The 144,179-nt window shown below is 45.1% G+C and overlaps 1 long non-coding RNA gene and 1 pseudogene across 1 annotated transcript; both read right to left on the bottom strand.

Annotated features, from left to right (window-relative positions):
- Positions 1 to 35,967: 35,967 nt before the first annotated feature.
- LOC137640503 (uncharacterized) lies at positions 35,968 to 105,289 on the bottom strand. The gene is made up of 2 exons (XR_011044371.1): positions 105,065 to 105,289; positions 35,968 to 37,472 (listed from the first exon to the last, which is right to left on the bottom strand). It is a non-coding gene; the product is annotated as an uncharacterized lncRNA (long non-coding RNA).
- On the bottom strand, positions 94,831 to 94,949 carry LOC137641753 (5S ribosomal RNA; annotated as a pseudogene).
- Positions 105,290 to 144,179: the final 38,890 nt, after the last annotated feature.

Raw genomic sequence — 144,179 nt, 5'->3', positions numbered from 1 at the left:
CTACTCAAACAACCACACTGCAACATCTACAAGTCGTAGCATCGCTTCAACTTCACGCCTGGAGACCATCCAGCATCTCCTCACAGAGAGAGGCGTTCCGCAACAAGTTGCGGAGCGGATGTCTCGACACCTGCGAAAGTCATCCGCAGGGGTCTACAAGGCGAAGTGAAGAGTCTTCTGTAGTTGGTGTTGTGGGAGAGGTACCTCTCCCCTTGATGCCACTATTCCAGCAATAGCGGAGTTATTGTATATCGGCGGGAGGAAATGCGCCTTTCGCTCTCGGCGGTGGAAGCCTATCGCTCAGCCTTAAGCCTGGCCTTCAGGCTGAAAGGAATAGACATTTCTTCCTCGCTTGATCTTTCTTCGCTCATACGAAACTACGAACTTACCTGCCCCCAGTCGGAAGTGAGACCACCTACATGGAACATGGTTCGGGCTCTTAGGGCTCTTAAGAGATCTCCTTGCGAACCATTACGCCAGGCTTCTGATCGTCACCTGTCTTGGAAGATGGTGCTCCTGCTTGCTCTGGCCTCGGCCAAGCTTGTCAGCGAACATCATGGTCTCTCGTACGACGTCGCCCATTCAAGAGGATAGGTGGAGGTAACGTTCAGGTTCGTCCCTGAGTTGGTTACTAGACTAAAAATCTTGGAGTCCCGGACCTTCGGTTCGACTCCTTCATGATTTCGAGTCTCCGTTCTGTAACAGATGACCCAGACCTTCTCCTACTATGCCCAGTAAGGAGTCGGAGGGGTTATCTTAAAGAACAGCTGCAGTTCGTCCTCACGTGCAAGCCCTGTTTGGGAGCACAGGGAGGACGGAGAGGAGGGTCATCAAAAATGCCTTTACAGCATCACGCCCTGAATCCAGATCCTCCTCCATCACGTCGCCTTAGAGCATACGATGTCAGAGGCATCGCAACGTCCCTGGCTTTCAAGAGGAACTACTCTGTGACGCAGGTGCTACAAGCTGGAGTCTGGAAGCATCTAACTACCTTCACAGCCCACTACCTGCAGGACGTGACCCACAGGAGCCTTGATACGTTTTCTATCGGCCCTGTGGTGGCTACACAACAGCTGGTCTAACCTCAGGCTCCGTGATGGATAGGTAGCAGAAGGTTGAGGGCATTGTTATCCGGTTTTAGACTGCATGAATGAAAGAAGTATGTCTGGCCCTTACTTCTCTCTTTATCCTCCCCTCTCTTGGGGAAAGCAGCATCCTGGGTTCTCTGCATAGCTGACCTCAAACCTCTGCAGGTAAACCATGCTTCCTTGTGTTCCTAGTATTAAGCTAATACAGTCGCATCCCCCATACCCTGACGAGGTGGTATTGGGAACGTCCTAGCCTAGAATGCCAGCTAAAGGACTTCAGGTCGACTTCCTAGGACAAGTCACACTTCTTCCCTCCACACACAAGCTTATGTAGGCCGAAACTTGCGAGGTGCAGAGGGACTTTTTCTCGAGTGCTGCTCATTCGGATTCTGAGTCCCTGGGTAAGCCAAAGCCAGTAAGGCTGGGGACTTTCCACCCTTCCTGAGGGTAAGTCATCCTATGTTTGTATTTTGGTTACGGAACAAATGACAAATTCGGAGATAATTTGTATTTTTCCTAACCATACAAACCTTAGCTATTTACACATATTTTCCCGCCAACCCTGTCCCCCAAGGCAAGTCCTACCTCTAAGTGAAGTGAAGCAGTTCACTGGTGTGTGAGGGGGGGAGGGGTAGCTAGCTACCACTCCCCTACCCCCTTGCTAACTAGCGCGGGGGTAATACACCCTCGTTAAAATTCTAATGGCTCGTCATTTCAGCTACGCCGAAAGTAAACCCTATGTAAATAGCTAAGGTTTGTATGGTTAGGAAAAATACAAATTATCTCCAAATTTGTCATTTTCCCATTGTTATACCATTGATTTAGGTATATTTAAGAGGATGGGAACTGATTAAATTTTTTTCAGTTAATTTATATGGAAAAAAGTGATTTAAGAAATGAGCAATTTGACATACGACTTGTCCTGTAACGAATTATGCTCGTATGTCAAAGTATTACTATATGTCAAAACTAATTAATTTTTTCTTTGAACTTCCCATGATGTTCAAATTGCTTTCTAGAAGCTAGGTTTTATTGACATTATTTCTAAAACTTCAAGAATTTCCTGATTTATTTCCTTTCAATATTTACTCCTCTAGTAAAGTAATGAGACAATGCAGTAGTTCATGGTAATACTGATGGCATGTGCTAGCCACATAGTCTTTGTCTTTCAGTTGCCTTTAACCTGATAACTCGTAGCTCCAGATTTTTAAGAGTTTAGTATTAATCATCATATCTTATCACACCAGTATCGAACCTATAGGAGGTCTTTTTCGTTTGATTCTCTTTGTTGTGCGTACCCTTGTAGAATGTTTTCCAGTGTTGTGGTGTTGCTCCACATGGTCATTCAGGGTTAGTGGCTAATCCTCATTTCTGGTGGTTATCTCCAGTTTTGCCCACTTTCACCCTTGCTCTGTTTAAGGGTTCCCAGACCTTCCTGATGAGGGTTGTACAGATGAGCAGCGCCTCATTGGATGGCCATTGATTGCTCTCCACCACTTTTATAGCTTGGGAGTAGTTGCCTGGATTAGTTGTAGTTAGTTCATCAACTGTTGCGTAGCTTTTGCAGCCTTGCTTCCTGATGATTGTGGAGCAGATGCCTTGGGTCAATGATTTGTTTATTCTTTTCAGTTTTTGCTAGGTCTTCTTTTCGCATATGGGATGATAGAACACCGATTATGTTGCATAAAGGTGGTAGAGATGATTTTAGAGTGCCTTTACTAATGTGCCATGAGTTATTTAGCTCTGTTTAGAGATTTATTTCGCTTGGTTTGTTAATAATACTGCATAAGATATTCAAGAATAGTTTCTGGGTGATCATGATTCCTATTCTCTCAACCTCATTTCAAGGACACTATTGTTATATAAATGTTTTGAACAATGTGAAGGTCTCACTGTTCATCTTATGGACAAGTATGTTTCTGTAGGTACTGATAAAATTAGAAGGTCAGTGGGTAAAAGGAAACTTTTAATTCAAGGAGAAATCTAAAATCAGACTAGATTAGTTGATTATTAACTTAATATTACTCTTAGTCTTGATAATGATGAATTTCATACGTCTTAGTCTTGACAGTGACGAATTCCACACTCGTAATTTTATTTTATTTTTTAAAGCTCAGAAGGCCAGCAATTCTAAGATTAAAGGCTTTCAATCTGAACAAACCTGTTGTATTTCAAGCCCTAACCTGATTTCTAAAGTCAGGTGTAGAGGTTCTAATGTTCCATTCAATATGGTTTAGACCTTTCTGTTTAAAAAATCATGCCTTCCCTGCAAGGCAGAAAACCAGGTTGGTAGCCTGAATCCTATATCCCACCACTTAAATGCTTTTAAGCAACCTTGAATTTTCTGTCTGGCTGTCTTGGATTAGCATACGATTCCTTTACCACGAAAGGTGACAAAATTTTGCCAAAGCTTATCTGTTACATCGTGTTTTTAGTACGCAGCAATTGCTTGCAAGCTCAGCCACTTGCTCATCATGTGTTAACTCTTAACTGGGTAATTGTATGTCTAGTATCTCAACAGCAGAAGTGAGTCTAAAATAAGTTTGTAGCAGCTCCTGTGCAGCGCTGTAAACAAGTGGGAAGACCAGTTTAAATTCCTCTCTGGTCATTCTTTTGAACAAGTAAATGGAAAAAGAACAAAACAAGCAGGGCCAGAATATGATGAGGTATGTTTCTTACATAACCTTTTAGGAAAAATATCCAAGATTTAATTCACTAAATTCTACTGTTTTGTTTTGGATAGAATTGATAAATTGCTATCTTCTTTCCTACATGAAGGGATCGGTTGCCTGGTGCACTTTATAATTTGGCAGAGGATTTTACGATCACATGCCCTTGCAGTCATCAACCACAGTTTGCCTAACCTTTGATAGATAGCCCAACTGAAAGGCACCAGTTCCCAGAGTTATTGGCAGTGGGAATTTTGCTAAAAAGCAAGACTGCAAGGTAGGAGCTGTCATTTCAGTTGCTTTCTACGACATGCAGGACGTACGGTGGTAGTAGTATTATACCCCTAACGTAGAATATAAAAAAAAAAACTTGCTACCTCAAATGCAAAGATATGTTGGTAATTTTAAGTCTCATCAGTGTTGAGGACTTCTATACCACAGATCTTCTGACTGAATTAAGACAATTGCATACCAAAGCTTGTTCTAGATTACAATTTACAGTAATTCCTTTGCCCTTGAGCCAATTGTTTATGCTATTAGATGAAAGTCTAAATTTGCAGTTGCAAGTTGGTTTACTAAAGAAATACTGTTTTGGAGTTATTAATAAAGTAGGAATTCTTCTTGAAATTCTCTAATTAGAAGATTATTAAGTAGGAGTTATTTCTAGCATTATAAAAGAGCAAATTTTTTTTAGGTTTTTAATTATCTGACTTGTTTATATAAAACTTTTAAGATAGAACTTTGAGGCTGTAGCAACAGCCTTTGTATGTTTATTATTAAGAGATAAGAACAATTGTCTTCAAGGTTTGGACAGTCTGAGGTGCAGAAATATTTGTTGATTTTTTAATTTTTTTCTTATTTTGTATGTAAATAAGGTAAAGTAGCTGCTCGAGTGGTTACCAATACTCAGTGACACTAAGAGTCACTTTCTTAGGATATTCAAATTTCCGACTTGACTTTCAAATCTGTAACTTCAATTGTACGTAAGCATTCCAGAAGAGTTTCCAACCTGAATCCAGATCTTATCAGGAACAGTATGGTTGTCCTTCCCTGCAAATCCTGGTAGGAGGAATAGTTTCATCATATTTATGATGCCCTTCGTCCCAATCGGGGGTTGCTAGCTGTAGTAAAAAAAAGTCTGCTTGATCCCTCCAGGCTCCAATCGTCTTTTGTTCAAGAAATCGGATCTTTTGCAGAGTTTTCTAACAATACAGCAGAGGCACAGGTTTTGAAACAAAATTGTGAAATTTATCTGGGATTTTTCACCAGGTTTATTCCAAGTCCCCAAAGATTCAGGTGGTTAGAGAGGAGTTATGGGCGTCTCCACCCTCGAAATATTTAGTTCTTGCAAGGTTTTTATCGAAATTTCCTCAAAATATTCTGAGAGCAATAAAAGAAAAGAATTGGGTGTTTTCAACAGACTTATAGATACATATTTTAACATTGCATTTCCTCACAATTCGTGGAAGTACCTATTGTAGATGTCTCAACCCTCAAAATGTTAACAGTTCTCACAAAGTTTTCTATTGAAATTCCTTCAAAAAGTTCTGGTGTTAAGGACTGAGTGAAAGACAAACCCTGGTTTACTGATGATTGTAGTCTGGCTTATTTGAAGAAGCAGGAGACCTATCATCTTAGGAAGGGTAACAGATAATATTTGACTTTAAATAACTATACTCGGGTAAGAACTGTTGCTTCAACTGAAAAGAAATATAATTTTATAAAAGAACCCTTTCTGGTACAACACATGAACACAAGTAGTAGGCTACTCTTAAATCTGCACTCTTTTGTGTAGACTTATCAGTTGCCCTTTTTACTTAAACCAGATGGGTCTGTAACACAGTTCGAAGGTAGAGGCAACTCTTTTTGCTGATTGTGTGTGACATTCAGCAAGGTAATGAGGAACTTGTTCGTCCTCATTTCTGTTTTCCTGCGACTAAACTAAGTAGTTTAGCTTTTCGGCTATGTGAAATTAAAACACTTGATAGACCTTAATGCTTATGGAGGTGTAGACCCAAGTGGTATTTTCCCTTTGTTTATTATATGGGCTGCAGATTCCTTAGCTCCTAATTTGTCTGTTATTTTCTGCAAGATGACAAGAGGAGGTTCTTTCTTCACTTTCTGGAGAATTTGTATTCCATTAGGTAAATGTATTTGTGGTAGCTCTAATCCAGCTGATAACTGCACAATTTCCATATCTCCATATCTAAAGTTTTTTGTTCCTTAGTTTGCAATTTTGTCTTGTGCAAAGGAGTAGGAGTATGTGATGCTGCTCTTATAATTCCCAATGCTGTACAGAAATCCCTTGATTGTGGTCAGGAACTTAGTATGATTGGCTTTGATTATAGTGCTGCCTTTGTCTTCCAATTCAAACAGTTGGGAGTGGGTGGGTCTTTTCTTAGCATCATTATTGATTTTTTAAGTAATAGACTGCTAAGAGTTGATGATGGGCACCATAGTGAGTATAGGATTGTGATATCTGGTGTTCCTCAGAGTAGTGTTCTTGGTCTGTTACTTCTCATTCTATATACACGTGATATATGGATTAGCCTAGAAACCAAGCTTGTTGCATCTGGAGATGATACTCTGTTTACATCAATTTCATCTCCTGAATTTAGATCTGAGGTTGCTGAATCCCTTAGATTTAGTTAAAGTTAGTGCATGGTACAAGTTATATGGCATGAAGTTTAACCCTAATAAAGCTCTAAGTATGGTAGTAAGTAGATTGAGGATGTTTGCACCTCAACATCCAGATCCCTGCATTGATAAAGTTTGTCTAGAAGACTTAAAATTTTAGGTGTGATTCTTGATTGCAAATTTATTGTTGAAAACCATGTTTTGTCTTCTTCATTTGCTCTGAAAATTGCCTTAATGAAGTCTTAAAATTTTTGGTGATCAGTCTATTCTGAAGAATTGGTTTAACTTTCATTTTACCCTGTTTTGGGTGTTCTCTTGTATGGTCTTCAATTGCTGATTCATGATAATTTGTTGGACAAAAACTTTTGGTCTTTTAAATTTCTTATTCCTGATTTAGATATTAATCTGGACAGTCTTTGTTAGTGAATTATGTTTTGTATAAGATTTTGCATAATTCTGACCATCCTTTGTATTTTCATCTTCCTAGACACTACCATCTTGTATGTAGTACTAGGTATGCAGTTAATCCTAACTATCGTGCCTTCTCCATCTTGAGGCTCAACACTAGACTGTAGTATAAAAGTTTTATTCCAGCTGACCAAAGTGTGAAATGATCTTTTTAATTAGGCAGTTCACTGTACATTAGAATGGGTGGAACTTCAAAAGTTCAAACTATCAGCGAATGTTTTTTTTATGTTGAACGGGCTGACACAAGTATCTCTTCTTAGTTTATATGGGACAGATTTATATTAACATAGGTAGTGATCTGGAAGTATCTGCAATAAATGTAATGTGGTTATATATATACCCACCCTTCTTCCCACAGACTTCTTGTGTCAAGAAGATTTGGTAACCACTTTATGGTCTCTCACTTTAGTAGACACAAGTCTGTTGAAAGGAATAAAATGGGAAATTTTCATGTCTTAGGCAAATGTCAGTGAAATCGAGCTTTCATGGTAAAGCAATTTGAACATCAGGTGAATATAGAAGTAAATTCTATTTATTTTATTTTATTTGAAGAGCACAAGATACCTTCATTGTAGACCATACAGGTGTTGAAAGGTGAAATTATAAATAGGGATTTTTTACCCTACAGTTAAATATAATTTTGAATTGGCAGTTTTTTGTTAAAATAGTTATTGAAAATCGTGAACTGTTAAGGTATAATGTGCAAAGAATTTTGTTCTAACCAAAATCTGAACATTTTTATTTAGATAAAATTGAAAGAACTTCCCTTTTTTCTTAAAAATTGTGTGTAAAGTTGTTTAAACTGGTTTGTTACTTGGAATATTGATATTCATTCTCTTAAAATGTGTGAAAATGTTTAAATTATTTTATTACTCAGTATATTGTCTCGCTAAAATGCTTTAGAAGAGCAAATTTTTGAAACTTGTAGTTTATCTCAAACAATTTTTAAACTGTCTCATTGTGGATTAGTGATTAACTTTTGTTTTTTTTAAAATTAGTTTTGAGGAATATGATTAATCAAACTAGGTGAATATGTGGTATCGACTCTGGAGAGATTGAGATTTTGGTAATTGTTTACAACACCATACTCTCCATTTACTCCAAAATAATGCAATCCTGCAGTTCTCATCTTCTTGCACAGTAATTAGATGGTTATTTAAATTCAGGGAAAGCAATAATTAGCAAGATATGTTGAGGAAGGGGAAGGGGTTATAAAAGGAAAATAGCTCAGTTTCCTCACTAAATGACTTGAAACCGACGTATCAACATAGTCAACCAAACAGAATTCGTGATGCCAGCGTACATAAATAGAAGTTAGGGATGCCAGTGTACATAAACAGAAGTTAGTGATGCCAGCGTACAATTGATGTACTGTATATTCAAAATATACTTAATTAAAAATGGATTAATTTACTCAAAAGTGTCCATAAAATATGCAATTTACAAATAGTGACACTTTTGAGCAATCTCTCAATTTTTTATTAAGTATATTTTGAATATGCAGTATATCAAATGTACACTGGCATCACAAACTTCTGTTTATGTACGTTGGCATCATGGATTCGGTTTGGTTGACTGTGTTGATAAGTCAGTTCCAAGTCGTTTGGTGAGGAAACCGAGCTATTTTCTTTTTATAACCCCTTCCCCCTTCCTCAACATATCTTGCTAATTATTGCTTAACCAGAATTTAAATAACCACCTAATTACTGGGCAAGATGAGAACTGCAGGATTGCATTATTTTGGAGTAAATGGAGAGCGTGATGTTGTAAACAATTACCGAGATTTTGGACCTTTTTGTGAAGGAAAAGCCATTTCTCTGACATAAAATTCAATTGAAACTTTTTATATAATTTGCATGATTTTTTTTATAAAAATATCAAGGCAAATATTGTATGGCAATAGCATATTGGACTGGTATTGCAAATTAATTCATGAACAATGCATTTGTGAGTTATGATGTATGAAAGAAGTTTACTGCAATGTATTGTGCAATAAAATTTATGCCATGTACAAATAAGGAAACAATAAAAAACAGAACTTAACAACAAACTTTTATTTCCATTTCCTATAAAAATTACAAAGTAAAATATTACAAAGAAAATCTATTTTTATTTTTATTTTTTTACAAACACTAGTGTCCCCCCCAAATCAGGGGCTGACCTCATAAAACTGCATTTTGCTGGCTCTACAGAGCTCTGCTTACTGCCCTGCTCACCAGAAAGCTTGTGTAGAAGTTGAACGTTCCCTAAATCTCTCCTATGAAGAGTGTGGTGGCATTGTCTCTCTCCAAATGGAGAGTTGAAATGTTAAGTGAAAACATTTTGCTTACTGTAAGCAGCCTTTCACTGAGACACCTCCCAGTTGGTTAGCATTGGCTCAAGCATGTATCATGAAAATGCCTGATAATTAAAGGCTAGAATACTTACAACTTGAAACTGTTGCTAACATTTTTAAGCTCATTGATATAGTCATTCACTTGGCTAAAATTCAAAAAGGCGTTGCAATATACCAAACAGAACCAAAGACATCTTGGGATGTCACAGACTTAAGAAAATTCCTGAGTTGTAACTAAACCAACAGCCATCTTTTTAAAAGTTTCAATTTACTAAAAGTAAATTTCCTTTGTAAAATCATGACTAAATGAAGCAGCAAATGGAACTGAGATTTTTAAATTCTTTTAATGACCTAAGAACATATTTAACTACAGTTTCATAAACCATTTAAAGAATGTTACCAATCAGATTGAATCCTGCTCAACATTATAACTGATGTGAATAGCAATACCTGTAAAGTAGGCTACGGACTTGAAATACACTTCCTTTTCATGTGACATTTTACTATGGAAATTCAGTTTTGTGACGTAGCCTAACTTAATGATACCGTGCAAAGCCTAGAATCTAAGTCCAGTTTAGGAAAAGTAGAATGTACAGAACGCGGAAAAACTAGCCGTAACTCTTCCACACTTTCTTGAAAGCAAAACAACTTCAATAAGCCAAATACATTCAACTACATAAATGCATAATTGTCAAAGTATGAATGCATCTTCATACAACTCTAAATTTCAAGAAACTTTCCCTGGATTCAAGATTATTTTGATTATAAGGAAAATAATTCTCTATTTTCAAGCAGATATGCTGTATCTTTAATTTGACCTGAATAGGAACAGTTTAAACTCAAGTAAGCTTATGAAGTTGGTTAAGCAGTATTGATTAAAATGATTAATTCAGTAAATAACCTGAAGAATATATCATTGCATAAATTAAGAACACCATAAAGCCAGTTTATTTAAGTGAAAAAAAACTAAACTGAAATACTTAAATTTATATATCTTACAACAACTATGTTACAACTGACATTAAAGTAGAAACTTATCAATGCCATCCCTTAGTAAATGCAAAAATCAGAAATGAGGAGCAATAAATATATGAAAATTATCCTTATGAAACAATGTGAATGAATTGTCATTACTGTTCAGACATTTATAGTTCACTTCAGTGTCCCTAGTCCCCAGTTAGGACTGGAGTCCTCATTTCAAGTTCAATCTATTACATGTGGATGATAGAAGCTCCCTAGAAAGCAGTAAAACCAAATACACGACTAAGGTAAATTCATGCGATGATTCTCAAATGCGCAAAAGACTTCGGAAAAGGGGATGACATCAAATGCAGAGTACTACCCTGACACCCCAGCTTCACCCCAGCCAGTTATGTGCCAGATCGGACTGATGTCGCATTCCCCTACACCAACGAGTTAGCACAAGCAGTGCACCTTTCAAGGTGGGACTGAAGGACATGGTATTGGTACCAAGGTACAGTAATCTTAAATACCAAAACGCAGCTGTCAATACCTCCCTTGGAAGATAACTACCTGACCTTTACATTAAATCAAAATATTTGTACATAGTAAAGTTATTTCCTGCAGATTCTGTATACCAAAAGATAAAAAGACGGTTGAAATGTGCCCTTTCATGCTGTGGTCTTTTGAGCAAACTTTTTTTTCAATTGCCAGTTTGTCCTTAGTTTACAATATAGTACTGTATATCTTATACAACGATTGCCATTTTCAATCTAAGGTACTGTACTTCACCAAACTAAATTGTCTCAACTGACTCCTAATGCACCAACAAATTGGAAAAATGAACCTGATGCAAAATTAAAGCAACCATTTCTTAAGACCCATCATACTGCGATAAACTTATGGATAAAATATCCCCACCACAAAGAAAACACCAAAAACCTGGTTCAGCAATATTTAAAAAACACAGACTAATCAATGTGAAAAAGTTATGCAAAAATAATCAGGGATGAATTCCTATTTAACCTACACAACAAAAGGAAGTGTTCACAACACCTTCCTTATCAGCAAACTAAAAGAAAATATAGCTATTCTTAATTCCTCTCAAGAGGCTGCTATTATATTCTTACAAAGTTTAGAATATAATACAACCACCTTTCTTAAATCTAGGTTAGACATACCTGGATAATCTAAACTCATTCCATGTCAACAGAACCTAAGCAACAATAATAAAACTCACATTCTTAAAATAATATTGTTCTTATGTAGTTCTCCACATACGACACATGAAAGTTTAACTACCTTGGAATTACTGTGAGACCATAAAGAACCACATTAATCAGATTAAAGCTATGAGGAGAACCTCTGGCAAATCACTGATAAACAACACATTGAGTTTACCACTTGGTAATAAAGCTTGAGACCAGTGACAATCAATTTTAAGACCGACACATTTCCAAAACTTATGCATAAAATTTTGTAACCAATAAAGATTGCAGGGAAATGTATTAAAGTTACCCAACTGGAAACTCACACACTATAAATAAATTTTGTGTCCACAAGAATACCTCCAAATGGCAATGAAATATACTTTACTCTCAAGAAACAAGAAGAGTTTTCCCTTCAAACAAATTCAGTAAAGAAAATGCAGGGAATTTACCAATAGGAAATACACAATCAACACTTCCTACAGATTTCTGAACTACCCTCTCTCATAATGTTTGCTTTCTTTCTTTCTTTCTTAAAGGCAACAGACTAATAGTTTCTCGAATGAAAACCGAGCCTAAAAGTAATTGCTTGAATAATGGTTTAACCTCTGCCTACAACCAGAATGATTAAGCAATCCATGTTTGAGGTAAATGGATCAATTCACAATGTCTCAGAAACCCAGGTGAAGATAGAATTCAAGGATGCATATTTTTAATTTAGACAATTAACACCAAACGAGAAAAATTAAAGTACCCAGGACTTTCGACACTAAAAGAATTCCAATTAGCGACTGGAGATTACACCATATGAGCTCTGATCCAGCACTAGTAATAAGAAGACAGCAAATTGTAAAGTCATATACAGTAGGCAATGTCCTTCAACATCATCCTATTACTAGGGGCATTTCCAGGAAGTTGTTAGCAATAGCAAACTTACTTGCAACAAAGTTTTTGGAACTTGGAAACAATGAACAACTCATAGTGTGCAAATCAATACTTCCTCCAGAAACCTCTTGACAATGTTGTGATCCAAAATACACAACACTGCAACAGGGAAAATGTCCTACACTATCTTACACTCCTCAACACCTAACCAGGATTGGAGACAAGTATTTGCTTCATATGTCTTCGTTGACTAGCAAGACAAATTCATTCTCATTTGATCTTTCTAAAATACAAAAACTTGAACGGAAAATTCTTGATATATAATCTTCACCACTGGCCCTAGATTGTATGGCAGAGATGATGATTTCAATGAAATTTCCCCAAAATTATAAAAGTTAGCTATTATAATCTCCTCAGAGAGAAATTACCTCAGCTGATAAAATGGGAACTGTTAAAAGATATTAAAATCAATCTAAAGTTCTAGCAGAATATACTTACTTCCAAAGTAAATGTAGAATTCAAAATCCATAACAATAGCAAACAACATTTATAAAGGGGGCAGCATAAATGTCGATGTAAATTCCTTGGTCAAATACTGTACGGGTCAAAACACAAAGAATCTTGATTCTGAAGATGGCTAACGGCACCAACAAACACAAGAAAAGTTGATGGCCCTACAGCGATTTCCTTAGACAAAAAGAAAGGAAATCTAATGATATACTCAGTAATCAACATGAAGAAGTACAGCAGATACGAGACACTGAGGCACAAAATCTACAACCTGACTGAGCACGAAAATAAGCAAAGACCAAAGCTACAGAACACAAAAGAAATATTCATTGGGTTTTAACAAAAGAGTTGTGGATTCTAATTATCTTCCCTCAAAAATGACAAAAATAGCAAGTACAAACTGCTCAAAGGGAAATTGTCCTCCATGAAAAAATGCCAGACATTGAAAGAAAGAAAAATTTATCTTGAATACTAGAGCAAAACTACACTTACTTTTAAAGCAAATGCAGAATTAAATATCCAAAACAGAGGCAAAAGACATTTGTACACTAAGTACAGTAGAAATGTCGATGACAATTCCTTGTTCAAATACTGTCTGGTCAAAACACAATCTCGATTCTGAAAAGGACTAACGTCACCAACAAACACGAAAAAAGGTGACGGTGTTACGATTCCATTAGACAACAGGAGGATGAACCTAATGATATCAACATTAAGCAACACGAGGAAGTATAGAGAATACGAGACAGTGCGACAAAATATCAGCAGCTTCCTTGTGCATAAAAATAAGCTACGACCAAAGCTACAGAACTCAAATTTGGATCAAAACACACTGTATCAATAGCAGTTCATACACATACTAATACACATGTGTTATAATTTTGTAAATCAATTTCTCCTAGTACAAGTAATGGAAGTTCCATACAATGATCAAAGGAAAAATTTGCAAGGCAGATAATGAAAATGACTAAGGCATCTTATTCAATAGCCACAGATAAAATTCCACATGACTCAGGGTCAGGCTGATAGGAATTTGATTTATGAAATTAAAAATCAAATAAAGGAAGATTATTTGAAATATATGCGCGGTAAAAAATGCTCAAAATACAGTAATCAAATGCATTTGAAGTATAGTTGCAGTTGAGTTGCACTGAACAAAACATGTAATGTCTTTCCTTCCTTCAATGGCAAAACTGCTTTCTAAACATGTAAAGATGAAAACACTTGAATAAAGAGCAAAACAGACCATAATAGGGGACTGATCAAAGCAGTAATTTCTTTAACTGGTTTTCGATAAGCCTCTAAGTGTACAGTAATGCCTATAACAGATGTGCACAGTACTCAGGTATGCAACTAATGAAAGTACCACTCAAAATTAACATTTTGAAAAATCAGCTGTTGAGAGAAGCACCTAAACAAATATTCATATAAAAATCAACTGTTTAGAGAAACGCCAAAACAAAAATCTATAGAGAGCAATTGACGCAAACCTTTTGAAATTAATATTTATAGAGAAGCTTCAAATTTGAGGACATACACATTTCAAGCATCTTCACAGGATGTACTTAAAAATGGCAAACAGATGCATATACCAGTAGTTTCGTCTTCTTCCAGGTAGGCTTTACTCCCTCATAGTAAAGCAAAAGGGTATTACTCCTTTAAATCCTCAGGAAAGACACTCTAGTCTGGTTTAACAATGCAAGGCACAAAAATATTCCTTACATAACATAGAATTAAATCCATCCCAGGTTAACAAAGGTAACATACAGAAGGAAACCTACAAATCCTTTGAACAAATGAAGACAAATCAAGATAATTATGGGTCATGACCACAATATCTTGATGTCAAATAATATAAAAAAAAAAATTGTTAAATACATCCTGGACAAACACTGTATTTGGATGAAGTTAACAAGTCAAATCCTTCTTGAGAGGAAAAGAAATCCTGACTGGATCAGAAAATATAAGATTGGAACATCCTCAAATTGGAAAGAAATCTAGAATTAATCTAACTGCTTAGGTATAACATTGGAAAAGGATTAAAGATGATAAGTAACCTTCAAATCCTTTATTATTACAGTATTATCATTATTATTAGCTGAGCTACAACCCTAGTTGGAAAAGCAAGATGCTATAAGCCCAGGGGCTCCAACCAGGAAAAACAACCCAGTGAGGAAAAGAAATAAGGAAATAAATAACCAATATGAGAAATAATTAACAATTAATAAAATACTTTAAAAAGCAGAAACAACATCAAAACAGATATTTCATATATAAACTATAAAAAGACTTATGTCAGCCTGTTCAACATAAAAACACTAGCTGTAAGTTTGAACTTTTGAAATTCTACTGATTCAAAAACCCGATAAGGAAGATCATTCCACAACTTGGTCACAGCTGTAATAAAACTTCTAAAATTCTGTGTAGCATTGACACTCATGAAGGAGATGGCCTGACTATTAGAATCTCAGTGTAACTGCATGCTTAGTATTACAAACAAGATGGAACTTTTCGGGAAGATCTGAATTTAAAGGACAATCAGAACCATGAAAAATCTTATGCAACATGCATAACGAACTAATTGAACAATGGTGCCAAAGATTAATATCTAGATCAGGAATAAGAAATTTAATAAACAGTAAGTTCCTGTCCAACAAATTAAGATGAGAATCAGCAGTTGAAGACCAGACATGAGAACAATACTCGAAATGAGGTAAAATGAAAGAATTAAAACACCTTCGGAATAGATTGATCACCATAAATCTTAAAAGACTTTCTCAATAAGCCAATTTTTTTGTGCAATTGAAGAAGACACAGACCTAATGTGTTTCTCAAAAGTAAATTTGCTGTTGAGAATTACACCTAAAATTTTAAGTCATACAGAGTTATAGAAACATTATCAATGCTGAGATCTGGATGTTGAGGAGCCACTGTTCTTGACCTACTTACAATCAGTTTTGTTAGGGTTCAACTTCATGCCCCATAATTTGAACCATGCACTATTCTTAGCTAGATCTCTATCATGGGATTCAGCAACCTCAGATCTACATTAAGGAGACGGAATTGATGCAAAGAGCGTAGCATTATCTGCATATGTAACAAGCTTGTTTTCTTGGCCAAACCACATGTCATGTGTATCTAGTAGGAAAAGTAATCAGCCAAAAACACTACCCTGAGGAACGAAATATTTCTGGATCAAAGGACCCTTCTCAGATGCAATGGGAAAATCTAAACCATATTTACCACTGCAGTTTCCTAAAAAGTCACTTAACTGCCTATTGGAAACATCCCTGACTGGCGATCAGTTGGACGGGGATTCGAGACCCATTCAAAGTTTCTTGTGATGTGTGTAACTTGATCACCCTTGTGAGCCAGGGATGGGGGCTTTGGAGGAGCCTATAGGTCTACCTGCTGAGTTATAAGCAGCGATTTCCTGGGAATCCCTGGTGTTAGCTTGATGGAGAGGGGGTTTGGGCACTGATCATATGTGTATACGGTCAGTCTCTACAGCATTGTTACTATCTCTTACCTCTGCCATTCTAGAGTAACCTTTAAACCAGTATTTTTCTATGAAACAGAATTAAAAACAGATTCTTACCAAAGGAATAAACTAAACATTATACAATCTGAGACTTCCAGCCATACAATAACTCCAAAAACTACAAAAACTTTATCAATGTCATTTAGTCCTCTGAGTTTTCAATACCTTTAATTTCAACTGAAACAAGGGATGCATTCTGGAACCTTTTGTCAAAACGAAAAGCATCCCATGGAAAATTCCTATAAAACAAAACTGAACAAAATTTTTAAAACTTTTAAAAGAAAATTACCTTAAGATCTGATAATTACTGAAAGGTAAACTTCAATATTCGTCTATACTGCAAACTATCTCCCAGTAAATATTAAAGTTCACATACTATACAACATAAAAGTAATCTATCAAATAGATAAAGTGTAAAGATGTTATTTTTATTAATAAAATAAATTTTTGAATATACTTACCCGATAATCATGTAGCTGTCAACTCCGTTGCCCGACAGAATTCTATGGAGGGATACGCCAGCTATCACAATACTAGAAGGGGGTGTATTTACCAGCGCCACCTGTGGCCAGGTACTCAAGTACTTCTTGTTGACACCTCCTCAATTATTCCTCGGTCCACTGGTTCTCTATGGGGAGGAAGGGAGGGTCGATTAAATCATGATTATCGGGTAAGTATATTCAAAAATTTATTTTATTAATAAAAATAACATTTTTCAATATTAAACTTACCCGATAATCATGTAGCTGATTCACACCCAGGGGGGTGGGTGAAAACCAGTGTACAAGATTAAAGGATAGCTAAGTATCCCATATTTCATATAATCAGTTATCCACAATAACAATGAAATAATAAGTACCTGGTAAGGAAGTCGACTTGAACCGTTACTCTGCCTTTAATAAGATCGTCTTCCTTACTGAGCGCAGCGTTCCTCTTGGGAGGCTGAATCAACTCAAAGGTGCTAAAGTATACAGGGCTGCAACCCATACTAAAGGACCTCATCACAACCTTTAACCTTGGCGCTTCTCAAGAAAGAATTGACCACCCGCCAAATCAACAAGGATGTGGAAGGCTTCTTAGCCGACCGTACAACCCATAAAAAGTATTCAAGAGAAAGGTTAAAAAGTTATGGGATTATGGGAATGTAGTGGCTGAGCCCTCGCCTACTACTGCATTCGTTGCTACGAATGGACCCAGGGTGTAGCAGTACTCGTAAAGAGACTGGACATCTTTGAGATAGAATGATGCGAACACTGACTTGTTTCTCCAATAGGTTGCATCCATAACACTCTGCAGAGAACGGTTCTGTTTGAAGGCCACTGAAGTAGCCACAGCTCTCACTTCATGTGTCCTTACCTTCAGCAAAGCAAGGTCTTCTTCCTTCAGATGAGAATTTGCTTCTCTAATCAGAAGCCTGATGTAGTAAGAAACTGAGTTCTTAGACATTGGTAGAGAAGGCTTCTTGATAGCACACCATAAGGCTTCTGATTGTCCTCGTAATGGTTTTGACCTTCTTAGATAGTACTTAAGAGCTCTAACTGGGCAAAGTACTCTCTCCAGTTCGTTCCCCACCATGTTGGACAGGCTTGGGATCTCGAACGACTTAGGCCAAGGACGGGAAGGAAGCTCGTTTTTAGCCAAAAAACCGAGCTGCAAGGAACATGTAGCCGTTTCAGATGTGAAACCTATGTTCCTGCTGAAGGCGTGGATCTCACTTACTCTTTTACCTGTTGCTAAGCACACGAGGAAAAGAGTTTTTAATGTGAGGTCCTTAAAAGAGGCTGATTGGAGCGGTTCAAATCCTGATGACATTAGGAACCTTAGGACCACGTCTAGATTCCAGCCTGGAGTGGACAACCGACGTTCCTTTGAGGTCTCAAAAGACCTAAGGAGGTCCTGTAGATCTTTGTTGGAGGAAAGATCCAAGCCTCTGTGGCGGAAAACCGCTGCCAACAAACTTCTGTAACCCTTGATCGTAGGAGCTGATAGGGATCTTACGTTCCTTAGATGAAACAGGAAGTCAGCAATCTGGGTTACATTGGTACTGGTTGAGGAAAACTGCATTGGCCTTGCACCAGCTTCGGAAGACTTCCCATTAAGACTGATAGACTCTGAGAGTGGATGTCGTCCTTGCTCTGGCAATCGCTCTGGCTGCCTCCTTCGAAAAGCCTCTAGCTCTTGAGAGTCTTTCGATAGTCTGAAGGCAGTCAGACGAAGAGCGTGGAGGTTGGGTGTACCTTCTTTACGTGAGGTTGACGCAGAAGGTCCACTCTAGGAGGAAGAGTCCTGGGAACGTCGACCCGCCATTGCAGTACCTCAGTGAACCATTCTCTCACGGGCCAGAGGGGAGCAACCAACGTCAGCCGTGTCCCTTTGTGAGAGGCGAACTTCTGAAGTACCCTGTTGACAATCTTGAACGGCGGGAATGCATACAGGTTGAGATGGGACCAATCCAGCAGAAAGGCATCCACGCGAACTGCTGCTGGGTCTGGAATCGGAGAACAATACAAGAGGAGCCTCTTGGTCATCGAGGTAGCGAATAGATCTATGGTTGGCTGACCCCACAGGGCCCAAAGTCTGCTGCAAACATTCTTGTGAAGGGTCCACTCTGTGGGGAAGACCTGACCCTTCCGGCTGAGGCGATCTGCCATGACATTCATATCGCCCTGAATGAGCCTCGTTACCAGCGTGAGCTTTCGATCTTTTGACCAAATGAGGAGGTCCCTTGCGATCTCGAACAACTTCCTCGAATGAGTCCCTCCCTGCTTGGAGATGTAAGCCAAGGCTGTGGTGTAGTCGGAGTTCACCTCCACCACCTTGTTAAGCTGGAGGGACTTGAAGTTTATCAAGGCCAAATGAACTGCCAACAACTCCTTGCAATAGATGTGAAGTGTCCTTTGCTCCTGATTCCATGTTCCCGAGCATTCCTGTCCGTCCAGTGTCGCACCCCAGCCCGTGTCCGATGCGTCCGAGAAGAGACGGTGGTCGGAGGTCTGAACAGCCAAAGGTAGATCTTCCTTGAGAAGAATGCTGTTCTTCCACCACGTTAGAGTAGACCTCATCTCTTCGGAAACAGGAACTGAGCCCGTCTCTAGCGTCATGTCCTTTATCCAGTGAGCAGCTAGATGATACTGAAGGGGGCGGAGGTGGAGTCTCCCTAACTCGATGAACAGGGCCAGCGATGAAAGTGTCCCTGTTAGACTCATCCACTGCCTGACTAAGCATCGGTTCCTTCTCAGCATGCTCTGGATGCATTCTAGGGCTTGGAAGATCCTTGGGGCCGACGGACAAGTCCGAAAAGCTCGACTCTGAAGATCCATACCCAAGGAGACAATGGTCTGGGATGGAACGAGCTGAGACTCCTCAAAATTGACCAGGAGGCCCAGTTCCTTGGTCAGATCCATAGTCCATTTGAAAATCTCCAGACAGCGACGACTTGAGGGAGCTCTTAAAAGCCAGTCGTCTGACGGAGCCGGACACAAGATCATGATACTGCTGCACAGTCTGTAAACTGTCAATCATGGGCAAGCGAGGAAGTACAGTGACAACCCGAATCTGTCTAGACTGTCTGGGTCGTACAGACAACTCCTTAACGGGTTGCTGAGGTTGCCGCACTGCGTCACAACAAGTCCCTTCTGTTGGTTGTTGAACGTCTTCCCCGTGACACATTGACTCCGTAAACAAAAAATCCTCTAACAAGGACTAAGCTTGGACTGCATGTCATGCAACACAGCTCAAGGTCTATGGGAGCAGGTGTGGTAACAGACGGGATTAGCGGCTGAAGTGTAACCATTACCTTCCCTGTAAGCATGTTATGCTTAAATAAAAGTCCATAAGAGGTTATGCAGCTAAAGGCTCCCTCCAAATGACAGAGTCCTCAAGGGAATATCAGAAGGAGGGAGAAAAGAACTTTCTCATCTACAGGGACCTTATCCTAGAAAAGCTAAGTTCTCTGAGTGAGGGTTCACTGGTGCAAAGCAGCAGACTAGAAGGCAACGTTATGAAACTGCTTGACAGTCTAGTGAGTTGGCAACAACCCAAGATGTGTTGAGAAGCATGCGGTAAGGTATGCAGAGCATGATGTATGCAGAGTATGCTGTATGCAGAGCATGCTGTATGTAGAGCATGTTGTATGCAGAGCATGCTGTATGCAGAGCATGTTGTATGCAGAGCATGCTGAATGCAGAGCATGCTGAATGCTGAGCATGTAGTAAGCAGAGCCTGCTGTAAGCAGAGCCTGCTGAAAGGAAAGCAGAGCGTGTGCATGGCGTTTAACATTTCTCAGAAATTCCATGACCAGTGCTAGAGTGCTTTATGCATGCTTGCATGGGGTTTAAACCATGGTATGCTGAACAGCAGAGTCAGAACGAGCTGGAACAACAATAGTGTGGTTTCCTCTTCAAGACTCCGAAGAGGGAACACCTGAGGCTCAGTCTGCAAAGGCTGAATAAAAGACAAGCAGAAGGAAGGCGCATGGGTGGAGGAGGCTGACTCCTAGCATGAGTGGTTGAACCCAAGGGTTGCGCTTGCTGAGCGGTTGGCGGAAGCGGAGTAGCAAGTTCCAGTTCCTGTGGTGTGAGCGGAGCGCGATGAGGAAGAGGCTGCGCAGAACAAGGTAAATGTCTCGCAAGCTGAGGCTCCTGAGGCGCAAGGCTAAGGTGTTGTGGTGCTTGCCTTATGGAGGGTTGAGCTCGCTGCAGCAAGAGCTGAGGAAACTGACTCATGGACGGGAGAGGTTGTTGTACCTCAACCGAGTGTTGCATCACTGGTGGAGCAGCAAGTGGAGGCGGAGGAAGAGAGGTATAATCCTCCTGATCCCAATGTAAAGGTTGCCTTAAGAAAGGCGGAGGCTGAACACCACAGGGAACAGCAAACTCAGCACGTGTCTCAACATCGTACGCCTGGCAGGTGGAACTGCTGGCAGGTGGTACTGCGATCAGGCGGAGCGAGTGTAGGTGGAGGGAGTGTAGGCGGAGGCGGAGGAGCAACACTCTCAGCCCAACACTCACGCATCAAGTCCGAAAGCTGTGCTTGCATGGACTGTAGTAGAGTCCACAACATCATACGCCTGGCAGATGGTACTGTGATCAGGCGGAGCGAGTGTAGGAGGAGGGAGTGTAGGCGGAGGCGGAGGAGCAACACTCTCAGCCCGACACTCACTCATCAAGTCCGAAAGCTGTGCTTGCATGGACTGTAGTAGAGTCCACAACATCGTACGCCTGGCAGATGGTACTGTGATCAGGCGGAGCGAGTGTAGGAGGAGGGAGTGTAGGCGGAGGCGGAGGAGCAACACTCTCAGCCCGACACTCACTCATCAAGTCCGAAAGCTGTGCTTGCATGGACTGTAGTAGAGTTCACAACATCGTACGCCTGGCAGATGGTGCTGCGACCAGGCGGAGCAGGTGCAGGCTGGGCGAGCACAGGCGGAGCAGGTGCAGGCTGGGCGAGCACAGGCGGAGCGAGAACAGGTGGAGGGAGTGTAGGCGGAGGAGGAGGTGCAACACTCTCAGCCCGACACTCACGCATCAAGACCGAAAGTTGTGACTGTATGGACTGCAGTAGAGTTAACTTGGGGTCGGCAGACACTAAGTTCTGCTGAGGTAAAGCCTTAACAGCAGAGATCTGTTGTGGCAGAACCTTACTCCTCTTAGGCGGAGTGTAATCAACTGATGACTGAGGAGAGTCAGAGCTAACCCAATGACTGCATTCGGGTTGTGAACTTTAACTTCGTACGTCTGGCATAGGTCTGGACTTAACGTTTAAGAAGTCTTGAGACCTGAGACCAGCGTTACTCTGCCTTTATTTTCTCCCCTAATCTCTTCTGCAGACGAGCAAAATAAGGGCTCAATCGTCTGCGGGTGGGAGTGACGGTCTCGGTAAGACACGCCCACAACCACCGAGAATACTTCTGTGCGCCGATCAAGGCCTGCTGAACCCTTATGCCCTTCGACATTGCTTCTCCCCTGGGCTTGGGAGCTTGCAAGAGGTCCCGGACTGGGAGGACGACTGGCGCGCACAAAAGTACCCTCACGCACTAATCACTTATCACTTTGATTTCTGTTTGCACTTATTTCACTGAACTCGAAACTTTAAGTGGTTTGTACCTGAAATACGCAATTCTATCCTTTCTCAAAGTTAGTAATTGCGAAAACAGAATTACAATGTAACAGAAAAATCTAATGAAAGATAATTCAGTGGTTGGAAAGAGACTAAACACTAGATCACTCTAGAAACGTTTAGTTTCTTCCCCTAAAGAGACTAGGGAGAAGAGCAAAAAACGATAACGACGTTACTCGTACGCCTGGCAGGCTTGAATGAAACGTTTATCCTCTTTCTCCCTCCGTCTCTATCTCTCTCTCTCTCTCTCTCTCTCTTGACTTAGAACCTGAGAGAAGAGCCCAATCATATATATCGTTAAAACATATTATTGTTAAAGGAAAAAAAAAAAAAAACTGAAAAGTTCCTTTATTAGGATCAAAACCATTAAGTTAAGAAAGAATAAACAAAACGCTAGACACGGTTACTCTTACTGCAACGTGAAACCGTGAACATTCTTTCTCTATCGTAACGATAGAGTGCAAGTTGAACGTTCTGAACGTCAACAACTGCAGAGACAAAACAAAACGTTAGTTCAGCTTTGAAAACAGTACGAGACTGTCAAAGAAAATCTTTCAAACTCTGTGGCGGAAATAGCATAATATGTTAACAGGTAAAACCGAAATGACGGGCTCAAAGTTTATTAACTTCGGTAAAAGACCGCCTACTATTAGGAAGGTCGAATATAAACAAATATAAAAATTAATTTTAATGAGTTTATAATAAAAGGAAGTTAATCGAAGAGGCCTATAAGAGGCGGAGAGATATAAAATAAATCTATAACTTTTGTTAAGCAAAATTAAGAAAGAGAGTCTATACTCTCTTAGACACCAACACTTCCGTCTAAGGGAAGGGTCGGCCATTGAAAAGTGAACGAGAGTTCATACTCTCTCGTCACCAAAAATAATCAAATTAATTCCAAAAGCTAACTAAGCTAATATAGAAGTTTCCAGTAAAGCGACAGCCGAAATCAAAGAGAAATACTTCACCAAAGTCGTGAAAATACTCCAAGAACATAAGCGTATCCCAGAACGTCTTGCCGGAAGCACGACAGAGGAATAATTGAGGAGGTGTCAACAAGAAGTACTTGAGTACCTGGCCACAGGTGGCGCTGGTAAATACACCCCCTTCTAGTATTGTGATAGCTGGCGTATCCCTCCATAGAATTCTGTCGGGCAACGGAGTTGACAGCTACATGATTATCGGGTAAGTTTAATATTGAAAACTTAAAGTTCTGAATTAGTCTTTTGAACAGTCTATTATTGACTGTGCAAGTCAAGCTATTGCAGCAGCTTTTGTAACAAAGATGATAGAAGATACGAACATTTGTGGTATAGTACCAGATTACTGTACATTAGATGATTATAAATATTTATCAGCTTTCTAATAGTTCTACTGAATAAATATATTCCAGTGACTTCTACGGCAAAATTACTTTCTGTACAAAGCAATCAGTTTTTGAAAATTTTCTGCACACTATTTTCATAAAATCTGAAGCATATTGTGAAAATAACCTTTTTTGATACATTTGGCAGTTATGAAATCTGTTTAACCATCAACTTTCTAAGCTTACAAACAAACTGAAATGTGTCAAGGGAATCTAAAAATTGACACTCAGCAAGATCATCTAACTCGTCTCATGAAGCTTATTTGAACAGTTTTCAGTCTGAAATCTTAACACTTCAGGATTCAAAAAACCTGTTCACTCTTTTCATCCCCTTTGGCACACCCAAGCAATCTGGAAAAATACACGTGTCAATCTGAATAGACTGGGTGTAACAAAATCTATGTAAAAAAGATAGATGCACAAATCTAGACTCCAAATATAAAAGGGTGGTTCAAAACCAATACTGCTTAATTTAGGCTAAACTTGAGCAGAGCCTGACAAAATCAGACCACCTAAAACCAAGAAAAGGGAAGAATAAAGTAAAAAAGAAGCTATATCTTCTTCGTTAATCAAACTTGGTTGAAACCACAGAATTCATGAAATTTTACCATGAATAACTTTAAGAATTACATCTAAGCTTTAGCATTTGAAACGTCCCACCAATCAGATCAGGCATGAAAGTCATGTCCTGTATACAAAACTGCTAAATACAAATTAACAACCACATCATATTAATTATAAATAACACAGTTAGCAATCTATTAGGACGATACAGTGGTCCACTTTCTGGAATATGAATAAGCTTGTTCTTACTTAATGGTACCTTTTTTCCACTAGAATCTAACCTGGCATGGCGAAATATATTTGTGTCACCTTTTGGTACAGATCTGCAGGGAATAATTTACTTGTAAAAAATAATGAATGAAATGAAAGGTTACTGCATCAAATCTGGGCGAAATGATGCAGCCGTTTGCATGTTGCACTCTTCCTCGATCGATCACGCATTCGAGAAACATAACAACAACTGGTCTTGGACATGTATTGGGCAATACTGGACTCCTTTCTAAACAGTTTCTATCATCCACAATATAAAAGAAAATGTTCCAAAACTCTTCCATGTCCTTCGTGCGACAAGTTACAGTAATAAACTAAAAAGGCCCTAAAATTAATGACATTTGGACATTCACATTGTGGCTTTCAATGTCTCTTAAGATTCAATGATAAAATATGGAAAGGTTACTACTAATATCACAAAAAACAATAAACAGCAACTTTATAAGCCTAATCAAGCTTACATTAAATTGTTTCGCTTCACATCAAATTAATATAGATATGCATTGCACAATATAGAGATATTTTTCTTGGTAATCAATTCTTCAAATCATAAATACAGGGACAAACAGTTACCAGAAAAAGTTATCATTAAATTACATTTATATTTTGGGAAATTATGCATCTTACAGCAGAATGTATTTTGTTTATTAAAGCATTCAAGTTTTAAAGCCAGTGTTAGATCTATGGCCAATTATTTCACTTTCTAGAGATTCTATTTAAAACAACTGAACTTATCCTCAAGTTTATGCAATCACTTTACGAGTCAGACTACACATAAAACTGAATATCCTGAAAAACATATGATGAAAAGGAAATTTTTTCACTTCCATGTTAAAATTATCCCATTACAGTACTACTATACATCAGTTAAAGGTGAAACAGGAAGGAGCCATTCAGATTGGATACCTTTCTTCAAATGAAGTATTAAACTGTAGTCAAAAGGTCACTTCAAGAATTTAAAAATGCTAAATACATTTGCATCTTCATCAGCCATAATTCTAAAAGGAAACTTAGTCTGGTGTTAGCCAAGTGGAACTTCTAAATACAATTCTTAGTTAAGTTACAACTGCAACTCAAAATTTCTCTTAAGACCAATACCAAGGACTATCTTTGATTCTGTGATATTTATAAACACCTTCGAGAATTTAGAATAAGTTAATATTGTAACTCTATCAATAAGAAAAAAAATGACAACAGTTTAAGTCGTAAATATTTCTCGGCTTAAGTATCGAGCAGTTTAAAATACATGTTTGAACTAATATCAACCAACTGGAAGATGGTCCAGTTAGAAACTGTTTCCAGTAAACAAAACGAGTCTTCACATACCATTTCAATACATTCCATTAAAAAAAAAAAAAAAAGAGTGTCACCACACCATCAAAGGAGGGAACCAGGGACCATCCAGGGCTTCTACACGCGCGGCTTCTGGTGGCGAGACGGCAGAGGAGCCAGCACAGTCTATGACATCAGCCCCTTGGGGTTTGGGCACATGTGCCTTTATTTTATTTTTCGAAATACTATCTACATCTGGAAGAGAACTTCAACTTTAGATTCAATACAATAATGTCACAAGGTTACAGAATACACTTATGTTGCATGGTTACAAAATTAAATTCTTTTAGACATAAGTCTGGAACTATAAGGATCCTTTAATATTACAATAAATATGCTTTTAATCCAGCATATAAATAACGAGAACAAAACAAGCTTAATATAACATTACCTACACTTCACCTTCTGGATATCAGATGTTGACGATTATTGTTAAACATTTACATAATGCTTACCTATTTCCACTTACATAACATGTTTTTTGCACTGCTATTTTAACCTTTTTGACTAAATAACGTAACTTTACATAAGCTTCTTCAGTACTCATCAAGCCTTAGAAAAACTTTAATTGTGTTCGTTCAACTTCATTTCCTGTAATGTATTTCACAACAATTAATTGACTTGTAATTACCTATAACTTATAAACCTAAATTAATTCTAATCACCTAAATATCACATATTTAGAAGTAATTTGCATGTTTCCAAACTATACATACCTGTAGTTCTTTACAATGGGAAAAGAAATCAGTGCTAGATGATGTACAGCTGTAAAACCTTTTAACGAGGTGAAAGCAATCACCCGGTTGTTAACCTGAGGTAGTGGGGAGAATCACTCATACCTTTCTCACTTTGATCATAGTCAAGACTTTTTTCTGGGGTTAAGTAATGGTGAGTTTGTATAAATAAGAAAATACAAATTACTTCCAAATTTGTGATTTGTTCCTACACTGCATACAGTACAGTATAAACCTTACATTCTTTACAAAAGAAGACTTACACTACGGTGGGTGGAAGTCCCTTCAACTGGCTGAAAACCTTCCTGAGATTGCAAAATCCATGCATGATAATAAAAGGGATATATGTCCACACATCGTTAACCAGTGGCCTGAAACCAATGGATTCACGGCCAAAGTGAAGTTAGTATGAGCGTTAGAACACTACTGGGAATTGTGTTTATGCATACTGAGAGCTGATATTATAATGTCCCCTAGTCCACAAGATTGGGGACGTCATTTGAATATATGTAATATATTCTAGCTACAAGTCAAAGAGGGGCTTACCTTTAGTCGTAAGAGTTCTAGACGACAGTCTCAGGATGCTACGCCCCAAGAGAGGGGAAGATGAAGAAAAGAAAGGCCAGTCATTCCTTTTACATTCATCCTAGACCACCACCATAACTACTGTCCTCAAATGACTGCTGATGGCCCTATAAAAAAGCTAAGGCAGCTATCACAGAGCCTATCGAAAAGGTCACGTCTTGCAGGTAATGGGCAGTGACAATAGTTTGTCTTTTCCACACCACTGCTTGTAGAACCTGCGTCACAGGAAGGTAACGTCCCTGACTGGTGAACGTTAGACTGGGTTTCAAGTCCTGCTCAAACTCATTAGTTATTTGGTCGCTGCAATCTTACCATCTTTGTGAACTAAGGATAGGGAGTTTGGGGGAGCCTATAGCTCTATCCGTCCAGTCATCAGCAGCCATTGCCTTGTCTTCCTTGGTCATAGCTTGAGTGGAGAGGGGGCTTGAGCACTGAACATATGTACATGTGGTCAGCCTCTAGGGCCGTGTCTTTCTTGCTAGGGCTATGTCACTGTCCCTTGATCTGCCATTCATGAGCAGCCTTTAAACCTTTAAATGTACTGATGCCCCTGACTTCATGAGCTCTAGGTCAAGATCCTTGAGGCAAAGGGGTAGGATCAATGGCTTGGTCAATGACTTGTCTAGCCCAAGAGGAGATGGTGTTTCTCGTCAACATTCTATAGACCCTGCCTAAGCTAATAAACAGGTGTCTGACCGGCAGATGACCTCCTCCAGCTCATTTGAGGTAGAGCTAAGCTTAGAACCCTCATAGAACACAACAAACATTGATCCAGGTCCTTAGTTACTTCTCAAAGACTCAAAATCTGGAAGGAATTAAATCTAGGTTAAAAAAAAAAACACCGGATTTAGTCTTCACCATGAACTCAGGGACAAAGCTGAACGTCATCTGTCACCCATCCCCTTGAATGGGTGACATCGTATGAGAGACCATGCAACTTGCTTACCCTCTTGGCCAAGGCTAAGGCGTGAAGGAAGACTGTTTACAAAGTGAAGTCATGGTCTGAAGCTGATCTAAACGCTCATTTGGTGCAACTTTCAGGGACAAAGTATTTTCACCATTTTCCAATGTCTCACTTCTAACTGAAGACAAGCTCGTTCAAATCTTCATATGAGCATAGACAGCTTACATTAAGAGGAAATCTCTAGCCCCTTCACCCTTTCACCGCAGGTATGGCGCAGTTTTTTCTTCCTGAAGATATATTAAAAACTACGCTATTAGGGGTAGAGTGGCACCGAGTGAAGAGATACCCTATCTACAACACCAACTACAGAAAACTGCCCACTTAGCCTAGTAGACTGAGGTCGAGGACCTCCTCAGGTATTCAGACATTTGTTTCACCACTGGTGTCGAAAAGCTGCTCTAAAAGAGGAGGTACTGGATACCCTCCAGGTGTGACGACATAAGGATCCCAGAGCCAGATGGTAAATCTGGGCGTGGGGTTGGTGTAGGAGATCAGGTAGAAGTGGGAGTTCCCTTGGTACTTCTGCCGGAAGAAGAAGAAGGTCCGGAAACCATTCTGCATGGTGCCACAATGGTGCTATTAATGTCATAGTTAGGTTGGTCAAAATCTCACCCTGCTGACAATTCTCCTTAGTAGGCAAAACAGGGGGAATGCATAACATCTAGGTGATCCCACAGACATTGAAAGGAGTCTTGGAAGACCATCTGTGGGTCCAGTACTAGGAGGCTGTGAACAGGACTATTGTATGCGAACCACACACTTTCTTCATTATCCGATGATCCAAAGGCCATTCAGAAGCTACAATCTGAGCCTGTCTGCCACAACGTTCTTATTATCCGGGATGAATCTGGCTGACAGGGATATCAATTTATACTCTGTCCATCACAGTATTTCGACAGCCAGCTGGCAAAGTTACCATGAAATAGTACCTCCTTGTTTGTTTAGATGTGCTACTATGACAGCATTGTTGCCCATCTACACTATAGAGTGGTATGAAAGAAGCTGTTGGAAATGTTGAAGGGCAAGATAGGTTGCTCTTAACTCCAAGAGGTTTATGTGGCCCTGTTGGTCTAACTCAGACCATAGCTTGGAGGCTATATGGTGCAACAGGTGAGCACCCATCCTCTCTTTAGATGCACCCATGAAGAACATCAATTTGGGGGTGAGGAGGAAGATCTACCCCTCTGAGAAGGTTTGAGTCTGAGACTCTCCAGCTCAGATCTTCCTTTGGCTCTGGTCCCTGTTTTGAGACCAAAAGGTCTTCAGTTACCACTGAATTGACTGCATACAAAGACGACTGTTGGAAGCCAGGCATTCTAACAAAGCCAGTAGTCCCAGCAGCCATTGCCACAAGTAACCTTGTGGGGAAGAACGATCAAGAAACTTGCATGCTGCTTCCCTGAGTCTTTCGACTCTGCTGCAGTGGGAACTTTCCTTTTCATGGAGTCTATTTTCATACCCAGATATGCCAAATTCTGCAATAAAACTCGATAAGCCAAATTATCAAGGTAGCAGAACTGGTATACTTTTCTGTAAGATACCAATCTTAGGTACTTCCTAAAGGAGGGATGAATTGGGATCAGGAAGAATGCATCTTTCAGATCCAATGTGATCATGAAGTCCTGCCGGTCTGATTGCCAGCCTGAATGACTGTGGTCTCCATCTTGATGGGATTTTGGAGAACAAACTTGTTCAAGGCTGAGAGGTCTATAACTGGTCTCCAGCATCTAGACATCTCTGCTACGAGAAAGAGTCGAATGAAGAAATCTGGGGAACTGTCGAAGGCCTCCGGGAGAGTGCCCTTCTCTACAATGGTCTGAACTTCTACCCTTAAGACAGCTAAGCACATCACCAGCCATGAGGGTAGTCTTTCCAATGGCAGACCTTGAGACAAGGCTGTTTTAATGGCCGGGGTGATTGATGATTGTTTAAGATTTCATAATACTTACTCTGTCTCACAAATGGAGGATGAAGTAACCTGAACGACCTGCTAGCCCCAAGGGAGTCCTTTCTCGCAAAAATCTACAAGTCGACCTTAACTATGAACTTGGCTGCCAATCTAGACCATGGTAATTCCAACCATTACCTAGAGACACCTGGAAAGTGGCAAATGATGTCAATCGCCGTGTCTCTCCCCTTTAGGAGGGAAGACGGTGCCTCCACGAGTCCATTAACTAAGTGCATACATGCAAGAACCTGTGGGACCCAGTTTCTGACTGGCCTTCCTGTGTGTTGGGAGCCTTAGGGCTCGAAGCTGACAAAAGGTCATTGGACGAGTGTTCAGAGTCTGAATCAGGGATAATATCAGGGTTGACCTGGGAGGAATATTGCTGAACTCCTGTGAAGATTTGGATGCTCCAAAAGTTTTAAGGCCCAATTCTTCGGCAAGGTTTTCGCATCCTTTCTTTCCCAGGGGTCACCCATAAATAAGGCGTGAATGCTAGAAAATACCTCTGCTGCTACGGAAATTGAAGCAGGCTTCGTTGGTGGTCACCAAGCTGGAAGGTGCCTCCGAGAAGGAAGGAACAATCTCGATAAGTGATAGCCTATATGACTTGACAAATGAGGATCCCCAGCATGTTCTGAGAAAGAAAGTTACCAGACGACAGAGTGACCTACCTTGGACAACGGCTCTTGAGAGTTAGTTAGATGGGCATCAGTCTCAATCTTTCCCACTTGGAGGAAACCTCCGCTGGTTTGGATTTTACTCTCAACACCTCTTGGTGACGTTGCCCCCTAGAAGTGTGTTCCTCATGCACCACAGATGCTATGTCAGGAATGCCAAGAGGAAAAGGATGCAGGAGCATGAGCTGGCATTGCACCAGGACCTGAGAGGGGATCTTGTTGTTGGTGTTAACCGCACAAAACAATCTCGGCTCGGACTGGGAAGAAGAATCACCAAGGTGAACATTCCCTTTCCCAGGATTAGACACAAGACTTTGAGACAAGGTCTCCCCTTTAGGGGGCTGTTTCTGGGTAAGAAATAGCCTGACCCACAGAGGAATCAGAGAGGAGGGTACTAGGGATGAGGGAAAGAAGTCGTGAATTCTTTGACTTCGTGGAAGACCCCAAAGGCTAAGAATCCCTTTTTGACTTCTTCTTCCTTCTCTTGCCATACTGCTCCCACTGGGTGGATGAGCACACCTCACACTCTGGACAAGAGAGCCACATGTAGAAGTGTCCTCTGTGTGCAGGACAAAGATGGTGAGGGTCTGTGTCCTTCCAAGACATGAAAGTCACAGGAGCAGGCCCTCTTGCCTGGGCAAATGTGCATGCTGCACCCTTAAGCACAGCCACACCTGAAAAGACTAAGAGGAAATTTTTAATGTTTAGCCAAAGTCAGTTAACGTGGAAGGAGACATCTGTCTAAGACCACGTCCGAGAACAAAGTAGGAAAGGTATGAGTGAGCAGGGGGGGTTGTTTCTCCCCCCTACCACTGGTTAACAAATGGGTGGTTGCTTACCCCTCATTAAAAGTTTTTACAGCTGTATATCAGCTAGCGGTGATTTATTCTCTTATTGTAAATAATGTAAGGTTTTGTATACAGTATTGGAACAAATCACATGCTGTAAATATTTGCTAAGGAACTTCGAACATAAACACAACAAAAATACTTGTAAAGACATCAAATAATTGACCTAACAGTGTAATAATATCTTTAGATTCATGAAAAAAAAAACTTATCCCATAAGCAATGACACCTTGAAGAGGTTTCATTTTGAAACAATAAAATACCAGACTTATGTCAAAAGAAGTTTTACAAAGTTATTTAAATGCAAAGAAGTTCCCTTGAACAGTAATTATATCAGTCAGTATAAAATTATACATCCTTTTTAACATCAACAAAATATTAACTAAATAGACTAAGTTGTACTATACTGCAGGAGTGGCCAAGGTCACAAATTTGTCAAAATATTTGCTAATCATATTTACAATGTTACATCAATAGCTACATTTTTGAGTTTGAGAGCATGCGAACATTAAAATCATAAAATAGTCATTCTGGTACAAAATTCAGAAATTTTAATAAACATTCATATACATTTTTTGGATAACTTGGAAATTAAACCTGTTCATATCATAGGTAAATACAAAAGAACATAATATAATCAGGCATAAAACCAAGATCTAATTAACAATCTTATGCAATAAAAAAATTCTTATATATTCTGTTTCATGAATACAAACATTATCTAAACTGTTACTTGATCCCTGGGTTAAGCAGAGGGAGTCAAGTTGTTGTGTATTGTAGGTTGTGTGGTACAGCAATCTACTTTCACCAAACATTGCCTATAATGGAAAATGTGCCATCTCCACTAATAAAACCATTTGGTTCATCATTTTGCGTGTTGAATAAAAGTGCCTCATAAGAACCAAATTTCCAAAGTTCATCCAGAATAGAGACCACTACAATGCTCTTATGTAATGCTTTTAAGATGGTTTAAATCTTTGATCATCCCATCAATAATCAAAATAAGTTAGTCCTTAAGTAAACAAGTAATGGAAAGAGCTTAAGCCATGAGGGCCTGTACAACACAGACCTCGACACAACTGAAAGAAAACCTGAATATCAGGTTGTTTACAATTTTTGAACTGTTAAACTTCCCACTATTGCAGGACCAATCAAAAGTTATAATAAATAGCATAGGTATACCTCCAAGAGAGTATGTGATGAGTGTCAACCGACACCTCCCTATATCTTTCTTTTGCAATTTAACAACAAACATGCTAGAATACATGTTGTAGTGAATAACTGACGTAAAAGAATCTTTACAAAAGAGTTAAGAGTAATTTACATAAACACAAATACTTAAAAATGTTCAGTTTTAATATCAATGTCAAAACTAACTTCAAGTGATAAAAACATTACAAGAAAGTCCTGCTCTGAAGACGACTCAGAATCTCAACTGATTACTTGCGACTGAAGAGGCCTTTATATTCTTTAGAAATCACAAAAGACTCTCTGACTAAACATACAGAAAGCATAACAAAGAGTTCCTGGAAAACATAGTGATCTTACCACTACTACCTGACCTGGGTTTTGTATTTTTGCCAAATATTTTGAGGTACAAGAGAGGCCCTCAATTCTCTTACAAGAATTTTCGTTGAAGTTAATTTATTCTTTTGGGGATAAACAAATTAAAATGACAGACATTCTCAAATTTAAAACCCTTCAGTGATGCTCTTTTTAAAAGCTTAGTAGCTCCACTAGGAGAACTTCTTGTCCATTGTTAAACACAACAGTTCTGATTGGCGAAGACTGCATCTTTATCTTATATATCCTAAAAAGTTTTTTTGTATCTTACATCAACCAGTATTTAAGGAGACACATACATTTATACAGATATAGACATCCCTCCCAAAGTAATAATCGTGTACTTTCTACCTGGGGCAGTTAACAAGCATGTACAGTACTGTCATTCTGGAAATATATACAAAACTACGGAAATCTCTTTCGACTTGTAGGGGATTTTGGACATAGTATCCCTACATGTTCTTAATGTGCATCACTTTTGACGATCAATCTATATTTACCTATACATAAAACGAATAGTCTGGCCTATTCTTTACACATTCTCCTCTTTCCTCATGCACCTGACATTACTAAAATTACTAAAAATTCTTCTTCATTCAAGGGGTTAACTACTGTACTGTAATTGTTCAGTGGCTACTTTCTACTTAGTAGGGGTGGAAGAGACTCTTCAGCTATGGTAAACATATCTTCTAGGAGAAAGACACTCTAATATTATTGCAGCCATTCTCCTTATGAATAAATTACCAAAGGCCTACAAAGCCTTCCTGACTATCAAATGTACTCCAGTGAAAAAGGTACTGTACTGTTAAAGTTTACAGTACTCAGAATTTAAGGAATTTTGTGGCATTGGCATTTTATGAGGTCAGATTAAAAACCAGAGAAAAAACATTGTAACAACAATGTAAAAAAAACTCTGGAAAACTGTACTCACAAAATGCCAATGCCACACAATTCCTTAAAGGAATCCCAAGTTTTATGGGCTGTCAGAACGAGAGCATGTGTCCAATACAAAGTGGAGCAATTGTAAACAAACCGTCCAAGGTTACTACTAAATACAAATACTGCCAAGTGTAATGCGGTATATAGAAACAGTAAGCTGTTCACAATTGTGTTCAATGAATCACCTTTGAAGATGATATATATATATATATATATATATATATATATATATATATATATATATATATATATATATATATATATATATATATATATATATATATATATATATATATATTTATATATATTTATATATGTATATGTATATATGTATATGTATATATATATATATATATATATATATATATATATATATATATATATATATATATATATATATATATATATATATATATATATATATATATATATATATATATATATATATATATATATATATATATACTTTCTTAACAAGATTTGTAAATAAAGAAAATCTGGTGTCATAACAGCATATTTTCTTTGAGAAACACTAAACTAACACATTTTGTGCTGATTAGTTAGATTAAATGTGTTTAGAACAGAATTGACAATTGTAAGTTGCTGAGAGACTGGGTATTATTCTAACACCACCTATGATGAAACTAATAAACTAATCAAGATATTTTGATTGCAAATGTGTTTTAGCTACTGCATTATCACCTTGAGTGCGGCTCAGAGAAAACTTACTTGATGTTAATTATTTCACAATCTCACCAACAAACAATACCTGTCCCGTATGGCATTATAGGCTAGATGTAGAATGTCTTTCACAGCCTATCAAAAACATTTTACCCTCTGCAATTCATGCACACTATGTAGGTATTTACAAAAACTTTGAAATTACTTCAGGTTTTCCCACTTAAGATTGGACATACAGTACTCGATATATGATTATTTTGTTTCTGCAGGGTAATAGCGACCAAAAGAAAAGAAAAAAGATTTCTGCTACAAAAACACAATGCTGAATTTGATGCCTATGATATTAATGGCACGAACATTATGAAAAAACGAAAACAAGTCACTTAAACGTTTAAAGGCTGCTCATGAATGGCAGAGACAAGGGACAGTGACCAGGCAGTGGCTGGTGATGATTCAGTAAGTAGACCTATAGGCTCCCACAAACACTCTATCCTTAGCTCACAAGGATAGCGAGATTGAAGACACTAAAGAAACTATCGAGTTTAAGCAGACTCGAACACCAGTCAACCAAGCGCCAATAGTTTATGAACAGTCAGAATAGAAAATGCAATAAGGAAAAGCTTACCAGAGCTTAATAATGGACTAAAAGACATGCCAAAAAGATGTTCAGATATCACTTAAAGTAAAGATTTGGGTCTAAAAACAGACCTTTTAGTTTATAAACAGCAGTTAAAATACAAAAGGCAATAAGGAAAAGCTTAACAGCACTTAATGATGGAATAAAAGACATGCCTAAAAGATGTTCAGATATCACTTAAGGGAAAGATTTTGATCTAAAAACAGACCTTTTAGTTTGTCAACAGCAGTTAAAATACAAAAGGCAATAAGGAAAAACTTAACAGAGCTTAACGATACACTAAAAGACTTGCCAAAAAGATGTTCAGATATCACTTAAGAAAAACAGTTTGATCTAAAATCGGACCTTTTCAATCAAACAAGATGTTGCCACTTCTGCAGTATGTGTACAGTATCACACCCTAATAGAATTATTAACAGGCAGAATACATTTAAAAGTATCTTAGCAAAAGGGGACAAAAATTTTTCTTTTCATACAAGTTGAGAAAATGGATGCATTAGTCATTTATCAAAGAGCTAGAGACCAAAAACAGTTACCAATTTTCTACAAAATTAGTTAAGTAGAACCCAAGAATCCTTTTACAGAATCTTCTTTCTGATAAAAAGGCTTCCCTCTAAAATTGAGTTTATTCCAAAAATCAAAATTAATATTTCTAAATGGGACATTTTGTAAACTCCTAACGTATTCTGCCTATCAACAATGTAATAAAATTACCAAGCAAGCCCTAAAAATTTTGTAAAATTTGAATATAGCTGAGGAACAGAATGCCAAGATGTCTACTCAATATGAAGAGTATAAATTACATGGAACTGCTCTGTGTTGAATATACCTGATGAGAATAATTCTTCATCAGTAATTAAGCCTAGATATGTAAATCATGTGACCTTTGCAGATGAATTCTATTAAGTTCAAAGTAATGTTCTATGAGTATTTCTTGCTGCTAAGTTGCAACGAATAATATTGAACGCGTTGAATCATAGAGAAATTCAACTATGACAGCAACGAAACCTAAACAAGTACCACACAAATTCTATCGAAAGTCTTCCTCCTGAAAATAATGATTTCCCTAAGCCTGGTATTTTATGACGTCTATAATGTTAACTGTGATATATCACGGTATGTACTGTATAAAGCTTTATAGGTTTCAAATGTTCCATACAAAGCACAAACTATAAGCATTGAAGGCTATTATACTTTTATGTAAATGGTCAGGTTTAACTTTACCCTTCGACTGAAAAACTGATGATCCTAACAGCCAAAACTTTTTCAAAATAGTAATAACTTTTCTTAATACCTACAATTACTAACATCCAAGTCTAAATTCATAAAAAAAACCCATATTTAAATAGTACACCTTCATTTCTTTCTGAATCTCCTATCTTCAGCATATAAAACATGTGTCTTTCCATACATCCCCCTATATAAATACAGTACTCTAGTGTGAAATAACTATAGATATGCTGTGCATTATAACATATAAAAAGAGTTTACTCCTCACCTGAAGTAGACAGATTTAAGCTACAGACACCTGTTCTTCATTATTATATACTTTTAAAGAATACCTAATGTTTCTCATTCAAAAAATTATATATACATTACACCTCTACGACTTCCCATGTAATACATTATTCATTTAACACTGAAATATGGTAAGGATTTATTTTCTTCTTTCATTAGGTTACGAAACTGTTGATCTGACCAAGAATTACAGAGTCTCATACTACTTAGGCTCATGTATTCAATTTTCTTTCAAATGGTTTTTAAATAAATAAAGATCTGTCAAGGAACAGAAAAGTAGTAAAAGCTTGAAGTAAATGTTGAAGTTTGAAGTATTTTCTTTCTGAGGAGAAGAATCGGATCCAATTTCTCCACGGAATTCACATCCTTTGGGATACTTGAATTTGGTGGTGGGATTCTCTTCATACAGTCATAATTGAGTCCAACATCTGTAAAAGAAACCACGATTTTAACATATTTTTTCATGATCCGTTTTAATGTGATTAAAATAATATAATTCCATAAAACTCCAAAATAATAATGTGCATTCCTTGAATTTTTATACTATACTTGAATAGGGTAATTCATAAAGACTAAGGAGGTGAAAAATATCATACTAAAATAGCACGTCATTTCAAAACACTAATAAAAACTGTACGTTAATAAAACACTCAAAAATGAGAAAAACAGAATTAAGAACTCTGACAAAATAAACAGTGACATTTAATCTGCTTAACTGTTACTGTTCACTTGCATTTTATACAACAACAAATGCAGCCATTCCTAGTCCAATGTAGGACAAAGGCGTCAGTCATGGCAATTTTATTTCTGGGATTTGGCCAGTTTTTATCACCTCACTAGCCAGTGTGGATTGGTGATGATGGAAGATTTTCATCTGATCACTCACAACAAACCAACCTGGCATGGGTGGCCCTTACTAGTGCAACTTTGCTAATCCTGGCGATAGGCAAACCCTTCCACCACATTAAGATATCCCCACTCAGAAAGAGCTTTCTTTACAGTTATGAGTTAAATTTTTTTTATTACAATTTCATTATTATTACTGTATCAACATATAATTATTTTATTACAAACCAATTGCTTTACATCAGCCCAACTTGGGGTAGCAGACATCTCCACACACTTGAACTGCACAGAAGTTCAGTTTTCTACGATATAATATGTAATCAGTTCCTCGAGCAATGCTGGTGTGAAACTGGTCCTTCTCCACATTAGAAAAGAAATGGCAAATGGCATTAACCAACTCTATTACAGTAGACTAGATATGCAAAGCTATTATTATTATGAATAGCTAAGCTACAACCCTAGTTGGAAAAGCAGGATGCTATAAAACCAAGGGATCCAACAGGGAAAAATAACCCAGTGAGGAAAGGAAATAGGGAAATAAACTATATAAAAAGTAATGAATAAAGCATATAAAATAGCTTAAGATCAGTAACAACATTGAAATAAATGTCATATGAGGAGAGTCATGTCACTCTGCTCAACACAAAAATATTCTCTCAAGTTTGAACTTCCGAAGTTCCACCGATTCAATTACCGGAAATATCATTCCACAATATGATCAAAGTTGGAATAAAACTTGTAGAAAACCATGTACTGCAGTATTGAGCACTCAATTATACGCAGGTGAAGCAGAGTCGCAGAATATGACAAATTCGAAGATAATTTGTATTTTTCCTAACCATACAAACCTTAGCTATTTACAGAGGGTTTACCTTCTAGCGCAGCTGAAATGGCGAGCCATTAGAATTTAACGAGGGTGTATTACCCCCGCACTAGTTAGCGGGGGGGTAGGGGAGTGGTAGCTAGCTACCCCTCCCCCCCTCACACACAGATGAATGCTCACTTTCACTTAGAGGTAGGACTTGTCTTGGGGGACAGGGCTGGCGGGCAAATATGTGTAAATAGCTAAGGTTTGTATGGTTAGGAAAAATACAAATCATCTTTGAATTTGTCATTTGTTCCATAACCGAAATACAAACCACGCTATTTACAGAGGGTGACTTACCCCTTAGGTAGGGTGGAAAGTCCCCAGCCATACTGGCTTTGGCTTTACCCGGGGACTCAGAATCCGAGTGAGTCGCACTCGAGAAAAGGAGTCCCTGCACCTCACAAGTTCCTTGCTCCGCAAGGAACCGTGTGGCCTACATAAGCTTGTGTGTGAAGGAAGAAGTGTGACCCGTCCTAGGCAGTTGACCTGGAGTTCCAGAAGGAACTCTGGGTTAGGACGTTCCCAATACCACCTCGTCAGGGTATGGGGGACGCGACAGTATTGACTCAATACTCGGAACACAAGGAAGCATGGTTTACCTGCAGAGGTTCGAGGTCAGCTATGCAGAGACCAGGATGCTGCTTCCCCGTAGAGGGGATGATGAAGAAAGAAATAAGAGCCAGACATACTTCTTTCGTTCATGCAGACTAAAACCTGATAACAATGCCCTCAACCTTCTGCTACCTGTCCAAAAAGGAGCCTGAGGTTAGACCAGCTGTTGTGTAGCCACCACAGAGCGATAGAAAACGTATCGAGACTCCTGTGGGTCACGCCCTGCAGGAAGCGGGCTGCAAAGGTCATTAGACGCTTCCAGACTCCAGCTTGTAGCACCTGCGTCAAGGAGTAGTATTACTCGAAGGCGAGGGACGTTGCGATGTATCCAACATCATGCTGTAGGGCGACGTGACGGGGGAGGGTCTAGAGACAGGCCGAGATGAATGTCCTTGAGTCCGGGCTGAAGAGGTATACTGGTGACTCTCCCCCGTGTCCTCCTTGTGCTCCCAAATCGGCTGCAACTGAGGACAAACTGCAGCTGTTCCCAGCGCTAACCTCTCGATTCCTTTACTGGCAAGAAGGAGAAGGTCTTGGGACATCAGATACAGAATGGAGACTCGAAATCTTGAATGAATTGGACAGAAGGGCCGGGACCCCCAGATTCTGAGTCTAGCCAACAACTCAGGAGCGAACTTGAATGTTGCCTTCCCCTCTTCCTTAGAAAGGGGGGAGTCGTAAGAGACCAAGAAGATTGCTTACACACTGGCCGTGGCCAGAGTGAGCAGGAGACCCAAGGCGGAATACAATCCGAGGCCTGTCGTAAAGGGTCTTGAGAAGATCTCTTAAAGGACTAAAAGTCCGAGCCATGCTCCAAGTTGGAGGTCTTCCTCCAACTAGGGCAGGGACGATAGTAGCTTCGCATGAGCGAGGATAGATCCAGCGGGCAGGAAAAAGTTATTCCTTTAAGCCTGAAGGTCAGGGAAAGGCTGAGCGGCAGGCTTCATTGCCGAGAGCGGAAAGGAGTTTCCTCCCGCCGAAAGGCAATAAGACCGTTATTGCTGGAGAAGAGGCCTCAAGGGAAGAGGTATATCTCCCACGGCACCAACCACCTTAGACTCTTCACTTTGCCTGGAAGACCCCTGCGGATGACTATCGCGGATGACGCGACCTCCGTACCGCGACTGTAGTGGGTTGTCTCTTCTTGAGGAGGAGGAGTAGTGTCTCCAGGCATGAAGCCGAAGAGGCGCCCCGGTTCGGGAGAGATGTCGCAGTGTGGTTGTTTGAGTAGTCTGCGCCGTGGGAGAAGCTCTCCCGGGAGTTCCGTCAGGGGAAGCAGAGGGTCCAGAAACCGTTCTGCGCATAGTCCCAGTGGAGCTCTCCCATTGAAAGGTTGACAGACAACCTGGTCTTGTTGAGACCCATTGTCCACAGACAAAAAGGAGGGAAGACGCAGGCGTCGAAGTTGTCCCACCATCACCGGAATGCATCTTGCCAGAGTCTCGGGGTCTGAGACTGGGGGGAAGAACAGCGGAAGCTTGAGGTTCCAAGCTGTCGCGATCAGGTCCCCCAGACAAGCACTTGCTGGTTACCCAAGGTCAAAGACCCCCAGGTACACTCTCTCTACGAGGCTCTGCTCGGATAGTCGGAGAGAACATTCCCCTGCCTGGAATGAGAGAGCCGATGGTAGTATTGAGATAATCTCAATCATCCCGGTATCTCTACTGCAAGATGTGAAGGTGTGAAAATGTGTCCCCTGCTGGTTAGAATACGCCAGAATCATGAAGTCGACGCGCAAGGGGCGACTCGGCAGGAGCTGTAGGATCTGTAGAGGGGCCAGACTAAGGCCCCTAAGCCTGCCTGAATGATGGAGAGGTATCCTTCAGGTCTTGACCATAGGCCTAGACCGGAACATGCCCCCCCTTTCCTTTGACGAGTCCGAGAACAGCATCAAGAATGTGGGGAAAGGACGAGAATATCCACTACCATCAAGAGGATCCATAGGTCAACACCCATTGCAGGTCTAATAGTTCCGCTGGTCCCATAGGGGCCAGGAAGTCCGGTTAAACATTGCCTGAAGCCACCGGAACTTGGACCGCCCCACATGGAACTTATCCTGAGGCGACCGTTCGGACTATAGACGGGTCAATGAGAAAAGGAGAACTAGGAAACGCTCCAAGATAGGGCTGAAAGCTCTGCTTGACTGAGAACAGGTACTGCGACTCTCCTCAGTCTTGCCACAGTCAACTGAAAGGAAGGCTCGGAGGATGTGGTAACAGAATCTGGCGTCCCCAGGTGGTCACCCATCCAAGTACCGACCAGAACCGACGTTGCCTAACCTCGCTGGACGGACGAGAAGCAGGGTTTCCAACGTGGTAAGGCCATTGACTCAATATCATGGCCAGATATTCCAGATGTTGAGGCAGAAGAAGAGAAGGCTCCAAGCAAAATACCATGAACCCACACTCATGGTAAGCATCCGGATGCTTGTCCCGGCGCTGAGGAAGGTCGAACCCGAGCCTATTGGAGTTGACCAGCCCTCCAAACAGCAGAGGCGGCGGAAGCCTGCACCTGAGCGGCCATGAGGAAGGCAGGGAGAGTTCTCTGGGGAAAAAAACCTGCTATGCCACGGCGGGATAGCCACACTGCATCATAAGCAGGAATACTTGCAGTCTAGGCTGAATTCGACGAGCTCCCTGGAAGATGGATGGAATGGAAACTGAAAGTACTCGTCCTTCCGATCCAGGGTTTAAGGAGTCCTGTCGCCTCGTTACCAGTCTGATCGATTCTGCTGTTCTACGCTGGCCGAAGTTTGTTCGACAAACTTGATCAGGGCTGAGAGGTCGACTACGGGACTCCCCTCTCAGATCCTTCCTTACAAGAAAGGATCGACTGAAGAGGCCGGGGGTGAAGCCGTCGATGATCCTATGGAAGACCTTCGCCTAAGGTATGGATCATTCTGCCCAACCGGGCAACTCTTGCTGACGCTATGGCATAGAGGTTCAGAGACACTGAATTCGCTGACAGAGACGGCAGGCGCGATATCCTTGGCTGATCACAGAGATTGTGCGGGAATGGGCATCGGGAAGCTGTCATTCGGATGAGTAACCTTAAGCATCCTCCCAGCGAAAAACCTGCAATCCTAGAGTTTGTGAACTCTGCCGCTCCTTTTAGGACTATGCCCCCCCCCGGGGGAGCCTCCCGTGCCATCTGTTCCTGACAAGAGGAAACTGCAATTGGACACCTTGTCCCAGTTGTCGTAGCCGATAAATTAGGCCGACGTGGTTGAAAGAAAAGGGCGCTGGAGCCCTGCAGAGTCTGGAAGAAAGCGCCTTGGAGGAGTGAAGACGGAAGTCGATTTCCTCCGCACAGCCGCTGTCTAAATCTCTGTCCTTGGGCACAAACAAACTCTTCTCAAGGATGGAAGGGTGTCTGAGGTCGTCGACCTCCACAGATGAGACACCCGAAGGAAGCCCTCAGTCAGCGCGTCCAGATGGTACAACATCGAGCTTGTCCGCAAGTTAGATACTTAACGACGAAAGGCCAAGGTGCCTGAGCTCGAGAGGAGGAAAGTACCCATGATCTTCCTGTAGCTTCCTTGAACCAAACCTCGGGCCGTAACCGAGGAGGGAAAGGACCTGGTAAGCCCCCAGAGGAAGGGGTAAGCAGTCACCCCTTGTCCGATGGAGAAATCTCGAACAGAAAGCCCCCTCGCCAAAAATCCTTCCAGGGAATGACGGGGAAGGGCTAACCCAGGTTCTGGAAAGAGGAGTATTGCTCAGATCTCCCTGAAGTTTCTCCTATTCTTGCAAGTGCCATGCTCTGCGTTTACGGGGTGAGGCCATGTTCTGGAAATATGCTCCAGAAGAACTCGCCAGGCTGGCCATGCTGCGAAAACTCCATTGGGAATCGAGGTCGCAATAGCCCTGGAGCTCGCGCGATGGTAATTCAAAGATTTGCGCGTGGGCGAACATGGAAGCGCCCATGTGCGGTAACGCAGGAACGCAAACGAAGGTGAGCGAAGGAGCGCAGAAGGAAGGCGAGCGTGGTAGGAAGGGCGAGAGCTGGTGGTCGGCGAGCGATAACCCATAGACGAGCAATGGATACTGAAAGAAATAAGCCGACGTTTGTGCGAAGAAACACTGTAGGTTCGGGCGACGGAACACCGTTGGTTCGCGCGACGGCATGCGACGCAACACCGTCGGTTCGCGCGACGGAACACCGTCGGTCCTCGCAACGGAACACCGTCCGTCTGCGCGATGGAAAACCGTTGGTTCGCGCGCTGGCGAACATTGGAGAGCATGGGCGCGGACGCGCATGAGCGTAGACATGCAGGCACGTGGGCGTGTGGGCGTGTGGGCGCGCAGGCGAATAATCGCGCGGGCGCACAGGCGAGCGGTCGCGCGGGCGAACGGTCGCGCGGGCGCGCAGGCAAGCGGTCGCGAGCGTGGGCAGGTGAATGAGCGCGAGTCCGAGGCGGCGAACGCAAGCGTTAGCACGATGGCGAGGAAACGCGCTGCCGCGTTGGCGAGGAAGACCGCTGGCGATATGGATCAACAGGCGATCGGTGGTGAGCTGGTGAGAGTTAACGCGCAGGTTGGCGATGGCGCGTTGTGGCATGCCGACGCGATGGCGATCAGCATGCGCAGGTGGGCGGTCGCGCGATGGCGATCAGCATGCGCAGGTGGGCGATCGCACGATGGCGATCAGCATCCGCAGGTGGGCGGTCGCGCGATGGCAATCAGCATCCGCAGGTGGGCGGTCGCGCGATGGCGGGCAGCATCCGCAGGTGGGCGGTCGCGCGATGGCGGGCAGCATCCGCAGGTGGGCGATCGCGCGATGGCGAGCAGCATCCGCAGGTAGGCGATCGCGCGATGGCGAGCAGCATGCTCAGGTGAGCTAGTAGCTGGCGAACCATGTTCCTTCAGAAGTGTTGGAGAACGTTGGCGTGCCGGCTGTAACACACGCGGGCGATCCGGAGATCGCCGAGAGACAGGTGATCGCTGGCGAGCTGATGATCGCTGGCAAGCTGATGATCGCTGACGAGCAGAAGGCAACGCGTGGAAGCCTGCGCATAGAAGAAGAGTCCTTGACCCCGACCTGAACCGAAGTTCTAGATCGCGAGGGCGAATGTGGGCACACAGGGCGCGTAACAGGAACCAACAGGAACAGCAGGGATGATCATCATGAGGCGCTGACAAACAGGAGAGCGCTGATGAGCAGGAGAGAACACAGCAGAAGGGCACGCAGGGGAACCCTGACACGCAAGGGAAGACCCCCCGTGGGAGGCAACCCTTTGCCCCGAAGGGATCGTTGTCCGTCGGGAGACTGATGACCGTCGGAAGACCGTTGTCTGTCCGCCGGGAGACTGATGTCCGTTGGAAGACCGTTGTCCGTCGGGAAGACCGTTGCCTCTCGGAAGACGAGATCAGACTGCTGTCCATCTGCACCAAGGCGGAAGATCCAGAAAAGGAGTTGTAGGCTGCAAACAGAGATTCAAAAAGGCGCCTCTTAGCACCCTTATAAGGAGATGAGAGGCCCTTACGACGAGGCGGACGGTGGGCCTTACGGCGAGAGAGGCCAACAGCAACAGCAACAGAAGAATCCTCCAAAGAGGAGTCTCTATGAGTGTACTCTCTCGCGAACGAAAGAGAAACACTTCGTAGAAGAGACTGGTCAGCCAGTGACCTAAAAGGAGCAATCCTCCAAAGAGGAGCTCCTGCAGTTGCCCAGCCCCTTGAGCGAAACTGCAGGTGTGATCGCTCAGCACCAAGAGCATAGTCGCACGAAAAAAAGGCAAGAGAAGACCCCCCCAAAAGGGGAAAAACTCAAGCCTGGACAGGAAAAACTTCCCTCAGAAGGAAAGTTACCCGCCCAAGGAGGCAAGCCTCCTGAGAGTTCTAAAATGAACTGGAGAGCTGTCCGTCGTCACGGGAGTACTTCCAGTAGAAGGAGACATGCCCCTGACGAAAATACAAGGGGGGAGGCAGCAACAGCCGAATCCCCAGGTCTCAACAAGACAGCTTACACCGTTGCCATATTACAGAAACGAACTAGATCGGTAACTGTAAAAAAATAAAACAAAAATCATTAGTACACATTCATTCCCCCGGGAAGGCTCCGAAGGGGAATCCCGAGGGAAAGGAAACAAAAACTACACAACAGGCACGTGCCCTCACAACCACTTACACTCACGGAAGGAGAGCTGTAACCAAAACAGAATTATAACAATTATAATTATGTAACTATGTAATTATGTAATTTAAAAATGAATGAACACTAAAGAAAGAACGAAAACCCAGAAAGGAATCGTTCTACAAGCTGAAAAAAAAAAACAACTACAATTAGATTCATAAACTGAGACAAACGTACGGCGTAGCAACCCGCCCCTACACGGAAAGGAAGCTACAAGGGCGTAGTAACACGTAGTAAAAGGGTGAACGACCTCAAGAGAGAGAGAGAGAGAAAGACATAAGTCAAACTCGATCGCCACCCATAAAATTACGCCGTGGTGGCCTAACTGCCGAGGACTCCACGTAGATATCGTACACTATACACACAAATCTGAAAAGGAAACTTACTGATTTCTATACTCAAATATATATACAAACATGAAAACATGTTTACATATATATTGAGTAAATGAAAAGTAAGCGATTAAGTAAAGACAAAACAAACAATGGCTGCCGAGAGAGGACCAAGACAGAGACGTCTGTCACAGTCCGAGCCAAAAGTGAAAGTGAGCATTCATCTGTGTGTGAGGGGGGGGGAGGGGTAGCTAGCTACCACTCCCCTACCCCCCCCCCCCCCGCTAACTAGCACGGGGGTAATACACCCTCGTTAAATTCTAATGGCTCGCCATTTCAGCTGCGCTAAAAGGTAAACCCTCTGTAAATAGCGTGGTTTGTATTTCGGTTACGGAACAAATATACATTACACAACTCAGCATGAATAGGCTATGGTATAGAGAGTAATGAGGTTTACATTTAAGGCAGTGAAAAGATTCATTGGTATAACTGAATTAATCACACACAAATAAAGACATATCACTAAGATCTAGACTGGCATTCCTATATACTGTACTCAATTATAATGGCATCTACGTAACAACCAAAATAGTATAAGGCCAATTCTCTTAAATAGATTTCCCACACTACTGAAGAACACTGTACCCATCATAAACTTATTTCAATGTTTTAAAAGCAAGACAAATTCGAAGATAATTTATATTTTTCCTAACCATACAAACCTTAGCTATTTACATTGGGTTTACCTTGTAGCGTAGCTGAAATGACGAGCCAATAGTTTTTAACGAGGGTTATTAACCCCGCGCTAGTTAGCGGGGGGTAGGGGAAGGGTAGCTTGCTACCCCTCCCCCCCCACACACCGGTGATTTGCTTCACTTCACTTAGAGGTAGGACTTGACTTGGGGGCCAGGGATGGTGGGCAAATATGTGTAAATAGCTAAGGTTTGTATGGTTAGGAAAAATACAAATTATCTTCGAATTTGTCATTTGTTCCGTAACCGAAATACAGTACAAACCACGCTTTTTACATTGGGTGACTTACTCCTTAGGAAGGGTGGAAAGTCCCAAGCCTTACTGACTTTGGCTTTGCCCGGGGACTCAATCCCTCAGTGAGTAGCACTTGAGAGAAGGAGCCCCTGCACCTCACAAGTTCCTTGCTTCGCTAGGAACGAGTGGCCTACATAAGTTGTGTATGGAGGAAGGTGTGACTCGTCCTATGAAGTTGACCTTGAGACCTTTAGATAGGAATCTAGGATAGGACGTTCCTAATACCACCTCGCCAGGGTATGGGGGACGCAACAGTATTAAGCTTAATACTAGGAGCACAAGGAAGCATGGGTTACCTGCAGAGGTTGAGGTCAGCTATGCGAGGACCAGGATGCTGCTTCCCCAAGAGAGGGGAGAATGAAGAAAGAAGTAAGGGTCAGACATACTCTTTCATCCACGCAGACTAAAACCGGGTAACAACGCCCTCAACTTACTGCTACTTGTCCATAAAGGAGCCTGAGGTTAGACCAACTGTTGTGCAGCCACCACAGGGCCGATAGAAAACGTATCGAGGCTCCTGCGGGTCACGTCTTGCAGGTAGTGGGCTGTGAAGGTCGTCTGACGCTTCCAGACCCCAGCTTGAAGCACCAGCGTCACAGAGAAGTTTCTCTTGAAGGTGAGGGACGTAGCAACACCCCTGACATCGTGTGCCCTAGGGCGACGTGACGGAAGAGGGTCTGGATTCAAGGCATGGTGGATAACCCTTCGAATCCAAGCTGAGATGGTGTTCCTGGTGACTCTCCTCTTCGTCCTGCCTGTGCTCACAAACAATGCTCGCACTTGAGGACGGACTGCAGCCGTTCTCTTCAAGTAGTGCCTCAGACACCTCACTGGACATAGTAGCAGCTGGTCTGGGTCGCTTGTTACAGAGCAGAGACTCGCGATCCTGAAAGAGTCGAACCGAGGATCCGGCACTCCAGGATTCTGAGTCTTGGCTACAAACTCAGGGATGAACCTGAACGTTACCTCCCCCCATCCCCTTGAATGGGCGATGTCGTACGAGAGACCATGAAGTTCACTAACCCGCTTGGCCGAAGCCAAAGCGAGCAGGAAAGCCGTCTTAAAAGACAGGTGGCGATCGGAGGCCTGGCGTAATGGTTCGAAGGGAGGTCTCTTAAGAGCCCTGAGGACCCGAACCATGTTCCAAGGAGGAGGTCTCACTTCTGACTGGGGGCAGGTAAGCTCATAGCTAAGTATGAGTAGAGAGAGTTCTAGCGAGGAAGAAATATCCACGCCTTTCAGCCTGAAGGCCAAGCTTAAGGCTGAGCGATAGCCTTCCACTGCCGAGACAGAAAGACGCATTTCCTCCCGCAGATAAACGAGGAAGTCCGCTATTGCTGGAATAGTGGCATCGAGTGGAGAGATACCCCTCCCACGACACCAGCCACAAAAGACTCTCCACTTCGCCTGGTAGACTCCCTCAGAGGACCTTCACAGGTGCCGAGACATTCTCTCCGCAACCTGTTGCGAAAAGCCTCTCTCCATGAGGAGACGCTGGATAGTCTCCAGGCGTGAAGCCGAAGCGAGGCCACGGCCTTGTGAGGGACGTTGGAGTGGGGTTGTCTGAGAAGCTCGTGTCGTGGAGGAAGTTCCCTCGGGAGCTGCAGAAGGTCCGGGAACCTTTCTGTGTGATGCCATAGCGGAGCTACCAGAATCATCGAAAAGTTGACCGATAGTCTGGTCCTGTAGAGCACGCTTCTCATCAGACAGGACGGTGGGAAGGCGTACACGTCGATGTTGTCCCACCGTTGCTGGAAAGCATCCTTCCAGAGTGCCTTGGGGTCCGAGACTGGGAAGCAGTACAGAGGCAGCTTGAAATTCAACGCTGTCGCGAACAGGTCCACGGTCGGGGAACCCAACAAAGTCAGGACTTTGTTGGCTATCTGAGGATCCAAAGACCACTCGGTACTCACTATCTGCGAAGCCCTGCTCAGACTGTCGGCAAGCACATTCCTCTTGCCAGGAATGAAGCGAGCTGATAGTGTTATCGAGTGGACTTCGGTCCACCTCAGAATCTCTACTGCAAGATGGGATAGCTGCTGCGAAAAAGTGCCTCCCTGCTTGTTGATAAAAGCCACTACCGTGGTGTTGTCGCTCATCACCACCACGGAGTGACCCGCAAGGGTCCGTTGGAACTGCTGAAGAGCCAGAAAGACGGCCTTCAATTCTAGCAGGTTGATGTGCAGGCACTTTTCTGATTCTGACCAAAGGCCTGAGGTCCTCTGGTTCAGAATGTGCGCCCCCCACCCTTCTTTTGACGCGTCCGAAAACAGAGTCAATTCCGGGGGGAGGACGAGAAGACTCACTCCCTTCCGCAGGTTCTCTTCGACCAGCCACCACCGCAAGTCCGTCCGTTCCAAAGATCCTATCGGGATCAGAATGTCCGGGGAATCGGATCCTTGATTCCACCGGGACTTGAGCTGCCACTGCAGGGATCTCATCCTGAGGTGGCTGTTTGGAACCAGACGAGCCAGGGAGGACAGGTGACCTAAGAGACGCAACCACAACTGGGCGGGGAGCTCTTCTCGCCTGAGGAAGGGTTCCGCCACCATCCTCAGCCTTGCTATCCTGTCGTCTGATGGAAAGGCTTTGTGGAGATCGGTGTCTATCAGCATGCCTAGATAAACCAGTCGTTGGGACGGCTGCAGAGAGGACTTCTCGAGGTTTACCACGATCCCCAGATCCTGGCAAAGACCTAGAAACCTGTCTCGGTGCCGAAGAAGGGTCGACTCCGAGTCTGCTAGGATCAGCCAGTCGTCCAGATAACGAAGGAGACGAATGCTGTTCCTGTGCGCCCAAGATGAAATCAGGGTGAACACTCTGGTGAACACCTGAGGAGCTGTGGAGAGACCGAAACACAACACCTTGAACTGGTAGATCTTGTCGTCTAGGCAGAATCTTAAGTACTTCCTGGAAGACGGATGGATTGGGATCTGGAAGTACGCGTCCTTTAGATCCAGTGTGCACTTGAAGTCTTGTGGTCTCACCGCAAGTCTGACCGTGTCCGCTGTCTCCATTCTGAACCGGGTTTGCTTGAGAAACCCGTTCAGAGCTGAGAGGTCGATGACAGGTCTCCAGCCTCCAGATGCCTTCTTTACAAGAAAGAGTCGACTGAAGAAGCCTGGAGAGCCGTCAACGACCTCCTGGAGAGCACCCTTCTTGAGCATGGTCTCGACTTCAGCCCGAAGGGCCAACCCCTTTGCCGATCCCGTGGCATAGGAGCTCAACGACACTGGATTCGCTGTCAGGGGAGGTTGAGATGTTGTGAACGGGACGCGATAGCCTTGGCCGATCACTGAAACCGTCCAAGCATCGGCCCCGTGTTGCTACCACCTGCGGACGCAACGCTGAAGGCATCCCCCCCCACAGGTGGACACGCAGGGGGACTGCCACCCCTAGGGTTTGCGGCCGCGGCCGCTACCCCTAGGAGTCTTGCCTCCCCTGGAGGACTTGCCGCCCCTCTTGACCTTGGCTGGAAAGGGCTGGGGCTTAGACACCACTTTCTTAACTGCCGGTGCCTGCTTCGGAGCCTTACGAGGCTACTGCTGCTGTTGCGGCGGAGCTGAAGGCTTATAGGGCCGAGCTGTAAGGGCCCTATGGAGGAGGGAGTCCATGCTAGATTTCCTCCACCTCTCAGCCGTTCGCTCCATATCTTGTGGCTCGAACAGATTCTCCCCAAGAAGGGAAGCATGTCTGAGCCTACACACATCCACGGCGGGGACCTTCGGGTGGAACCTCTCGGTCACCGCATCGCGTCGCTTCAAAACCGAGTTGGCCCACAGGGTGGTGACCTGGTGCGACAGGAACTCGATGGAGCGGGTGCCCGAGAGTATGAAGGTCTCCAGGGCCTTCCTATTAGTCTCCTTAGACAAGTCCTCGGAGCGCAATAGGATGCCCAGAGTACCTAGCCATATATCCAACCACGAAGTGGCCTGCATGGCGCACTTTGCGACCTTCTCATGGCTCAGGATCTCCGACGCCGAGAACGACACCTGCCGGGCAGAGAGCTTCTCAAGGGGAACTCCCTTAGCCAGCTCCTCCACAGAGTGATGGAGAGGAAGAGCGAGACTGGACTCACCCAAGATCTCAAAATACCTCCTCTGCTGGAGGAGGGATGAGTTTGTTCCCGGCAGAGGAACGACTGGAGGAGGCAAGAATCGCGAGCTGGGCGTTGGCCCTGGCTCTGGCACTCTTCAGACCCCAAGACCAGGGCATTGCCACACTGGACTTAGGGGCTTTCTGAATGCCGAACACTTCGTCCAAGACTGTGTCCTTGCCTTCTCGGGGAGCGATCACGGGGTCCATGAAACCGTTGAGTTGCCTCATCAGGCTCAGGACCTGCCAGAGGGCATGTTCAGATTCCTGCTGATCTCCTCCTTGCGGGCTCAGCTAAGTCTCCTGTCCCCAGAATCTCTTCCTGGGGCGAAGCGTGGACGTTCCCCCGGGGAGCCGCGGGTTCCCGGCGAATCCTTGAAGACGATTTCGGGATTGTCTTGGAGTCCTTGGATTCCCTCCTGGGAGGGATACAGGATCCCAACAAAGAGGTTTGAAGAGCCCCTTCCACACTAGACGATTCTCCTCCATGAAGAAAAGGCTCCCCCCTTGGTGCTGAGGGGAAGACTATCGCTTCACTGGACTCACCCGAGGACGGAAAAGCCTCGTCCACGCGAGAAGGAGAAAACGCTTGAGCAGGGGAAGGGGGCTTCCCGACAGACCTCCTAGGAACCAACTTCTCCCTGGGGGAAGTCACCACGAAGTCCACTCCTCTCTTTCTCTTCAGCTTAAGTGAGGCAGCCGTTGGTTTGTTGCCCTGATCGGCGAGTGCTTGCTTCATAACTCTCACTAACGCCCGCATCAGAGGACCAAACCAAGTCTGTTGTTTCACGGACACAAAGTCCGAAATCCTTGCTGGAGGAAAAGGGATCGGGCTATCCTTCGGAGTGGACACCACTGGACCTGCCTGAAAAGGAAAGGGGGAAGAAAGACGCACTGACCTCTCTGAAGTGTCTTCCCTGTCCTGCACAACAGTCCTGCGTTTTGATGGAGGCGATCCAGAGCGCTGTCTGGGAACACGCGTTCCTGCTGCTATCACTGGCTGTGAAATTTGGCGTGAACGGTGGTCGCGCGGGCGAGCGGGCGCGAGGGCGTACAGGCGAACGAGCGTGTGGGCGAGCCGGTGAGCGAATGCGCTGGCGCGCTGGCGAGGGAACGCGTTGCCGCGTGGGCGAGTGAGAACGTTCCGAAGATCGCTGGCGACGTTGGTCGGGAGACCTGTAGCACGAGGGAGAGCGATTGCGAGCAGGCGATCGGTGGTGGGCTGGCGAACGCTGGTGTGCAGGCGAGCGATGGCGCGTTGGCGCATTGGCGCATGGTGATGCGTTGGCGAGCGATAGCGCGTAGGTCGCGCAGGCGAACGATCGCGCGAGGGCGAGCTAGCAGAGGGAGAACCATGTCCTTCCAGAACCTCTGGGCGACGGCGCGTTGGAGAACGCATGCGCGCAGGCGATAAGTCATGTGGGCGACCCAGAGATCGCCGATGTTCAGGTGATCGCTGACGCGTTGGAGAACGCTGACGAGCAGGCGATTGTTGAATCGTCTGTGATCCCTGGCGAGCAAGAGGGCGACGCGTGGACTCCTGTGAATGAACAGTTGGCGCGGCGCATTCACGAACAGGAACAGGAAGCGTGTGGGCACGTGGGCGAACATGTGCTTTAGAAACACGCGCTGGAGAACGTGGGCGATGTTGTGCAGGAACAAGCTGAGGATTGCGAGGGCGCTCAGGAGACTGATGGCGCGCAGGGCGCCCAACAGGAACTGCAGGATATTCGGAGACCACAGGGGAGCGCTGGCGAACAGAAGGGCGATGATCCTCAGAGGAGCGCTGACGAACAAGAGAGCACTGACGATCAGAAGAGCACTGACGATCAGAAGAGCGCTGACGAGCAGGAGAGCGCTTGTGCGCTAACACTGCAGAAGGGCGAGCAGGGGAACGCTGGCGCGCTGGGCGCTCTTCAGGAACAACAGGTTGAAGGTTGTCCTCAGGAAAGCGCTGGCGAGAAGAAGGGCGAACATCAGGAGAGCGCCGGCGAACAGGTGAGCTCTGATGAGCAGGAGAGCGCCTGTGCGCTAACACTGCACGTGTAAGGGAAGAATCCCTTAGCCCCGAAGGGACCATTGCCCGTAGGGTGACGAGGTCAGGTTACTGAACATCTGCCCCAGAAGGTGAAGGTCTAGGCTGTCAATGAGGACGATGGACAGACATGTCTGTTCATCGCCGGAGCCAAAAGTGAAGTGAAGCAAATCACCGGTGTGGGGGGGGGGGTAGCAAGCTACCCTTCCCCTACCCCCCGCTAACTAGCGCGGGGGTAATAACCCTCGTTAAAAACTATTGGCTCGTCATTTCAGCTACGCTAAAAGGTAAACCCAATGTAAATAGCGTGGTTTGTATTTCGGTTACGGAACAAACAAATTTTAAAAGTAATTTGTAGTTTTCCTAGCTATAAAAACATAAGTCATTTGATCATCTTGCAATCCTGGCCATGAAAAAATACCTGGCTGACAGGCTCATGACTTTTGATTGGTGGACAATGACGTCACCTGTCAACCTACTCAGTTAATCTACTCGAGTTGATGTTTCAAAGCATAACGAACAAAGGAATAGAGAGAGAAAGAAACTGAAAACTGAAACAGAAAGCTAATTAACAGAACCAGGGCAATACTGAGAAAAACGTAAGATAGCTTGAAGGTCTCACTCCTCGGAAACTGAAGTGCCCCTTGCTCTTGTGCCCTCAGAGGCATGCCGCATGAAGACATGTCACTAAGTGATAAGGAGTCTTACTGATGATCATGTGTACGCGATGGGGCATCTAAATGTTTGAAAAAGCATTTAGAGCGATCTTGTGAGGTCACCAGCCTCAACTCAACAAGCTTTTGGAGTGTGGAAAGCTCAAGTGTCGTTGATCAGTACTAGCGCACAGATGAAAGTTCAAGTGTCACTAACCAGCATCAGCACACGTAGGGATGACCGAGCATTGGAAAATCTCGATACTTCAACCTACAATGTTAAGGGAAGTAGGTAACAGGTACCTAGTGGAATGAATGTCATAATCACTAGGAGAGTAAGTATAAGGAGTACTGTAATAGCTACATGGTGTTGTCCAATTGAGTGGTGAACGTGCGCATAGAAACCGAGCTCTTATAGACAGATCTTGGTGAGACTGGTCAGCTGAACAAAGGTGATGGAAAGGTCTTTGACGAGAAGGTCTACTGATGTCATCACACAAGCTTAACAATTGCACACTCCACCACGATCCTTCTGTTCGACAGTCGTCTTTCTACGAGTTTATCTCAATGTCTCAACAAAACTTTCTCTGAAGATGGAAGGTGAAGAAGGCAGTACCTTTCGTTTCCGACAGAAATGAAGTGTTCTCGGTCCCGTATGGAAAAACTCAAAGAAGGCACAGAAGGTCTAAAAGTTGAAGGAGAAAAGAATGAGCTAAAGCATTTCTTAGGTAACAGCTAAAGTGTTGACAAGTCCAAAGCCAATAATTCTATCTTAGCCTTCTTCTTTTTGCCAAGCTCTTGTACTGTACATGTCACAAAAGGATAATTGCGAACAGTTAACCCACCTGCTAAAAGTATAGAGATGATAAGGATGCACACAGAGCATGCCGATAAACCTGTCATTGTTTCGGCCAGGTTTACGAGAGCAAAACATCATCGCTTGTGGAGTCTCCATACAATCACATGCAAAAACTATTAGAAAAAGAACATGAAAACAGCCAGTTTATGGGGCAAAAGAGAAGTATGTCTTTATGCATTATACAGAATATTTTTCATAATTCGTATCATTCATTGCACTTTGATCTTCCCAGACTGTACCAGACAGTAGGTAGTACAGTACTAGGTATACAGTTAATTCTAAAAGTCATGCCTTCTACACCATAAGGCACAATACAAACAGTACTCTAGAAGTTTTATTCCAGTTGTGAGCAGATTGTGGAAAGATCTTCCTAACCAGGCAGCTGAATCAGTAGAACCTCAAGAGTTAAAACTTTTCAAAATGCTTTTCTGCTGAGCAGAATGATATAAGTCTCATTCTATGGTTTATTATGACTAATTCATCTAAAAGTTGTTACCAATTCTAATATATTTCATATCTTTATCTATTATTTAAGTATAGTTTACTTGCTATTTCCTTATTTCCTTTCCTCACTTGGCTACTTTCCCTGTTGGAGCCCTTAGGCTTGTAGCATTCTGATTTTCCATCCAGAGTTGTAGCTTGGCTAGTAAGGAACAATGGTTTATATTCATGTAAGAAAAAATAATCTAAGAGGTTATTTGACTAGATAATGTTTCTATTTTTTACGTAACAGATCTTTGTATTACCTAATAGCACGAACATTATCTGAGAAGACCAAATCTAACCCCCAAATAGTTCTTTGTTAAACTAATGCAACTACACCTGCAATATTCTTCATACAGCTGTGCCTTAGTTTAACATATATGCTGGCTGGGGTCTTAACACATTTGCATATGCAAGATTCAAGTTAAAACACAATTTCCTAATTAAGCTAACTTACAAAATAACCTTCAAAATATCAAACCCAACAGAATGTATCATTAGAATCACTTTTAAGAAACTTATATAAAGAATAGCTTACTGTTCGTAAGTATTCAAGTCCTTTTTATCTTTCATAAAGAGATGTAGAGTGATGTCTTCATGACATTTACTCAACGAATTAACAACACAATAGCATCAGCAGTGGCAAATCTAGATTTAGCAGTCATGTTCTTGGCTTACAAATTTCAGGCTGAGGAATTCCATAAAAGCCACTATGCTGTGAAGTTGAGTGATGCAGTGAAATTCTTCCTCTGTACATTTTTTTATGAGATGACAAGCAGTGCATCCAGATGATACCTCGTCAATGGTATCACCATTATCACCTTTTATTCTAACTATGGGATTGGTGAAGCTTTAAACTAGCCATAAGACTTTTAGCGAGGTATAATTACCCACAGCTAGTTAACAGGGGGAGGGGGGAGTACTGGCTACCCCACTCACACCCACCTAAGCAATACTTTCTTTTTTTTTATTTTAGGCACGACATGCAGGGGAATAGGCGATGATGCAACAAATCTGTATAAAAAGCTCGAGGTTTGTATCTTTAAAATAAATATACAAATTATTTCAAAATTTGTTATTTATTCAGACACTCTATACAAACCCTTTAGACATTGCCTGACTCCCACCTCGCTGGAGGAATGGAGACGTAACAAATATATAATAATGCAGTATATCAGGTTACACAAGGGAAATGGTTCATACCTGCAGACGGAGGAGGTCAGCTTGCAGTGTACCGAAGGTGCTGTACCCTAAGAGAGGAAAAGATGAAAGAAAGAAGAAACCAATCTCTTTGTCATTCATCCCAGACTTACCCGAGTAACACCTGCACTCAACTGCCTGCTACTTATCCAACAAGGGTGCTTGAGATGTTTAGACCACATGATGTGCAGCCACCACAGGACCAATGGAGAAGGTATCCATGTTCCTGTGGATTACGACTTGCAGGTAGTAGGCTGTAAAGGTTGTCTGATGCCTCCACACACCTGCCTGAAGTACCTGTGTCACAGAGTAATGCTAGGGACATGCTACAGCTCCTAGCATTACGAGCTCCGGGTCAACATCCTTGCAGAGGCGAGTCAGGATTCAAAGGGCGATCTATTACCTGTTAAATCTATGATGAGAATGTGTTCCTTTTTATTCTCCTTTTGATCCTGCCCTTGCAAACAAACCTTTTGTTATCATGTCAGCAAGCTCATGTGATTCGTTTGAGGTACAACCTTAGAACTCTCCCAGGACATAGTTACCATTGATCTGGATAATCAGTCACTGAACGAAGAATATCCATCCAGAATGGCTCGCATCTTGGAACCGCTACAGCCGGATTTTTAGTCTTAGCAACAAACCCATGGACAAAGCCAAGCGTTACCTGTCCCCATCCCCTAGAATGTACGTTGTACAAAAGACCATGCAACTTGCTGAACCTCTTTGCTGAGGCAAGAGCAAGAAGGAAGACCATCTGAAGAGTCAAGGCACAGTCTGATGACTGATGCAGCAGTTCATAACTTTCTGAGATTGTAGGATGTGGACTACAGTCTAAGGAGGAGGTCTGACTTCTAGCTAAGGACAGGTACACTGAAAACTTCATATGAGGAAAGACAAAACTCCACTTAGTTTGGGTGTGAGGCTTAAAGCCAAGCGGCATTCTGTCTCAATCGAGACCGAGCAGTATTTTATTCCCCAAGGTACAGTAAGCTTCGCTGTCCAGGAGAGAGATATCGAATGGTGCAAAGCCTCTTTCCATGACCTCAACCTTAGTGAATATACCACTACACCTGATGGGAGGCAAATCGACGAACTCGATGGGGGTATCTTGATATCCTTTCGGTTGTTGATTGCGAAAAGCCTCTCTGAGGGAGGTGATGCTCAATATTCTCCAGGTGAGGGGTCATATGGACACGACTGATCATGGTGAATCCTTGAGTAAGGTTGTAAGAGTAGCTCTTGAAAAGAGAGAAAATTTCTCTCAATATCTCTGCAGGCAGGAATAGATCTGGGTGCTATTCTGCCAGTTGTCACTACAGCACTATCAGGGTCATTGAATGCTCTGTCAATGTCCTTATATGAATGAGTCTACTCCTCAGAGAGAAGAGGAAGGAATGCGTTAGCATTCTCCTGATGTCGGGGGACCTCTAATAGAAGTGTCTGGTGGTTCAGAAAACTTCTGGAAATGAGATGTCCTAATTTGACATCTCATCCGCACCTCCCACCAGGGTCAAGACTTGAATGGCTAACTGGGGGAGAGAAAGATCCCTTGAAGCCCACCATCTGAGTCCACCTGGTCAGAATGACCGTTAGGAAGTTCTCCTTGCCCCCACTGAATCGGATTACAGATGACAATCGAGTTGCTTCCCGCCTAACTCCAATTCTAAAGGTTATTATTATTATTACTAGCTCAGCTACAAGCCTAGTTGAAAAAGCAGGATGCTGTAAGCCCAAGGGCTCAAACAGGGAAAAATAGCCCAGTGAGGAAAGGAAATAAGGAAATAAATAAACTATGGGGAAGGTAATGCATAACTAAAATAAAATATTTTAAAAACAGTAACAACATTAAAACAGATCTTTTATATTTAAACTAAAAAAAGACTTATGTCAGCCTGTTCAGCATAAAAATATTTGCTGCCAGTTTGAACTTTTGAAGTTCTACACATTCAACTACCCGATTAGGAAGATTATTCAATGACTTGATCACAGCTGGAATAAAGCTTCTAGAATACTGTGTAGTATTGAGCCTCATGATGGAGAAGGCCTGACTATTCGAATTACAGGTAACTTCATACCTAGTATTACAAACAGGATGTAAATGATGGTCAGAATTATGAAAAATCTTATGCAACAAGCATAATGAACTACAGTAACTGAACGAAGGTTCCAGAGATTATCATTAAGATCAGGAATAAAAATGACAAATTCGTAAATATGTATTTTTCCTAACTATACAAACCTTAGCTATTTACACGGGGTAATTACTTCGGCGTAGCTGAATGACGAGCCATAAGAATTTTAACGAGGGTTTACTACCCCACCGCTAGTTAGCGGGGGGTAGGGAGGGGTAGCTTGCTACCCCCCCCCCCCTCTCACACACACTAGTGAGTGCATCACTTTGCTTAGAGGTAGGACTTATCCCGGGGGACAAGGGCGGGTGGGCAAATATGTGTAAATAGCTAAGGTTTGTATGGTTAGGTATGGATGGTGTGAAAGCTGAGATGTGTTGAAGGAAGGGGGTGTGACTGTACTTGAATGGTTGGTGAGATTGTTTAATATGTGTTTTGTGTTGTCATTGGTACCAGTAGATTGGGTTTGTGCATGTATTGTACCACTATATAAGGGTAAGGGAGATGTGCATGAGTGTTGTAATTCAAGAGGTATTAGTTTGTTGAGTGTAGTTGGAAAAGTGTATGGTAGAGTAATGATTAATAGGATTAAGGATAAAACAGAGAATGCAATCTTGGAAGTACAGGGTGGTTTTAGAAGAGGTAGGGGTTGTATGAATCAGATTTTTACAGTTAGGCAGATATGCGAGAAATATTTAGCAAAAGATAAGGAGGTGTATGTTGCGTTTATGGATCTGGAGAAAGCATATGATAGAGTTGATAGGGAAGCAATGTGGAATGTGATGAGGTTATATGGAGTTGGTGGAAGGTTGTTGCAAGCAGTGAAAAGTTTCTACAAAGGTAGTAAAGCATGTGTTAGAATAGGAAATGAAGTGAGCGATTGGTTTCCGGTGAGAGTGGGGCTGAGACAGGGATGTGTGATGTTGCCGTGGTTGTTTAACTTGCATGTTGATGGAGTGGTGAGAGAGGTGAATGCTCGAGTGCTTGGACGAGGATTAAAACTGGTAGGCGAGAATGATCATGAATGGAAGGTAAATCAGTTGTTGTTTGCGGATGATACTGTACTGGTAGCAGACACAGAAGAGAAGCTTGACCGACTAGTGACAGAATTTGGAAGGGTGTGTGAGAGAAGGAAGTTGAGAGTTAATGTGGGTAAGAGTAAGGTTATGAGATGTATGAGAAGGGAAGGTGGTGCAAGGTTGAATGTCATGTTGAATGGAGAGTTACTTGAGGAGGTGGATCAGTTTAAGTACTTGGGGTCTGTTGTTGCAGCAAATGGTGGAGTGGAAGCAGATGTACGTCAGAGAGTGAATGAAGGTTGCAAAGTGTTGGGGGCAGTTAAGGGAGTAGTAAAAAATAGAGGGTTGGGCATGAATGTAAAGAGTTCTATATGAGAAAGTGATTGTACCAACAGTGATGTATGGATCGGAGTTGTGGGGAATGAAAGTGATGGAGAGACAGAAATTGAATGTGTTTGAGATGAAGTGTCTAAGGAGTATGGCTGGTGTATCTCAAGTAGATAGGATTAGGAACGAAGTGGTGAGGGTGAGAACGGGTGTAAGAAAAGAGTTAGTGGCTAGAGTGGATATGAATGTGTTGAGGTGGTTTGGCCATGTTGAGAGAATGGAAAATGGCTGTCTGCTAAAGAAAGTGATGAATGCAAGAGTTGATGGGAGAAGTACAAGAGGAAGGCCAAGGTTTGGGTGGATGGATGGTGTGAAGAAAGCTCTGGGTGATAGGAGGATAGATGTGAGAGAGGCAAGAGAGCGTGCTAGAAATAGGAATGAATGGCGAGCGATTATGACGCAGTTCCGGTAGGCCCTGCTGCTTCCTCCGGTGCCTTAGATGACCGCGGAGGTAGCAGCAGTAGGGGATTCAGCATTATGAAGCTTCATCTGTGGTGGATAATGTGGGAGGTTGAGCTGTGGCACCCTAGCAGTACCAGCTGAACTCGGCTGAGTCCCTGGTTAGGTTGGAGGAACGTACAGTGTAGAGGTCCCTTTTTTGTTTTGTTTCATTGTTGATGTCGGCTACCCCCCAAAATTGGGGGAAGTGCCTTTGGTATATGTATGTATGTATCTACGAATATGTCATTTGTTCCGTAACTGAAATACAAACCACGCTATTTACATGGGGTGACTCAACCCTTAGGAAGGGTGGTAAGTCCCTACCATACTGGCTTTTGGCTTCGCCCGGGGACTCAATATTTGAGTGTGTAAGTACTCAAAGAATAAGGAGTCCCTGCGCCTCGCTAGCATTGCTGTGAAACTGCTGCGGCCTACATAAGCTGTGTGTGAAGGTGAAGAGCGTGACTCATACTAGGAATTTGACCTAGAGTTCTTCAGGTGGAATTCTACGCTAGGACTCACCCAATACCACCTGGTCCGGATATGGGGACATGACAATATTACTGTACTCTTAATACTAGGAACACAAGGAAGCATGGTTTACCTGCAGTGGTTTGAGGTCAGCTATGCAAAGGACCCAGGATGCTGCTTTCTCCAAGGAAGGAGCGGATGAAGAAAAGAATAAGGGCCGGACAAATCTTTTCATTCATGCAAACTAAGACCGGGTAACAATGCCCTCAACCCTCTGTTGCCTGTCCATTAAGGAGCCTGAAGTTAGACCAGCTATTGTGTATCCATCACAGGGCCGATAGAGAACGTATCGAGCCTCCTGTGTGTCACGTCTTGCAGGTAGTGGGTTGTGAAGGTCATCTGACGCTTCCACCCCTGCTTGTAAAACCTGCGTCACTGAGAAGCTCTTCTTGAAGGTCAGGGACGTTGCTGTGCCCCTTACATCATGCGCTCTAAGGCGACATGACGAAGAAAGGTCAGGATTCAGGGACAGATGGATCACCCTATGAATCCATGCGGAGATTGGTATTCTTGGTGACCCTCCTCTTGTTCTCCCAGTGCTCACAAATAAAGCTTACACTTGGGGACGAAAGCAGCCGTTCTTTGAGATGTAACCTCAGACTCCTTACTGGACACAGTAGGAGATGGTCTGGGTCATTTGTTACAGAACGAAGACTTGAAATCCAGAAAGAGTCGAATCGAGGATCCGGCACTCTCGGATTCTGCGTCTTAGCCACAAACTCAGAGACGATTATGAACTTTACCTCCCCTCATCCCCTTGCATGGGCGATGTCATCCGAGAGACCATGAAGTTCACTGACTCGCTTGGCCGAGACCAAAGCTAGCAGGAACACCGCCTTTCGAGCTAGGTGTTGATTTAAAGCCTGGCAACATGGTTCGTAGGGAGGCCTCCTAAGAAGCCTGAGAATTCGAACCAAGTGCTCTGGAGGTCTCCCTTCTGACTGAGGGCAGGTAAGATCGTATCTTCGTATGAGTAGGGAAAGTTCCAGCGAGGAAGGAATGCCTGCTCCTTAGAGCCTGAAGGCTAGCCTTAAGGCTGAGCGATAGCCTTTCATTGCAGACTGAAAGGTGCATTCTTCCCGCAAATATGACAAACTTATAACAGAGTTTGTATTTTTCCTAACATACAAACCCGAATTCTTTACTATAGGAGATATTCTAGCGCAAGCTGGAAAATACGGCAGAAAAACCTTAACAAGGTCGTTAATGACCGAACAGGTAATTACCCACCTGTCAGTGGTGGGGGACCGCCGGTCGGTAGCTGCTGTTTACCTTCAATCGGATTCTAGTTAGGACTATCCTAGGGGGCGGTGATGGAGGGAAGATTTGTGTAAAGAATTTGGGTTTGTATGTTAGGAAAAATACAAACTCTGTTATAAGTTTGTCATTTGTTCCTACACTAAATACAAACCCTCATTCTTTACTATAGGAGACTTAGTCTTGAGGCCAGGGTGGCCAAGGAGTTCCCTATCTTTAGGGAAGATAGTCCTCAGACAAGACTCTTTTGAAGCAACAATCTTCCGTTATCTTCTTTCTTTGTAGATCCCCAGAATCTCAGTATGACTGAAGGTTTGCAACTTCATGGAAACAAATGTTTCATAATGAAGTGGGTCAGGAACATTCGACTCGGACCCCTTCAAACTTAGGATTCCCCCAACCTTGCCAAGGGAAACCTCGTGACTACGAATATAACTTATACTCTGTGAGAGGAATCACATGAGTATCATACCTTATTTCCATTGGCGAGTCCAGCTGAAACTGGATACAGGCTAGGATCCCCAGATGTGGGGGAGAAGGAGACGAAGAAGATCGATGGATGTCCTTCTTAAAACCTAGTGTTACCCAGATTCCTCAACCAATGGTTACTGTCCCCTGAAAGGGCATAAGGTAGTAAAAGCATCTGTTGACCTGTCACAATAGGCCCTATAAAAAGGTTGTCTAGAGACCTATGTGTCACGTCGCTCAAATAGTGAGCAGTGAATGTAGATTGGCGTTTCCAGACCCCAACACTTAAGACTTGGGAGACTGAGAAAAATCTCCTAAATGTCAGAGAGGCAGCCACTCCCCTAACTTGATGGGCTCTGGGTTGTGCTGCCTCTGGGTCTCCGTGAAAAGACATCGCAATAACTTTCTTAAATCAGAAAGAGATGGTGTTGCGAGAGATTCTCTTCTTTACCCTGTTGGAACAAGGAAGAGATGACGGAGACGTGGTCTGAAAAGTCTGGTGCGCCTCAGATGTTTCTTTGACGCCCTGACTGGGCATAGTAACAACTTGACTGCATCCTGTGTTACCTATTGAGAGTGGATATTCTCGAAATCTCCCATCGGTAGATGAAGGATTGTGAGTCTAACCACCAAGCCCGGTACAAAGTTGCGAGACACTCGCCCCCCCCCCTCCCCCATCTTTTAGAATGGGTGACGTAAGAGATCATGTAGCTCACTGACCCTTAGCGGAGGACAGAGTTACGAGGAAGATGGTCTTAAGGTTCAGAGAGGGTCTGAGGCCCTTAGGGGCACATAGGGCAGACCCTTCAGCGAACGTAAGACATGTCTCAAGGAGATGGTCTAATCTCAAGTGGGGGGGCAAGATCACTCCAACACCGAAACAACCAAGGTGATGTCTTCTGAGGCGGAGAGGTCAACCCCTTCTCCATCTACAGATGAGTCTCACGGCTGCGCAATAGCCCTTAATCGCCGAGACTGAGAGAAGCTTTCCTCACTGAGGAACAAAAGGAAGTCTGGGAACTACTGATCCTTCCTTTTGAGGATCCAAATGCTTCACATTGTCGTTGTTGTAGCGGTTAAAAAGTCCATGTCTTAGCCCCAGCAGTTAGGAATTCTTGTAGGGTCTGCCTAGAGTTTGGTTTGACAAGTCCTCGTGGCTCGCAAGGTAGCCGACTGTATCAGACCACGTGCAGGCCAGAAGGGACATTGAAGTCGCTTCCCTTGCCGAGGCTTCTGTGACTGAGAAGAGCCTGGAAGAGTTGAGTGTCTCTTCGAGGATTAGCCTCGTGTGAGCCTCGCCGTGAAGGGATCTAAGATCAGAGGAGAAGGTTGACGTCTCTGAACTCGGAGAACAGACCAGGTTTAAAGGTCTCTCAAGAAAGGCAGAGGCGAGGGACAGTGACATTGCACTAGCCGTTAGGACAATGTCCTAGAGACTGACCATATATGGTCAATGACCAAGCCTCCTCTCCAACCCAGCTAGGACCAGGGAAGGCCAGGCAGTGGCTGCTGAAGACTCAGCAGATAGAACTATAGGCTCCCCCCCAACCTTAGCTTACAAGGATGGTAAGGTTGTAGGCACTGAAGGCTCTAACGAGTCTAGGCGGGACTCGAACCCCAGACTATCAATACATAGCCTGTCTAAGGCTGGAGAGACAACGGGTCGAGGAGACAGACGCAAATCGCCGAGGCATGAGATATAACACACAGTTCTTAGAGTCTTTAAATAGGAGGATTCTAAGTCCCTCGACGGCAGCAGTCACAAGGAATCCTCAGGAAAAAGTGGAGACGCGAGTAGCAGACAAACCTTATATCTTACCCCTCGTATCTTTCTTATCGAAAGGGGAAGAATGGTAGAAGTTGGAGTGTCTGGAGGTAATGGCAAAGACCACTGACGAGAGATGGAGGCTTTGTCATAAGCGTAAACTCTTAATGACGACGATCGCGTGCATAGCACTAATTGCGAGCGTGCACGGACACTTAGTGCTAATGTGCTAATTGTTAGCAGAGCCTGACTACTCGCATAACTGAAACTCGAAGGTTCCAAGTCGTGTGAACTCGAAAGTCCAACGCGACAGAGGCCCGAAGGACTCCTAAGGTCATGAGAACCCGTAGGATAAACATGACGAAAGTTTAAAGGCTCCCGATCACACCCGGCAAAAGGGTGATCGTCCCGAAACCCCGAGGGGTCAACGTGAGGGGAACCAGTAGGATCAAAAAGACGTCTCCTACCAGCACGAGGGGGAGAACATCAGAGAGAAAAATAACTCCTCTGCAGGGTAGATTTGTTCTCCCAAAGGAGAATGTCGCTTAATACAAGGCTCTCGCTCCGCCCCTGGAGGAGAACCAAAAGGCGTAAGAGGGAGGAGCGTAGATCAGTAAACTCCTACAAATTTCTCTCGTGAAGGTAGGAAGGTTCTCCCTATGGAGATTGTCTAATACAAGCTTTCTCCCTGCCCTATGGAGAAAAGTGTAGGCGTATTAACTTTTCTCTCTCAACGAGGGAGAAGTTTTCCCGAAGGAAGGATTGCCGAAGGAAGGATTGCCGAAGGAAGGATTGCCAAAGGCAAGATTTCTCCCCTTTCTATGGGGAAACGCGTAGGTTTAATAATTTCTCTCTTGCGAAGGAGGGAGAAGTCCTCCTGAAGGAGGACATCGCCTAAGGCAATCTTTCTCCCAGATCTATGGGAAAAAAGCAGAGGCGTAGCAATCTCTCTCTCACGGACGAGAGAGAAGTTCTCCCGAAGGAGAACATTGCCTAAGACAAGCTTTCCCCCAGTTCTATGGGGAAAAAAAGCAAAGGCGTAATAATCTCTCATTCCTGCGAGAGAGAAGTTCTCCCGAAGGAGAACATTGCCTAAGACAAGCTTTCCCCCAGTTCTATGGGAAAAAAGCGAAGGTGTAATAATCCCTTTCTCGCGAACGAGAGGGAAGTTCTCCCGAAGGAGGCCATTGCCTAAAACAAGCTTTCCCCCAGTTCTATGGGGAAAAAGCTAAGGCGTAACAATCTCTCTCTCGCGAACGAGAGAGATCTTCTGAAGGAGGGCATCGCCTAAGGCAAGTTTTCTCCCAGTTTTTCAGAAAAAACGTAGGCGAAAAAATCTCCTCTCGTGAACGAGAGAGAAGTCCTCCCGAAGAAGGACATCGCCTGAGCCCAGCATACTCCCAGGGAGATGTTCCCCCCGAAGGAGGCATAAGCCGTAGACTTGCTTTTCCCTAGCTCCAGGGGAGAAAGCACAGTCTTCGGGGACGAGATAGCAGAGGTAAAACTCATTGAGCTGTTTGCAACTCCTTACGAAGGAGGGAAGGTTGCTGACTGTCTGAAGTGGGGAAGCCTTCCCTCTGAATGGGGAATGGATCTTTCACGCAATCCAATTCCGAGGAAGGTTATCACTACCTCGTAAGGGAAGGATCTCTAATCCCTGGAGGCGAACCTCCTGTCAGCAATCTGAGTTCCCAATAAGTTGATCAAGTTGCAGGTTGACAACAAGTGTTACCTCATAACATGGGCAGCTCATGAGCTGCCACATGACTTTTCCCTGCTGCTCTCAACCGAAGAGAAGAAGGGGGCGAACCCCTCCATCTTCTTTCGAGGTTTCCGAGAGATTCAAAATCCTTAACTCAATAGGGAGCAAAGGAATTAGGGAGGTTGTCCTGTCCGAAACACGGGAGCGAGGGATTGACCCCGCAAGTGTATGATCGGAGATTTGCGTGTGTAGCGCTAATTGCGTGCAAACACCTGCGTGACTGGGGTCTGAAGACTCTGCCATAAGAGTAAAACTCCTGATCGTTATGGGTGTAGTGTTGGATGGGCGTACGCGAACACTCCGCGTGACAAGAGTCCGAAGACTCTCTGACATAAGACATCTATTGATGACTTGTGTCACGAGAACCCAAAGGTTCAGCGTGATCGTGTGTGCCCCTAGAGGTCGTGTTGCGAGAACCCGAAGGTTCAGCGTGCACGTACGTGCCCCTAGAGTTTGTGTTGCGAGAACCCAAAGGGCTAGAACTACAGGACTAACGGAAGTCTCCTTTGTCACGAGACACCGAAGTGTCAGCAAGACTAAATGCACGAAAACCCAATGTTTCAGCAACTAGCTATGAGCAAACAAAGGGACAGCGCACCGGGAAACCGATGTTTCCTTGTCACGAGACCCAAAAGGGTCAGAGATCGCTAATTCAAAGGCGAGAGCGATCTCTCTGAAGATAGAGAGAAAAGCAAGGAGAAGCACTCTATCTGTCTTTTTCTAGAGCAGACAGAGACCCTCAAACTATTATGCAAAGAAGAGGGTTCGAGGTTAGGAAGTGCTTTGCCCTTGGTCTCTCTCCTGTTTCCTTAGATGATCCCTCGCACGACGACGACAGCGAGGCATCTTCTCAGATTTGTGGCACGAGTGTATATAATCTCGAGGCAGGAAATCTCGGAGAGAGACAGAAGGCAGGAAAGAGCGAGAATGATAACGTCTCTTCCTATTTCACCAGTCTCTTCGGTGAAAATAGGTGAAGGCGTACACAGGCGTGCGGGAGAGTTATCTCGCATGTCTGTGCCAACTGTAAGGAGAGTGCGCGCGCGCAGGAAAAAATACCCCATAGCGGAATCATATGGGCGCGCGGGCGTGTCAGCATATCCTTGCGGATGCGGGAGAAGGCTGGTGCACCGGTAAGTGCTGGTGCATTGATAAGCGTTGGCGTGTTGCAAAGCGCTAGCGCGTTGGTAAGCACTGGCGCTGCAGGAGAAGGCAGCATGGCTGCCTTGTCAGAAGACCTTCTAACAATAGAAAGTTGACGCGCAGGTTTTACCTGTCGCGTAAGATGGTGTCGGGCGCGTATGCGCAAATGCAGGCGCAGGAAAGTGCCATTGCGCAGAACATTGGTGGCGCGCAGGAGTTTGTGCGCAGGTGAGCGCATGGCACGAGATGGAGCTATGCTCTTGTTGGAGCGTATGCGCATGTTGGCGCATACACTCTTGATGCCCTATGTTAGGGTAAGAAGGAAGCGCTCTTAACTTTGTGACGAGAGTGCTTAGACTAACGGCGAGAAATCTCGTGAAGAAACAGAAGGAGAGGAAGAGCAAGAACAATCATGTCTCCTCCAATGTCGCCTGTGATTCCGGAGAGAACCACTGCAATGGAGAGCAATCTCTCCTTTCCTCTTCTCTATCCCTCCCTCCTAGCCTCCGAAGATGGGAGGACAATGAAGTGGAGGGGGAGGAGGAGAAGGTAATGTGGAAACCTCTTCTACATACTTGGCAGGGGAACCCATCCTTCGCAGGGTAGCAGAACACCCATGACCTCCGTAACGGGGCAAAGGGAAAGAGGATCCACATCCAGCGGTGACATAAAGGCGTCGTGAACACTTCCTCAAATAGAGGACATCATCTACAAAGAAAAAGAAAAAGGATTAATCAAAACTCAAAAAAAAAAAAAAAGAAAGGCTAGTCTGCCAGCAAATAAAGCAGGAGCAGAGGAGTTACCACTGCGACGGCTAGAATTCGATTGAAGGTAAACAGCAGCTACCGATCGGCGGTCCCCCACCACTGACAGATGGGTAATTACCTGTTCGGTTGTTAACGACCTTGTTAAGGTTTTTCTGCCGTATTTTCCAGCTAGCGCTAGAATATCTCCTATAGTAAAGAATGAGGGTTTGTATTTAGTGTAGGAACAAAAACGAAGAACTTCGCTCTTGCTGGAACAGTGGTATCGAGTGAAGAGATACTCCTTCACGATTCCAACAACAAAAACACTCGCCACTTTGCCTGTGGATGGCCTGCGCAGGTGTCCAGACATCCCGTTCGCAACTTGTTGCGACAATCCTCTCTTAGTGAGGGGATGCCGGATAGTCTTCCAGGCGGTGAGTCGAAGCGAAGCTATGGCTTTCAGGGAGCTGTTGGCATGTGATTGTTTGCTTGTGACGCAGAGAGCGATTGACCGATATTCTGGTTTTGTTGAGCACCCTCCTCATCAGACACAATGGGGAAAAAGCGCACACATTGGTGCTGTCCCACCATTGTTGGAAGGCATCTTGTCAGAGTGCTTTGGGATCTGGGCCTGGGGGCAATATAGGGAAGCTTGAAGTTCAGCGCTGTAGCGAACCGATCCACAGTCGGATAACCCCACAAAGTCAGAGCTTTGTTGGCTACTGGATGATCAAAGGACCGCTCGATACTAATTATCTGAGATGCTCTGCTCCGACTGTCGATGAGCACATTCCCTTTGTCTGGAATGAAGCGAGTCGATGGAGGGATCGAGTGGGCTTTGGGCTATCTCAGCACCCCTACTGAGAGATGGGATAGCCGTTGAAAAGGTACCTCCTTGCTTGTTGATGTAAGCCACTACTGTGGTGTTGTCGCTCATAACCCCTCAGAGTGATCCGCTAGATCTTTGTTGGCACTGAAGAAGGGCCAGGAAGAGCGGCCTTCATCACTAGCAGATTTATATGGAGGCACTTCCGATTCTGACCACAGGCATGAGGCCCTGTGGTACCGAACGTGGTCTCCCCACCCCTCCCCCCCGTTCTTTTGAGGTGTCCGAAAACAGCCTCCAATTCAGGGAAAGGAACGAGGAGATCTATTCTTTCCCGTAGGATGCCCAGAGACCCCATCCAGATGACAGGCCATAAAGTTGCCTGCATGGCACACTTCGCTACATTCTGCTGGCCTAGGATCTCAGTAGGAAAAAAAGGACACGTGTCGGTTGGAGAGTCCCTTTAGAGTGGCTCCCCCAGTGAGTTCTTTCATGGAGTGGTGAACCGTAAGGCCCAAAACAAGTCTCCTCTAGGATCTCGAAATACCTCCTCTGATGGACTCGAGGAGGAGGGAGGAGCTTGTTATCGGCGCTGGATCTGTGGGAGGAGGCGCGCTCAGAGAGCTGGCCTTTAACCTTGTCTCTGGCACTCTGCATCCCTTGTGACCAGGGAAAAGCTGCACTGGCCCTAGAGGGTTCCTGGGTGCCATAGACTTGGTCCAAGACCGAGTCCTTAACCTCACTAGGAGAGGCCTCTGGGTTTGGAAACCTGTTGAGATTCCTCCTGGGGGTCAGAACTTGCCAGCACGCATGTTCTGACTCTTGGTGTTCTCCTCCTGATGGGCTAGCAGCAAAGTCTCTCGTCCCCAGTGCTCTTCCTGGGGGAATTTGTGGATATTCTCCGAAGGTCTAGCTGGCTCCTGTCTGATCCTTGACGAAGACTTAGAAACAGTCATCGAGTCCTTCGGTTCCCTCCTGGGAGGGATACAGGACTCCAGTAACGATGGATGCAGGCTCTTCTCTACCCTTGTGAGATGACCTCTCAGGAAGAGGCGGAGTTTCCCCCCTTGTCCGACTCCCCCGAGGATAGGTAATCCTCATCCGCAGCGGAGGGGGAGAAAGTCTGGGGTAAAGAAAGAGCCTTGCGCAAGGATTTGCGAGGAGACAGTTTAGCCCTTGGAGAAGTCACCCTGGAGGGGACTCCCCTCTTCCTCTTCAGGAAGGGAGGGAGCTGCCCCTGATATTTGACAGAGGTAAGCGAGCACAGGCTTCATAGCCTGCATAAGAGCTCTGACTATGGTCCCAAACTAGGGTAGCTGGCTGACAGTCGAGCTGTCAGACACTCCCTCTGGAGGGAAGGGGATCGTTCGATCCCTTGGAGGAGTTGACAAACGAGGGTTCGCCTGAACGAAGCTGAGACAAAAGGGGGGGCCTTAGACCTATCCGGAAACCTCCCCTCCTCCGGCGAGCGCGCTGTTCTGCGCCTGCTGGGAGGGGAACAGGACGATAACCTGTCCGCCTGCAGCCCCGTGAAATTCGTGCGTGATCGCGCTTGCGATCGGGGCGCAGATTGAGCTGGTAGTAGCGCAATGATTCCTGGAAGGGATCGTGCACAGCAGGAATTTTGTGCTCACGAGCGCTCGGACACGTAAGGACGCGGGCGTGCGAGATTGATGGCGTGAGCGCACGCAGGAGATAGCGTGGGCGCGTGAGCGCAGATGCACGTAGGAGATGGTTGAAGGTTGGATAGGATTGATTGATTGATTGAAAGTTTTCTGGCATCCTGACATCTAAGGTCATTGACGCCGATACCATTTACTGTATATGAAAATTAAAAGAGAATTCGATTAAAACCATAAAAATTAAGAAGTCATCAAAATAGTTATAGAGTTTTCAGAAGACCTGCTTCTGAAATAAATCTAAAAATTCCGCTCGCATAGTAAGACACATCATGTCCAAGAATCTTGGCAAGGATAAACCTGCCATCCTCACCTCGAGCCTCAAACAGATATCTATTTCTTAAGTTAGTAAAATTAGGGCATTCGGTCAACAAATGCCTCACTGTTAAAGGTACTAAGCAGTCCTCGCAGTACGGTTGGTGTTGGCCCTTCAGCAGAAACTCGTGTGTCAACCGTGTGTGACCAATACGGAGACGACAAAGAGTCGTCTCCCATTTTCGGGGAATCATGTTATACCTCCAAGGTGATATGATATTTGTTACTTCCCTCATTTTATTGCCGTCTTGACTGTCCCAGTGCTGTTGCCATTTATCACAAACCAATTTCTTGATGTAAGGTAGGAGATCGTTACATGGAATGGGATACCTCCTTGGTAGCAACTCGGATGCCGCATTCTTCGCCAGTAAATCTGCTTTCTCATTCCCAGACACACCTACATGTGCTGGAACCCAACAAAATCGAACAGTTATACCTTTCCGTCCAATAATAAAAAGCCATTCTAAAATCTTTAAAACTAGAGGGTTACTAGAATTAAAAACTTCTAAAGCTTGAAGAACACTCCTTGCATCACTAAAAATTGTAAAATTACCCTCCTTTTCCAAAGCTATTTTCTCAATAGCGGTTAATATGCCATACAGTTCGGCAGTAAATATGGAAGCTGTTAGAGGAAGTGCACCTCTACAATTAAAATCATTACTATGTACTCCAAATCCAACGCCAGCATCAGATTTGGAGCCATCAGTATATATAAAAGTCGATCCCCTATGTTCTTCGACATGTTCCATAAAAAGAGACCTGGATTCTAAATCAGTCATATTCTTCTTAACTCCAATAAAGTATTTACAAAAAGATATGTCAGGTAATTTCCATGGAGGCGTTGATGATAACTTGAATGGAAGTACCTTATTTCTAATTATATCCAGACTATTTAAAAATCGTTTCACCCGAAAGCCATAAGGTTGAGGAAATTTTGGGTGCAACTCAAAGTATGATGCGTGTCTTACAAGGCTTGCAGTCTGAAAGGCTAGAGAGCTAGGGAGTCTTTGCATTCTAAACCAATACCGAAGAATGGAAGACATTCGGTAAAGGTCTAGAGGTAACTCTCCAGCATCAACAAGGAGACTTGGGATAGGCGAGGTTTTAAAAGCTCCAGTAGATAATCTAATACCTGCATGATGTATAGAGTCTAATATTTTTAACCGGCTTGGGGTGGCTGAAGAATATACCTCACAACCATAACTAATTTTGGAAAAAATCAAGGCCTTGTATAATTTTAAAATAGTATTGCGGTCTGCCCCCCATGATGTATGGGACAATACTTTTAAGATATTCAGAGCTTCAACACATTTAGCTTTTAGCGCTTTTAGGTGAGAAACCCATGTAAGTCTACAGTCAAATATCAAACCTAAAAATTTGGTTTCCGATACACATGGTATCCGTTGACCTTTAATGTATATATCCGGGTCTGTATGTATTCCCCGGATACGACAAAAATGGACAATGGTAGTTTTACTTGTCGAGAACTTAAATCCATTCATGTCAGCCCACTGGATAATTTTATCAATAGAGAGTTGGATTTTTCTCTCAACCATTGCCATTCTAGTGCCAGCAAATGATATTGAGAGATCATCCACAAATAGTGTTGAGAGAACATCCTGGGGAATGGCTGAGGATATCCCATTAATTGCTAGTGCAAAAAGGGTTACACTCAGCACACTACCCTGAGGAACTCCTTCTTCCTGGCACTTACTCTCTGATAGAGTTTCCCCCACTCTCACTTGAAAAACTCTATGTGAAAGAAATGCCTGAATAAATAGTGGCAGCTCTCCTCTCAATCCCAATTCATGAATGGTTTTAAGAATACCATATCTCCATGTGGTATCATATGCCTTTTCAAGGTCAAAAAATACTGTAACATGGTGCTGTTTGGAAGCAAAGGCTTCACAAATAGATGACTCAAGTCGTATCAACACATCAGTCGTTGAGTGCATTTTTCGGAATCCACATTGAATCGGTGATAAAATACCTTTCTTTTCAAGGTACCATATCAGCCTTGCATTGACCATCTTCTCCATGATTTTACATAAACAAGATGTCAATGCAATAGGACGATAGTTTGCTGCTAAAAACTTGTCTTTACCGGGTTTTAAAAAGGCTAAAATAATGGCTAGTTCCCAAACACTTGGGTAGCTATGATCATGCCATATTCTATTAATAATACTTAAAATAAATAGCTTTGTATTAAAATGTACATGTTTAATCATTGCATATGGAATTCCATCGGGTCCAGGGGCTGTATCGTTGCAATGAGCAAGTGCGGAATCAAATTCTCTTTCAGTGAAAGGAGAATTATACGACTCTTCCCTTCTTGTTGCAAAATTTAAAATTTTCTTTTCTTCAGTGCTCCTATACTGGTGACCAGGGGCTCCTTCACACTTGCTGGATACATTTGAAAAATGATTAGCCAGGGCATTGCTAACTTCATTTGCTTCAGTTACATACTGGCCATTCACCTTCAACACTGGTGGTGGGTTGGGGGTGAATTTGCCAGCTATCTTTTTTACTTTCCTCCACACAGAAGATGGTGGTGTTCCCCTGTTAATGGAGGAAACAAAAGACATCCATGACTGGCGCCTTGCTTCTTTCATGGCACGACGGAACTGTGCTCTACATTTCGTGTACATAATTAAATTCTCATCAGTTCGGAGTCTACGCAATCGTGTTAGAGATCTTCTTGTGGCTCTGTGGAGTGCAGTTAGTTCTGAAGACCACCACGGGACTGGTCGTCGTTTGAATAATCCTGTTGTTTTGGGAATTGAATTGACTCCTGCTGTATGAAGAGTTCCATTCAGTAGGTCTATGGCATCATCAATACTTTCAAACTGTTCTGCTCTCCCTTCAATTTCACTTAGCTCAGAAAATTTAACCCAGTCTGCCTTGTCTAGATTCCAATGTGGCGATCTTTGCAAAGGTGGACCCTTGTTGGTGTTTATAATGATTGGTGCATGATCACTAGTATGCCAATCATCTAATGTCCTCCAATCAAAATCAAGAAGGCAGTTAGAGCTTGCAATTGAAAGGTCAATGCATGACAAAGTACCTGTCTGAACATGGAAGTGCGTGGGCTCTCCTGTATTAAGGAGCCCCACATCCTCATTCTCCACAATTGATGAGATAATATTGCCCCTTGTGTTGGCCAAAACATCACCCCATAAAGGATGTCTACCATTCATATCTCCCAGTAAGAGAAAAGGTTGAGGGAGTTGTTGAATAACTTCTACTAAATCATCATATAAAATATCATCATTTGGAGGTAAGTACAGAGAGCATATTGTATATTTTCTCCCTATATCAATTTGTACAACAACTGCCTGCAGGGTTGTACGTATAGACATGGGTATTTGGGGAACATCTCGACGAATGTACATGAGACTTCCGCCATGGCTCCCTGCTTGTTGATTATATGATGTTCTATAGCTAACATACTCTCGAGGACTAGGAGTGTTAGAATCAAGCATACTTTCCTGTAGACATACTATTATGGGGGAATGCTCATGAATTAGGAGCTTAAGTTCTTCATATTTCGCCCTCAAACCCTGACAGTTCCATTGCAAAATGGAGGAGAAAACTATGGATTATTTCTGGAAGACGTCTTGGGTGAGGTCTTCCCATTAGCAGTTTTTAATCTAACATTATTACTTGTAGGTTTCTTCAGAGATGGTCTTGTTATGTTGGGTTTTACGTTGGAGTTTTTCTTTGTATCTTTTTTATATATTTGTTGAGGGGGATGGTGGACCTCAACTTGAATTTCTGATTTATTTAAATTGTCTTCTGGTTGATCGCCAACATCAACAGACAAAACATCATATTTATTTGATGTCATAATTCTAGTATTTCTTATGGAAGGGGGTGAGAGAGATGGAGGTCTCTCTCTTTTACGATTAATAGGTTGCAAGTTACCAGGTTTTTGTACCTTCCCCACTACAGGTACACCTGATAACTTGGTGTCAGGTGGAATCTCCATTAAATCAGGCAAGGATATGGCCTGGGAGAGGTTAGTACTATCCTTTGTAATGGGGGACAAAGGTTTGATAGTGGTGGGCAATGTCTTTTTGTTGATACTCAATGATAAATCTTTAGGAGGAGATGTTCTTGTCTTATGCAGCACTTTATCAATAGATTGTGAATTCCTTTTTCGAGAACTACCTACAGTAGTAGGTGGGTGAGATGATTCCCGAGGAACTTTTTCTCCTGTTTTTAATGTTTTTGCATAAGTATTAGATTTATTTAATAATCTCTTGGCATGCCCCACGCTTACATGTTCAATAATTGATTTATTGAGGGCAGCCTCTTCTAACTTATAAAACTGGCAGCTCCTATCATTAGATTTATGATTAGAGTTGCAGTTTAAGCACCTTGCCTCAAGTGTACAATCCCCATGATAAATTTTGGAGCAAGTATTACAAATTTTTCCATTATTGCAAACTTTGGAAGGATGTCCAAATTTAAAGCAATTATAACATTGCAGTGGCTTCTGCTTAAAAGGTTGAACTCTGATCCTTTCGTTTTCTATGTCTATGTGGAAAGGTACATCAGCATCCTGGAAAGTAAGAACAATCATTGATGTTCCAGGTACTTTATGTACTTTCCACACTGATAGGGGACACATGGCCAATATCTCCTCTTCAGTAAATTCATACAGATCCCTATTAAAAACCACTCCCCTTCCATAGCTAAAGTTTAGATGGGGTTTGATGTCCAATTTTATATCATCATTTACTGTCTTCAAATTAGACAGTATAACAGACTGTGTGTATGACTTGGCCTTTATCAAGAAACTTTTCTTCCCGAATCGAGATATATCTCCAGGTGCGATCGTACCTACCTTCCTCTGAAGAAATTTGCATATCTTGAAATAATTTTCCGTACCACCTACAGATTGAGCAAGAAGCCACATTGGTGGTTTTGGCTTTCTTTGGGATGGTATATCTGCCTCTATATCTTTATCAGCCCAGTCTGCTGGTCTGTAGACATCCAGATCTTTAGGTGCCCCATCACACAGAGCACCCTTAACATTCATATTACCTACTTTAATATCAACAATGTTACAGCTTGCATTAAATGCTTCCTCGTGACAATTAAATGATAACCAAGATTCCCAATTATCATCTTGAAGTTTCATTCTAATTTCATTTATTGATCCGTAACACTCAAATATTTTATGTAACACATCATAATTAGCTTCTAAAGGGATTTGGGTAACGTGCAGGACTTTCAGTTTTCCTGTGTTGCCCAAATTACCCTTTTTCCGAGTATTTAAAGAATAGTCCTTTTTAGTTCCCACGTCGTCAACGGAGTTTTCTTTAAATGAATTGCCAGAGGTCGTCAACAGTGCCGGGGGCGAGTCAGCATATCCAGGGGAGGTGGGGTCATTTTCACAAGATTCCATCATAAAAAAAGAAGAGAGAAGAGTGATTTTTTGAAGTTTGATTTACCTGCTTGAGAACACTAAGGCATCACATGTTGGGAAGGAGATTTACACTCTCCACTACCGGCACAGTGAGAGCACACTTCCCAGATGGTCCACTCCATACCCCACCCGAAGGACAGCATCAAAACAGATACAGAGGCACAGGTGCAAGCTGAACCCGCCTGTTAGGACTGAGACCAAGAAACCATGGAATCATCCTCCCCACATCTGCAATGACGGGCCTCCGGCCAAAAGCCGAGAGTCCCACCCCAAGCGTTGGATCCCCCTGGATTCCGAAGACCCAACACTTGAGAATAGTTCCGCCAAAAAGGTCCAAACCATCTTCGGGACGGCCGAGATCATCCAACACTCTCACATACAGCCCTAAGCACAAACACCTCCCAACCGCGACACCCCTCCCATTCATCAAAGCAGGCAGCAATACCGGATGTAGAAACATCCGCCCAAGTGGCAATAATAGATGTAGAAACATCCATGCCATAAAAAGAGAAAAAAAAATAATAAACACACATATATATGTAAATATATACACATACATATGGGAAATTTTACTCATAGGGTTGGGACAGCAACATGAAGGAAAGTTTATAATATTAGGAGAAGGTTGAAGCCATATAAAGAGTTAGAAAAAGATGAAAGAGAGAAATTTAGATTCGAACTGGGGGAGCAATTTCCCCAAGTTCGAGAGCCCTCTTGCCCGTCACCAAGTTTCAGCACGGGAATGAAATGCCGTGCTGAAGCTCAATGACTTCATCAAGGCATTCTCTCATTAAGAGGGGGTTGGATAGGAGCAATCAATTGATCGTGTGTGCGCGGGCACGCAGCAACCTGATGCAAGACTGTTGGGCGCGAGTGTGCAGTAGCGCGAGTTAGCGCAAAGGCGAGCAGGTGAGCGCTGCGCAGTCTGCACAGGCATTTTACCCTGAGGAGCTCGTGGGTACGCTGGGCGCGCATAAGACTTGATACTCCGAGGAGTGGTCACTATGAGAGACCTCTCCTGCGAATGGGAGAGGTGCCCTCGTAGAAGAGACTTGGAGACCCTGCAGGCTGAACCACTGGTGAACGCCTGCGATCCCTCAGGAAAAAAACTCCAACGATGTGCGGCGCAATCAGATTCGGGCGCATAGGTGTGCGCTGTTGTGATGGGTGCGCAACTGGAATATCGCGCGCAACTGGAACATCGCGCGCAACCAGCAAATTGCGCGCAACCGGAACCTTGTGCGCAACTGGAAGCGTGCGTACAGGATTGCGCAATTTGGGTGGAGAGTCCAGAGGTACCTGTGAGCGCCCGTGCGCTAACTTAGGCACATCGTGGACTGCGCACTGAATTGTAGAAGCGCGCTGGGGCGTTGATTGAGCGCGTGTGCGCTATATCAGGAACTGCGGGCGATGGGCGTGCAACAGGGTGCGGGAGCACAGGTGTGCGATGCTGCGATGGGCACACAAATTAAAGAGAAGCTCATGCGCGCACGCAAGCACGCGGGCGCGCCGAATGCGCGCAGGAACCCATTGGTGCCCGCGCGCAGACGATCGTCGGCGCTTACGCGCATATGATCACCAGTGCAGGTGTGATCGTCGACGTTTGTGCGCATAAGAAGATCGTCGGCGCTAGCGCGTGTGCGCATGCGTAAATGCACGCGTGCGCTTGTGCTCTGGGTTGAAGGATCAGCTGACAGGTCGAACAGGAACTGGGATGTGTCCCTAAAGGGTGGGCATCCCCTGAAGAAGACCAAGGCAGGTCTGCTTCAGCACAGAGCCGACGATTAACACTGGAAGTACTGCGCAGGAGAGCGCTGGCGCGCTAATCAGGAACTGCTGATGGGCGCTGGAGCGCAGTGTGGGGGCGCAGGGGAACCCTGGCGCGTTACAGGAACACGTACGCGCGCGCGCAGGTGAGCGCTGAGGCGCTAAGTCTGGAACAGCAGCAGTATAAGGGGGGCGCAGGTAAAAACCTGGAGCTGAAGGATTAGAGGCGCATTTTGCGCTCAAGTCCCTTATGCGCAATGGCAGGTATTAGTCGTGGGCGCCCACAGCGCGTCAGCAGCCAGGAACGGAGACGGCAGGACAGCAGGTCTTGACTAAGGGAACGAGAGACCAAAAGGCCTAACATAGCCTGAGTTGCGAGACCCCGAAGGGTCAGTGCAACGAGAAACCGAAGTTTCCCTGTCACTAAACACCTAAGTGTCGGAGTGACTAAAGTTACGAGAGCCCGAGGGTTCTGCGTAACTAATGTTACGAGACCCTGCAGGGTCAACGTAACGAGAAACCGAAGTTTCCCTGTCACTAAACACCGAAGTGTTAGTGACTGGACAGCAAGGTGTTCTAGTCTGGAACAATCCTTCGAAGAGGAGTCTCTATGAGTGGCCTCTCTCGCGAACGAGAGAGGTAAACACTTCGTAGAAGAGACTGCTGATGGTGTCCCTAAGGGCCGATGGATCAGCAAGCTGACCTGATCAGGAACAATCCTCAGGAGAGGAGCCCTTATGAGTGGCCTCCCTCGTGAACGAGAGAGGTCACAAAACTGACTTGTATCTGCTCAGCCCCTTGAGCATAGCTACAGAAGCGACTGCTCAGCCCCAAGAGCAAGTCACATCAAGATCCATGGGCCAGCCTTGCACCCGCTCAGCCCCTTGAGCATGGTTACAAGAGAGGTCGCTCAGCACTAAGAGCATAACCGCCTCAGGACCAGGAAACCCCAGACACTGGTAATGGCGCCCCGAAGGGCCGTGGGGTCAGCAAGCTGACCTGAAGAAGCCATCCTCCGAAGAGGCGGCCTTATGAGTGGCCGCCCTCGCGAACGAGAGAGGTCACAAGACTGATCCTGCACCTGCTCAGCCCCTTCAACATAGCTACAGAAGCGACCGCTCAGCCCCAAGAGCAAAGTCGCTTGAAGTTCCATGGTCCGGCCTTGCAACCGCCCAGCCCCTTGAGCATGGTTACAAGGGCAGTCGCTCAGCCCCAAGAGCATAACCGCCTAAGGACCAGGAAAAAAAGTAAAAAGGTAAGAAGGGAAGTTAACTAACTACCCTTGGAGGCGAACCTCCTTATAGTTCTCGGATGAGCTGAAGAGCTGACAGTTGTAACGGGAGAACTTTTAAGAGAAAGGATAACGCCCATGACGATGTCCTAGAGAGACGGCAGAGACAGCACTCCAAAGGCATAAACAGGACAGCTCTGTTTCGTTGGCACACTTCAGTCAAACGAAGAAACTGCATAGTTAACTGGGAAAATAAATTTAAATAATTATCTAACAGAAATTCCCCCGGATGGAACTCCGAAGAGTAACCCCGAGGGAAAGTAAAAACCATAAGAACAAAAGTTAGGTATGCGCCCTCCTCCCCCACTGTCATTCACGCGGGAAGGGGGAGGGCGGAGAACTTTAACAAAAACAGAATTATAACAACTATAATTATGTAACTAACTTTGAAAATTCCCAAAGTAAGAAACACAGACCCCAAAGGGGAGTGTTCCCAGAAGCTAACCAGTTAAAACACAATTAAATTTCATAAAAATAATTGAAACAAATAAAACGGAAAAGCAACTCAGCCCGCAACGGGAAAGAAGCTTCCGAGTAGTAGTAGGTAGTAGTAGTAAGAGGTGAACGACCTCGAAAAGAGAGACTGCCCTCCATGAAGTGCAATCGTGGTGGCCTAGAAGTAGGAAGGCCGCGCACCATGAAGGGAACGGCAGTGGCCTAGCGCTATGTCGTGCAAGACTCTCTTCGTTGTCGTACACTACACACACCGCACAAAACTGAAAAGAAAACTTACTATATTCTATACACAAAAATGTTATTTTGATAATAAAATAAATTTTTGAATATACTTACCCAGTGATTATATAGCTGCAACTCTGTTGCCCGACAGACAACTCTACGGTAAAAACTCGCCAGCGATCGCTACACAGGTTGCGGGTGTGCCCAACAGCGCCATCTGTCGTACAGATACCCAGTACTCAATGTAAACAAAGACTCAATTTTCTCCTCGTCCCACTGCGTCTCTATTGGGGAGGAAGGGAGGGTCCTTTAATTTATAATCACCGGGTAAGTATATTAAAAAATTTATTTTATTATCAAAATAACATTTTTCAATATTTAACTTAGCCGGTGATTATATAGCTGATTCACACCCAGGGGAGTGGGTAGAGACCAGCAATATATGTTTACACTTTTATGAGCTAAGAGTTTTTATTTCATTTTAGAAGTTATCAAAATAACAAAACAAAATAAATAGGTACCTGGTAAGGAAGTCGACTTGAACAATTTCTCTGCCTTTTAAGTACGTCTTCCTTACGGAGCCTCGCGATCCTCTTAGGATGCTGATCGACCCCTAGGATCTGAAGTATCAAGGGTTGCAACCCATACAACAGGACCTCATCAAAACTCCTAATCTAGGCGCTCTCAAGAAATGACTTTGACCACCCGCCAAATCAACCAGGATGCGAAAGGCTTCTTAGCCTTCCGGACAACCCAAAAAACAACAATAAAAACATTTCAAGAGAAAGATTAGAAGGGTATGGAATTAGGGAATTGTAGTGGTTGAGCCCTCACCCACTACTGCACTCACTGCTACGAATGGTCCCAGTGTGTAGCAGTTCTTGTAAAGAGACTGGACATCTTTCAAGTAAAATGACGCGAACACTGACTTGCTTCTCCAATAGGTTGCGTCGATTATACTTTGCAGAGATATATTTTGCTTAAAGGCCACGGAAGTTGTTACAGCTCTAACTTCGTGCGTCTTCACCTTAAGCAAAGTTCGGTCTTCCTCACTCAGATGTGAATGAGCTTCTCGTATTAACAATCTGATAAAGTCTGACCAAGCATTCTTTGACAAAGGCAAGGATGGTTTCTTAACTGAACACCATAAAGCTTCAGATTGGCCTTGTAAAGGTTTAGTACGCTTTAAATAGAACTTAAGAGCTCCAACAGGGCATAAGACTCTTTCTAGTTCATTGCCTACGATCTCCAATAAGCTGGGGATATCGAAAGATTTAGGCCAAGGCCAAGAAGGCAGCTCATTTTTGGCTAGAAAACCAAGTTGTAGCGAACAAGTGGCTTTTTCTGACGAAAATCCTATGTTCTTGTTGAAGACATGAATCTCACTGACTCTTTTAGCCGAGGCTAAGCATACCAGGAAAAGAGTCTTAAGAGTGAGATCTTTCAGGGAGGCTGATTGTAACGGCTCCAACCTGTCTGATATGAAGAATCTTAGTACCACGTCTAAATTCCATCCAGGGGTACCCAAACGACGCTCCTTGGTGGTCTCAAAAGACTTAAGGAGGTCTTGCAGATCTTTATGTTTGGAAAGATCTAAGCCTCTATGCCGGAAGACCGATGCCAACATGCTTCTGTAGCCCTTGATAGTGGGAGCTGAAAGGGATCGTCCTTTTCTCAGGTATAAGAGAAAAACAGCTATTTGAGCTACAGAGGTACTGGTCGAGGATACAGAAACTGACTTGCACCAGTCTCGGAAGACTTCCCACTTCGATTGGTAGACTCTAATGGAAGAAGCTCTCCTTGCTCTAGCAATCGCACTGGCTGCTTCCTTCGAAAAGCCTCTAGCTCTCGAGAGTCTTTCGATAGTCTGAAGGCAGTCAGACGAAGAGCGTGGAGGCTTTGGAGTACCTTCTTTACGTGTGGCTGACGTAGAAGGTCTACCCTTAAAGGAAGACTACTGGGAACGTCTACTAACCATCAAAGTATCTCGGTGAACCATTCTCTCGCGGGCCAGAGGGAAGCAACTAACGTCAACCTTGTCCCTTCGTGAGAGGCGAACTTCTGCAGTACCTTGTTGACAATCTTGAACGGTGGGAATGCGTAGAGATCCAGATGTGACCAATCTAGGAGGAAAGCATCTATATGTATTGCTGCTGGGTCCGGGACTGGAGAGCAATAGATTGGATACCTCTTGGTCAGCGAGGTTGCAAAGAGATCTATGGATGGTTTTACCCCAAGTGGCCCAAAGTCTCTTGCCCACATCCTTGTGGAGGGTCCATTCGGTTGGAATTACTTGCCCTTTCCGACTGAGACAATCTGCTATGACGTTCAAGTCGCCTTGGATGAACCTCGTTACTAGGGAGATGTCTTGACCTTTTGACCAGATGAGCAGGTCCCTTGTGATCTCGTACAACGTCAGTGAGTGGGTACCTCCTTGTTTGGAGATGTACGCCAAGGCCATGGTGATGTCCGAGTTAACTTCCACCACTTTGCCTCGAAGGAGAGACTTGAAGCTTTTCCAGGCCAGATGTACTGCCAACAGCTCCTTGCAGTTGATATGCATGCTCCTCTGACTCGAGTTCCACAGTCCTGAGCATTCCCGACCGTCTAGTGTCGCGCCCCAGCCCACGTCCGATGCGTCCGAGAAGAGAACGTGGTTGGGAGTCTGAACAGCCAGGGGAAGACCCTCTCTTAGGTTGATATTGTCCTTCCACCAAGTCAGACAAGACTTTATCTTTTCGGAAACCGGGATCGAGACCAATTCTAGCGTCTTGTCCTTTTTCCAGTGAAAAGCTAGATGGTATTGAAGAAGAAGGAGGTGTAGTCTTCCTAGTGACACAAATTGTTCCACGGATGACAGCGTCCCTACCAGACTCATCCACAGCCTGACTGAGCAGCGTTCCTTCTTCAGCATCTTCTGGATGGATAGCAGGGCTTGATCTATTCTGGGGGCTGATCGTCTTGTTGTTCAGCAACGTCCTCATCAGAGGGTTCCTCATCCGAAAACTGATGAGGAAACGGCAACGGAGTGGGCAACGTCTGGCTCGCTGAGTCCGGTCGCACTGGTGCATGCGTGACGGAGCCGGACGCAATATCATGGAACTGCTGCACAGTCTGTGAACTGTCAACAACCATGGGTGCGCGAGGAAGCACAGCGTCAACCTGAGACTGTCTAAACCGTCTGGGTTGTGCAGTCAACACCCTACCGGGTTGCCGAGGTTGACGCACTGCGTCACAACAAGTCACCTCTGCTGGTTGTTGAACGTCCTGAACGTCAACAACCACCTCCGAGCGTCGCTTAACGTCAAGGTGCGGCTGGCAACCCACACTGGGTCGCATCGGTGGAGGAACCACCTCAACTGGCAGACGCGAGTAGGTTACCTCAGCGTCAACAGGGCGCACAACCGACCGGTAGGAAGGTTGTTGGCCAGAAGGTTCGGTAGCAACCTTCTCCGCATTAAAGTCCTCTATCAAGGACGCAAGCTTGGACTGCATGTCTTGCAGCAAAGCCCATTTAGGGTCTACGGGAGCAGGTGTGGCAACAGACGGGGTTAGCGACTGAAGCGGTACCGTTTACCATCCCTGAAAGCCTTGTTATGCGTGACATAATTGTACAGCAAAACTTCAAAGGCTCGATAACAGCTGTGAAGTTGACCTGTAAACAACTTGGAGCGTTTCCTGGCCAGGCGCCAGGGAGAGCCTACGAGAATTGAGAAGTCTATCTGGGCAGAGGCATGAACTCCCAAGCCGAGAACTTCTCTCGTGTCATATCAGACTCTCGCTACATAAACCAGTTTAAAAGAAGGGAAAGCAAAGGCTGTATCCCCCAAACTCCTCCTGGTGAAAAACCAGTCGCCTAGCCAACGTAAAGCTCTCTAGGAGAGCGAGAGAGCACTAGCTTAAAAACAACGGCTTCGAAGTAGCTAGGCCTAGTGTAAGCTCTGACGTTTAGGCGAACGAGGAGCCGCAGTTACAAAAAGATCCGGACAAAGATCCTTAAAAAAATCATCATGATTTAATTAAAGTCCATAGGAGGCTAAGCAGCTTTAGGCTCCTCTCCATCTGACAGAGTCCTCAAGGGAATATCAGTAGTAGGGGGAACAGCAACTTCCTCATCTACAGGAACCTTGTCCGATAAAAGCTGAGTCTCAAGCAAGGGAGAGACCTACCGTGGTGGCAATGCTTTACAAGCAGAGTCCACACTCACTGGTGCATTAGTAGCGGACCAGAACGCAACGTCATGTAACTGCTTGACAGTCTGTGAACTGTCAACAACTGAACTGTCAACCACAACAGGTGCGTGAGGACGCATAGCGTCCACTCGAGACTACTTTGACTGCCTAGACTGAGCAGTCAAAACAACTCTAGAATGCGGAGGTTGACGCACAGCGTCAAAACAAGTCAACTCCGATTGTTAGTGAACGTCTTGAACGTCAACAGGAGCATCAGCAAGTGGCCTAACGTCCAAATGCGGCTGAAAAACCACACGAGACCGCATCGAGTGTGGTTCTAAACAACCTGACTGACGTGATGACGTGACTAAGCTACGCCAACGTCAACAGTAAGCACAAAGGAACGTTAGGTTGGCTGAAAGCCAGGATATCGATGAGATAAACGGCTAGACTCAACGGACTAATCGGCAGAATAGTCTTCCATAAGGGAGGCAAGCATATACTGCATGTCTTGCCATACAACCCATTAAGGATCAACGGAAATGGTTGTGGTAAGAGACGAGGGTAACGTCTGTGACCGCAACACTTTGCCTACAAAAATAGACTCTCGGAGTCTGTGTTGCGCTTTTGTTAGGCGGCGAGCAGTTATCCGATGACTGCATAGGGTCAGAGCTGTCCTAATGGTTGTAACCAGGACGCTGGACCTGTCCTGAAAGGACTGACTTTCGCTTAAGGGCTTCGAAACCTTGTGACAGGTTTCTTATGCGAAAAGCCTTCGGATGACGAGGAGAAACAACGTCTCTCTCGTCTTATGGTAGGGGAGATCTTGGTAAGATACACCCGATACCATAGAGGGAAAACGTCTGTTCGTTGGTCAAGGCCTCTCGAACCCATAAGTCGTTTGACATTACTTCTCCCCTGGGCTTGGGAGCATGTAAGAGGTCCCGGACTAGGTGAACGACAGGCACGAACAGACGAACCCTCGGACGCAACACTGTAACACTTTGCGCATATCACTTTATCACTTCGATTTTCTGTTTTGCACTTATTTCACTGAAATCGAAACTTTTACTGATTTCTACCTGAAACACGCAATTCTACCCTTCATTAAAAGGTAGTAATTGCGAAATCAGTCGTATAATGCAAGCTCATTAATACCAGCAAAAAACAGAAAACATATTTTAAGATAAAAAAATCAGTGGCTGGGAAAGAGACTAAACACTAGTTCATATAACTACGTTTTCAATCTCTCACCGCACATAGCCTGGGGACGAGAATAAAAAACTAAAACGTTTTATCCTTCCTCCCCGTACAGCGACTAGGGACGAGAGTAACTCGAGAACAACGTTACCCGCTTGAACGGAACGTTTTCTCTCCTCTCTCTCCCTCCGTCTCTATCTCTCTCTCTCTTTCTCTCTTGATTTCGCACCTAAGAGAAGAGCCCAATTATATTTCATCAAAAAAACATGTTATTTGACTAAAGGAAAAAACTGAAAGGTTTTTCAAATAAAAAGTTCCTTTAAAATAGAATTTAAAACATTTAAGCTAAGAAAGAATGAACAAAACGTCAGAATCGATTTACTCTTTCTGCAAAGTGAAACCGTGATACACTCTCTCTCTATCGTAACGATAGAGCGCATGTTGAACGTCCTGAACGTCAACAACTGCGTAGCATAAATAAACTAAACGTTAGTTCATCTTTGAAAACAGTACGAAGACTATCAAAGAAATTCTTTCATAAAATATTACATTTAAAAAGTTTTAAATCCTTAGCTCTTTAAAAGCTAATTACGATATAAAGGGCTCAACGTTGATTAACTTCGGTTTCCAAGTTAGGACCGCCTACTCTAAGGAAAGGTCTAAATAAATAAAACATTAAAATTATTTTTATATGTTTATAATAAATGGAAAGTTAATCGAAGAGGCCTAATAAAGGCGGAGAGATATAAAATATATAGAGGAAAATCTATAACGTGATACAGGGGGTCCTCGGGTTATGACGCTGATCCGTTCTTAAGACGCGGTGTAACCCGAACTTCCGTGTAAGTCGGAACACCATAAATATACGTACTGTACTGTACTGTAAAGTATTACTGTATACTGTACTATAATAAAATGTATCAAATGACATAAAAACAATATTAGAAAAAGAGAAAACAATTCCTTACCACATGAATTAAAGTAAATATCAATAAAAAAAAAAAGAAAACAATTCCTTACCACATGAATTAAAGTAAATATCAATAAAAAAAGAAAACAATTCCTTACCACATGAATTAAAGTAAATATCAATAAAAAAAAAAGAAAACAATTCCTCACCACATGAATTAAAGTAAATATCAATAAAAAAAGAAAACAATTCCTTACCACATGAATTAAAGTAAATATCAATAAAAAAAAAAGAAAACAATTCCTTACCACATGAATTAAAGTAAATATCAATAAAAAAAAAAAAGAGAACAATTCCTTACCTTATTCCTATGGTTGGCTTGCACACTGGAAGGGATGTTGCAAGGGACGGAGAGACTGGTTTATTGTGGAGAGGAAGGTGCAGAAGATGCTGGAGAAACTGGGGCAGGTGAATCAGGATTCTCTGGAAGTGAGACAGAAGATGCTGGAGGAGCTGGGGCAGGCGAGTCTGGAGGTGAAGAGCCTACAAGAGGTGGTGGAGAAGCTGGAGAAGCAGAGACAGCTGAGGTTGATGGCAGAGGCTCTGTAGCAATAGAGGCAGCTGAGGTTGATGGTAGAGGCTCTGTTGCAGGCAAATCTGGAGTAGTAGAGGCAGCTGATGTAGAGGGTGCAGTTCTCTCTACTTTCTTAAAATACCGCTCCAGGTTAGACTGGACAGAGAGGATCCTCTTCTCATCCAAAATCTCCTTATAACACTGCAGTAAGTCCATGACACCTCTGGAAACCCTGGTGAACCTGTCCATGTTGGGATCTTGAGCCTCGAAAGTTGCCAATGCTTGTTGTATCTCGGCAAAACCTTTTGACAAGCCCTGCCTTGTGAAAGCCTTAGGGTCTGGGGTGGGGGCTTCTTCCTCTTCCTCTATTATCTGCTTCTCCAGTTGTATCAAGTCCCCAGCAGATAACTCCTCTCCATGAGATTCTAGCAGCTCCGTAACATCATCAACCTCCATCTCCAAATCGGTTTCCTTACTCAGGGCAACAATGTTCTTGATAACATGGTCAACTGTGTCCTCAAACCCATGAAAATCATTAACAAATTGAGGACATAGCTTCCTCCAAACACCATTCATGTTTGTAACCTTCACCTCCTCCCAGGAATCAGCAATGTTCTTAATAGCATCAAGGATGTTGTAGGACTTCCAAAAGTCCTTCAGAGTCAAGTCCTTCTTCGTTTCAGTTGCCTGTAATGCCATAGCAATTGTTCTTCGGAGGTAGTAGGCCTTGAATGAAGCAATCACTCCCTGGTCCATAGGCTGTAAAAGGGCCGTGGTATTAGGTGGAAGGTAAACCACCTTCACATTAGGGTGAAAGTCTCCCAGCTGGGCAGGGTGTCCAGGGGCATTGTCCAGCAATAGCAACACCTTAAAGGGGATACCCTTTTGGGCGCAATACCGCTCCACACTAGGTACAAAATGGTTGATAAACCAGTCTTCAAACACTGCAAGTGTCACCCATGCCTTCTTATTTGCCTTCCAAATGACTGGGAGTTGACTCTTCCAAATTCCCTTGAGTGCCCTTGGATTTTCAGCCTGATAGACCAGCATGGGCTTCAGTTTGAAGTCGCCAGCAGCATTTCCCCCAAGAAGCAAAGTTAGCCTCTCCTTGCCTGCTTTATGACCGGGTGCTGACTTCTCCTCCTTTGCTATGTACGTGCGGTTAGGCATGCGCTTCCAGAATAAACCTGTCTCATCCGCATTGAACACCTGATAAGCAGAATAACCCCCATCCCTAATTATCTCAGCCAACGCTTTAGGAAATTCACTTGCTGCTTTCTCATCCCCACTAGCAGCTTCACCTTGCACTTTAAGATTATGGTAATTGGCCCGAGCCTTAAATCGCATAAACCGACCCCTACTAGCCGAAAACTCTTCACTTTCACTTTCTCCCCCCCTTTCTTTTTTCAACGCTTCAAACAACCTTTTAGCCTTCTCTTGAATAACCATTAAGCTCACTGGAATACGCCGTTGATTTTGATCTTCCAACCAAAGCACTAATAACCTTTCCATTTCGATAATTAAACCACTACGCTGTTTCGTTATCACTGTTGCTTTCATTGGAGCAGATCCTTTTACGTGTTCAACAATGCGCTCCTTATCTTTAAGGATAGTAGCCACGGTCGAACGGCTAAGGCCAAGCGATCGGCCAATGTTCGTTGGCGTTTCACCGTTTTTAGACCGCTTAATAATGTCTAATTTCACTTCCATGGTGATGGCCTTCCTTTTCTTCGATGCACTACCATCAGAAGAATCTGCCTTGCGCTTTGGAGCCATAATGAAGGGCAAAAAGTTCAAAAAAACGATCAAACACGTGAGAGAAAGAACAGGCAATCACAACCAAAAATGGCGTATGAGTGGAACTGAGCGACGCCGTCTTCCTCGCCCACAACCACCGCATAGCGTATTCATCCACCGCGCGCTAGAAACTAGTTCGCAATTGTTTACGTCGCTTACGACGCTAACAGTGTAAGATGGAACGACGCTTAATATAATTTTTATATTTTTATGGGGCGCGTTCGTAACGGCGAAACCGCGTAAGTCGGGACCGTCGTAACCCGAGGACCTACTGTATAATTACTAAAAGCCTAAACACACTTCCGTCTAAGGGAAGGGTCGGCCATTTAAAAGTGAAAGAAAGTCCATACTCTCTTTGTCACCATAATTAAATCTATCCAAAACGAGTTCAAGATTTAAGATGAAGATACAACACCTGCATAGCGAAAGCTCAAAACTAGAATAAAGTACTTCACCAATTAGTTGTGAAAAAACTCCAGTTTAGCAACAGCGAGTAAGTACGTCTTGTCGATAGCTCGACAGAGAGAAAATTGAGTAAGTACGTCTTGTCGATAGTTCGACAGAGAGAAAATTGAGTCTTTGTTTACATTGAGTACTGGGTATCTGTACGACAGATGGCGCTGTTGGGCACACCCGCAACCTGTGTAGCGATCGCTGGCGAGTTTTTACCGTAGAGTTGTCTGTCGGGCAACAGAGTTGCAGCTATATAATCACCGGCTAAGTTAAATATTGAAAAATATATATAAACACCAAGAATGTTTAATATATTAAGTATAAGAAAAAGTAAGCAAAAGACAAAAGCATTAATGGCTGTCAAGCGAGGATGGGAGCAGACGCGTCCGCTAGCCATCCGAGCCAAAAGTAAATTAAAGCACCCACTACTGTGTGTGAGGGGGGGGGGTGTAGCAAGCTACCCCTCCCTACCCCCCGCTAACTAGGGGTGGGGTAGTAAACCCTCGTTAAAATTCTTACGGCTCGTCATTCAGCTACGCCGAAGTAATTACCCCATGTAAATACCGTGGTTTGTATTTCAGTTACGAGACAAAACTTAATGAACCATAAGTACCTGTCCAACAAATTAAGAAGAAAATCAGCCGCTGAAGACCAGACAAAACAATACAGTACTTGAAACGAGGTAAAATGATAAAAGAAATAAAATGATTCTTCAGAATAGATTGATCACCAAATATCTTAAAAGACTTTTTCAATAAGACAATTTTTTGTGCAACTGAAGAAGACACAGACCTAATGTGTTTCTCAGAAGTAAATTTGCTGTCGAGAATCAAACCTAAAATTTTAAAAGTTAACGAAACATTATCAATGCTGAGATCTGGATATTGAGGAGCAACTGTTCTTAACCTACTTACAATCATACTTTGAGTTTTGTTAGGATTCAAGTTCATGCCCCATAATTTGCATCATGTAACAATTTTAGCTAGATCTCTATAAGCGATTCAGCAACCCCAGATCTACATTCATGAGATGGAAATGATGCAAAGAGAATATTGTAGCATCATCTGCATAAGCAGCGAGCTTGTTTTCTCGGTTAAACATGTCACAAGTATATATTGTAGTATGAAAAGTAATGAGGCAAGAACACTATCCTGAGGAACACTCGATATCATAATCCTACACTCACTATGTTGCCCCTCAACAACTCATTGCAATCTATTACTTAAAAATTCTCAATAATGATACTAAGAAAAGACCCACCCACTCCCAAATGTTTTAGTTTGAAAACAAAGGCCTCATGATTAACACAGTCAAAGGCACCACTAAAATCAAGCCAATCATACGAACTCCCTGACCACAATCAAGGAATTTTGTGTAGAGCATTGGATATTGTAAGAAGGGCATCACATACTCAAATGACTTTACAAAAGCCAAATTTTAAACTAGGGAAAAGATGATTACCCCAGCAAACCTATTTAGAAGTTTTGCCAAAAGATGTTCAAAAACTTTAGATAAAATGGGAGCTATGAAAACTGGGCAGTAATCAGTTGGACTTGAGCTACCCCAAACATATTTACATATTCTCTTCTTACTAACTTACACAAAATAACAGATAACTTTGGTGCTAAGAAATTTTCAGTCTTTATAAAAACAAAGGAAAATACCATTTGGGTCTACACCTCCATATGCATCAAGGTCCATCAAAAAAAAACTTTAATTTCATGAGAACAAAAAGCTAAACTAGTTAGTTTAGCCTCCGGAAAACAGGAATGAGGAAGATCAAGTTTTTGTTTAATCTGGTTACTGTCGAACACATCACCCAAAAGGGTTGCCTATTCCCTTCGACAGTGAGTGACAGAGACATCTGGTTTAAGTAAAGGACAAACTGTTACATCTATACCAAAGAGTGCACATTTAAGGGTAGCCCAACACTTATGCTCCTGGGTTGTACCAGGAAGGGTTTTTTATGGTTAAATTATATTCCTTTTCATTTGAAGCTTAAACTCTCTGATCAAAAGCTCTAAGCTGAGTATAGTATTTCTGAGTCAAATCTGATCTGTTACCCTTCCAAAGATGATACGCATCCTGCTTTTCCAAATAAGCATGTCTACAATCATCATTGAACCATGGTTTGTCTTTCACTTAATATCTTAGTACACAAGAAGGGATACGCCTACCAATTATATTGACTAGATTCTCATTCAAAGGAACAACAGGATCAACACTATTATGCAATTGTGACCAATTCAAGCTCAAAAGATCACTCAATCAGGGACAGGCTTCTCAGTCTTCGCTACTAATGAAATCAAGACATGATCAGATGTCCCAACTGGAGAACCAACCTTACTTATTATAACACCAGGGTAGTTGGAGTGTACGAGGCCCAAGCAGTTACCAGACCTGTGAGTAGCTTCACTAATGATTTGCTCACAGCCTGATTCAGAGACAAAGTCCAAAGATCTTAAGCCATGGCAATCAGTAGGAGAAACAGAATTCCACCACACCCTGTGGGCATTGAAATCACCAACAAAAGCAAGAGGACTTTCTAAGCAACGTCAGTCATGTTGAATTAACGACAATCACTTCCGAAAATCACTATACAAAAACTTAGCCGGGCAAGTCCAAAACAGAAGGATGACCTAGAAGGCGTTTGTGTGGGTGACGTGGCGTGGCCCAAGTGTGGTTTCTGGGGTCTTTGTTATGGCCCTTCCCTTTGATGGAGGAGTTATCTAAATGGAAGATAGCCTGTGAATAGTGGTTTTCACACGCCCCTGATGTATACACGACACTCACGAAGTGCTCACGCGAAGGTAGTAACCTCTGCATGCCATGCTTTTAATTTTCTCTGGTATATTTGGAAGATTTATATCAGAAAAAGTGACTTTTCATCGGGCGTCACAGGTCTCTCCCCAGAAATAGATTTTTCCTTCGTCAAAATCCCTTTTCTATCATCTTGTATCTTAGCCATAATGGTGAGATGACAGTCAAAGATAGAATCATCTATATGTGGATTCTGGTATATCGAACACAAATAGAAGTTGCATGCCAGCCACAAACTTTTATTACCAGAATCTCATAACATGAAAAATTCGAAGATAATTTGTATTTTTCCTAACCATACAAACCTTAGCTATTTACATTGGGTTTACCTTTTAGTGCAGCTGAAATGGCGAGCCATTAGAATTTAACGAGGGTGTATTAACCCCGCGCTAGTTAGCGGGGGGTAAGGGAGTGGTAGCTAGCTACCCCTCCCCCCCCTCACACACAGATGAATGCTCACTTTCACTTAGAGGTAGGACTTGTCTTGGGGGACAGGGCTTGTGGGCAAATATGTGTAAATAGCTAAGGTTTGTATGGTTAGGAAAAATACAAATTATCTTTGAATTTGTCATTTGTTCCGTAACCGAAATACAAACCACGCTATTTACATTGGGCGACTTACCCATTAAGTAGGGTGGAAAGTCCCCAGCCATACTGGCTTTGGCTTTACCCGGGGACTCAGAATCCGAGTGATTCGCACTCGAGAAAAGGAGTCCCTGCACCTCACAAGTTCCTTGCTCCGCAAGGAACCGTGTGGCCTACATAAGCTTGTGTGTGAAGGAAGAAGTGTGACCCGTCCTAGGCAGTTGACCTGGAGTTCCAGAAGGAACTCTGGGTTAGGACGTTCCCAATACCACCTCGTCAGGGTATGGGGGATGCGACAGTATTGACTCAAAACTCGGAACACAAGGAAGCAGGGTTTACCTGCAGAGGTTCGAGGTCAGCTATGCAGAGACCAGGATGCTGCTTCCCCGTAGAGGGGATGATGAAGAAAGAAATAAGGGCCAGATATACTTCTTTTGTTCATGCAGACTAAAACCTGATAACAATGCCCTCAACCTTCTGCTACCTGTCCAAAAAGGAGCCTGAGGTTAGACCAGCTGTTGTGTAGCCACCACAGAGCGATAGAAAACGTATCGAGACTCCTGTGGGTCACGCCCTGCAGGGAGTGGGCTGCGAAGGTCATTAGACGCTTCAAGACTCCAGCTTGTAGCACCTGCGTCACAGAGTAGTATTACTCGAAGGCGAGGGACGTTGCGATGTATCCAACATCGTACTGTAGGGCGACGTGACGGGGGAGGGTCTGGAGACAGGTCGAGATGAATGTCCTTGAGTCCGGGCTGAAGAGGTATACTGGTGACTCTCCCCCGTGTCCTCCTTGTGCTCCCAAATCGGCTGCAACTGAGGACAAACTGCAGCTGTTCCCAAAGCTAACCTCTCAATTCCTTTACTGGCAAGAAAGAGAAGGTCTTGGGACATCAGATACAGAATGGAGACTCGAAATCTTGAAGGAATTGGACCGAAGGGCCGGGACCCCCAGGTTCTGAGTCTAGCCAACATCTCAGGAGCGAACCTGAATGTTGCCTTCCCCTCTTCCTTAGCAAGGGCGGAGTCGTACGAGACCAAGAAGATTGCTTACACACTGGCCGTGGCCAGAGTGAGCAGGAGACCCAAGGCGGAATACAATCCGAGGCCTGTCGTAAAGGGTCTTGAGAAGATCTCTTAAAGGACTAAAAGTCCGAGCCATGCTCCAAGCTGGAGGTCTTCCTCCGACTAGGGCAGGGACGATCGTAGCTTCGCATGAGCGAGGATAGATCCAGCGGGCAGGAAAAAGTTATTCCTTTAAGCCTGAAGGTCAGGGAAAGGCTGAGCGACAGGCTTCATTGCCGAGAGCGGAAAGGAGTTTCCTCTCGCCAAAAGGCAATAAGACTGTTATTGCTGGAGAAGAGGCCTCAAGGGAAAAGGTATATCTCCCACAGCACCAACCACCAAAGACTCTTCACTTTGCCTGGAAGACCCCTGCGGATAACTATCGCAGATGACGCGACCTCCGTACCGCGACTGTAGCGGGTTGTCTCTTCTTGAGGAGGAGGCGTAGTGTCTCCAGGCATGAAGTCGAAGCGATGCCCCGGTTCGGGAGAGATGTCGCAGTGTGGTTGTTTGAGTAGTCTGCGCCGTGGGAGAAGCTCTCCCGGGAGTTCCGTCAGGGGAAGCAGACAAAAATGAGGGAAGACGCAGGCGTCGAAGTTGTCCCACCATCACCGGAATGCATCTTGCCAGAGTCTCGGGGTTTGAGACTGGGGGGAAGAACAGCGGAAACTTGAGGTCCCAAGCTGTCGCGATCAGGTCCCCCAGACCAGGACTTGCTGGTTACTCAAGGTCAAGGACCCCCAGGTACACTCTCTCGACGAGGCTCTGCTCGGATAGTCGGAGAGAACATTCCTCTGCCTGGAATGAGAGAGCCGATGGTGGTATTGAGATAATCTTCATCATCCTGGCATCTCTACTGCAAGATGTGAAGGTGTGAAAATGCATCTCCTGCTGTTTAGAACACGCCAGAATCATGAAGTCGACGCGCACGGGGCGACTCGGCAGGAGCCGTAGGATCTGTAGAGGGGCCAGACTACGGCCCCTAAGCCTGCCTGAATGATGGAGAGGTATCCTTCAGGTCTTGACCATAGGCCTGGACCGGAACATGCACCCCCCTTTCCTTTGACGAGTCCGAGAACAGCATCAAGAATGTGGGGAAAGGACAAGAATATCCAATACCATCAAGAGGTTCCATAGGTCAACACCCATTGCAGGTCTAATAGTTCCGCTGGTCCCATAGGGGCCAGGAAGTCCGGTTAAACGTTGCCTGAAACCCACCGGAACTTGGACCATCCCACATGGAACTTATCCTGAGGCGACCGTTCGGACTTTAGACGGGTCAATGAGGAAAGGAGAACTAGGAAACGTTCCAAGGTAGGGCTGAAAGCTCTGCTTGACTGAGAACAGGTACTGCGACTCTCCTCAGTCTTGCCACAGTCAACTGAAAGGAAGGCTCGGAGGATGTGGCAACAGAACCTGGCGTCCCCAGGTGGTCACCCATCCAAGTACCGACCAGAACCGACGTTGCTTAACCTCGCTGGACGGACGAGAAGCGGGGTTTCAAACGTGGTAAGGCCGTTGACTCAATATCATGGCCAGATACTCCAGATGTTGAGGCAGAAGAAGAGAAGGCTCCAAGCAAAATACCATGAAACCACACTCATGGTAAGCATCCGGAAGCTTGTCCTAGCGCTGAAGAAGGTCGAACCCGAGCCTACCGGAGTTGACCAGCCCTCCAAAAGGCAGAGGAGGCGGAAGCCTGCACCTGAGCGGCCATGAGGAAAGCAGGGAGAGTTCTCTGGGAAAAAAAACCTGCTATGCCACGGCGGGATAGCCACACTGCATCATAAGCAGGAATACTTGCAGTCTAGGCTGAATTCGACGAGCTCCCTGGAAGATGGATGGAATGGAAACTGAAAGTACCCGTCCTTCTGATCCAGGGTTTAAGGAGTCCTGTCGCCTCGTTACCAGTCTGATCGATTCTGCTGTTCTACGCTGGCCGAAGTTTGTTCGACAAACTTGATCAGGGCTGAGAGGTCGACTACGGAACTCCCCTCTCAGATCCTTCCTTACAAGAAAGGATCGACTGAAGAGGCCGGGGGTGAAGCCGTCGATGATCCTATGGAGGACCTTCGCCTAAGGTATGGATCATTCTGCCCAACCGGGCAACTCTTGCCGACACTATGGCATAGAGGTTCAGAGTCACTGAATTCGCTGACAGAGACGGCAGGCGCGATATCCTTGGCTGATCACAGAGATTGTGCGGGAATGGGCATCGGGAAGCTGTCATCCGGATGAGTAACCTTAAGCATCCTCCCAGCGAGAAACCTGCAATCCTAGAGTTCGTGAACTTTGCCTCTCATTTTAGGACTATGCCTCCCCGGGGGAGCCTCCCGTGTCATCCGTTCTTGACAGAAGGAAACCGCAAATGGACACCTTGTCCCAGTTGTCGTAGCCGATAACTTAGGCCGACGTGGTTGAAAAAAAGGGCGCTGGAGCCCTGCAGAGTCTGGAAGAAAGCGCCTTGGAGGAGTGAAAACGGAAGTCGATTTCTTCCGCACAGCCGCTGTCTAAGTCTCTGTCCTTGGGCACAAACAAACTCTTCTCAAGGATGGATGGGTGTCTGAGGTCGTCGACCTCCACAGATGAGACACCCGAAGGAAGCCCTCAGTCAGCGCGTCCAGATGGTACAACATCGAGCTTGTCCGCAAGTTAGATACTTAACGACGAAAGGCCAAGGTGCCTGAGCTCGAGAGGAGGAAAGTACCCATGATCTTCCTGTAGCTTCCTTGAACCAAACCTCGGGCCATAACCAAGGAGGAAAAGGACCTAGTAAGCCCCCAGAGGAAGGGGTAAGCAGTCACCCCTTGGCCGATGGAGAAATCTCGCAGTTCGCGCGACGGAACACCGTCGGTTCGCGCGACGGAACACCGTCGGTTCGCGCGCGGGCGAACATTGGAGAGCATGTTCGCGGATGCGCATGAGCGTAGACGTGCAGGCACGTGGGCGCGCAGGCGAATGATCGCGCGGGCGCGCAGGCGAACTGGCGCGCGGGCGCGCAGGCGAACTGGCGCGCGGGCGCGCAGGCGAACTGGCGCGCGGGCGCGCAGGCGAACTGGCGCGCGGGCGCGCAGGCGAACTGGCGCGCGGGCGCGCAGGCGAACTGGCGCGCGGGCGCGCAGGCGAACTGGCGCGCGGGCGCGCAGGCGAACTGGCGCGCGGGCGCGCGGGCGCGCAGGCGAGCGGTCGTGAAGGTGCACGAGTCCGAGGCGGCGAACGCAAGCGTTAGCGCGAGGAAACGCGCTGCTGCGTGGGCGAGGAAGACCGCTAGCGATATGGATCAACAGGCGATCGGTGGTGAGCTGGTGAGTGCTAACGCGCAGGTTGGCGATGGCTCGTTGTGGCATGTCGACGCGTTGGCGAGCAATGGCGAGCAGCATGTGCAGGTGAGCATCGCGCGATGGCGAGCAGCATGCGCAGGTGAGCATCACGCGATAGCGAGCAGCATGCGCAGGTGATCATCGCGCGATGGCGAGCAGCATGCGCAGGAGGGCAATCGCACGATGGCGAGCAGCATCCGCAGGTGAGCATCGCACAGTGGCGAGCAGCATCCGCAGGAGGGCGATCGCGCGATGGCGAGCAGCATCCGCAGGTGGGCAATCGCGCGACGGCGAGCAGCATCCGCAGTCTGGCGATCGCGCGATGGCGAGCAGCATGCGCAGGTGGGCGATGGCGAGCTAGTAGCTGGCGAACCATGTTCTTTCAGAAGTGTTGGAGAACGTTGGCGTGCTGGCTGTAACACATGCGGGCGATCTGGAGATCGCAGACGTGTAGAACGCTGTTGAATAGGCGATACTAAAATCGCCTGTGCGCGCTGGCGAGCAGGTGAACGCTGGCGAGCAGGTGATCGCTGGCGAGCTGATGATCGCTGACGAGCAGAAGGCAACGCGTGGAAGCCTGCACATAGAAGAAGAGTCCTTGACCCAGACCTGAACCGAAGTTCTAGATCGCGAGGGCGAACGTGGGCGCACAGGGCACGTAACAGGAACCAACAGGAACAGCAGGGATGATCATCATGAGAGCGCTGACGAACAGGAGAGCGCTGGCGAAAGGAGAGCGCTAGCGATCAGGAAGCACTGATGAGCAGGAGAGCGCCTGTGCGCTAACACTGAGCAGGAGCAGGAGAGAACACAGCAGAAGGGCGCGCAGGGGAACCCTGACACGCAAGGGAAGAACCCCCGTGGGAGGCAACCCTTTGCCCCGAAGGGAACGTTGTCCGTCGGGAGACAGATGTCCATCGGAAGACCGTAGCCTGTCCGCCGGGAGACCGATGTCCGTTGGAAGACCATTGTCCGCCGGGAGACCGATGTCCGTTGGAAGACCATTGTCCGCCGGGAGACTGATGTCCGTTGGAAGACCATTGTCCGTCGGGAAGACCGTTGCCCGTCGGAAGACGAGATCAGACTGCTGTCCATCTGCACCAAGGCGGAAGATCAAGAAAAAGGAGTTGTAGGCTGCAAACGGAGATTCAAAAAGGCGCCTCTTAGCACCCTTATAGGGAGATGAGAGGCCCTTACGACGAGGCGGACGGTGGGCCTTACGGTGAGAGAGGCCAACAGCAACAGCAGCAGAAGAAACCTCCGAAGAGGAGTCTCTATGAGTGTACTCTCTCGCGAACGAAAGAGAAACACTACGTAGAAGAGACTGGTCAGCCAGTGACCTAAAAGGAGCAATCCTCCGAAGGGGAGCTCCTGCAGTTGCCCAGCTCCTTGAGCGAAACTGCAGGTGTGACCGCTCAGCACCAAGAGCATAGTCGCACGAAAAAAAGGCAAGAGAAGAACCCCCCAAAAGGGGAAAAACTCAAGCCTGGACAGGAAAATCTTCCCTCGGAAGGAAAGTTACCCGCCCAAGGAGGCAAGCCTCCTGAGAGTTCTAAAATGAACTGGAGAGCTGTCCGTCGTCACGGGAGTACTTCCAGTAGAAGGAGACACACCTCTGACGAAAATACAAGGGGGGAGGCAGCAACAGCCGAATCCCCAGGCCTCAACAAGACAGCTCACACCGTTGCCATATTACAGAAACGAACTAGATCGGTAACTGTAAAAAAATAAAACAAAAATCATTAGTACACGTTCATTCCCCCGGGAAGGCTCCGAAGAGGAATTCCGAGGGAAAGGAAACAAGAATTACACAACAGGCACGTGCCCTCACAACCACTTACACTCACGGAAGGAGAGCTGTAACCAAAACAGAATTATAACAATTATGATTATGAAACCATGTAATTATGTAATTTAAAAATAAATGAACACTAAAGAAAGAACGAAAACCTCGAAAGGAATCGTTCAACAAGCTGAAAAAAATTAGCAACTACAATTAGATTCATAAACTAATTGAGACAAACGTACGGCGTAGCAACCCCCCCACACGGAAAGGAAGCTACAAGGGCGTAGTAACACGTAGTAAAAGGGTGAACGACCTCAAGAGAGAGAGAGAGAGAGAAAGACCGGAGTCAAACTCGATCGCCACCCATAAAATTATGCCGTGGAGGCCTAACTGCCGAGGACACCACGTAGAAATCGTACACTACACACACAAATCTGAAAAGGAAACTTACTGATTTCTATACTCAAATATATATACAAACATGAAAACATGTTTACATAAATATAGAGTAAAAGAAAAGTAAGCGAATAAGTAAAGACAAAACAAACAATGGCTGCCAAGAGAGGACCAAGACAGAGACGTCTGTCACAGTCCGAGCCAAAAGTGAAAGTGAGCATTCATCTGTGTGTGAGGGGGGGAGAGGGGTAGCTAGCTACCACTCCCTTACACCCCGCTAACTAGCGCGGGGGTAATACACCCACGTTAAATTCTAATGGCTCGCCATTTCAGCTGCGCTAAAAGGTAAACCCAATGTAAATAGCGTGGTTTGTATTTCGGTTACGGAACAAATCCACATTTATAGCAGAACTTATGAGAAGCAGGGTGCTCAGTCCTACTATACACCGCCATTCCCATGGCCCTCTGAATGGCATCCCTTTTAAAAATTATTGACTTCTTAAAACCAGTTATAAGAAGCTCAGATGAATACCTCATATTAGAAACCAAAGTTTCTGAGCACAAAAGAATATAATATTGTCTGGACATAACTGCAATGTCTTGAATATTTGCATAAAGACTATGAATATTGCAATACAGTAGACGACAGTGACAAAGTCTAGGACGTACTGGTCTCACAATTCGCTCAATGTTTCCAGACAGTAATAGTATTAACAGCAATAAAAAAGATACATCATACTTAAAACTAAATTAACAATAATGATAACAAAAACAATATGTACAGAAATATAAACATGTAACATGATTGATAAAACGCATAGACTAAAGATAAAAAGTCGGAAAAACTGGTCAAAATTGCGGAGCCGATACACCATACAAGGCTAAATACTCTCTAGGATAGCCACTTCATCTGAATGGAGGCAGTAAGGATACTTTTTAAAAGAAAAAGAAACAGAAAAGGAAACAATAGTCATGCAAAGAATATCTTGGACTGGGTATTCTATGCCACACCCAGAATACCTTTGTCCAGGTATTCTACCACCACTGTGGTTTGAAAACACAGTATAGTGTGACAAGAAGGGAATTATTGGAAGAGATTAAGAGCCAGAAACCTTGCACTCTAATCCAGACACACTTTTGTGGCACTGCCAACGTGCGTTGGAACATAGCTCGGAAGCCATATGTCAGAACAGGTGAGGCTCACCTCCTTTTCTGTGGAGGAGGAGAAAATGTCTACTCTCTTAAAAGGGTTGCTGATCTCTATCAAACTACTCGAGTCTCTATTTCACTCTGAATTTATCAGACTCGTAAGTCCTTAGAATCCCTGCTAACACTGAGTGGACCAGTTGCCACTGGAGACACTTGAGCTATGACTTTTGCCTGGGCCAAAGAACTCTGAAGTTCAGATACCCCAGCAGGTGCAGCCATCAGTGCATTTGAAAGAAGTCTTGCTTGAGGAAGGGACATTCCGCTTCCCCGAGACCTTCACCCTGATTGGACGGAGAAACTTTTACAGGTTTTTTGCCTTTCTAAATATGCCAGTTCTCATGGAGGTTGCCAAGATGAACTCCAGCGGTTTTATTTTGAGACAAGGTAAAAACCCCCAAAAGGTTGACTTAGTGTTAGACAAACATCTTTAGTGAGTCTGCTAGAATTTAACCACTTGTCTAAGGGACGAGGAGGGACAGCCTGCATTGGTATTGATCCTGGTTGCAAGTAGAGTGAACATTCTTGTGAAACCTTGAGGGGTTGAGCATAGGTTGGAGCCTTGCACCCTGTACTGGCAAATTAAATGTGATAGGATGACTCTAGTTATATCATTTGAGGATAACCTTCAGTCATAACCAGAGGTCAAAGTCACTAATATTTAGTAAATGGAAGGGGAAAAGAAGAGAGACGTGTCCCCTTGCTCAGAGGATTAGGACCGTCCGAGGATACGACCCTGGGGTCTTCAATCATCCCCAATTTCTGTGGCATCCTCCTGCAGTAAGATGGGTGAGATACCCAGCCACTGACTTCCCCCTAGAGAGCCATCCAACAAGATCTAGCTCATATCATGACTCAAGGAAAAAAGGGAGACAAGTTGTACAAGCAAACATTCCAGGTAAAACCTAAGTCTTCCCTTCTGATTCCATCGGAAACTGGAACAGACTCTGAGATAACTAGTCAGCTAACTATCCAGTAGAGCAGCCAGCACTGCCTGGGGATTGTGTCTATTGACAAACCTGAAGGGTCAGATGGTTCAATTAAGAGGAACCAGAATCATTTGACTTCCAAGCAAAAGATCAACTCTCATCTGAGTGCCTGAGGGTACTGAGTGGTTGCTTAACAAATAAACATTTCAAGTCAATCGCTGTTGTGTCATGCAATCGGTTGCAAGCAACTGTCACGGTAAAGGGATGATAAAACTTGTCCGCCAACTGCCTTTGCTAGAGTGGGAGCTGGTCATATATGTCCGCTTATAGACCGGTAAACCTGGAGAAGCCCAGTGATCTCTAACAGATAACGGCATTACAGTGAACTTCCCTAGTTGGTTGCTGTCACGCAAACTCTCGGTTGCCAACGATTGGTTGCAAGCAACTACAGTACTTCCAAAGGACAAGATTGAGATGTATCTTAAGTCACATTTGTTAGATGGGTAATTGTATGCATAAGTCTGATTGCGGACCAGCAACACAGACACAAAAATTTTCCTATATATACTGAAAGTTTCCTTTGATCTTACGGCAGAAATACCCTGTGATGGGTACCCTGGAGCAGTACGAAGATCCAGGTGTGGTTAAATGGTTTGTTGCACCCGATACTCGATTGGGAAACATTGATAAATGTTCGCAGACGAGACCCCCCCTTTCTTCCTGATGACAGGTATCCCTTATGACGGGGATGAAGGCGGAGCCCCCTTGAGGGCTACACCTAGTGAGAGTGCATTCGGCCGCGAGGGTAATGCATGAAGCTAGCAAATTGAACAGACTTTGTCGGCAGTATTAGTTGGCTATCCCACATGTGGGTGAGTTGGATCATAACTTCCCTACTCAGGGTAAGTGCTCGTACACGAGCTTGAGTATTTTGAACACATTTTCGTATTGTAAGCACACTTGAGGTAGCTCATAGAGTTGCTTGAAGAAATACCGTATGTGCGATGATGTGCAACCTCCCTGTTAAAAAAAAAATTATCGTTGACTAGCCCAAGAATCATGAACATGTTTGTGAGTGTGCATACACTTAAAAGGAGCACAAGCAGCTAGCGAAGCAATCTGAGTTCAGACCTTTGTTGGTAGTAGGCACTTGAATGTCTACCTGGACAAGTGTATCTGCAATTTTGGCTATCATTTGTAAATATAAGCATGAGCTGATTCCATCCCATCGGGAATACACGCTTCAGGGAATAACCTCCAAAGGTCATGTCTTAAAAGACTGTTGTGCCCTGAGGGCATGATGAGGTGAGGCAGAGATCGGAAGGGATTGGAGACCAGCAACATGGGAGAGTTTAGAAGAGTTCTCTATCCCGTACGGAGAAGTCAGAGATTATTTCTCAAGAGACTCAGTGTCTCATTAGACTCGATATTATCCGAAATCATTCATATCTGCGGCAATAGCCCTGCAGGATTATGTCTAAGGAGACCTCTGCGGCAAAAACCGCACGTTCACACCTCCATGCAATCACAAAGGCAACAGCGCATGCACAATCGAAGTAGCTCGTGCTAGAGCCTCACTGTGGTGTTGGCAAGCAACTGTAGTTACGCAGACTTCGTCAGCGAGAGGAGCTCGCCTGTGCAAATCGCTAATGTTTAGAATCTGGGTGGGCTCTCTCATGATAAAAGGGTATAGGTGTTGCCAGCACTCAGCATTTGAACCAACCTTCATATGCGAGAGAAACTCGCCCTTGGAAGGTTTTTCGTTTATGCATGAGAACACTTGTCATCACTCCATGAGGAGGTTTGACAAGAAGTCTGATATGTTCCTGCATTAGGAGGCATGAGTAAGACTGGAAATAAATTTTTCTGTGTATTATCACATAGCAGGAAAACCTAGAGGAGGTCCCAAAGGGCCTGTCCTCACAAAACTCCTAGAGCTTTGTTGTGCCCTAAGGCCACTATGATGAGAGTCAGCAGGTATCACTATCTGAAGCAATAACCCTGAAAGGTTATAACGCCCACAAGGCCTTTTGTGCCCCAGGGGCACGATGGGATACGTAACCGCAATCGGTCGGCAGGTATCGCCATCTGTGCCAATAACCCAGAAGGATTATTGCTCTCGAGACTCGTTATGACTCTAGGGTCACAATGGGAGACAATGGGAGAGGCAGAGACTGCAAGCAGTCAGCCAGCATCACTCTTTGAGGCAATATCTCTGGGTGCTCCAAGGAGCTAGAACGAGGCCCGATGAATAGATGGGAAACTCCACAGTTGAGGAGGGCCTTGATCACAGACAAAAGAGAGGCATTCCATACCGTGCACAGAAGCACTCTGCCCGAGGGCAGTTCAAGTAATCAGCGAGCTTAGAAGAGTAACCTAAGTCAGCTTCTGGGTTACCCTCATACTCCAGTATTAGGAGGCATGAGGAATAAAAACCACTGACTGGCAACTCCGATGGGCAATGGTTGAAACTGCTTTTGTTCAAGCAGATTCTGGGTCACCCTCGTACTCCAGCATTAGAAGCTACGAAAGAGAAAAACCCCGACTGGTAACTCCGATGAGCAATGGTTAAAACTGCTTTCATTCAAACAGATTCTGGGTCACCCTCAAACTCTAGCATTAGGAGGCACGAGAAAGAAAAACCCAGACTGGTAACTCCAATGAGCACCGGTTGAAACTGCTTTCGTTCAAGCAGATTTTGGGTCACCTTTGTACTCCAGCATTAGGAGGCATGAGAGTGAAAACCCCTAACTGGTAACTCCAAGCAACACCGGTTGAAACTGCTTTCGTTCAGGCAGCTTCTGGGTTACCCTCGTACTTCAGCATTAGGAGGCATCAGAAGGAAAACTGACTGGTAACTCTGAGGAGTAACGGTTACAACTACTGTACAGTACTCCTGTTTGTACACCAGACTGTAGAAACGAAGACAGCAGTGCAAAGAGAGCTGCACCTAAGGACATGAGGAAACTGTTGGTGCATTACCTTCAGACTCTTGGAAAGGATCACCGTGGTTATTATTATTATTATCTTTACTTGCTAACCTACAACCTTAGTTGACAAAGCAGGAGGAAGAGAAATAAGACAGAAAAGTGTGCCCAAGTGTACCCTTGAAATCCTCACGGAGGCATATGTGCACTCGTGCTATGGTTTTAACTGTAATACTCTCAAAAAACCATTCCTTAGTGGCGAAACCCGAAACCCCCAACGTAGACAGGACTTGCGGCAAGGAGAGAGACTCCCCAAGTGATGGACGCCGTTGCTTCGCTAAGGAAAGTGACGGTATCCACACCAAAAGGTTGTCAGGGTTCACAAGAGCTCTCTCAGTGAATTACCTCCAGAGTGGCCATCACTCTTACTCGACTGTCTTTTGAAGGAGAGCAAGTGAGCAAAGTCAGAGTGGAGGGATCAAGCCAACTGAGAAGAAAGTTTGGGTTTCTCCTCCTTCGAGGAAGACCCCGAAGGGGAAGAATCCCTTTTAGACTTCCTCTTGTGCTGCCTACCAAATCTCACCCACTGGGAGGATGGCCACTCGCAACACTCGATACAAGAAAAGTCCTGCGAGCAGGGAGACTGCATGTAGGATGAAGGGAATGGAGAACAGTCTCAGATGCCAAAAAGAAGGTGCAGCATTGGCGACCTTCAAGGCTGGGCAAATCTGCAAGACAAGAACCCCAAAACTTAAGAACTCCTTGAACGAGTAAAGATCGAAAAGTCAAAGCCTGTTTGTTAACGGGGAGAGAGACAGAACATCCGCACTCCTTGAAGCCAAAAGCAAAAGTGGTGGTCTAGCAAAGGTGTGTGGGTTTGTGAGTGGGGTAACCAGTACTACCCCCACATCTCTCCCCAGATAACTGTAGTTATACCTTGCTAAGAGTCTTATGGCTAGTTTCCAATTTGGCGAAAGTATATTCCCTACACAGCAAAAGGGTTTGTATAGTGTCGGAACAAAGGTCTTTTTCCAGTTTCCTCCATACTAAATAGCATAGGAGCTTGACACTTACTTATGAAGAATGCTGAAACTTATCAGAAAGTTCCCATGAAGAAACGAAGGAAAAACTAGAACAAATCAGATGACAGAAGTTCTGGATCTATTGTTATGGCAAAGCAACATCTTAAGCTTGAGAAATCCTTCTTGTTGTTTGCACCTGTACTTCATCTTCTTCCCTGTACATATTGATTTGAAAGCCATATCCTTTACTTCTTGTGGATACTGTATTTTCCGAATACTTTTTCTGCCATGCTTTCAACTTTGTCGAGACCTGAAATGAGACAAAAAAATAGTCACACACAAATCAGAACTACTAATAATGTTGAGGTCTTAGCATTAAAAGTATCTTGCATGCATACTTAGCATTGTTCCAAGGCAAATATTTAATTTCTATTGAAGATTAGTATTCTGTTAGCAATTTTCATTGGAATTTTCCTCTATAACCTGACACAAAATAATTGAAAATCAGAATCAAGATACTTTTTAGGAATTTGTATGTTCCTAGCTATACAAACTTGAGTCCTTTAATAGGAGCTGGAACTTGACTGTCATGATTTATAAAGTGATAGAAGTAGTCATTACCAGGAGGAGGGTAACCTCTGCCCACCAGACAGGCTACTGAGAAACCCCTTTGACCTTAACCTAGGAATTTCAGGGCAGTTGAGGAAGAAAGTTAAAGGACTACGGTTTGTGTAGTTAGGAATTTTGATTTGTCCCCACACAAATAAAATACTTTGTCCTTTAACAGATTTCTAATGAGGAGGGAGGAAGTCCCTATACAGTACTCAAACTGGCTGATCTAATTCTTGGGACGTCAAAGCATTTAGACAGGTAAGAGGAGTCGAAGTATGACCCCTGATGACTTTATAATAACCTGAGAAAAAGATGTCCCAAGTGACCGGCTTGATTTCTGCCAAAGCATGACAGACAGTTGAGGAAGAACCTACATCCATAAGGATATGGTGTCTCTTAATGTTCGGTCATTCTGAGAAACGGACTTGCATATATCTTGATCCATACTCCTCCACGTAAGTTGCTCGGTTGGGAGTCTTACCTATATCTAACGTCCAAGCCGGCAAGTAACAGCATGACCGCTCCACCCAGAGTGTAGGGAAAGAAGATGAAAAAGGGCCTCACATTTAGACCTTGATATCTTAAACAAAATGCTTCTTGTTTTGTAAGGGAGATGTGTTCGCTACAAACCTGCTAAGAAGATACCAACGGACAGAGGGTAAAAGTATCCAGGGACCTATGTATATACTCCTTACGACAGTGAGTGGTGAAGATCGTCTGGGGTTTCCAGACTCCAGCTACTGACAGATTCTTCCAGAAAGCCGATGTCGAACCAATCCTTCTGACTTCATGCACTACTTGGAAAGTTACCTCTGCTTCTACAGTAGATGAAAGATGAGCCCATCTGATAGTTTTCAGAAGAGAGAAAATGGTATTCTTGAAAACCTTTTTCTTCACCCTGCTGGTGCTGAAGGCAAGAAGGGCGGTACTCTTTATTCCTACTGGTAGTACAGTATGTTCGTTCGCGTTGAAACCTTGAACAGATATTGGGTGATGAGCTCTGTAACGTGTGGTGATCCGTCTACTTGGGGATGGCTACATTCCCGGTACATATCCTATAACCTGGAGAATACGCGAGCATATACTAGCCTCACTTACTCAAAGAGAATGTTCTCAATATTCCACTGATTCTCTCACTGGGAGACTACTGTAGGAGCCATGGTTCAACAACTATCAATCAGTCTTCCTGGACTGAGCACACATGTTATCTAAGTGCTGAAAATCAATTCAACCCTTATCGTGCATCCTGTGGCAGGAAAAGGATGCAATCGAGGAACAGTATCAGCCTCTGGGAAATCTCAACCGATAGTGTCACCAAAGCATCTCGGGAAAGTCCCGAGGCAGGAAAGGGACAAAGACGAGGAGCAGTATTGGCCCATAGGGAGATCTCAAGCGATGGTGTCACCGAAGCCTCTCGGGGAAAGTCCAAAGGTAGGAAAAGGACAAGGGCGGCTTCCCACGTCCTGACCAGCGGTGTTCGTGCTAGGTCTCCTGTGCGACCATTCTCTGGTAGCTAGGAAACCCTTCCCAGGGATTGGCTCTTGGTACAGCACTGCTACTAATGTAAAACCATGCAGAGGAATTGGGCAAACTCTCAAAATATTTTGCCAAATCGGTTGTCTTGTGCTTCGGTGACCTCTTCCTCCTTTTTTTTTTTTGAGCCAGTAAGAGTGCTAAAAATGAACAGGTTACAGAAACAGAAGAACAAGTTACCTAGTTAACGATCACCTGATGAACGAGAGTAAGGCATGTTCCTGATCGTGTGGTTCCTGATCGTGGCAAAAACTCAAAGATGACGAGACAGGGGAGAACCTAAAGTTTGTCTTCTCCGGAGACATGCAGGGCAATGACACCACTCTAACTGGGAAGAGGGCTCAACACCAAAGCCAAGTGTTACATCCTAAGCACCTTCCGAGATCAGCAGACACTGAAGAAACAAAGAACAGCAGAGCCCCTCCCATTGCACTCAATGGTGGAGGAACTCTTAGTACGGCCACTCTCTCAGGGGATAGAACAGCAACAAATATGCCCCCTGACAGGAACAAGCTTTGGATAATGGCAGGTAGCACAAAAAAATGAAAAATGATATTTTAAATATAAAATAAATTTTTGAATATACTTACCCGGTGAATATATAGCTGCAACTCTGTTGCTCGACAGACAAAAAACTGTACAAAAAAAAAACTCGCCAGCGATCGCTATACAGGTTGCGGGTGTGCCCATCAGCGCCAGCTGTCGGCCAGATACCAAGCTCCATGTAAACAAAGACTCAATTTTCTCCTCGTCCCACTGCGTCTCTATTGGGGAGGAAGGGAGGGTCATTTAATTTATATATTCACCGGGTAAGTATATTCAAAAATTTATTTTATAATTAAAATATCATTTTTAAATATTTAACTTAGCCGGTGAATATATAGCTGATTCACACCCAGGATGGTGGGTAGAGACCAGTAAAATATGTTTACATTTTATGAGCTAAGAGTTTTTATTTCATTTTAGAAGTTATCAAAATAACAAAAACAAAATAAATAGGTACCTGGTAAGGAAGTCGACTTGTACGATTACTCTGCCTTATAAGTACGTCTTCCTTACGGAGCCTCGCGATCCTCTTAGGATGCTGATAGACCCCTAGGTGCTGAAGTATCAAGGGCTGCAACCCATACAACAGGACCTCATCAAACCCCTAATCTGGGCGCTCTCAAGAAATGACTTTGACCACCCGCAAAATCAACCAGGATGCGAAAGGCTTCTTAGCCTTCCGGACAACCCATAAAAACAACATTAAAAACATTTCAAGAGACAGATTAAAAGGATATGGAATTAGGGAATTGTAGTGGTTGAGCCCTCACCCACTACTGCACTCGCTGCTACGAATGGTCCCAGTGTGTAGCAGTTCTCGTAAAGAGACTGGACATCCTTTTGATAAAAAGACGCGAACACTGACTTGCTTCTCCAATAGGTTGCGTCCATTATACTTCGCAGAGATCTATTTTGCTTAAAGGCCACGGAAGTTGCTACAGCTCTAACTTCGTGCATCTTCACCTTAAGCAAAGCTTGGTCTTCCTCACTCAGATGTCAATGAGCTTCTCGTATTAACAATCTGATAAAGTATGATAAAGCATTCTTTGACATAGGCAAAGATGGTTTCTTAACTGAACACCATAAAGCTTCAGATTGGCCTCGTAAAGGTTTGGTACGCTTTAAATAGAACTTAAGAGCCCTAACAGGGCATAAGACTCTTTCTAGTTCATTGCCTATGATCTCCGATAAGCTGGGAATATCGAAAGATTTAGGCCAAGGCCGAGAAGGCAGCTCATTTTTGGCTAGAAAACCAAGTTGCAGCGAACAGGTGGCTTTTTCTGACGAAAATCCGATGTTCTTGCTGAAGGCATGAATCTCACTGACTCTTTTAGCCGAGGCTAAGCATACCAGGAAAAGTCTTTAGAGTGAGATCTTTCAGGGAGGCTGATTGTAACGGCTCAAATCTGTCTGACATGAGGAATCTTAGCACCACGTCTAAATTCCATCCAGGGGTAGCCAAACGACGCTCCTTGGTGGTCTCAAAAGACTTAAGGAGGTCTTGAAGATCTTTACTGTTGGAAAGATCTAAGCCTCTATGCCGGAAGACTGATGCCAACATGCTTCTGTAGCCCTTGATAGTGGGAGCTGAAAGGGATCGTCCTTTTCTCAGGTATAAGAGAAAATCAGCTATTTGAGCTACAGAGGTACTGGTCAAGGATACAGAAACTGACTTGCACCAGTCTCGGAAGACTTCCCACTTCGACTGGTAGACTCTAAAGGTGGACGCTCTTCTTGCTCTAGCAATCACACTGGCTGCTTCCTTCGAAAAGCCTCTAGCTCTCGAGAGTCTTTCGATAGTCTGAAGGCAGTCAGACGAAGAGCGAGGAGGCTTTGGTGTACCTTCTTTACGTGAGGCTGACGTAGAAGGTCCACCCTTAGAGGAAGACTTCTGGGAACGTCTACTAGCCATCGAAGTACCTCGGTGAACCATTCTCTCGCGGGCCAGAGGGGAGCAACTAACATCAACCTTGTCCCTTCGTGAGAGGCGAACTTCTGCAGTACCTTGTTGACAATCTTGAACGGTGGGAATGCATAGAGATCCAGATGTGACCAATCTAGGAGGAAGGCATCTATATGTATTGCTGCTGGGTCCGGGACTGGGGAGCAATAGATTGGAAGCCTCTTGGTCAGCGAGGTTGCAAAGAGATCTATGGTTGGTTGGCCCCAAGTGGCCCAAAGTCTCTTGCACACATCCTTGTGGAGGGTCCATTCTGTTGGAATTACTTGCCCTTTCCGACTGAGACAATCTGCTATGACATTCAAGTTGCCTTAGATGAACCTCGTTACTAGGGAGATGTCTTGACCTTTTGACCAGATGAGCAGGTCCCTTGCGATCTCGTACAACGTCAGTGAGTGGGTACCTCCTTGTTTGGAGATGTACGCCAAGGCCGTGGTGTTGTCCGAGTTTACTTCCACCACTTTGCCTCGAAGGAGATACTCGAAGCTTTTCAAGGCCAGATGAACTGCCAACAGCTCCTTGCAGTTGATATGCATGCTCCTCTGACTCAAGTTCCACAGACCTGAGCATTCCCGACCGTCCAGTGTCGCGCCCCAGCCCAAGTCCGATGCGTCCGAGAAGAGAACGTGGTGGGGAGTCTGAACAGCCAGGGGAAGACCCTCTCTTAGGTTGATGTTATCCTTCCACCAAGTCAGACAAGACTTTATCTTTCCGGAAATCGGGATCGAGACCGCTTCTAGCGTCTTGTCCTTTTTCCAGTGAAAAGCTAGATGGTATTGAAGAGGACGGAGGTGTAGTCTTCCTAGTGATACAAACTGTTCTAGGGATGACAGCGTCCCCACCAGACTCATCCACAGCCTGACTGAGCAGCGTTCCTTCTTCAGCATCTTCTGGATGGATAGCAGGGCTTGATCTATTCTGGGGGCTGATCGTCTTGTTGTTCAGCAACGTCCTCATCAGATAGTTCCTCATCCGAAAACTGATGAGGAAACGGCAACGGAGTGGGCAACGTCTGGCTCGCTGAGTCCGGTCGCACTGGTGCATGCGTGACAGAGCCGGACGCAACGTCATGGAACTGCTGCACAGTCTGTGAACTGTCAACAACCATGGGTGCGCGAGGAAGCACAGCGTCCACCCGAGACTGTCTAAACCGTCTGGGTTGTGCAGTCAACACCATACCAGGTTGCTGAGGTTGACGCACCACGTCACAACAAGTCACCTCTGCTGGTTGTTGAACGTCCTGAACGTCAACAACCACCTCCGAGCGTCGCTTAACGTCAACGTGCGGCTGGCAACCCACACTGGGTCGCATCGGTGGAGGAACCACCTCAACTGGTAGACGCGAGAAGGTTACCTCAGCGTCAACAGGACGCACAACCGACCGGTTGGAAGGTTGTTGGCCAGAAGGATCGGCAGCAACCTTCTCCGCATTAAAGTCCTCTATCAAGGACGCAAGCTTGGACTGCATGTCTTGCAGCAAAGCCCATTTAGGGTCTACGGGAGCAGGTGCGGCAATAGACGGGGTTAGCGACTGAGGCGGTACCGCTTTCCATCCCTGAAAGCCTTGTTTATGCATGACATAATTGTACAGCAAAACTTCAAAGGCTCGAAAACAGCTATGAAGTTGACCTGTAAAAAACTTGGAGCGTCTCCTGGCCAGGCGCCAGGGAGAGTCTACGAGATTTGAGAAGTCTATCTGGGCAGAGGCATGAACTCCCAAGCCGAGAACTTCTCTCGTGTCATATCAGACTCTCGCTCTATAAGCCAGTTTAAAAGAGGGAAAGCAAAGGCTGTATCCCCCAAACTCCTCCTGGTGATAAACCAGTCGCCTAGCAAACGTAAAGCTCTCAAGGAGAGCGAGAGAGCACTAGCTTATAAACAACGGCTTCAAAGTAGCTAGGCCTAGTGTAAGCTCTGACGTCTAGGCGAACGAGGAGCAGCCGTTACAAAAAGATCCGGACAAAGATCCTTAAAAAAATCATCATGATTTAATTAAAGTCCATAGAGGGCTAAGCAGCTTTAGGCTCCTCTCCGTCTGACAGAGTCCTCAAGGGAATATCAGTAGGAGGGGGAACAGCAACTTCCTCATCTACAGGAACCTTGTCCGATAAAAGCTGAGTCTCAAGCAAGGGAGAGACCTACCGTGGTGGCAATGCTTTACAAGCAGAGTCCACACTCACCGGTGCATTAGTAGCGGACCAGGACGCAACGTCATGTAACTGCTTGACAGTCTGTGAACTGTCAACAACTGAACTGTCAACAACAACAGGTGCGTGAGGACGCACAGCGTCCACTCGAGACTGCTTTGACTGCCTAGACTGAGCAGTCAAAACAACTCTAGAATGCGGAGGTTGACGCACAGCGTCAAAACAAGTCAACTCCGATTGTTAGCGAACGTCCTGAACGTCAACAGGAGCATCAGCAAGTGGCCTAACGTCCAAATGTGGCTGAAAATCCACACGAGGCCGCATCGAGTGTGGTTCTAAACAACCTGACTGACGTGACTTAGCTACGCCAACGTCAACAGGAAGCACAAAGGAACGTTAGGTTGGCTGAAAGCCAGGATATCGATGGGATAAACGGCTAGACTCAACGGACTAATCGGCAAAATAGTCTTCCATAAGGGAGGCAAGCATATTCTGTATGTCTTGCCGTACAACCCATAAAGGATCAACGGAAATGGTTGTGGTAAGAGATGAGGGTAACGTCTGTGACCGCAACACTTTGCCAACAAAAAAGACTCTCGGAGTCTGTGTTACGCTTTTGTTAGGCGGCGAGCAGTTTTCCGAGACTGCATAGGGTCAGAGCTGTCCTAATGGCTGCAAGCAGGACGCTGGACCTGTCCTGAAAAGACTGACTTTCGCTTAAGGGCTTCGAAACCTTGTTATAGGTTTCTTATGCGAAAAGCCTTCGGATGACGAGGAGAAAAAACGTCTCTCTCGCCTTATGGTAGGGGAGATCTTGGTAAGATACACCCGATACCATAGAGGGAAACGTCTGTTCGTTGATCAAGGCCTCTCGAACCCATAAGTCGTTCGACATTACTTCTCCCCTGGGCTTGGGAGCTTGCAAGAGGTCCCGGACTAGGTGAACGACAGGCACGAACAGACGCACCCTCGGACGCAACACTGTAACACTTAGCGCAATATCACTTTATCACTTCGATTTTCTGTTTTGCACTTATTTCACTGAAATCGAAACTTTTACTGATTTCTACCTGAAGCACGCAATTCTACCCTCATCACAAGGTAGTAATTGCAAAATCAGTCGTATAATGCAAGCTCATTAATACTAGCAAAAAACAGAAAATGTTATTTTGATAATAAAATAAATTTTTGAATATACTTACCCGGTGATTATAATAGCTGCAACTTTGTTGCTCGACAGAAAAACTCTACGGAAAAATTCGCCAGCGATCGCTACACAGGTAGGGGGTGTACTCAACAGCGCCATCTGTCGTTCAGATACCCAGTACTCATTGTAAACAAAGAACTCAATTTTCTCCTCGGTCCACTGTGTCTCTATTGGGGAGGAAGGAGGGTCCTTTAATTTATAATCACCGGGTAAGTATATTCAAAAATTTATTTTATTATCAAAATAACATTTTTCAATATTTAACTTAGCCGGTGATTATAATAGCTGATTCACACCCAGGGGGGTGGGTAGAGACCAGCAAAATATGTTGACATCATATGAGCTAAGAATATTTATTTCATTATAGAAGTTATCAAAATAACTAAACAAAATAAATAGGTACCTGGTAAGGAAGTCGACTTGAACAATTACTCTGCCTTTTTAAGTACGTCTTCCTTACGGAGCCTCGCGATCCTCTTAGGATGCTGAGCAACCCCTAGGAGCTGAAGTATCAAGGGTTGCAACCCATACAACAGGACCTCATCAAAACCTCTAATCTAGGCGCTTCTCAAGAAATGACTTTGACCACCCGCCAAATCAACTAGGATGCGAAAGGCTTCTTAGCCTTCCGGACAACCCAAAAACAACAATAAAAACATTTCAAGAGAAAGATTAAAAAGGTTATGGAATTAGGGAATTGTAGTGGTTGAGCCCTCACCCACTACTGCACTCGCTGCTACGAATGGTCCCAGAGTGTAGCAGTTCTCGTAAAGAGACTGGACATCCTTAAGATAAAAAGACGCGAACACTGACTTGCTTTTCCAATAGGTTGCGTCGATTATACTTCGCAGAGATCTATTTTGTTTAAAGGCCACGGAAGTTGCGACAGCTCTAACTTCGTGTGTCCTTACCTTCAGCAAAGCTTGGTCTTCCTCATTCAGATGAGAATGAGCTTCTCGTATTAACAGTCTGATAAAATAGGATAAAGCATTCTTTGACATAGGCAAAGATGGTTTCTTAACTGAACACCATAAAGCTTCAGACGGGCCTCGTAAAGGTTTAGTTCGTTTTAAATAGAACTTAAGAGCTCTTACAGGGCATAAGACTCTTTCTAGTTCATTTCCAACCATACGATAAGCTTGGAATATCGAACGATTTTGGGCAAGGTCGAGAAGGCAGCTCGTTTTTGGCTAGAAAACCAAGTTGTAGAGAACATGTAGCCGTTTCAGATGAGAATCCGATGTTCTTGCTGAAGGCATGAATCTCACTGACTCTTTTAGCTGTGGCTAAGCATTACAGGAAAAGAGTCTTTAAGGTGAGATCTTTAAAGGAGGCTGATTGTAGCGGCTCGAACCTGTCTGACATAAGGAATCTTAGTACCACGTCTAAATTCCAACCAGGTGTAACCAAACGACGCTCCTTCGTGGTCTCAAAAGACTTAAGGAGGTCCTGTAGATCTTTATTGTTGGAAAGATCTAAGCCTCTCTGACGGAAGACTGATGCCAACATGCTTCTGTAACCCTTGATAGTGGGAGCTGAAAGAGATCGTTCTTTCCTCAGATATAAGAGGAAGTCAGCTATTTGAGTTACAGAGGTACTGGTCGAGGATACGGATACTGACTTGCACCAGTTTCGGAAGATTTCTCACTTCGATTGGTAGACTCTAAGGGTGGATGTTCTCCTTGCTCTAGCAATCACTCTGGCTGCCTCCTTCGAAAAGCCTCTAGCTCTCGAGAGTCTTTCGATAGTCTGAAGGCAGTCAGACGAAGAGCGTGGAGGCCTTGGTGTACCTTCTTTACGTGTGGCTGACGTAGAAGGTCCACCCTTAGGGGAAGTGTTCTGGGAACGTCTACTAGCCATCGAAGTACCTCGGTGAACCATTCTCTCGCGGGCCAGAGGGGAGCAACTAGCGTCAACCTTGTCCCTTCGTGAGAGGCGAACTTCTGCAGTACCTTGTTGACAATCTTGAACGGAGGGAATGCATATAGATCTAGATGTGACCAATCTAGGAGAAAGGCATCTATATGAACTGCTGCTGGGTCCGGGATTGGTGAGCAAAATATTGGGAGCCTCTTGGTCATCGAGGTTGCGAAGAGATCTATGGTTGGCTGGCCCCAGGTGGCCCAAAGTCTCTTGCATACATCCTTGTGGAGGGTCCATTCTGTTGGAATTATTTGTCCCTTCCGACTGAGACAATCTGCCATGACATTCAAGTTGCCTTGGATGAACCTCGTTACTAGTGATATGTTTAGACCTTTTGACCAGGTGAGGAGGTCCCTTGCGATCTCGTACAACGTCAGAGAGTAGGTCCCTCCTTGCTTGGAGATGTACGCCAAAGCCGTGGTGTTGTCCGAGTTCACCTCCACCACTTTGCCTTGAAGGAGAGACCTGAAGCTTTTCCAGGCCAGACGTACTGCCAGTAGCTCCTTGCAGTTGAAATGCATTGTCCTTTGACTCGAGTTCCATATTCCCGAGCATTCCCGACCGTCTAATGTCGCAACCCAGCCTACGTCCGATACGTCCGAGAAGAGAACGTGGTTGGGAGTCTGAACAGCCAGGGGAAGACCCTCTCTTAGGTTGATATTGTCCTTTCACCAGGTCAGACAAGACTTTATCTTTTCGGAAACCGGGATCGAGACCAATTCTAGCGTCTTGTCCTTTTTCCAGTGAAAAGCTAGATGGTATTGAAGAGGACGGAGGTGTAGTCTTCCTAGTGACACAAATTGATCCACGGATGACAGCGTCCCTACCAGACTCATCCACAGCCTGACTGAGCAGCGTTCCTTCTTCAGCATCTTCTGGATGGATAGCAGGGCTGGGGGCTGATCGTCTTGTTGTTCAGCAACGTCCTCATCAGAGGGTTCCTCATCCGAAACTGATGAGGAAACGGCAACGGAGTGGGCAACGTCTGGCTCGCTGAATCCGGTCGCACTGGTGGATGCGTGACGGAGCCGGACGCAATATCATGGAACTGCTGCACAGTCTGTGAACTGTCAACAACCATGGGTGCGCGAGGAAGCACAGCGTCAACCTGAGACTGTCTAGACCGTCTGGGTTGTGCAGTCAACACCCTACCGGGTTGCCGACGTTGACGCACTGCGTCAAAACAAGTCACCTCTGCTGGTTGTTGAACGTCCTGAACGTCAACAACCACCTCCGAGCGTCGCTTAACGTCAACGTGCGGCTGGCAACCCACACTGGGTCTTATCGGTGGAGGAACCACCTCAACTGGCAGACGCGAGTAGGTTACCTCAGCGTCAACAGGGCGCACAACCGACCGGTTGGAAGGTTGTTGGCCAGAAGGTTCTTCTCCGCATTTAAGTCCTCTATCAAGGACGCAAGCTTGGACTGCATGTCTTGCAGCAAAGCCCATTTAGGGTCTACGGGAGCAGGTGTGGCAACAGACGGGGTTAGCGACTGAGGCGGAACCGTTTACCATCCCTGAAAGCCTTGTTATGCGTGATATAATAGTACAGCAAAACTTCAAAGGCTCGACAACAGCTGTGAAGTTGACCTGTAAACAACTTGGAGCGTCTTCTGGCTAGGCGCCAGGGAGAGTCTACCAGAATTGAGAAGTCTATCTGGGCAGAGGCATGAACTCCCAAGCCGAGAACTTCTCTCGTGTCATATCAGACTCTCGCTCTATAAACCAGTTTAAAAGAAGGGAAAGCAAAGGCTGTATCCCCCAAACTCCTCCTGGTGAAAAACCAGTCGCCTAGCCAACGTAACGCTCTCTAGGAGAGCGAGAGAGCACTAGCTTAAAAACAACGGCTTCGAAGTAGCTAGGCCTAGTGTAAGCTCTGACGTTCAGGCGAACGAGGAGCAGCAGTTACAGAAAGATCCGGACGAAGATCCTTAAAAAAATCATCATGATTTAATTAAAGTCCATAGGAGGCTAAGCAGCTTTAGGCTCCTCTCCATCTGACAGAGTCCTCAAGGGAATATCAGTAGGAGGGAGAACAGCAACTTCCTCATCTACAGGAACCTTGTCCGATAAAAGCCGAGTCTCTCACTGGTGCATTAGTCGCGGACCAGAACGCAACGTCATGTAACTGCTTGACAGTCTGTGAACTGTCAACAACTGAACTGTCAACCACAACAGGTGCGTGAGGACGGACAGCGTCCACTCGAGACTGCCTTGACTGCCTAGACTGAGCAGTCAAAACAACTCTAGAATGCGGAGGTTGACGCACAGCGTCAAAACAAGTCAACTCCGATTGTTAGTGAACGTCCTGAACGTCAACAGGAGCATCAGCCAGTGGCCTAACGTCCAAATGCGGCTGAAAAACCACACGAGACCGCATCGAGTGTGGTTCTAAACAACCTGACTGACGTGACTAAGCTACGCCAACGTCAACAGTAAGCACAAAGGAACGTTAGGTTGGCTGAAAGCCAGGATATCGATGAGATAAACGGCTAGACTCAACGGACTAATCGGCAGAATAGTCTTCCATAAGGGAGGCAAGCATATACTGCATGTTTTGCCATACAACCCCTTAAGGATCAACGGAAATGGTTGTGGTAATAGACGAGGGTAACGTCTGTGACCGCAACACTTTGCCTACAAAAAAACTCTCGGAGTCTGTGTTACGCTTTTGTTAGGCGGCGAGCAGTTATCCGATGACTGCATAGGGTCAGAGCTGTCCTAATGGCTGTAACCAGGACGCTGGACCTGTCCTGAAAGGACTGACTTTCGCTTAAGGGCTTCGAAACCTTGTGACAGGTTTCTTATGCGAAAAGCCTACGGATGGCGAGGAGAAACAACGTCTCTCTCGTCTTATGGTAGGGGAGATCTTGGTAAGATACACCCGATACCATAGAGGGAAAACGTCTGTTCGTTGGTCAAGGCCTCTCGAACCCATAAGTCGTTTGACATTACTTCTCCCCTGGGCTTGGGAGCATGTAAGAGGTCCCGGACTAGGTGAACGACAGGCACGAACAGACGAACCCTCGGACGCAACACTGTAACACTTTGCGCCTCGGACGCAACACTGTAACACTTTGCGCATATCACTTTATCACTTCGATTTTCTGTTTTGCACTTATTTCTACCTGAAACACGCAATTCTACCCTTCATTAAAAGGTAGTAATTGCGAAATTAGTCGTATAATGCAAGCTCATAATACCAGCAAAAAACAGAAAACATATTTTAAGATAAAAAGAAAAATTAGTGGCTGGGAAAGAGACTAAACACTAGTTCATATAACTACGTTTTCAATCTCTCACCGCACATAGCCTGGGGACGAGAATAAAAAACTAAAACGTTTTATCCTTCCTCCCCGTACAGCGACTAGGGACGAGAGTAACTCGAGAACAACGTTACCCGCTTGAACGGAACGTTTTCTCTCCTCTCTCTCCCTCCGTCTCTATCTCTCTCTCTCTTTCTCTCTTGATTTCGCACCTAAGAGAAGAGCCCAATTATATATCGTAAAAAAAAAAAACATGTTATTTGACTAAAGGAAAAAACTGAAAAGTTTTTCAAATAAAAAGTTCCTTTAAATTAGAATTTAAAACATTTAAGCTAAGAAAGAATGAACAAAACGTCAGAATCGATTTATCTTACTGCAAAGTGAAACCGTGATACACTCTCTCTCTATCGTAACGATAGAGCGCATGTTGAACGTCCTGAACGTCAACAACTGCGTAGCATAAATAAACTAAACGTTAGTTCCTCTTTGAAAACAGTACGAAGACTATCAAAGAAATTCTTTCATAAAATATTACCTTTAAAAAGTTTTAAATCCTTAGCTCTTTAAAAGCTAATTACGATATAAAGGGCTCAACGTTGATTAACTTCGGTTTCCAAGTTAGGACCGCCTACTCTCAGGAAAGGTCTATATAAACAAAACATTAAAATTATTTTTTATATGTTTATAATAAATGGAAAGTTAATCGAAGAGGCCTAATAAAGGCGGAGATATATAAAATATATAGAGGAAAATCTATAACGTGATAAGATAATTACTAAAAGCCTAAACACACTTCCGTCTAAGGGAAGGGTCGGCCATTTAAAAGTGAAAGAAAGTCCATACTCTCTTTGTCACCATAATTAAATCTATCCAAAACGAGTTCAAGTTTTAAGATGAAGATAAAACACCTGCATAGCGAAAGCTCAAAACTAGAATAGTGTACTTCACCAAATAGTTGTGAAAACAAATCCAGTTAGCAACAGCGAATTAGTAGGTCTTGCCGGTAGCCCGACAGAGAGAAAATTGAGTTCTTTGTTTACAATGAGTACTGGGTATCTGAACGACAGATGGCGCTGTTGAGTACACCCCCTACCTGTGTAGCGATCGCTGGCGAATTTTTCCGTAGAGTTTTTCTGTCGAGCAACAGAGTTGCAGCTATTATAATCACCGGCTAAGTTAAATATTGAAAAACATATTTTAAGATAAAAAATTCAGTGGCTGGGGACGAGACTAAACACTAGTTCATTCAAAACTACGTTTTCAATCTCTAACCGCACATAGCCTGGGGACGAGAATAAAAAACTAAAAACGTTTTATCCTTTCTCCCCGTAAAGAGACTAGGGACGAGAGCAACTCGAGAACAACGTTACCCGCTTGAACGGAACGTTTTCTCTCCTCTCTCTCCCTCCGTCTCTATCTCTCTCTCTCTTTCTCTCTCGATTTCGCACCTAAGAGAAGAGCCCAATTACATTTCGTCAAAAAAACATGTTATTTGACCAAAGGAAAAAACTGAAAGGTTTTTCAATTAAAAAGTTCCTTTAAAATAGAATTTAAAACATTTAAGCTTTGAAAGAAGAATGAACAAAACGTCAGAATCGATTTACTCTTTCTGCAAAGTGAAACCGTGATACTCTCTCTCTCTATCGTAACGATAGAGCGCAAACTGCGTAGTATAAATAAACTAAACGTTAGTTCATCTTTGAAAATAGTACGAAGAATATTCAAAGAAATTCTTTCATAAAATATTTATTAAAAATATTCATTTAAAAGGTTTTAAATCATTAGCTCTTTAAAAGCTATTTACGATTGCAAAGGGCTCAACGTTGTTTAACTTCGGTTTCCAAGATAGGACCGCCTACTCTCAGGAAAGGTCGCATATAAACAAAACATTAAAATTTATTTTTTATGTTTATTATAAATGGAAAGTTAATTGAAGAGGCCTAATAAAGGCGGAGAGATATAAAATATATAGAGGAAAATCTATAATTAATTAATAACGTGATAAGATAATTACTAAAAGCCTAAACACACTTCCGTCTAAGGGAAGGGTCGGCCATTTAAGAGTCAAAGAAAGTCCATGCTCTCTTTGTCACCAAAAATTAAATCTATCCAAAATGAGTTCAAGATTTAAGATGAAGAAAAAACCCCTGCACTGCGAAAGCTCAAACCAGAATATAGTACTTCACCAAAGATGATGGGAAAAACTCCAGGTTTCAACAGCGAGTAAAGTACGTCTTGTCGACACGTCGACAGAGAGAAAATTGAGTCTTTGTTTACATAGAGCTTGGTATCTGGCCGACAGCTGGCGCTGATGGGCACACCCGCAACCTGTATAGCGATCGCTGGCGAGTTTTTTTTTGTACAGTTTTTTTTTGTACAGTTTTTTGTCTGTCGAGCAACAGAGTTGCAGCTATATATTCACCGGCTAAGTTAAATATTTAAAAATTTAAACTAACTTGTATTTTTCCTAATGATACAAACCTTGAGCTCTTTATTAGGGATATGCTTGTGGCAAAGTTGGAAGACTAGCCACAAGACTTTGAGCGAGGTATACTGTAACTACCCACCACTAGTTAGTGGGGGGGGGGGGGGGTTAGGGGGTAATATCAGCTACTACACTCACACACAACTGTGGTCTCATCACTTTTGGTTGCAGGCAGGACTTGCAGGGAGATAGGTGATGGTAGACCAAATATTTACAAAGAGCTCAAGGTTTGTATCGTTAGGAAAAATTATATTTTGATTATAAAATACATTTTTGAATATACTTACCCGGTGAATATATAATAGCTGACGTCTCGGACGGCTCGACAGATTTCAAAAACTTGCGAGCGATCGCCGTGAAGGTTGCGGGTGTGACCACCAGCGCCGACTATTGGCCAGATACCGCATATACTTGTCAATTTCTCCAGTTCTTCTCAGTCCGCTGGGTCTCTATCGGGGAGGAAGGGAGGGCCTTTAATTTATATATTCACCGGGTAAGTATATTCAAAAATTTATTTTATAATCAAAATATCATTTTTAAATATTAAACTTAGCCGGTGAATATATAATAGCTGATTCACACCCATGGTGGTGGGTAGAGACCAGTATTAATACAATAAAGGCGTATATGCTCATGAGTTTTTGACAATTATATCATAAAAAACCCACTTAAATATAGGTACCTGGTAAGGAAGCTGACTCTGACGATTACTCTGCCTCATTAGTCCGCTTTCCTCACGAAGCCCAGCCATCCTCTCAGGATGCTGAAAGACTCCCAGGAGCTGTTATATCCAGGGTGCACACCCTTATAACAGGACCTCATCAATACCCTTAATCTGGGCGCTCTCAAGAAACGACATTTGACCACCCGCCAAATCAAAAAGGATGCGAAAGACTTCCTAGTCTTCCGTACAACCCAGGACAAGATTAAAAACATTTCAAGAGAAGATTAAAAGGATATTGGGATTAAGGGAATGTAGTGGTAGAACCCTCACCCACTACTGCACTCGCTGCAACGAATGGACCCAGGGTGTAGCAGTCCTCATAAAGAGTCTGGACGTCTTTTAAGTAAAATGAAGCGAACACCGACTTGCTCCTCCAAAAGGTCACGTCCATAATACTTCGCAGAGACCCGTTTTGCTTAAAAGCCACCGAAGTTGCTATTGCTCTCACTTCGTACGTCTTGACCTTAAGCAAACAACGATCTTTCTCATTTAAATGAGAATGTGCCTCCCGGATTAAAAATCTAATAAAGTACGATAAAGCATTTTTAGACATGGGCAATGAGGGCTTCTTAACGGAGCACCATAAGGCCTCAGAACCACCTCGTAATGGTTTAGTACGAGCCAAATAAAACTTAAGAGCTCTAACTGGGCACAGTACTCTTTCAACCTCGTTGCCTACGATTTCTGACAGGCAATGTATTTCAAAAGATTTAAGCCAAGGACGAGAAGGCAGTTCATTCTTGGCCAAAAAACCAAGTTGAAGCGAACATGTGGCTTTATTTGCAGAGAAGCCGATGTTCTTACTAAAGGCATGGATCTCACTGACCCTTTTAGCCGAAGCCAAGCACACCAAAAAAAGCGTCTTGAGGGTGAGATCCTTCAGGGAGGCTGAATGCAATGGCTCAAACCTGTCGGACATTAGGAACCTTAGGACCACGTCTAAGTTCCAAGCAGGAGTTGACATATGACGCTCCTTAGAGGTCTCGAAGGACTTAAGGAGATCTTGGAGATCTTTATTATTTGACAGATCCAAGCCTCTATGTCTGAACACAGACGCCAACATGCTCCTGTAGCCCTTAATAGTGGGAGCAGAGAGGGAGCGAACATTTCTCAGATGCAGGAGAAAGTCTGCAATTTGGGCTACAGAGGTACTGGAAGAGGAAATAGAGGATGACTTGCACCACTCTCTAAAGACCTCCCACTTCGACTGGTAGACCTTGATAGTAGATGATCTCCTAGCCCTCGTGATCGCTCTGGCTGCCTCCTTCGAAAATCCTCGAGCTCTTGAGAGTCTTTCTATAGTCTGAAGGCAGTCAGACGAAGCGCGGGGAGGCTTTGATGAAGACTCCTTACGTGGGGCTGCCGTAAGAGATCCATCCTTAAAGGTAGACTCCTTGGAACGTCTACCAGCCATTGAAGTACCTCTGTGAACCACTCTCTCGCGGGCCAGAGGGGAGCAACCAACGTCAACCTTGTCCCTTCGTGAGAGGCGAACTTCTGCAAAACCTTGTTGATGATCTTGAACGGCGGAAATGCGTAAGCGTCCATGTGAGACCAGTCCAACAGAAAGGCATCTATGTGGGCCGCCTCTGGATCTGGGACTGGAGAGCAATAGGTCGGGAGCTTTTTGGTCAATGAGGTCGCAAAGACGTCTATGGTGGGCTGACCCCAAGTCATCCAAAGACTCTTGCACACGTCCTTGTGGAGGGTCCATTCTGTAGGGATCACCTGACCTCTCCGACTGAGACAGTCCGCCAAGACGTTCAATTTTCCCTGGACGAACCTCATCAACAGTGAGATGCCTCGATCTTTTGACCAGATGAGGAGGTCCCTTGCGATGACGCACAGTGTGTGGGAGTGAGTGCCTCCTTGCTTGGAGATGTACGCCAAGGCTGTGGTGTTGTCCGCATTCACTTCTACCACTTTGTTTCGGAGAAGACTCTCGAAACTCGTCAAGGCCAAGTGAACAGCCAACAGCTCCTTGTAGTTGATGTGAAGGCTCCTCTGATCCGACGTCCAAAGACCCGAACATTCCAGACCGCCCAGAGTCGCTCCCCAACCCAAATCCGACGCGTCTGAAAATAACACGTGGTTTGGGTTCTTGACCGCCAGGGACAGACCCTCTCGAATACCTATATTGCTGTCCCACCAGTTCAGGCACGTCTTTACTGGTTCGGAGATCGGGATTGAGACAGCCTCCAAAGTCTTGTTCTTGTCCCAATGGGAGTCTAGATGGAACTGGAGAGGGTGAAGGTGAAGTCTCCCTAGAGAGATAAATTGTTCCAGGGATGAAAGCGTCCCTAGGAGGCTCATCCAACTTCTCACAGAGCAACGGTCTTTTCTCAGCATGAGGCGGACTTTGAGCAAGGCTTGATCTATCCTGGTGGCAGACGGAAAAGCCCGAAAAGCTAGACTGTGAATCTCCATCCCCAAATAGAGAATCGTTTGGGAGGGAGTCAGCTGAGACTTCTCTAAGTTCACCAACAGTCCCAACTCCTTTGCAAGATCCAACGTCCATTGAAGGTCCTGCAGACAGCGATGACGGGACGACGCTCTGAGCAGCCAGTCGTCCAGGTACAGGGAGGCTCGAATCCCCGATAAATGTAGAAATTTTGCCACATTTCTCATGAGCCTCGTAAAAACAAGAGGAGCAGGGCTGAGGCCGAAGCACAGTGCACGGAATTGGTACACCACATTCCTGTATACAAACCTCAGATACGGTTGAGAATCCGGGTGTATAGGAATGTGGAAGTACGCATCCTGCAGGTCGAGAGAGACCATCCAGTCTCCCTCTCTGACCGCTGCTAGGACGGACTTCGTGGTCTCCATCGTAAATTTTGTTTTGACAACAAAAACGTTGAGCGCACTGACATCCAGCACTGGCCTCCAACCTCCTGTATGCTTTGGGACTAGGAAGAGACGGTTGTAAAATCCCGGTGATTGAAGGTCCGAGACTTTCACCACCGCTCCCTTCTCTAGCAACTGAGACACCTGCAGCTGTAGTGCCTGTCTCCTTGACTCCTCTCGATACCTGGGAGAGAGGTCTATAGGAACTTTTACCAGAGGAGGTCTCCGTACAAAAGGTATTTTGTACCCCTCCTTTAGCAACAACACAGACTCTCGGTCTGCACCCCTCTTCTCCCAGGCCTGCCAGAAGTTGTTCAGTCTGGCCCCTACCGCTGTCTGAGGACGTGGGCAGTCAGACTCTGCCACGGGAGGACTTGGATCCTGTGACGGGCCGAGAGAGGAGTTGTTAACTCAAAGGCAGGATGCAATCAACTGAGTTTTATTAAGGAACACTCTTCTTTATATACAAAACCTCAAGGCAACAGGACATACCTGTTCGAGAGACAGACAACGTTACAAAGCAAAACGGAGACATGATCATTCAGGTTCTTTTTAGTGCGAGGGAAGAGCGCAGATACAAGCATAATATATACAACATAATTATGTACAATTGTGTGCCACACGGTTGGTACAATCCTCTCCTCTTGCCTCTTTTACTATCGGCACGAGCGCCTCCCTTACTGGGGGCTCTGCCACGAAAGGGCGGGATAAACCTCGTTGCTGGAGTATCGAGCTTGGGTCTTACGACATAAGATGATGAAGGAGCAGCCTTACGCGCCGACGTAGCCATCAGGTCGTGGGTATCCTTCTGCACCAGAGAAGCTGCAATATCCTTAACCAACTGCTGAGGAAACAATGCAGATGACAACGGGGCAAAGAGAAGCTCTGACCTTTGGCAGGGAGTTACTCCTGCCGAAAGGAATGAGCAAAGAGTCTCCCTCTTCTTAAGGACTCCTGCCGTAAAGGTAGCAGCGAGCTCATTAGAGCCATCACGAATAGCTTTGTCCATGCAGGACATAATTAGCACGGATACATCACGGTCGGCCGAAGAGAGCTTCCTGCTCAAGGCTCCCAGCGACCAATCCAAGAAGTTAAAAACTTCAAAAGCCCTGTAAACCCCTTTGAGGAGATGAACAAGGTCCGAAGAGGACCAGCAAACTTTAGAGCGTCTCATGGCCAGGCGACGGGGAGAGTCTACGATGCTTGAGAAGTCTCCCTGGGCAGAGGCAGGAAATCCCAAGCCGAGAACTTCTCCCGTGTCATACCAGACGCTCGCTCTAGAAGCCAGTTTAAAAGGGGGGAAAGCAAAGGCTGTCTTCCCCAAACTCCTCCTGGTGATCAACCAATCGCCTAGCAAACGCAAAGCTCTCTTAGAAGAGCGAGAGAGCACTAGCTTAGTAAACGACGGCGTCGAAGTAGCTAGGCCTAGCGTAAACTCTGACGGAGGCGAACGAGGAGCAGCAGTTACAAAATGGTCAGGAAATAGTTCCTTAAAAATCAGCATGATCTTTTTAAAATCAAGAGAGGGCTGAGCAGCTTTAGGCTCCTCTCCATCTGACAAAGTCCCCAAAGGAATATCAGTTGGAAGGGGATCAGCGACTTCCTCTTCCGACGGAACCTCGTCCGACAACTGCCGAGACTCATGATACGGAGAGACATGCCGAGGAGGCAACGCTTGACAGGCAATGTCAACAAGCAACGGAGCAACGGAGCAGCAGCAGCAGAAGAGGAAGCGACGTCACGACACTGCTGAAAGGACTGAAAGTCCTGTGACTGACCAACAACAACAGCTGAAGTTGATTGACGCTCGACGTCACGTCGGACCTACATTGACTGCAGAGTCTGAGCAGGCAAAACAACCTCCGACTGCGGAGACTGACGCTCAACGTCACGTCGAGGCAACGGAGCCGGTCGGCGAACGTCAATGCGGGGCTGCGGCGGCAGCAGCTGAACGTCAGTCCGAGACTGCAGCAAAGGAGGATCCATGTCATGTGACTGACGTGAAAGACTAGGCACACGACTAGCATCGCGTTTCAAAGTACTAGAAACGTCAGCACTGACGTCAAACGGACGAGTAAACACTCGTTTGGGCGGCTGAAGGCCAGAGTCACGTTCAGCGCACTGGAGACTCGTAAGCAAAGGATCATCGCGAACCTGCTCAAAGTCATACTCTTCCATAAGGGAGGCAAGCTTAGACTGCATGTCCCGCAGGACAACCCACTTCGGATCAACGGGAGTCGGAACGGGCCATGACGTCGGTAACGTCTGCGTTGGCAAAACATTGCCTTTACCGCGACCCTCGGACCCCGTGTTATGCTTGCGCTTAACAGGCGAACAGTCATCCGACGACTGCAAAAGGTCAGAGCTGCCCCAATGGCTACAGCCAGGACGCTGGACCTGTCCTGAAGGGACTGACTTTCGCTTCAAGGGTCTAGAAACCTTGCGCCAAGGTTTCTTGTGCGATAAGTCTTCGGAGGACGAGGAGAACATAGTCTCACCCGTCTTATGGTAAGGACGATCTTGACGAGAAACGTCCGATACCAAAGAGGGAACGTCTGTACGTTGGTTTACGCCTCTCGCCCCCTTAAGTCCTACGACATTACTTCTCCCTGGTGCAGGGGAGCCTGAAAGAGGTCTCGGACTAGGGGAGCGACAAGCACGAACAGACGAACCCTCGGTCGCAACACTAAACACACTTTGCGCACTTATCACTTTATCACTAAGATTCTCTGTTTTACCACTCTGACACTTCAACAACTTAACATCTGACATGAGTTGGTTACGGTCCGATGCTAAGGACTCAACTTTTTCGCCTAAAGCTTGAATCGCTAGAAACATATCCCGCACGGACGGTTCATGAGTGCTAGTAGGGGGTTCAGGAACAACTACTACAGGGGAAGGATTAGGTTCAGGGGCATGGGAGGAGGAAAATTCCAAAGATCTAGAGGAGCTTCTCGTCACCCTATCTCTCTCAAGCTTACGAGTATATTTGTCATACTCAAGCCAGTCGAATTCCGACAAGACCACGCACTCCTCACACCGATCTCCTAATTGGCAGGATTTACCCCGGCAATTAGAACAAACAGTATGAGGGTCGATAGAGGCCTTGGGAAGACGTTTGTTGCAATCCCTCGCACACTTGCGATATACAGGAGAAGGGTCAGCCATTTTGAACAATCAGAGAAAATCCAAGTCAAAACCAAATTCATCAACAATAAACACCAGCCAAAAAAAGGGGTTTCAAGAGTTTAATTGAAGAAAACACCCGACACAGCGAAAGCCAATAAACAACCAAAATGAAGTACTGTACTTCACCAAATCGGTCGAAAACTCAAGGTCATAAGCGAGCGGAACCAACTTGTCGACAAGACCGACAGAGAAGAACTGGAGAAATTGACAAGTATATGCGGTATCTGGCCGATAGTCGGCGCTGGTGGTCACACCCGCAACCTTCACGGCGATCGCTCGCGAGTTTTTGGAATCTGTCGAGCCGTCCGAGACGTCAGCTATTATATATTCACCGGCTAAGTTTAATATTTAAAAACCCAAATTACTTTCAATTTGTCATTTGTTCTGTCAGTAAATACAAACCTTTTCGCTCTTCATTAGGGAAGACTCACCCCTAAGGAGGGTGGAAGTCCTAACCAACTGGCTGATTTTTGACCCGGGGTTTTCCTCCCGGGCTACACACACATAAGGAGGAATACCCTAATACCTTACTAAACTCCATACAATAACCCGCTTCAGCGACCTGAGCAATCTGTGTGATTATGTGATATTAGCGATGTGATTAGTCTAGTTTGGAAATCTTAGAAATCATAGGATTCCTTGAAACAACCATAGACGTTACCCAATCCCACCTCGCCAGGAGGGTATGGGGACGTAACAAATATATGTGCATATACCAGGTTACATAAGGGAAGTGGTTATACCTCCAGAAAGTGGAGGCCAGCTTGCAGCGTACCATTGGTGCTGTGCCCTAAGTGAGGGGAAGATGAAAGAAAGATGCCAGTCACTCTCATCATTTATCCCAGATTTAATCCCAGGTAATGCCACCCTCCACTGTCTGCTACTTGTCCATCAAGGAGCTCGAGGTGATTAAACCACTTACTATGTAGCCACCACAGGTTCAAAGGAGAACATCTCCATGATCTTATGGGTTACACCTTGCAGGAAATGTGCCGTGAAGGTCGTCCGACACTTCCTCCCGCACCTTCAAAGTTTTCTTGAAGGGTAGGGGCTTGTTCACACCCCTAGCATTGTAAGCTTCTTGCTTTTCACTATTGGGGAGGAGAACCATATTTCAAGAGGTACTCCATGACTTTGTGAAACAACACAAAGATCGAGCTCTATGTGACTCTCCTCTAACCTTCCCCGTGCTGACAATCTCCTTCCACTCAGGGGTGAGATCCTGAAGTTCGTTAGTGGTAACACCTCAGCACCCACACCGGGCCTAAAAGCAGTTGGTCTGGGATATTGTCTATCATGAAGCCTCTCGATTAGATGAAAAAATTAGTCAAAGGCTAGTCAAAAAAGGTTGGATGGTGGAGAGAGACCAAAAGCTTAAGTGGCAAGACAACACAGGTGCGTGTGTGAGCGGGGTGGCTGGTACTACACCCTAACCCACCGCTAGTTAGCGGTGGCATATTTATACTTCACTAAAAGTCTTATGGCTAGTGTTCCAGCTTTGCTGAAAGTATATCTCTAATAAAGAACGAAAGGGTTTATATTTAGTAATGGAACAAAGTGTAATATAATTACAGTATAGATATCATGAAACACTGTATATCCTTGGCTTCTTACATTAATACCCCTCAAACATGACAGTCTGCAAGACTATTCAATCATAAAGAAAAAGCAAAAGATCAAAACAGCAAGATAAGACAGCCAAGAAGTACAGAAAGTCCTCACCTAATAAACTTAATAAGTTCCAAAAAGCTGTTTGTAAATAAAATTTTGTTAGGTTTTGGCTTAGGGTAGGCTTCACCTAACTAACCCGCCTACAATTTCCCTGCTGCAAAAGTAAACAAATATGATATTTTAATTATAAATAAATTTTTGAATATACTTACCCGGTGAATATATAGCTGCAACTCTGTTGCTCGACAGACAAAAAACTGTACAAAAAAAAAAACTCGCCAGCGATCGCTATACAGGTTGTGGGTGTGCCCATCAGCGCCAGCTGTCGGCCAGATACCAAGCTCCATGTAAACAAAGACTCAATTTTCTCCTCGTCCCACTGCGTCTCTATTGGGGAGGAAGGGAGGGTCATTTAATTTATATATTCACCGGGTAAGTATATTCAAAAATTTATTTTATAATTAAAATATCATTTTTAAATATTTAACTTAGCCGGTGAATATATAGCTGATTCACACCCAGGATGGTGGGTAGAGACCAGTAAAATATGTTTACATTTTATGAGCTAAGAGTTTTTATTTCATTTTAGAAGTTATCAAAATGACAAAAACAAAATAGGTACCTGGTAAGGAAGTCAACTTGTACGATTACTCTGCCTTATAAGTACGTCTTCCTTACGGAGCCTCGCGATCCTCTTAGGATGATGATAGACCCCTAGGAGCTGAAGTATCAAGGGCTGCAACCCATACAACAGGACCTCATCAAACCCCTAATCTGGGCGCTCTCAAGAAATGACTTTGACCACCCGCAAAATCAACCAGGATGCGAAAGGCTTCTTAGCCTTCCGGACAACCCATAAAAACAACATTAAAAACATTTCAAGAGACAGATTAAAAGGATATGGAATTAGGGAATTGTAGTGGTTGAGCCCTCACCCACTACTGCACTCACTGCTACGAATGGTCCCAGTGTGTAGCAGTCCTCGTAAAGAGACTGGACATCCTTTTGATAAAAAGACGCGAACACTGACTTGCTTCTCCAATAGGTTGCGTCCATTATACTTCGCAGAGATCTATTTTGCTTAAAGGCCACGGAAGTTGCTACAGCTCTAACTTCGTGCATCTTCACCTTAAGCAAAGCTTGGTCTTCCTCACTCAGATGTCAATGAGCTTCTCGCATTAACAATCTGATAAAGTATGATAAAGCATTCTTTGACATAGGCAAAGATGGTTTCTTAACTGAACACCATAAAGCTTCAGATTGGCCTCGTAAAGGTTTGGTACGCTTTAAATAGAACTTAAGAGCTCTAACAGGGCATAAGACTCTTTCTAGTTCATTGCCTACGATCTCCGATAAGCTTGGAATATCGAAAGATTTAGGCCAAGGCCGAGAAGGCAGCTCATTTTTGGCTAGAAAACCAAGTTGCAGCGAACAGGTGGCTTTTTCTGACGAAAATCCGATGTTCTTGCTGAAGGCATGAATGTCACTGACTCTTTTAGCCGAGGCTAAGCATACCAGGAAAAGAGTTTTTAGAGTGAGATCTTTCAGGGAGGCTGATTGTAACGGCTCAAACCTGTCTGACATGAGGAATCTTAGCACCACGTCTAAATTCCATCCAGGGGTAGCCAAACGACGCTCCTTGGTGGTCTCAAAAGACTTAAGGAGGTCTTGAAGATCTTTACTGTTGGAAAGATCTAAGCCTCTATGCCGGAAGACTGATGCCAAAATGCTTCTGTAGCCCTTGATAGTGGGAGCTGAAAGGGATCGTCCTTTACTCAGGTATAAGAGAAAATCAGCTATTTGAGCTACAGAGGTACTGGTCGAGGATACAAAAACTGACTTGCACCAGTCTCGGAAGACTTCCCACTTCGACTGGTAGACTCTAAAGGTGGACGCTCTCCTTGCTCTAGCAATCGCACTGGCTGCCTCCTTCGAAAAGCCTCTAGCTCTCGAGTCTTTCGATAGTCTGAAGGCAGTCAGACGAAGAGCGAGGAGGCTTTGGTGTACCTTCTTTACGTGAGGCTGACGTAGAAGGTCCACCCTTAGAGGAAGACTTCTGGGAACGTCTACTAGCCATCGAAGTACCTCGGTGAACCCTTCTCTCGCGGGCCAGAGGGGAGCAACTAACATCAACCTTGTCCCTTCGTGAGAGGCGAACTTCTGCAGTACCTTGTTGACAATCTTGAACGGTGGGAATGCGTAGAGATCCAGATGTGACCAATCTAGGAGGAAGGCATCTATATGTATTGCTGCTGGGTCCGGGACTGGGGAGCAATAGATTGGAAGCCTCTTGGTCAGCGAGGTTGCAAAGAGATCTATGGTTGGTTGGCCCCAAGTGGCCCAAAGTCTCTTGCACACATCCTTGTGGAGGGTCCATTCTGTTGGAATTACTTGCCCTTTCCGACTGAGACAATCTGCTATGACATTCAAGTTGCCTTGGATGAACCTCGTTACTAGGGAGATGTCTTGACCTTTTGACCAGATGAGCAGGTCCCTTGTGATCTCGTACAACGTCAGTGAGTGGGTACCTCCTTGTTTGGAGATGTACGCCAAGGCCGTGGTGTTGTCCGAGTTTACTTCCACCACTTTGCCTCGAAGGAGATACTCGAAGCTTTTCAAGGCCAGATGAACTGCCAACAGCTCCTTGCAGTTGATATGCATGCTCCTCTGACTCGAGTTCCTCAGACCTGAGCATTCCCGACCGTCCAGTGTCGCGCCCCAGCCCAAGTCCGATGCGTCCGAGAAGAGAACGTGGTGGGGAGTCTGAACAGCCAGGGGAAGACCCTCTCTTAGGTTGATATTGTCCTTCTACCAAGTCAGACAAGACTTTATCTTTCCGGAAATCGGGATCGAGATCGCTTCTAGCGTCTTGTCCTTTTTCCAGTGAAAAGCCAGATGGTATTGAAGAGGACGGAGGTGTAGTCTTCCTAGTGATACAAACTGTTCTAGGGATGACAGCGTCCCCACCAGACTCATCCACAGCCTGACTGAGCAGCGTTCCTTCTTCAGCATCTTCTGGATGGATAGCAGGGCTTGATCTATTCTGGGGGCTGATCGTCTTGTTGTTCAGCAACGTCCTCATCAGATAGTTCCTCATCCGAAAACTGATGAGGAAACGGCAACGGAGTGGGCAACGTCTGGCTCGCTGAGTCCGGTCGCACTGGTGCATGCGTGACGGAGCCGGACGCAACGTCATGGAACTGCTGCACAGTCTGTGAACTGTCAACAACCATGGGTGCGCGAGGAAGCACAGCGTCCACCCGAGACTGTCTAGACCGTCTGGGTTGTGCAGTCAACACCATACCAGGTTGCTGAGGTTGACGCACCGCGTCACAACAAGTCACCTCTGCTGGTTGTTGAACGTCCTGAACGTCAACAACCACCTCCAAGCGTCGCTTAACGTCAACGTGCGGCTGGCAACCCACACTGGGTCGCATCGGTGGAGGAACCACCTCAATTGGTAGACGCGAGAAGGTTACCTCAGCGTCAACAGGACGCACAACCGACCGGTTGGAAGGTTGTTGGCCAGAAGGATCGGCAGCAACCTTCTCCGCATTAAAGTCCTCTATCAAGGACGCAAGCTTGGACTGCATGTCTTGCAGCAAAGCCCATTTAGAGTCTACGGGAGCAGGTGCGGCAACAGACGGGGTTAGCGACTGAGGCGGTACCGCTTTCCATCCCTGAAAGCCTTGTTTATGCATGACATAATTGTACAGCAAAACTTCAAAGGCTCGAAAACAGCTGTGAAGTTGACCTGTAAAAAACTTGGAGCGTCTCCTGGCCAGGCGCCAGGGAGAGTCTACGAGATTTGAGAAGTCTATCTGGGCAGAGGCATGAACTCCCAAGCCGAGAACTTCTCTCGTGTCATATCAGACTCTCGCTCTATAAGCCAGTTTAAAAGAAGGGAAAGCAAAGGCTGTATCCCCCAAACTCCTCCTGGTGATAAACCAGTCGCCTAGCAAACGTAAAGCTCTCAAGGAGAGCGAGAGAGCACTAGCTTATAAACAACGGCTTCGAAGTAGCTAGGCCTAGTGTAAGCTTTGACGTCTAGGCGAACGAGGAGCAGCAGTTACAAAAAGATCCGGACAAAGATCCTTAAAAAAATCATCATGATTTAATTAAAGTCCATAGAGGGCTAAGCAGCTTTAGGCTCCTCTCCGTCTGACAGAGTCCTCAAGGGAATATCAGTAGGAGGGGGAACAGCAACTTCCTCATCTACAGGAACCTTGTCCGATAAAAGCTGAGTCTCAAGCAAGGGAGAGACCTACCGTGGTGGCAATGCGTTACAAGCAGAGTCCACACTCACTGGTGCATTAGTAGCGGACCAGGACGCAACGTCATGTAACTGCTTGACAGTCTGTGAACTGTCAACAACTGAACTGTCAACAACAACAGGTGCGTGAGGACGCACAGCGTCCACTCGAGACTGCTTTGACTGCCTAGACTGAGCAGTCAAAACAACTCTAGAATGCGGAGGTTGACGCACAGCGTCAAAACAAGTCAACTCCGATTGTTAGCGAACGTCCTGAACGTCAACAGGAGCATCAGCAAGTGGCCTAACGTCCAAATGTGGCTGAAAATCCACACGAGACCGCATCGAGTGTGGTTCTAAACAACCTGACTGACGTGACTTAGCTACGCCAACGTCAACAGGAAGCACAAAGGAACGTTAGGTTGGCTGAAAGCCAGGATATCGATGAGATAAACGGCTAGACTCAACGGACTAATCGGCAGAATAGTCTTCCATAAGGGAGGCAAGCATATTCTGCATGTCTTGCCGTACAACCCATAAAGGATCAACGGAAATGGTTGTGGTAAGAGACGAGGGTAACGTCTGTGACCGCAACACTTTGCCAACAAAAAAGACTCTCGGAGTCTGTGTTACGCTTTTGTTAGGCAGCGAGCAGTTTTCCGAGACTGCATAGGGTCAGAGCTGTCCTAATGGCTGCAAGCAGGACGCTGGACCTGTCCTGAAAGGACTGACTTACGCTTAAGGGCTTCGAAACCTTATTACAGGTTTCTTATGCGAAAAGCCTTCGGATGACGAGGAGAAAAAACGTCTCTCTCGCCTCATGGTAGGGGAGATCTTGGTAAGATACACCCGATACCATAGAGGGAAACGTCTGTTCGTTGATCAAGGCCTCTCGAACCCATAAGTCGTTCGACATTACTTCTCCCCTGGGCTTGGGAGCTTGCAAGAGGTCCCGGACTAGGTGAACGACAGGCACGAACAGACGCACCCTCGGACGCAACACTGTAACACTTAGCGCAATATCACTTTTTCACTTCGATTTTCTGTTTTGCACTTATTTCACTGAAATCGAAACTTTTACTGATTTCTACCTGAAGCACGCAATTCTACCCTCATCACAAGGTAGTAATTGCAAAATCAGTCGTATAATGCAAGCTCATTAATACCAGCAAAAAACAGAAAACATATTTTAAGATAAAAAATTCAGTGGCTGGGGACGAGACTAAACACTAGTTCATTCAAAACTACGTTTTCAATCTCTAACCGCACATAGCCTGGGGACGAGAATAAAAAACTAAAAACGTTTTATCCTTTCTCCCCGTAAAGAGACTAGGGACGAGAGCAACTCGAGAACAACGTTACCCGCTTGAACGGAACGTTTTCTCTCCTCTCTCTCCCTCCGTCTCTATCTCTCTCTCTCTTTCTCTCTCGATTTCGCACCTAAGAGAAGAGCCCAATTACATTTCGTCAAAAAAACATGTTATTTGACCAAAGGAAAAAACTGAAAGGTTTTTCAATTAAAAAGTTCCTTTAAAATAGAATTTAAAACATTTAAGCTTTGAAAGAAGAATGAACAAAACGTCAGAATCGATTTACTCTTTCTGCAAAGTGAAACCGTGATACTCTCTCTATCGTAACGATAGAGCGCAAACTGCGTAGTATAAATAAACTAAACGTTAGTTCATCTTTGAAAATAGTACGAAGACTATTCAAAGAAATTCTTTCATAAAATATTTATTAAAAATATTCATTTAAAAGGTTTTAAATCATTAGCTCTTTAAAAGCTATTTACGATTGCAAAGGGCTCAACGTTGTTTAACTTCGGTTTCCAAGATAGGACCGCCTACTCTCAGGAAAGGTCGCATATAAACAAAACATTAAAATTTATTTTTTATGTTTATTATAAATGGAAAGTTAATCGAAGAGGCCTAATAAAGGCGGAGAGATATAAAATATATAGAGGAAAATCTATAATTAATTAATAACGTGATAAGATAATTACTAAAAGCCTAAACACACTTCCGTCTAAGGGAAGGGTCGGCCATTTAAGAGTCAAAGAAAGTCCATGCTCTCTTTGTCACCAAAAATTAAATCTATCCAAAATGAGTTCAAGATTTAAGATGAAGAAAAAACACCTGCACTGCGAAAGCTCAAACCAGAATATACAGTAGTACTTCACCAAAGATGATGGGAAAAACTCCAGGTTTCAACAGCGTGTAAAGTACGTCTTGTCGACACGTCGACAGAGAGAAAATTGAGTCTTTGTTTACATGGAGCTTGGTATCTGGCCGACAGCTGGCGCTGATGGGCACACCCGCAACCTGTATAGTGATCGCTGGCGAGTTTTTTTTTTTACAGTTTTTTGTCTGTCGAGCAACAGAGTTGCAGCTATATATTCACCGGCTAAGTTGAATATTTAAAAACTGTAATCCCATTTCATAATGCATAAGTCGTCTTGCTTACTGCATTAAATTATATCCTATTCTTTTATTAAAGTATTTCACTATGAACTTTTGATACAATACGTGAGATTTAAGATGTAAGTTGGATGTGTTTATATCTCCGAATCCTTGTAAGTTGAGGACCTTCTACATTTGTGCTCTACTACGGCCAAAATCAAACTGAAGGTTACACTACTCGGTGAGTGGGCGGGTCCTACTACTACCTCATTTAAAGTTTAAACAGCCATTCAAGTTTTGCTGAAGTCATACTACTATCAAAGATCGAAGATTTGCATTACATAAAAAAAAAGGCGTAAACACATGTATACATCTCGAAAGCATTTCATAAACACCCAAAAGTCTTGTAATAATTGTTATAATGAATATTTGTAGCTGTTATATGTATATTCCATTCCGTATATTATGATAAATTGCTCCACACACCTTTAATTTCTTTATTTGTACTCCCCAGGTCAAAATACAGGTTCCTAACAAGAAAAAATAAAGGCCACCTCTATTGTAAACAGACACGTTACTGCCATATTTTGATGTTTTTGAGTGCTTCACTTCCGAGATATGTTATTTTATTTAATGTTGTGACATATAATGTACACTATTGAAGCATCATAATTGCTTATAATTCATATCACATTCATCAAATGATTATGGCTCCACCGTGGCTCGTTTCACTTGCAAATAAAACTTATATCATAGCTCTTCTGTTCTGACAAGTGGTAAATTAATTTGCTGGCCATGGCAGCTGTGTGGGTCATTATGAAAGGTATCATAATTACCTATAATGTGTATTATTATTATTAATAGATATAACAAAAGTTTTGGGCCATTAAAAAATGTTTACAGATGTCTATGGCTTTTAGTATCTGACCTCGATCAGCGAGGGTATATTTTAAGGTAAAATATATCCTTTAGATCATTGCTTACTTGACAGCATCAAATTAAAAGAGCAAAGTATATTTCAATCCATTAAAATGTTGCTTAGTGTTCCTTCTGTATAAGTTACAGGCTAAGTGACTGCTCTTTGAGTAAGGTTGAATTCCCCACCCCACAAAGGATTTGCTATGACCAAAAGATCTTCTGGGTATACCATGCAATTCAAAAACTCTTACCAGATCACTAGAATACTGAGTGAAGAAAGAATTGACTATTTATTTTGTTTTCCAATAAGTGGTTACAAAAGAATTTACTAAATGCCAGCTTAAAATGCCAAGTGATTGTCGGTAACATATATCATATGAATCAGATAATTAGTGAAATCTGTAGTCCTAAATTGAAAGTCAGTAATAAAGATGCATTGGCATAATCTTTTTCGGTGAATGGCATACAAGTGATGTTGAAAGTTGACATTCTAAGGTTTGTAGATTGGCATGTATGTGTTGAATAAGGAACAGCAAAAGGGCTGTTTACACCCATTTTACTTAGCGGTAATCAAATAAATATATTTTAACCTAAGGTACCACAACTTGGCCTTACCTACGTCAGTATACCATTAACATGACAAATTCGGAGATAATTTGTATTTTTCCTAACCATACAAACCTTAGCTATTTACAAAGGGTATTACTTTTAGCGCAGCTGAAATGATGAGCCAATAGTTTTTAACGAGGGTTAATTACCCCCGCGCTAGTTAGCGGGGGGTGGGGAAGGGTAGCTTGCTACCCCTCCCCCCTCCACACACCGGTGACTTGCTTCACTTCACTTAGAGGTAGGACTTGACTTGGGGGTCAGGGATGGCAGGCACATATGTGTAAATAGCTAAGGTTTGTATGGTTAGGAAAAATACAAATTATCTTCGAATTTGTCATTTGTTCCGTAACCGAAATACAAACCACGCTATTTACAAAGGGTGACTTACCCCTTAGGAAGGGTGGAAAGTCCCCAGCCTTACTGACTTCGGCTTGCCCGGGGGCTCGATCCCTCAGTGAGCAGCACTAGAGAGAGGGAGCCCCTGTACCTCACAGGTTCCTAGCATCGCTAGGAACGAGTGGCGTACATAAGCAGTGTGAGGAGGAGAGTGTGACTCGTCCTATGAAGTTGACCTTGAGACCTTCAGATAGGAATTCTAGGATAGGACGTTCCCCATACCACCTCGTCAGGGTATGGGAGACACAAAAGTATTAAGCTTGATACTAGGAGCACAAAGAAGCATGGGTTACCTGCAGAGGTCGAGGTCAGCTATGCGAGGACCAGGATGCTGCTTCCCCAAGAGAGGGGAGAATGAAGAAAGAAGTAAGGGTCAGACATACTCTTTCATTCACACAGACTAAGACCGGGTAACAACGCCCTCAACCTACTGCTACTTGTCCAAAAAGGAGCCTGAGGTTAGACCAGCTGTTGTGCAGCCACCACAGGGCCGATAGAGAACGTATCGAGGCTCCTGTGGGTCACGTCTTGCAGGTAGTGGGCTGTGAAGGTCGTTTGACGCTTCCAGACCCCAGCTTGAAGTACCTGCGTCACAGAGAAGTTTCTCTTGAAGGCCAGGGATGTAGTAATACCCCTGACATCGTGGGCCCGAGGGCGACGTGACGGAGGAGGGTCAGGATTCAGGGCATGGTGGATAACCCTTCGAATCCAAGCTGAGATGGTGTTCCTGGTGACCCTCCTCTTTGTCCTGCCTGTGCTCACAAACAAAGCTCGCACATGAGGACGGACTGCAGCCGTTCTCTTCAAGTAGTACCTCAGACACCTCACTGGGCATAGTAGCAGCTGGTCTGGGTCGTTTGTTACAGAACGGAGATTCGCGATCCTGAAAGAGTCGAACCGAGGATCCAGCACTCCAGGATTCTGAGTCTTGGCCACAAACTCAGGGACGAACCTGAACGTTACCTCCCCCCATCCCCTTGAATGGGCGATGTCGTACGAGAGACCATGAAGTTCACTAACTCGCTTGGCCGAGGCCAAGGCGAGTAGGAAAGCCGTCTTCCAAGACAGGTGGCGATCGGAGGCCTGGCGTAATGGCTCGAAGGGAGGTCTCTTGAGAGACCTGAGGACTCGAACCACGTTCCAAGGAGGGGGTCTCACTTCCGACTGGGGGCAGGTAAGCTCATAGCTACGTATGAGTAAAGAGAGTTCTAGCGATGAAGAAATATCCACGCCCTTCGATCTGAAGGCCAAGCTTAAGGCTGAGCGATAGCCTTTCACTGCCGAGACAGAAAGGCGCATTTCTTCTCGCAGATACACGAGGAAGTCCGCTATTGCTGGAATAGTGGCATCGAGTGGAGAGATACCCCTTCCACGACACCAACCACAAAAGACTCTCCACTTCGCTTGGTAGACTCCCTCAGAGGACCTTCGCAGGTGCTGAGACATTCTCTCCGCAACCTGTTGCGAAAAGCCTCTCTCCGCGAGGAGACGCTGGATAGTCTCCAGGCGTGAAGCCGAAGCAAGGCTACGGCCCTGTGAGGGACACCGGAGTGGGGTTGTCTGAGAAGCTCGTGTCGTGGAGGAAGCTCCCTTGGGAGTTCCGTCAGGAGTTGCAGAAGGTCCGGAAACCATTCCGCGTGATGCCATAGCGGAGCTACTAGAGTCATGGAACAGTTGACTGATAGTCTGGTCCTGTTGAGCACCCTTCTCATCAGACAGAATGGTGGAAAGGCGTACACGTCGATGTTGTCCCACCGTTGCTGGAAAGCATCTTGCCAGAGTGCCTTGGGGTCCGGGACTGGTGAGCAGTACAGGGGCAGCTTGAAGTTCAAGGCTGCCGCGAACAAGTCCACCGTCGGGGAACCCCACAAAGTCAGGACTTTGTTGGCTATCTGAGGATCCAAAGACCACTCGGTACTCACTATCTGCGAAGCCCTGCTCAGACTGTCGGCGAGCACATTCCTCTTGCCAGGAATGAAGCGAGCTGATAGTGTTATCGAGTGGGTTTCGGTCCACCTCAGAGTCTCTACTGCAAGATGGGATAGCTGTTGCAAAAAAGTGCCTCCCTGCTTGTTGATATAAGCCACTACCGTGGTGTTGTCGCTCATCACCACCACGGAGTGACCCGCCAGGAACCGTTGGAACTGTTGAAGGGCCAGAATGACGGCCTTCAATTCTAGCAGGTTGATGTGTAGGCACTTTTCTGATTCTGACCAAAGGCCTGAGGCCCTCTGGTTCAGAACGTGCGCCCCCCACCCTTCTTTTGACGCGTCCGAAAACAGAGTCAATTCCGGGGGGAGGACGAGAAGACTCACTCCCTTCCGCAGGTTCTCGTCGGCCAGCCACCACTGCAAGTCCGTCTGTTCCAGAGACCCCATTGGGATCAGAATGTCCGGGGAATCGGATCCTTGATTCCACCGGGACTTGAGCCGCCATTGAAGGGATCTCATCCTGAGGTGGCTGTTTGGAACCAGACGGGCCAGGGAGGATAGGTGGCCTAAGAGACGCAACCACGATTGGGCGGGGAGTTCTTTTCGCCTGAGGAAAGGTTCCGCCACCCTCCTCAGCCTTGCTATCCGGTCGTCTGATGGAAAGGCTTTGTGGAGATTGGTGTCTATTAGCATGCCTAGATAAACCAGTCGTTGGGACGGCTGCAGAGAGGACTTCTCGAGGTTTACCACGATCCCCAGATCCTGGCAAAGATCTAGAAGCCTGTCTCGGTGCCGAAGAAAGGTCGACTCCGAGTCTGCTAGGATCAGCCAATCGTCTAGGTAACGAAGGAGACGAATGTCGTTCCTGTGCGCCCAAGTCGAAATCAGGGTGAACACTCTGGTGAACACCTGAGGAGCTGTGGAGAGACCGAAACACAGCACCTTGAACTGGTAGATCTTGTTGTCTAGGCAGAATCTCAGGTACTTCCTGGAAGACGGATGGATTGGGATCTGGAAGTACGCATCCTTTAGATCCAGTGTACACATGAAGTCTTGTGATCTCATCGCAAGTCTGACCGTGTCTGTTGTCTCCATGCTGAACCGGGTTTGTTTGACAAACCTGTTCAGAGCCGAGAGATCGATGACGGGTCTCCAGCCTCCAGTAGCCTTCTTTACAAGAAAGAGTCGACTGAAGAAGCCTGGAGAGCCGTCCACGACCTCCTGGAGAGCACCCTTCTCGAACATGGTCTCGACTTCGGCCTGAAGGGTCAGCCCCTTTGCCGATCCCATGGCATAGGAGCTCAACGACACTGGATTCGCTGTCAGGGGAGGTTGAGATGACGTGAACGGGACGCGATAACCTTGGCCGATCACTGAGACCGTCCAAGCATCGGCCCCGTGATGCTGCCACCTGCGGACGCAACGCTGAAGGCATCCCCCCACAGGTGGACACGCAGGGGGACTGCCACCCCTAGGGCTTGCGGCCGCGGCCGCCACCCCTAGAAGTCTTGCCTCCCCTGGAGGACTTACCGCCCCTCTTGACCTTGGCTGGAAAGGGCTGGGGCTTAGACACCACTTTCTTAGCTGCCGGTGCCTGTTTGGGAGCCTTACGAGGCTGTTGCTGCTATTGTGGCGGGGCTGCAGGCTTATAGGGCCGAGTTGTAAGGGCCCTGTGGAGGAGGGAGTCCGTGCTGGATTTCCTCCACCTCTCAGCCGTTCGCTCCAAGTCTTGAGGCTCAAACAGGCTCTCCCCCAGGAGGGAAGCATGTCGGAGCCTAAACACATCTACGGCGGGGACCTTCGGATGGAATCTCTCGGACACAGCATCGCGACGCTTCAACACCGAGTTGGCCCACAGGGTGGTAACCCGGTGCGCCAAAAACTCGATGGAGCGGGTGCCCGAGAGCAAGAAGGTCTCTAGGGCCTTCCTATTGGTCTCCTTGGACAAGTCCTCCGATCGCAATAGGATGCCCAGAGATCCTAACCAGAAGTCCAGCCACGAAGTGGCCTGCATGGCACACTTAGCGACCTTCTCGTGGTTAAGGATCTCTGCCGCCGAGAACGACACCTGCCGGGCAGAGAGTTTCTCCAAGGGAACTCCCTTCGCCAGCTCCTCCACAGAGTGATGGAGAGGAAGAGCGAGGTTGTGCTCACCCAGGATCTCGAAATACCTCCTCTGCTGAAGGCGAGGAGGAGGGATGAGCTTGTTCCCGGCAGTGGAACGACTGGAGGAGGCAAGAAGTGCGAGCTGAGCGTTGGCCCTAGCTCTGGCACTCTTCAGCCCCCGAGACCAGGGCAGAGCTGCACTGGTCTTAGGGGCCTTCCGAACGTCAAACACTTCATCCAGAATCGTGTCTTTGCCTTCACGGGGGGGGGGGGATGACTGGATCCGTAAGCCTGTTAAGTTGCCTTATCAGGCTTAGGACCTGCCAGAAGGCATGTTCGGACTCATGCTGTTCTCCTCCCTGCGGGCTGGCAGCTAAGTCTCCTGCCCCAGGAATCTCTTCCTGGGGTGATACGTGGACATTCCCCTGGGTAGTCATGGGTTCCTGACGAATTCTTGCAGAGGATTTAGGGATGGTCTTGGAATCCTTGGGTTCCCTCCTGGGAGGGATACAGGATCCCAACAACGAGGTTCGAGGGGCCCCTTCCTCACGAGACGATTCTCCTGCCTGAAGCGAAGTCTCCCCTCCTGGTGCCGAGGGGAAGACTACCGCCCCACTGGACTCATCTGAGGACGGAAAGGCCTCGTCCACGGGAGAAGGAGAGAATACTCGTGCAGGAGAGGGGTCCTTCGAGACCGACCTCTTGGGAACCAACTTCGCCCTGGGGGAAGTCACCACGAAGTCCACTCCTCTCTTTCTCTTCAGCGTAGGAGAGACAGCCGCTGGTTTGTTACCCTGGCCGGCGAGTGCTGGTTTCATAACCCTCACTAACACCCGTGCCAGCGGACCAAACCAAGTCTGCTGCTCCAAGGACACAGAGTCCGAAATCCTCGCTAAGGTGAAAGGGATCGGGCGATCCTTTGGAGTGGACAAGACGGTACCTGCCTGAAAAGAAGGTGGGGAAGAATGCTGTACTGACCTGTCTTCGTCCTGCACTACCAACCTGTGCTTGGATGGAGGTGATCCCGAGTGCCGTCTAGGAGCACGCGTCCCTGCTGCTACCACCGGCTGTGGAATTCGCCGCGAATGATGGTCGCGCGAGGGCGAATGGTCGCGCGGGAGTGCGGGCGAGCGATCGCGCGGGCGCCCAGGTGGATGATCGCGCGGGCGCACAGGCGAGCAGTCGCGCGGGCGCGCAGGCGAGCGGTCGCGCAGGTGAGTGGGCGTGAGGGTGGGCAGGTAAATGAACACGTGTCCGAGGCGACGAACGCAAGCGATGGCGCGACGGCGAGGGATCATGCTGCCGCATAGGTGAAGAAGATCGCTGGCGATGTAGATCCACAGGCAATCGATGACGAGCTGTGGTATGTCGACGCACTGATGGGCGATGGTGAGCAGCATGCGCAGGTGAATGACCGCGTAATGGTAAGCGATGGCGAGCAGCATGCGTAGGTGAATGATCGCGTGATAGGGTGCGATGGTGATCAGCATCCGCAGGAGGGCGATCGTTCAGGGTTGTGCGATGAGGAGCAGCATGCGTAAGCGGGCGATCGTGCAGGGTTGTGCGATGGCGAGCAGCATGCACAGGTGAATGATCGCGTGAAAGGGTGCGATGGTGATCAGCATCCACAGGAGGGCGATCGTTCAGGGTTGTGCGATGAGGAGCAGCATGCATAAGCGGGCGATCATGCAGGGTCGTGCGATGGCAAGCAGCATGCGCAGGAGGGCGATCGTGCAATGGCGAGCGATGGCGAGCAGCATTTGCAGGCGCGAGCTAGAAGCTGGTGAATCATGTTCCTTCAGGGGCGTTGGCGAACGTCGGCGCACTAGTTGTCGCTGTTGAATAGGCGATACTAAGATCGCCTGTGCGCGCTGGCAAGCAGGTGAACGCTGGCGAGGAGGTAATCGCTGGCGTGTAGGTGATCGCTGGTGAGCTGGTGATCGCTGGCGAGCAGAAGGTCGACGCGTGTCCTGTGAGAGGACAGGTGGTGCGGCGCGTTCACGAGCAGGAATGGGAAGATCACTGGCGCGTTGGCGAACATGTGTTTCTGACACACGCGCAGCATGATGTTGCGTAGCCACAGGACCAGGTGGATGGTGAGCAGGGAGTTCAGCAGGAACTAAAGGGTGGTCAGAGACCGCAGGGCGATGGTCCTCAAATGAGCGCTGACGCTTGGAAGAGAGCTGACAAGCAGGAGAGCGCTGGCGAGGGGGGCGAACATCAGGAGAGAGCCGACGAGCAGGTGAACGTCGGCGAGCAGGAGAGTCTTGGCGAGCAGGAGATCGTCGACGAGCAGGAGAGCGCTGGTGAGCAGGAGATCGCTGGAGAGCAGCAGATCGCTGACGAGCAGGTGAGCGCTGGCGAGAAGGAGAGCGCTGGCGAGCAGGAGAGCGCTTGTGCGCTAGCCCTGCTCGCGTAAGGGAAGAATCCCTTAGCCCCGAAGGG

Source organism: Palaemon carinicauda, chromosome 5 (assembly GCF_036898095.1).
Source record: "Palaemon carinicauda isolate YSFRI2023 chromosome 5, ASM3689809v2, whole genome shotgun sequence".
NCBI classification, from domain to species: Eukaryota; Metazoa; Arthropoda; class Malacostraca; order Decapoda; family Palaemonidae; genus Palaemon; species Palaemon carinicauda.
This window is presented reverse-complemented; position numbering and strand designations above follow the sequence as displayed.